Source organism: Glycine soja, chromosome 7 (assembly GCF_004193775.1).
Source record: "Glycine soja cultivar W05 chromosome 7, ASM419377v2, whole genome shotgun sequence".
Classification (NCBI taxonomy): Eukaryota; Viridiplantae; Streptophyta; class Magnoliopsida; order Fabales; family Fabaceae; genus Glycine; species Glycine soja.
In genome coordinates this window covers 4,657,348-4,791,954 of record NC_041008.1, presented here as the reverse complement: position 1 = coordinate 4,791,954, position 134,607 = coordinate 4,657,348, and the positions used below count along the sequence as shown (strand labels likewise).

At 30.3% G+C, this 134,607-nt stretch overlaps 12 protein-coding genes and 1 pseudogene across 20 annotated transcripts; 7 read left to right on the top strand and 6 right to left on the bottom strand.

Annotated features, from left to right (window-relative positions):
* The first annotated feature begins 4,436 nt into the window (after window positions 1–4,436).
* LOC114419303 (laccase-6-like) lies at window positions 4,437–6,962 on the top strand. Its single transcript, XM_028384954.1, has 6 exons — window positions 4,437–4,603; window positions 4,712–4,863; window positions 4,950–5,194; window positions 5,295–5,423; window positions 5,699–6,640; window positions 6,739–6,962. Exons 1-6 carry the CDS (start codon window positions 4,484–4,486, stop codon window positions 6,867–6,869), a joined length of 1,719 nt encoding a protein of 572 aa, XP_028240755.1. The 5' UTR covers window positions 4,437–4,483; the 3' UTR covers window positions 6,870–6,962.
* Window positions 6,963–16,778: 9,816 nt separating this feature from the next.
* LOC114418294 (transcription factor MYB4-like) lies at window positions 16,779–18,220 on the bottom strand. Its single transcript, XM_028383570.1, has 2 exons — window positions 17,984–18,220; window positions 16,779–17,764 (listed from the first exon to the last, which is right to left on the bottom strand). The coding sequence occupies exons 1-2, from the start codon at window positions 18,114–18,116 to the stop codon at window positions 17,025–17,027; spliced, it is 873 nt and encodes a 290-aa protein (XP_028239371.1). The 5' UTR covers window positions 18,117–18,220; the 3' UTR covers window positions 16,779–17,024.
* Window positions 18,221–39,943: 21,723 nt separating this feature from the next.
* LOC114418293 (dof zinc finger protein DOF2.5-like) lies at window positions 39,944–42,066 on the top strand. 2 transcript variants are annotated; one of them, XM_028383569.1, is made up of 2 exons: window positions 39,944–40,089; window positions 40,902–42,066. In XM_028383569.1, the coding sequence occupies exon 2, from the start codon at window positions 40,932–40,934 to the stop codon at window positions 41,775–41,777; it is 846 nt and encodes a 281-aa protein (XP_028239370.1). In that variant the 5' UTR covers window positions 39,944–40,089; window positions 40,902–40,931; the 3' UTR covers window positions 41,778–42,066. The 2 variants fall into 2 exon arrangements, with proteins under 2 accessions (XP_028239370.1, XP_028239369.1); XM_028383568.1 differs by having other exon boundaries at window positions 40,821–42,066.
* A 3,484-nt stretch (window positions 42,067–45,550) lies between these two features.
* LOC114418292 (ORM1-like protein 3) lies at window positions 45,551–51,567 on the bottom strand. The gene is made up of 3 exons (XM_028383567.1): window positions 50,984–51,567; window positions 49,027–49,175; window positions 45,551–46,027 (listed from the first exon to the last, which is right to left on the bottom strand). Exons 1-3 carry the CDS (start codon window positions 51,167–51,169, stop codon window positions 45,889–45,891), a joined length of 474 nt encoding a protein of 157 aa, XP_028239368.1. The 5' UTR covers window positions 51,170–51,567; the 3' UTR covers window positions 45,551–45,888.
* Window positions 51,568–55,331: 3,764 nt separating this feature from the next.
* LOC114418291 (probable serine/threonine-protein kinase WNK7) lies at window positions 55,332–59,807 on the top strand. 3 transcript variants are annotated; one of them, XM_028383565.1, is made up of 7 exons: window positions 55,332–56,030; window positions 56,944–56,981; window positions 57,211–57,438; window positions 57,524–57,744; window positions 57,843–58,000; window positions 58,108–58,507; window positions 58,666–59,807. In XM_028383565.1, exons 1-7 carry the CDS (start codon window positions 55,914–55,916, stop codon window positions 59,526–59,528), a joined length of 2,025 nt encoding a protein of 674 aa, XP_028239366.1. In that variant the 5' UTR covers window positions 55,332–55,913; the 3' UTR covers window positions 59,529–59,807. The 3 variants fall into 3 exon arrangements, with proteins under 3 accessions (XP_028239366.1, XP_028239364.1, XP_028239367.1); XM_028383563.1 differs by having other exon boundaries at window positions 58,663–59,807; XM_028383566.1 differs by lacking the exon at window positions 56,944–56,981 and having other exon boundaries at window positions 55,920–56,030; window positions 58,663–59,807.
* A 1,392-nt stretch (window positions 59,808–61,199) lies between these two features.
* On the top strand, window positions 61,200–62,517 carry LOC114418290 (protein yippee-like At4g27745). The gene is made up of 3 exons (XM_028383562.1): window positions 61,200–61,327; window positions 61,419–61,544; window positions 62,030–62,517. Exons 1-3 carry the CDS (start codon window positions 61,325–61,327, stop codon window positions 62,255–62,257), a joined length of 357 nt encoding a protein of 118 aa, XP_028239363.1. The 5' UTR covers window positions 61,200–61,324; the 3' UTR covers window positions 62,258–62,517.
* Window positions 62,518–70,739: 8,222 nt separating this feature from the next.
* On the top strand, window positions 70,740–72,000 carry LOC114418288 (calcium-binding protein KIC-like). 2 transcript variants are annotated; one of them, XM_028383560.1, is made up of 2 exons: window positions 70,740–71,255; window positions 71,804–72,000. In XM_028383560.1, exon 1 carries the CDS (start codon window positions 70,849–70,851, stop codon window positions 71,224–71,226), a length of 378 nt encoding a protein of 125 aa, XP_028239361.1. In that variant the 5' UTR covers window positions 70,740–70,848; the 3' UTR covers window positions 71,227–71,255; window positions 71,804–72,000. The 2 variants fall into 2 exon arrangements, with proteins under 2 accessions (XP_028239361.1, XP_028239360.1); XM_028383559.1 differs by having other exon boundaries at window positions 70,741–71,255; window positions 71,801–72,000.
* A 1,434-nt stretch (window positions 72,001–73,434) lies between these two features.
* LOC114418287 (serine/arginine-rich splicing factor RS31-like) lies at window positions 73,435–76,413 on the bottom strand. 3 transcript variants are annotated; one of them, XM_028383556.1, is made up of 6 exons: window positions 76,295–76,413; window positions 75,970–76,111; window positions 74,571–74,683; window positions 74,230–74,453; window positions 73,835–74,134; window positions 73,435–73,741 (listed from the first exon to the last, which is right to left on the bottom strand). In XM_028383556.1, exons 2-6 carry the CDS (start codon window positions 76,073–76,075, stop codon window positions 73,705–73,707), a joined length of 780 nt encoding a protein of 259 aa, XP_028239357.1. In that variant the 5' UTR covers window positions 76,076–76,111; window positions 76,295–76,413; the 3' UTR covers window positions 73,435–73,704. The 3 variants fall into 3 exon arrangements, with proteins under 3 accessions (XP_028239357.1, XP_028239358.1, XP_028239359.1); XM_028383557.1 differs by having other exon boundaries at window positions 76,223–76,297; XM_028383558.1 differs by lacking the exon at window positions 76,295–76,413 and adding an exon at window positions 74,810–75,239 and having other exon boundaries at window positions 75,970–76,108.
* A 7,493-nt stretch (window positions 76,414–83,906) lies between these two features.
* Window positions 83,907–90,246, top strand: LOC114418286 (calcium-transporting ATPase, endoplasmic reticulum-type-like). 3 transcript variants are annotated; one of them, XM_028383552.1, is made up of 8 exons: window positions 83,907–84,156; window positions 84,547–86,052; window positions 86,149–86,270; window positions 87,022–87,300; window positions 87,408–87,791; window positions 88,235–88,344; window positions 88,424–88,652; window positions 89,477–90,246. In XM_028383552.1, the coding sequence occupies exons 2-8, from the start codon at window positions 84,567–84,569 to the stop codon at window positions 90,038–90,040; spliced, it is 3,174 nt and encodes a 1,057-aa protein (XP_028239353.1). In that variant the 5' UTR covers window positions 83,907–84,156; window positions 84,547–84,566; the 3' UTR covers window positions 90,041–90,246. The 3 variants fall into 3 exon arrangements, with proteins under 3 accessions (XP_028239353.1, XP_028239355.1, XP_028239354.1); XM_028383554.1 differs by lacking the exon at window positions 83,907–84,156 and adding an exon at window positions 84,172–84,236; XM_028383553.1 differs by lacking the exon at window positions 83,907–84,156 and having other exon boundaries at window positions 84,299–86,052.
* Window positions 90,247–91,214: 968 nt separating this feature from the next.
* On the bottom strand, window positions 91,215–93,284 carry LOC114419248 (annotated as a pseudogene).
* Window positions 93,285–93,973: 689 nt separating this feature from the next.
* LOC114418285 (U-box domain-containing protein 44-like) lies at window positions 93,974–100,945 on the bottom strand. The gene is made up of 5 exons (XM_028383551.1): window positions 100,718–100,945; window positions 98,232–99,608; window positions 97,337–97,640; window positions 96,580–97,073; window positions 93,974–95,575 (listed from the first exon to the last, which is right to left on the bottom strand). Exons 2-5 carry the CDS (start codon window positions 99,450–99,452, stop codon window positions 94,574–94,576), a joined length of 3,021 nt encoding a protein of 1,006 aa, XP_028239352.1. The 5' UTR covers window positions 99,453–99,608; window positions 100,718–100,945; the 3' UTR covers window positions 93,974–94,573.
* Window positions 100,946–110,557: 9,612 nt separating this feature from the next.
* LOC114418284 (ras-related protein RABA3-like) lies at window positions 110,558–112,571 on the top strand. Its single transcript, XM_028383550.1, has 2 exons — window positions 110,558–111,058; window positions 111,822–112,571. Exons 1-2 carry the CDS (start codon window positions 110,781–110,783, stop codon window positions 112,279–112,281), a joined length of 738 nt encoding a protein of 245 aa, XP_028239351.1. The 5' UTR covers window positions 110,558–110,780; the 3' UTR covers window positions 112,282–112,571.
* Window positions 112,572–116,852: 4,281 nt separating this feature from the next.
* Window positions 116,853–118,867, bottom strand: LOC114418283 (AAA-ATPase At2g46620-like). Its single transcript, XM_028383549.1, has one exon. It carries the CDS (start codon window positions 118,629–118,631, stop codon window positions 117,198–117,200), a length of 1,434 nt encoding a protein of 477 aa, XP_028239350.1. The 5' UTR covers window positions 118,632–118,867; the 3' UTR covers window positions 116,853–117,197.
* Between the last annotated feature and the right edge of the window lie 15,740 nt (window positions 118,868–134,607).

Here is a 134,607-nt window from a genome sequence, read left to right as displayed (position 1 = left end):
AGAACAAACAAATGTAGACTTAGTGAAACACCCTAGTAAAACTACTATATAGGGACAGTTTGATACTAAACTTGGCATTCCGTTACATATATCAATTCTCTGAAGTCTGTGAACACATATTTACATTTAACAAATTAGAAGTCATTACAGGAAGAATCAATCACTTATTCCCATGGTTATGTTTGACTCTTTAGGCTGTTGAGGGTGGCAAAGTTCTCTCTACTGGGATCACTTCATACCCAATGGAATAAGATAATAGAAAGTAAAAAATTACTACATGCCCTTATGGAATCCATCATACTTGTGAAAATTTTGAGAAATTAGTTAGAATAATTTAATCTTTCTATTTTGGGTTTCCTTTAGAAATTTTTTATTTTATTGTATTTTCAGTTTTGTTTAAAAATCTTACCTAGCTATTTAGGGGTTTTATAGGAGTTCTAAAAATTGACTTTTGCCTCTCTTGAGAGTTGAGATTACTTTAGTAGAGTCGTACCCTCAACCTTGCAACTTGCTTGGAGCACTAGATAATCCTTACCTAGATTAATATTGTTATTCTTAACTCAGTTTTTTAAAATTTATATTTAAAACTTTTGAATTAATTATGTGTCTTATGTTTATATTCATTATAAATTTTAGAAATTTTCTATATGCATAGATAAGACTTTAGATGAGTTTATAAGTTTCTTATATCAAAATAAGTTTGTTTGATATAGAACTTATTTTAGCAGTTTATGAAAAATAAATTAGTTTATAAGTTATTAATTTTTTCTTCTTCTCAATTTTATCCTTTCTATTTTATTTACGATCTAACTTTACCCTTTTATTCAATTTAAAAGCCTTTTTTTATTTTTTTATTGGTTTTCTAGAAAAATCCTCTATTTAATTTTATGTTCTTACACACACATATTTAACTTATTAATTATCATCACTACACCGTTTTTCAATATGAGAAATTATTTGAATCATATCAACTTTATAATTATTTGTTGAATTATTTTAGGTTTTTTTTTAAAATTATATGACCTAATATGTTTCTTGCATAAATTTTATTTATTGATTCAATTCATAAAAGTGAAAATTCTCCTTTGTGAGTATGTCATTTTAAGTCATTTGAAATTTATTAATTAACTCATTAACTAATTTTATCCAATATTTTTAATTAAACCAACTAATTTATAAACTTTCAACTAGTTATTACCTTTTCAGCTTTTAACTTATAACTTATAAGCTAGTTTTCTTGAATTAACTTTCTAATCAATAAATTGAAATTTGGCCAAAATATACTCCTGGCTGGCATTAATAATTTGCTTTTTTCTCATTATACATATTTGAACATAGTTTTTGTTTTTTTTTTTATGGAACACAGTTTCTAGTTATTCAATAGAATTATGTTGTAAAAATAATATAACTATTATTATTATCATATACTTATTTTCTCTTCTATTTTATTTTAGGCTAAAATATGTTTTCAATCCCTAATGAATATCTAAATTTTGTGTTTATTTCTTTATAATTTTTTTTGACATTAAGTCCCTAGTAAAATAATAATTTTATTTTTGGTTTTTGACAATTTTTGTAGTGCCTGATAAATTAGCGAATTTTATGTTTGCTTCTTGATGATTATGTTATTCGTTATTAATCCCGTTAAAAAAGACTAATAACAAATGACAAAATTTTCCAGAAAATAAATACAAAATTTATTAATTTATCAAGAAATAAAAAAGTGTTAAGGACCAAAATAAAAAAAAATATTTTATTAGAAAGCAAAGATGAAGAAAAAATTTATTAGAAAATAAAAACAAAAAATAAGTATTTATTAAACATCATAAACATATTTTAACTTTTATTTTATTACATTTCTCTTCATATATATTTCTATCTTCATTTTTCATCACCTTAGTTATATTACATCTATTACTTACATTCATCATTTTCCTTATTTAACATGCATGCATGCCTGCACATATACCTGGATGTAATTCCATAAACTAACAGAAAGGCATTATTAAATAAGATATCTTTTCAAGCGCATGCATGGCATCATTGTGCCTCAAAGTCTATGAACATATTCAGCTGGGCCTGGTTGTACATTAAGAATAGTGATTTCAGAAAGTATGCAGAGTTGTATTAATAGTTTTTGTACAAAGCATTGTGTCGCCTTCTATATATTCAGAAAAGTAGTAAAAAATAAGAAGGGGAGGCAAAAAGGTTGACACTCTACAAACGAGCAGGAACAAAGTGAGTTTGATACGCGTGCGTTTAATATGAAGTTATTTAAGAACTTGCTACCCATTGTATAATTAATCATATGAATTATTTGTTTATATGAGGCAGTGTGGGCACTGACAAACAGCACACGCTGGATGGAAGCGTATTTCAGAAGTTACAATGTGTATGATGGCATGCATGAGATGAGACACAATCATCTAGTTGCTCCATCTTGGCCTGCCTAAGCTACTTAGCGTAAATATTTTTGTCCTTCAATTTTTTTGGCACCCGAGTCATCATAGTTTCAGCTCAAGAGCGATTTGATTTGGTATACTAACGGTGGAATATTATTCTGAACATGCACCACAATTATGAAGTATATGAGCTGAAGGAAAAAAGAGAAATAGAAAGAAAAAAAATAAAAGAGAGAAACTGATAAGTGTAACAAGCAATATGATGAAAAATAAAGAAGAAAAATGAGAAGTAAAAAGGATATTCATACTAATAACACATGAAGTTACTGAATTGAGGTTGGGATTCATTTTGGGCATCAAATCTACTAAATAATGGGTGACACCCATATCATTTTATAGAACTTAACCAAAATCCTATCCAAACATAAGTATTTTAAAGAACGTGTAGCTTATAATCCTTCCATCTAGCTTATTAATTATAAGAAAAATGTTTTTTCTTTACAATCTTGAGCTGTTTACAACTTGAGAGAGAAAGAAAAAGACGAGAAATAAATTATTGATTTGATTAATGATGTAGTGTGATAGGAAGAGAGATATAAAGAAAAAAGAATTTTTAGATTAAATGTTTGAAATTTTTTGTTGTCAAAATATAATTATTCTAATAGGGGTTAAAACAATTTATGTTATCGAGAAAAACCAATGCATGACATTCAATTACGTTGCCAATTATTGAAGTCATTGATTAGTTAGGCTAATTAAGTACATTTGATATGATCAGCACGTAGTTTAATTGGATGAATATGTAGTAAGTTGCATGAAGAATGTATATAATCAATTACCCATTCTAAAATCAGCGTTGAAATCTTTTCTTTCCAAATGAATACCTACTAGGCATGATGCCCAATGGAAACGTACAATGTTAAAGCAAATCAACCAGAAAGATGTTTGGAATGCTTTAGTTTAAAACTGATATATTTTATAAATTATAACGAGGTCGTGCTATAATTTGTTCCAATAATGGTGGTCTAGGGATGTGAGGGCGTGCATCAACTTTGCTTATCACTGAGAAGAGGAAGATGTCTAATAAAAGCAAAACAAAGTAACCCGTCTTTTCCCCCAACTACAAAGTGAGAATGAATGTTTTGTGTTGTCTAAATCTGTCTTTTCAGAGTGCTTTAATTTTTCAACTCTTAAGAATCTGGGTGCTTTGTGACTAGACCAATAATCAATTTACTGGAAAGTTAGCTATAAATTTAATAAGAGAAATTCAAATTCAATAAGTTGATCCTGATCATGCATGCAAAAAGTAAACCGAACCCTGATCCTCTCCCACCAATATCCTGCAGCATCTAAACCCTTCATTGATCATTGTACAACAATTAAAGAGAATATAATGAATGGTTTTGATTTTAGCTGAAGAGAAAAACCAATGGAGAGGCGAGAGAGGATCCATACTAAAGAAAACTGCCGGAGGAATAAGAGTAAATATGGACATCTCTCCCAAAAGAAACCTTAGTTCATCACCCTGTGAAAAACTAACTCCTTCAGCTAGATCTAACCTTTGTTATCCTAAAAAATAAAGAAAACCCAATAAAAAGACAATGTTCTAAATAGTAAGAAGCAACTTGATCAGAACATGTTACTCTAATAAAAATAAAAGAGCATTCAGATTTATGAAAAAATAGTAAAATGGAATGGGTGGAGGCTAGCTGATTGTGGTGGGGTTTAATATAGAGCACGTATAGAGGCATGTGTGACCTCTATTCTCAGTCAATGGTATGATTTGTAACAGAAAATGTTTGACAGTAAATATAAAAAAATAGAGAAGTGGGATAAAAGGGTATGTTGAAGCTTTTCCTACCATTGTGGTCAAGTTGAATAATCACTCCCCAACACCTTATTAGCCCCCATTCACACTAGTGGAATCATGAAAGCTGACAAATAGAATAGAACCTGCATAGCCTTTTTGAGACTTTCCTCTAATAAAATAAAATCCTCCAAAGAGAGTCTCACTCATTTAAAGGGAAGAGCTTCCCTTCCATTCTACCTCAAGCCTCCATTTCTATTCACTCCCCTTGAAAATGGCCAACTTAATCTCCTTGTTTTTGCTGTCGTTGAGTATGATATCACTTATCTACAACGTGAACCTTCTAGCACATGGGAGTACCAAGGTAGAATCAACCAAGTTCTATGATTTCAAGGTATAACTTAAGTGCACATTATGACACATTATTGTACTTTCCAGTGGAATGAAGTTTCTCCAATGCCTTTTTCTCTATTTATTTATGCTCTTAATGGTTACTTCATAGGTTCAAACAAAAAGAGTTACCAAAATTTGCAGCTCCAAAGACATTGTCACAATTAATGGTATGTTTCCAGGACCAGTTGTTTACGCCCAAGAGGATGATAGAATCATAGTAAAAGTGACCAATATGACACCTTTCAATGTTACAATTCACTGGTAATCCCAATGACAACCTCGTACATAAATAGTTCACCCTGTTAACAATATTATTATAGCTAACAAACTTGAATTTTACATTTCAGGCATGGTGTCCGGCAAAGGCTATCATGCTGGTATGATGGGCCATCCTTGATTACACAATGTCCAATTCAAGCAGGCCAGAGTTTCACCTATAATTTTACAGTTGTGCAGCAGAAGGGCACCTTCTTCTGGCATGCTCATGTTTCTTGGTTAAGAGGAACGGTTTATGGTGCCATGATTGTTTATCCAAAGACAGGGGTACCTTACCCATTTAAATTTCCCTTTCAAGAGCACATAATTATATTAGGTAACTTGGTACCTCCCTTTGGTTTTGAATTTAGAGTATTACTTAGTAATAAGTTCTCCATATAATGCTATTGTTTGTGGGTTGTTTTGAATTATGGCAGGGGAGTATTGGCTGCAGGATCTCCAACAACTTGAGAATGCCACAATAGCAAGTGGAGGACCTCCTCCTATAACAGATGCATATACCATTAACGGTCATCCAGGACCCAACTACAACTGCTCCACTAATGGTATTTGAGATAACAAAAGATAACTAACAAAGTAAATTGTGATAATGGTGATTCACATTCTACTGGTAGGATCCTTATTTGTAAAAAAACAAAAGTTTCAATTAGACTAAGCAAATATGATGGTCATCTTTCACTAACACTCGTTGGCATCATGGCAATATACACGAGGTTACATAGCATTGGTCTCCTAAACCAGTCCATCACAAATCAATACTATTGTAATTTGAATTTTCTGCATTCCCTTTCTTATATACGTTTCTCTCCCATCATTTCAGATGTCTACCAAATTGATGTGATTCCGGGGAAGACTTATTTGTTAAGACTGATTAATGCGGGTTTGAACACTGAGAACTTCTTTGCCATTGCTAATCACAATTTAACAATCGTGGAAGCTGATGCTGAATACACAAAGCCATTCACCACAAACACAGTGATGATTGGACCAGGTCAAACACTGAATGTCCTTGTCTCTGCTAATCAACCAGTAGGAAAATACTCCATGGGTGTAGCACCTTACGAGTCAGGAAGGATGATCATATATCAAAATGTCTCGGCTATAGCCTACTTCAACTATATAGGCACTCCAGCTGATAGCTTATCTTTACCAGCTAAGTTGCCTAAACTAGATGATGAACTAGCTGTTAAGACAGTCATGGACGGATTAAGGAGCCTAAATCGAGTCAATGTTTTCAAAGAAATTGACAAAAATCTATTCGTTACCATTGGATTGAATGTTCAAAAGTGTCATTCAAAGAAACCAAAGCAAAACTGCCAATTCATGCACAATGGGGTGATGGCAGCCTCAATGAACAATATAAGTTTTGTTGATCCCAATATTTCAATCCTGGAAGCATATTATAAGAAAATAAAAGAAATATATACTGAAGATTTCCCAGACACCCCCCCGAAGTTCTATGACTTTGTTAATGGTGCCCCAAATAACATTCCATATGACACACAGTCATTGAATGGTACTAGAACAAAGGTCCTTAAATATGGTAGTAGGGTGCAAGTCATTCTGCAGGACACAAGGATAGTCACCACCGAAAACCACCCAATGCACTTCCATGGCTATAGCTTTTATGTGGTAGGGTATGGCACAGGCAACTATAACCCACTAGCTGCACAATTCAATTTAGTGGATCCTCCATACATGAACACAATTGGAGTTCCATCGGGTGGATGGGCAGCAATTCGCTTTGTTGCGGATAATCCAGGTACAGACCCCAGTGCTGTATTTAATTTCTCTATTGTTTTATTGAAACAGCAAGGAATTATTGTATTTAATTACTATCAACATGAAACTTTTTTGCAGGGGTGTGGTATATGCACTGCCACCTTGATATACATAAGTCATGGGGACTAGGAATGGTATTTATAGTGAATAATGGAAAAGGAGAGCTGGAATCCTTACCACATCCTCCACCAGACCTGCCACAATGTTAAGATTTATAGTGAATAAATGTCATGTTTATATTTTGTTGATTAATGTAATAGTTAAAATACATAAAAATATAATAAATGAAGTGAGTGATTAATATATTGAAGTTAAAGTTAAATCGAGTAGTATTTGAATTTAATTTTTGATGAAAATAACTTTTAGTTAAACTTTTTTAAATTAATAAATAATATGAATAGTGCAATGGTTAAAATAAATAGTATAAAGAGAAAGAAAAAAAGAAGAAAATACTATTGAAAAAATAATAAAAATTAATAGAAGGTAAAAAAGGAAATAAAATATATTCAACAATTTTTTTTCTTTCTTTAATTAAACCTAGATTTCTGATTCTTACCATTTGTGATGACGGGTATCAAACCCAAAACAAAGTTCGTTTTTTTTTCAATTATTAAAAGAATTTTTATTAACAAAAAAGAAACTTTACTATAGTTTTTGACTAAAGTGGAACATAAATTAAAATATGCACATAATCATTTTTTAAATAGAAATAGATAATTACACGTCAAATCAGACTTTTATTTTATTTTACATTTGTTATTTTGTATTAACTAAAAAAAAAAAGAAAAAGGCAACACTTAAATATATTTTTAAGGACTGATTCCTACAATCTTGTTAACGAAAAAGCTAATAAATTAGCCCAAACATGGAGGGGCCCCCGTTAAGTTTGGAAATCAGGAAAACACTACAATGACAATTGCTTCCTGTACATAATTCAAGGATGTTAGCCTGAGAAGTTTTGGAATTTTCTTTTGATAAATCTCTAATGTTGTGTTTTGCTTCTAGAGGCTTGATGTGCAGTTTGGTCAACCTCCCTTCATTTTGTTTTGAGTTCTTTGCATTAGCACAAGCCATGTATGTAGATAATACCATTCTTGAATGATTCTAACTACATTTATGAGCAATCTTCACTAAACAAAACTTCGTTTTCTGCTTTTGGAACATCTGTCACTACTTCTGCCACTCTTAATGTTTAGGTTACAACTTCGAATGCAAGTTATGCATGATGACATACAACTTCTAATGTTGCTACACTTTGATCTTCTAAAAGCTTGTATTGGAGACTATATGTTTCTCTCGAAGTATTTTCATAAGCTATTCAGAAAAACATTAATTTGTTCTATCATAATGATTTGTAAATTAAAAACAGTTTATTACATTTATAAGTATTCATACTTTTTTAAAATACATTTTTCTATTATAATTTAAATTTCTATTATATATGTTAGATTGATTTTATATGTTATATTATAATAATATGGTGTTTATGATTTAAAAATTTATTATATTTTTATTCAATTTTTTATTATTATATTTCTGTATATGTATCGACTCGTATTTGTATTTTACATTATGATTTTTTGCATGTTTTAGATCAAACTTAATTTATTTTAATGTTTCCTTAAATAATTTTTTGGATCCATTCCAGCACACCAACAATAATACTGTCATGAAAGACACATTTAATTAATACTTGACACGGTTCTGTTGCAAATCGTCATTCAAATTTCAAATGGTCCAAAATCGCATGCATATTTAGAAAATCATCCAGCTTAAACTATTTTATATACTTTAACCGCACATGGACGTGGACTCATTTAGCATGAATCATTGTCACATTGTTCGTTATTTTTTCTATAATGAAGAAATTAAGTTATGTTTTTTGGGCAGTAAAAAGAAAAGTTATCTTTTTTGGATTACCATATCTTTTTGGACAAAAAGTAGTTATTAATTGGTAAAATCAACTATATTCCATATAAAAAAATCAGGTTATTTTATACACACATTCTGTTAGTATTTATCAGTTCAAATCACTTTTTTCTCTAGGAAAATGTTAAAATCAATTCTATTAAAATTAATTATACTAAACTATATATAAATTAAACGGTTACTAATTAAATCCTTTTAGATGTCTGAAAAACAGTTTATTTCATCATAGCCGTTTATTTTGGATTAATAAAAGAATGAAATGAAATAAAATAATATTAGGTGGATGCCATAATTATGTTATTTAAAATTAATAAGATGAAATATTGAACCAAAATCATATATGTAAACTAGCTATTCTAATTAATCTCATTTGATGTCTTTTTTTTTCTCTCTAATTTAAGAATACGGGATAAAATAATTGTTGTATGATATTTCATTGTAATAGAATTCAAAAGATAAATCGATAATTTATTTCATTTTATTTTACTTTTTTTATTATATATTATTAATCATTATATATTTAAATATAACCTCCGGCTGACACTTAGGGCGCCTTTGTAGAAGTGTTTAGTTACAACTTATTTATCTAAATTATTTAAATATCCAACCAACTTTTTTTTTCTGACATATACCGACTCTAGCAGGATTAAACTTTGTTGCATTATACATCAATTTGTTTAATTTTTTCAAATGAAAAATGTTTGGCCATGTGCATGATGAGATTGGTATTAATCTGGTCGTCTATGACTTTTTTTAAAAAATTTAGGTTTTTGTCCTATGTATGTTGGATTCTTTTTTCTTTCTTTCTTAAAATAAAGTATATACCACGTGCTGTGGGTCATTAACAACAAACAATCCCAAATTAGTTAAGATGACCACCACCAACCAATTTTGTCTTACATAGGGTTTGTGGACTTAATAATTAACGGCATGGTTGAAATGTTGAAAACAGAATTTCATTTTTAAATATTAAAAAAAATTACTAACAATATTTGGAACATATATAGTTCCATATGCCGAACAACAAACATCAAGGTGTCAAACCTTTCCATTAATGTGAGCATTTGGGAAAGATCACTCTATTATAACTAAATTAATTTTTATTTGTTGAGCGACAATCCTTCTATTCGATACCGTCGAATCACAAAGATCAATTTTTGTCGCTGCTCAATGGATGAGTCTTACAATCAAGCTCCTTTCTGCCTTTGCACTAAGGGCTAATCTCCGTTTGACTTGAGGAAACCTTTACACGTTTTTGTTATCTTTTGGGAGGCCTATGCCCCATAAAAACTATCTACCTGAGATTGTCCCTCGACCGATAGGTCCTGACACAAGGTTAATTAAAATTTTAACTCTTCCAAAATGGTATCTCACTGGTGATTTTACACCCCTAGAAGAAGGCCTTCTTTTCCTCCACCTAAGTTGCACAGTTCAAAGCTAATTCCAGGAAACAGTGAAGCTTCATAGGGTCTTTATGTCTAGGTGCAGGTGGTTTGCATCTTCTTCACAAACATGTCTATTTTACCAAGTCTCTCTCCGAGATAGTGCCCAGGCCATTATGTTTTTTGTACCAGTTTGAACTTACTTGACAAGAAATTGTGCTACCTTAGGACCGTTATAGTTACAATCGTTGTTCACCGAGGATTCGGTTGTCAGTTTCTTGTCATTAGGTCACCAACTTCCTTAACCTTCTAACACTAGGCAAGCATCAACCCCTTACATGACCTTTCGACACTCTCCTTGTATTCTCTCTATGATTGACTCAACTTTGTTAAAAAAATATTAATTTTGATGATTTTTACTTCTCGTTTAGTGTTTCTCTCATGATTTATTAGTGAGATATGTCAAAATAAATATTTTTCAACACTTAGTCAATCAAAGAGAGAGAGTCATAGAGAGTATCACTAATATCTCTTATGACAAAATTTAGGCTAAATTATTCACATTATTCCTTAAATTTATTTTACCTTGCAATTTTATCATTTATTTATTAAAAATTGTAAAATAGTTCATTGAGACAAGTTGATCTTAACATGTTGATCTTTAAAAAAATGATCATTTTTAACTTTGAGATAAGTTTTTTATTCCTTTTTTAATTGATTTAAGATGTGAAATTTATCTCATTAGATTCACCTACATAAAATTATATAATTTAATTGATGTTTGAATAAAAAAAGGAACATAAATAAGATGAAAATCGTGTAAAAAGAGAGTTTTACCAGCAATATTCTAGTTGATATTAAAAGGCTTTTCACATGATTACTTGCTCATGAGACAAATTTACAAACATTACATAAGGGGTTGACAACTTAAACTTTAAAACAACATTTATTTTTATCAATTTTCTTTGCATCATTAGTCACTGAGTCATTGTTTTAGCTAGGGTTTATTCAGATTAACTTCTCCATATTTACTTGTAGGAGGAGAAAATAAAAAAATGAAATAAGTTTCTTTGTAAGTTAAAATTTTGCTTATCTCAATTTAAAAATATCTTTTAGAAAAGTTAATATAATTTTTTATAAATTAATTTATGCATAATCAAATTTTATCTTATAGAAATCTTATTTATTATTATTTTTTTACTGATTTTTATTTATTTTTTCTTTAAAAAATGGCTATAGAGAAAATTTTCCAAACTAACATATAGTCCATCATTTCAGCTTTTTTTGCTATGTCTTGAGTGAACATATATTTTGCATTTACGGAAAGAGACTTATAAAAATATCTAAATCAAAAGCAAACATTTATGTTATAATTTAACTTTTAAGTGTACGTGTTACTAATCCGTTTTGATAATTGAAAAGAAAAAAAAAAAAAACAACTATGTAAGATTCAAAGTCACAAGCAAATTTCAAGGCTATACACGTGAGTGTTTCATAAGTCAATATTTTCGGATAGAGGGATTTTATACTACACATGAAATAAAGTAATTAAATGTATACTACTTTCTCTTTGATTCTTATATTTGTCGTTTTTTAAGAAAAAAATAGTTTTACGTAGAAGTTGTTTTTGTTTTTTAAGTTTGGTATATATCAATTAATATAATTTTCAACTTAGTAGGTGTATTTAAAGAGTTTATTTATGATTTATTTACATTTATCTTATGACATAATTACATATATAAATATTTGGGAGGGTTTATAATATGTTTATAAATTGTTTTAGATTTATAAATTGTCTTATACAATCATCGTTGTATATGTCTTGTATAGTAGTATTAGTCATATAGTCATAATGTAAATAAGGACTCTACATACCACTTAGTATTTGAATACACAATCAATTTACAAAGTGGGGCTTAAAAAAGAAAGCTACTTTGACGATAGTGTATAATAAAATATATAACTTAATTCAAATAATGTAGTCTACCATTAATTTTAATTTGACTAGACTTAAAGTAGAAAGCTAGTTAATTTGATCATAGTGCGTGTGATAAAACTCAATACGTAAAATATGTAGCCGACTATTAATTTTAATTTGTCCATGTGTGCATAATAGTATACCGTAAAACATATGCTTAATTTATTGTACCAGAAGTTCAAGAATATATTTTCATGTAGTGATGTAATTGTTCTATATTATTGGAATGTATAGCACACTCAATCGTCATGTTCAATTTTTTTTTGTACAATTTGTAAATATAATTTTTAAACATGACTTACACCTGCTAAAGGTATATAGTATACACTAAAGTGGTAACATGCTTCATGAATTGTTATATTATTGGTAATTATTTGTTTTATAATCATATTATGCTTATCAGGAAACTATATATTATTACAAAAACAGAATGATTTTTTTTTCTTTCAAAAATACTAGTAACAAAATTGTGTGAGCATTCCATCCCAAATATTTAAAACTTGGGACGAAATATTTTTATTTTATTTTATTTGGTTGCAAATTTATGACGAAATTTTTTCCATAATTTTGCATTTTTTTTGTCAAATAATGTGAATCAGAAATAAATTTTATAATCGTTTCCACAAATTTTGTCCCCAATTTTTCTAAAAAAATAAAACAAATTAAGTTTCTTTCATTCCACTATTTGTTCCTAATTGCGATAGAGTTAATTTAATACTTGGTTAATGTCTATAAACAACTCGACGTAGACTTGATCCAATCGCTTTTACTCATTCCAATTTCAACAACAAGAACAAAAAAGCTTTTACTCATTCCAATTAATACAATTTCAAATTCTCTCAAATCATTTTCTGGTGGTCTTAGCCATTTTGGCATTTTTTGGCGAATATATAGAACAAGATTCTGGGGTTATTAGTGTTCATTTTCATTTGTTCACTGACTAGTCAACATAGGAGGTTACACTTTTGGCCGAAATCCATATTCAAAGACAAGTTTATTTATCCTTTCGATTCTTAATTAATATAGAATATATGTCTAATGATTAAGTCAAAGATAAGTTTATACATTTTGTTGTTTTGGTTAAATTAACTTGTAGGTTCTTGTAGTTTCACTTACAACAAAGTTCTTAATTATTAATTTTAAAAGAGTTTTTCTATCCTCTGTAACTTTGCACAGGTTAGGATTATTAAATATCCATTTGCACATGTATAGAGGCATTAAATATTCACTTTCAATTAATCTTTATTAATTAGTTAATTGTGATTCTTTGGGAAAAATAATTTTCTCTCTCTTATTTATTTTATAAAATCACCTTAATGTATTCTCTCTCTTTTTACCAAAAATAATAATTGTGATTTTTGTTTGTATATAATTAGAAATTGTATCTGCATATTAAGTTGCAATTAACATGTTTCTAGTTCCTTTTATGATTGAAACAAAAGCAAAAGCAAAAGCAAAATATATAATAATAGTTTCTAACTGTTTTAGAGAATAAATTCATAAAATATATATATATATATATATATATATATATATAAACATAAATCATTTTTTTTAAAGAATCAGGATTAAATGATTAATACTCATAAAATATTTGTTTCATAAAACGCAGAAGGAACAAATGATTAAAAACACAAAACGTAACAAAAAGAAAATTGCGGTGAACATCATGAATTTTACTTGCATGAACAGAATCATTAATTATTTTTTTAAAAAAATTGTTATTTATTTATTTTATGAATTTACACTCTAAAATAATTAGAAATTATATTATTAATTATTATTTTGGTGGGAAGAGATAGAATAAATTAAAGTGATTTCACAAAATAAATAAGAGAGAGAAAATTATTTCTCTCACATAATCACAATTAATTAATTAACGAAGAATTGATTGAAAGTGAATATTTAATGTCCCTAAACACGAGCATAGTGGATATTTTATGACCCTAAACATGTGCAAAGTTGTACAGGATAGAAAAATCCATTTTAAAAGTATTACTAATAAATATTTGCAAAATAATAGCATTAAATCTATATTACCAATAATTAACATAATGTTTTCTTCATCTCATTATAATTTTTGTGTAAAAGAAAAAATTATTTCAAAATAATAATTATTTATTTTTTAATATGATATTAATTATTTTCTCTACTTATATCTCTTATAATATTAATAATAAATAACAAAATCTATAAATGAATTAATCATAATATAAAATTAACTTTATAAAATTATTATTTTCTTTTATTTGTATAAAACAACCTTGGATATCTTGGGACTGATTAATATTTATTATGTAACAATCTTTAAGTACCCTCTTTGCAGTTTTGGTGCGTTTTTCTAAATTCCTTTATAAATCCCCATGCAGCAGCAGCAGCAGCACGTGTATCAGCAAGATTGACGATTCCAAAGATCAGGGAAGACAAAGATTAAATAATAATTTAATTTAATTGAAAAAGGAATTTGGATTTAGGTTCTTGATATTCAAAAATTATTAACTCAAAGGCATTGGAATTCATATTTTGCCAGAGCACCTTTTAGCTGCTATGGCAGTGTCGGTCCCAAAAATCCAACAATAAATGTAAAACCGTTCACGATGATCAGCTTAAAGTTATTAGACGGTAAAAAAAAATTAATTTATTAATTTATAAATATTTGATCAAATTAATTTTTAAAATAATTAAAAAGTATAAATTATAAAAAATACAAAATTAATAAAATTATAATTTATTTAAAAAAATAATAAAAAATTAATAAATATGTTCAGAATAAAAAAATATAAAAGTTAAAAGTTATAACTACTTGAAATATTTTTTTTAAATATTAGAAACTATTAAAAAGTTATTAAAAAATTTTATCTTTCCAAACAATCTTTTCCGTTAATAAAAAATACTAAAATATAATTAAATGTTTTCGCAAATACAACCTAACTCACTTAAATTGTCATTATCAATGCCTAACAAAGATTTAATTGTCATTATCAATGCCTAACAAAGATTTAATCACATTAGTTTTTAAGTATTTAATTAAAAAATTTAAATTACATTGACTTAATTAAAATTTCAGGAATTTAAAAATTAATTTAACATTAACAAAGTCATTTTCAGCTCAAGTTATGCAATTAGTATTATAAATATTTTAAATTTTTTTCCGACAAGTAATCTCAAACCAATTTTTTTTTTAACTGAAATTTTAGTTTTACAATTTTAAATGTATAGCTCCTACGGCAACTTAACGTTATTATTAATTCTTATATTATAATTTATAAATTTGAGTTTTCATTTTTAAATATAAGCATATTTTACTATATTGTTTTTTTCTTCTGGTGGTAATGCATGGTTTTGCCCCTTTTTAGTATATATATATTTAAATTAAAACTGATAATTATTTTTTAAAATTTTCTTTTATGTTGAGATTTTTCATCGGTTAATCTCAACTTTAATTACTTTATTTATTTTCTCTCAAATGTTGCTTATACGTCAATTAATATCTTTATATATCTTTCGAGTCAAGTTTGCAGGCCTTCGTTTGAATAAAAAGATTCCTCTGAATAATTCTTAATAGACAACAGAACCAAATGTTTGATTGAAACCAAAATGTTTCAGAAGTGATTTTTTCATATAAAAAAACAATGTTAGTATGATGTAGTGGCATCATTTTTTTTTCTTTTTTGCCGAGAGAAAATTAAAGCCCACTCAATGTTAGTATATGATGTAGTGGCATCACATATGTTTCAACATGAATGGATCTTAGTGGTGAAGTGTTTAAAAATATTAGTATAATTTAACTTTTCCACGTAATATGATAGTAATTAGCACTAAAAAACAACTAGTGCCGAACTAGGTATAATTACTTCGTACGCAACTAATAAACTTTCACTTCCTGTAGCTGATATTTCAGATGGACTTTTAATAGACGCCAGTTTCAAGCATTATGCCTGAATATAGTTTATTGTCAACAAAATAATACTAATTTAAATTATAAAAAAATTACAGATTTTTTTAATTAAAATGCACTATATCATTCAATTATAAATTAACACATATTACAAGTTTATTAAATTTTATAATAACTATTTCAAAATTCATCTTAAAAATAATTTCTATTTTATTGATAGTATAATTTTTTTTTTGCAATAATACTATCAAACTTCTGAAATAAATCATTTTTAAAATAAACCATAAATTATCAAATATCAACTACTCCTTGGATTTGTGCAATCATGAAGGAAAAAAAATGTAAGCAAGTGTGTGTCTATATGAATATTAAATATATATACTCCTGTCTTAAAAAAATAGAAAGCACGTGAGAAGCAAGCTTCAAACATTTCTGTTGAATAAAAGTTTATTCATTTTCCTAGAAAGTTATAAATGATGAGACTCTGTTCACATGCTTGGTGGATTTTCCCCAATTTTCTTCTTAACAGTCATTCTGGGCGGAACAACGATTGGTATAGTAAGCGTACATTATCACACATCACAAATAATAATAATAAAAAGTTATAATTCATTAACAATTTGACATCAAATTAACTTTTATTCTAAAATGTTAGTACAATTATTATAATTTTATATTAATAACATAATATAACAGTAAAACACATAATAAATACAAACAGTGTTATTGATGTAAAATGCTAGTTTATATCATTATACATCTTAGCTAATATAAAGTAATCCTAAGGACGGATTTATTAAGTCCGTGAATGTCAATTGTTTTAGCAGTGCATCTTAGACAAGTGACAGAATAATTAAATGTACAAAAACCAAGATGAGATGAGATATGGTCAGAGGATCTGAATTATACAAATATAAAGTAACATAAGCGGTTGATGAATATCCTCAATATTATTCTCTCACTCCAATTATTTATTTTTTAGGTAAGAAAGATTAACTAAATTGGGTCACTAGATTTATTAAGTTCAAGAAAAGTTTCCAAGCTGATAGAACGCTTAGAAAGATATTTACATATGACTTACTACCGAAAAAGTTTTCATATGGTAACAAGATTTGAATTCATCTTGAGTAACAAGTCTGATTCTTATCAGCTGAAATAGCCTTTTCTTGGTATTATTTCACTCTAATAAAGATTCTGCAAAGGAATTCCGTTCGAATTGGCCTTGATCCATGTTCAAGAGCTGAAAATATTCTTCATACAGTTGCTGTAGGGTGCCATGATATGTGGGAAAATAAGATTGGCATTCAATATCTGAGGCGTTGACTAAGTCATGGTCCTCACTGAAGAAGCCAAAACCATCACTTTCTTCTCCCACATTACCAACTTCACTAACCACGTTTGATTCTTTTGTCACGGGGCTTTCATCCTTCTCTTGGCTTGTTGATCCACTAGCAGAATTGGAATTGGAATCAAAGGTGAAGGTGTTACTATCCGTTCTCTGTAAATACATAGCCTTCACTCTAATTGGTTTTGGTAGGTAAACTTGGGTCTTTGGTGGCTCAGCATTGTCTTTGCCTTTGTTCTTCTTTTTGCCACCGTTCTTCTTCTTCTTTTTGTTGTTGTTGCCACCATCACTGGCTGGCTCTTCTTGAGGATTCTCTAACATGTTGTGTGTGTCTGTGTCTTCTGTTCCTTGAATTTTCAGCTTTTTGCTTAGATGGGTGTTCCAATAGTTCTTTATTTCATTGTCTGTTCTCCCTGGTAACCTTCCTGCTATGAGGGACCATCTGTTTCCCAAAAGTGAATGCATTCTGATTATAAGATCATCTTCTTCTGGTGTTATGTTCCCTCTCTTTATATCTGGTCTCAGATAGTTCATCCATCTCAATCTACAACTTTTTCCACATCTAAGAAGCCCTGCATATTCAAACAGAGTTATAAATTAGAATTTATTCTATCTAATTCAAGCATAATTGTGTTTCTTAAAATATATATTAAATTTTGTATTATGGGTTATACATGGATGATTTTATTTTGTTATTCAACCATAAATTATCATTTATATAACTATTGATAATTTCAATATATCAAATTGAGAAATGAATTGGGCAAGTTAGCATCTAAACCCTTAATTACCTGCTTTTTTGGGTAGTGATTTCCATTGGCCTTCTCCATGAGCTTGGATATACTTGGTAAGCAATGCATCTTCTTTAGGAGTCCATGGACCTTTGTGCAACCCCACTTTGGAACAACAAGGAGCCCTTCCCATTTTCTGGCACTCTCACTTGAACTATGCAAGAGAAGGGTCTCTCTACCTTCATAGGAAGGTAGAAAGTATTGAAGCAGAGCACCTAAAGATGCCGACAGCTTGCTCCATTATATAATAGAGTGGAGATGTACCAATTTGAAAGCCAACGGTGTCTGCTAGTATCTATTCACATTTCCCGTACTTTTTTCATTTCATTTACTTAATAATTGTACGTTGAATAACGAAATGGTTGTTGGATTGTGATGTTTGTTTTTGAAAAATAACAAGTAGTTTGATTGTTGTGGAAGAAGTTACTATTTAAGGAGGAAATTTTTAAAATAATGTTGGTCTTATATAATTTTTTCTCTAATTTAATTCAAATATTTCTTCCCATTTTTCTTTTATTCTTTTCTCTTCCGCACAACTCAACCTACCAAGAGTTTTGAGGTGAGAAGGTACTGTCTTTATTACAAATCAATTAAGATCATTTGTACATGAAAAATTCAATTTAAAACATTCTCGTGTAGTAATAAAAAGCCAACCAGAAAAAAAATCAACCACTAATATTTTAGTGGTTGTAATGTTACTCTTGATTAATTTTGTTATTCTCAACAGTTATTTAGATCATTGGCTTGGTTGGTTGATTATCAAGATTCTCATTTTGTTGCTGTCAAAAAAAATATCTTATATTGTTTTGGTTGTTTTAAGAAAATGAGATATGACGCATAAAAATTCATACAAAATTATTTGTTATGTTGACCTCTTTCAATTATTATGACAATAATATACAAGAGAGAGATAAACAAAAAAAAATGTCGTTATACATATTACATTTCTTAAAAATAATAGCAAAACAAGTTATATAACCGTGCACGCATATATATATATATATATATATATATATATATATATATATATATATATATATATATATATATATAGAATTATTTTATTAATAATCATAATTGTAATGCCTTAGGGTAATTACTATTAAACGATAAAAGTTATATAAATATAAAATAATGTATTAAAGAAGTGAACAATTTTTTAGGTAAAAGAATATAGGATATTGAACAAGAAAGAAGTATTAGATTACTTAACATAAAATGCTAAACTTTACATTTATACCAAATCCTATACTTTCATTATAGTTTAGGCGGTGTTTGGTATTGAATTTTTTTTATTTTCAATTAAATCATTCTTTTTAAAATGGAATTTTTAGGAATATAATTCTCAGAAAAATTATAAAATAATTTTTAATTATCATTTAATTTTCCTGTGAATAACATGTTTTTTTTTCAATTATTACGTGAAAGTTTTTTTTATTCATAAAAAAAACTTTTTCTTGACCATAATTGTCTATGTGACTATTGCATTCAACTTAAACTTGTGGTTGACAGCCAAAACATCTATCACCTAATTGATAATTCATTGAAACTTTATAGCCAATTATCCTTTTATTAGAAAGTTTTTTTACAGTTCTATTCGTGGAGATAAAAACTTTTTAGTCTGACGGGTGTTTAACTATTTTTGTTTTCTGTTTTCTTTTTTACTAAAAAAACTAAAAATAGAAAATGATGATAAAAATATGTTTGGTAGGATGAAAACAGGAACAACCAGACAATAAAAGTAATAAAATCTTATTTTTAATGTTTTTAGTTGAAAACAGAAATCTCATTTTGGCTAAAATGAAAATACGATAAATGTAATTTTAAGCAAATCTAAAAATACAAAAAGAAAAACAAGAAGTTAATATATCATAAATTTTCGGTGTTTTTATTTCTTGAAAATAGAAAATAAAAAATCAAACCAAACATGTTTTTAGAATTCTAATATTTTCGTTTCAATGAAGTAAAAAATTATGAGCCGTGTTAATTTTAAAGAAATCGAATAAATATGATCTCAAGTCTATATTTGATAAGTGACATGTTAATTACTTCTTATATGGAAGAAAAAAATGTATAAAATGATGGATAGAAGAAAAGGGATGAGCATGCTATCTCAATATCTCTTCACTAATTATCCGAAAGAACAATGGATTTCTTTTTTGTTATGTACTATTAAGTATCTGTTATCTCGACTATTGTATTAAAAATATAAAGAGAATTTAATTAATAAAAAGCACACTAAGATTACATATAGAATGGAAGGAGTAATATATATATATATATATATATATATATATATATATATATATATATATATATATATATATATATATATATATATATATATATACTAAAAAAATGTTATATTATCATTGACTTGAATATAGCAACTTTCTGAGAACGACTTGAATATAATAAATTAACAATAGAGAATTATGTAGTAGAAAGTTCTTACATCATGGAGTAATTCTTTATAGAATCAACAATGACATGTATCAACAGTCGATGGGCTTACGTCTTTTTATTGGTGTTATTTACTAAAAAAACCAAAAATGGAAATAAAATAAAAACAAAATAAAAAAATCAAATAACTGTACCACATCGTTTTTTTAAAATAAATTAAAAACGGTTTTATTTAAAAATAAATAAAGTTTTAAAAAAATAATGAGATTTTTATAATTAAATAAATAAGAAAAAAAATTATTAATTAAAATAATATTTTAAAGATAAATGAAATAAATATGTGTTTTTAGAAAATAAAAAAAATATTTTATTTATTCATTTGATAAAGAGTAAAGTAGAGTTTCTTTTTTATAAAATAATAAAATAAAGAAATAGAGTAAATAATAGACTGAGAATACCATAATTATAGATCGATAGGTTAGTTTTTACATTTTATAGTACGTCTCTACGCTCTCTTTTTTTCTCAAATTCATTTTTCCTTCTTTCTCTCCCAAAACTTTTTTTTTCCCGCATATACTCAGTAAAACTATGATTCCGAACTCATTAATTGTTGGATTGTCATAAAATTTAGACACTACCTTCAGAATTTATTTTCGCACATTCTCACTATTGGGATTTGCAAAATAATGTCTATAGAGAGAGAAATGTCCCTTGCATGGACGCTCCAATCCCTCCTCCTTCTCTCTAACACTTGAAAACTCTAACAGAGCAACTAGAAGAAAAGTTTGAAAAATCTTAGGGAACCTCTAGAGATACCACTATCACTGCTAAACTACACACGTGAGTTTGAGGTAAGGGATGAGTTACTTACGCTTGAGGATTAGAATGAACATGTGTAGGGATCCCTAGAGAATCAATTTTGGGTTATTATCGGTTGCTTTATGAAATTTAATTTTGTTCTTATGCTTTTAATCACGAATTGATTGTGTCTGACAGATCAATTGATGTCCTGATGCAAAATTATTGTGAAATTAATGTGTTATTGTGTTGAGTATGAACCCTAGAAATTAAAGCTTTTTTTAATTAGCGTAATTTCTAAAATAGCTAGAGTATTTTATTATTTGAGATATTTGAGTGTTGCAACAATTTGTTTCTAATCATTCGCAAATTTTCGAGATTGCATATTTGTTATCCTTGTGCGTAAGTAAGATATGCCAAAGGTAGACATTGATTGGATATTGTTTCGTTGATTTTATACACAAATAGATAATAATAAGGAAATTAAGGACAATAACTAATCTTGAATTTGTGTCATTATCTTTGTCATATTATTTATATATTATAAAGACTTGCAAATTGATTTACATAAGGATTAGAGAATCTATATTAGTATTTTATCTACATGTGGTAAGTATATATTCTTGTTTATTTTGTCATATTTTGGAATGTACTTATTTTATATTATATATATTTGTATAGTGACATGTTATATATATATATATATATATATATTGTAATTAGTTAATTGAGACTTAGGGGTGTATATCAGTGTTTTATACTTACTGTTTTGATTTGGTTAATGTGTGTATGCTAGATAGATTTTATATTGCTATTAATTAATTGACACAAAAGATGTTATAGCATTGCTATGATATGATTTTGAAATTTTTTTGAGTTGATGTATATGATTCATGAGGCATGAAAAATTGTTATATTGAGATCATGAAATTGTGATTGAGATTGAGTATAAGTAAGAAGTTGAGCATGTGTTAATTTGTGAGATACATGCGAACATGTGATGGTGGATTGTGACATTGTGAAATGTTATATTATGGACATGAGATATGGTTGTGAATAAGTGTGTGGTTAATACTTTATGTGATATTACTTGTATTGTAAAATATACAATAATTCGACTAATGTTTACCTTGAGAAAAGTGTCAATGCGCGATGTGTTAAAAAGAAAGTGTAGGGTTCCAAGTTAGGAACCTAGGGTGTTAAATTGTAGTACAATGTGTTAAACGTGTTTGGAAACAAGTGTAAGATTGTGGGTATTGTATAATTCATACATATTGTTTGCATGCAAAAGTTGTTTTAGAGGTTGGACTTAAATTAGGAAGGTGAGACCCTGACGGATTCTTCGAAGTCTAGGCCTTGATGGTAAATACACTAGGTTTGAGTGCTCTTTTAAGCCTATGTTGATCCTATATGGTTGGAGCATTCTCGTAAAACAAAGTGACTTTGATTGGTCACCTTATAATTTTACTTAGTGAGAGTGACCTGACATACCTATTGTGTAACATGTCTTGTAATGTACTCTTAAGCACCCTAGTGTTGTTTTTCACAAACATGGTACCACATTGTATATATGTTTGAGTCTTAATATAATTATTACATAACGCATGTGAATTGTTTATTATAAAATTGGTGAATGTTGTTACGTCTTGAGTCGAGTGTGTGATTCATGTGTAATGTGATTGGTGATTGAAAAATGAATTTTAAATGATAAAGTGGTAAAGTAACATGAATTGTGTTAAATTGAGTTATGTGATAAATATTTCTATAATGTATTTTGCTTATGTCTTTGTTTATCCGTATTTTATTTAGAAATGTGATAATTCACTCCCTATGTGTTGTTTGTGTTTGAATCCTATGATGATCTCGAATCTTGTGTTCATGAGAGCAGATGACTAGGTGAATGACTTTAAAAAATATTGTGTTAATAGGATGTGACATTGGGACACGAATTTCTTTTTTAATTACATGATGTTCCAAACATGTTATTTTACCTTATTTTATTATGTTGTTTAACTTGAGTTCTTTTGCATTAGACGATCTTGTTTTGAGCCGGAGATATTTTTAATAAATTTTATTTGATAATAGTGAAACAAATGTGACCTTTTTATCCATGTGAACTTGTTTATGTGATTTGGATAAAAATTGATTTAATTAAATTCTAGATTTTTATATGTTTTTTTAATTATATGTATGTCGAGATAAAGAATGTCACAATCATCATTGAAAGTGTATATTAATTAATGAGAGATTGCTACAACTTAATTAAAGATCTCAAATTTAAATCTTATGTATGATATTCCTATCATGTAAGATTTTTATGTTACATATTGTTATGTCAATAAAAAAAAAAGTAATTTTTATGTAAAGATCAAAATGAAAAAAAAATGAGATATAACAGTGAATTTTTAATTTGACCTACTTTATTTTAATGGCCAAAAATATATTATTAAAATAATGAACACTTTGGTTTTTTTTTATAACGACGAAAATAAAAATCAATTTCAATCTTTATATATTTACTCTAACTCTGATTACTAGGTCAATTCTAATGAGTTAGCTTTTTTTTCTACTATTATTTTTCCAATTTCATCCTCTCATTCTTTTCTCATAAATTTTATTTTTTTAATATTTTAATAATTTTACTTTGGCTTATTTATTCATATCAACACATTCACGTCAATAATCTATTGTTATGTTAATATTTTAGTTAAATATAAAATTCAGTTTAAGGAATGAAACAAAATTATACAATAATAAGTAATAGAAAGATCAAATTTACAAAATAAAACAGAATAACAAATTTAATAAATTACAATAGAAACAAAAGTGAAATTAAACTAATAAAGTTAAATACCAACAAGTGAAATTGAATTTAAATCTCTTTAATTTTTTTATTGTAGAAAAAAACTATTAAAAAAACATGACTCCATTAAAATGATTAAAAAAACATATCTATTCACTTTTCCTATTAAGAAAAAACATGATTAAAAAAAACAAATAGTCATTTGTGTTCCTAAATGTATAATGTGTTGAAAAATTTATCTATAAAAGATTAAAATTCAAAATTTAGTCCTTGAAAGTGTAAAAAGTGCAACAAATTTATCCAACTGTTAACTTTCATTTGTTATTGTTAATAAAATAATTTACGTGACATAAATGACTGAAATTATCACTAAAATGATTGTCAACGTGATCATGCTGAATAGATTGAACAAAAAAAAATGTGAATAAGTTATCATTTTTTGAACTGAATGTCAATAATTTTTTGTTGGATTAAAATGTCAATAATTTTTTTGAATGAAAATGCTAGTATTTTTTTAGACCAAAATGTCAGTACATTTTCATTTGACCAAAATGTCAATAAATTACCAAATGGTCAAATAATGATAACTTAGTGATATTTTGATTCAATGAAAATATATTGATATTTTGATTTAAAAAAAATTATTGACATTTTCCTTCAAAAAAATCACTAACATTTTTCTCCAAAAATTATTGACATATTCCATATTAGTGATATTTTGGTTTAATAATAACAACTCATTAACATTTTGGTCCAATGAAAACATACTGATCTTTTGATAAAAAACAAATTATTAACATTTTAATTTAACAAAAAATTTGTGACATTTAAATCCAATGATGATAAATTGATGACATTTTTATCTAATCTTTTTAACATATTACGTTGATAATCAATTTGTAACAAATTTATTAATTTGTATCATCTAAATTATTTTATTAAAGGTAATGAATGAGAATAAACGATCAATAAAGTTATCATATGTACTTTTGATAATTAAATTTTGAATTTTAATATTTTAAAAACAAATTCATCAACAAATTATTTATTCAGAAAAAAATAATTATTTATTATTTAAAAAAACTAGTAAAGTTAGATCAATCGTGACTCCCGATATCAACACGTACCCATAGAAACAAGCCAAACGAGTGTTTTTTTTTTTTTTTTTTTTTTTTTTTTTTTTTTTTATGTGGCGGCTTCAGATCAGGCTGCTCTCTGTGGCGGCGTCAGGCTGCTCTATCTCTGTCCCCGGCATCGGTAATAATAATAATGAATAAATACTGAAATAGCACTCGTGAACATTTTGGTAGATTTTATAAAATAAAAATATTTCTTCTAAATTTTTTTATCAAAAAGACATGCGTCATGCGTGTTTCATCAACAGCTAATGTTGTTTATTATAATGTTCTGAAAATCCAATCGATTATCCAGTGGATTAAAGCACTAATATAACATTTAATAGTTCAACGTTGTTGATTTGATATTAATATAATAATAATAAGAATAATCAAATTTATGTATAAAATCATATTAAAAACATAATATTATAATTTATAACAGTTAAAACTAAAAATAACACTTATTTTTATTTTATGATTCAAAATACTCGTAAAAATCAAATCAAATATACATTTAAAGTACACCAAAAGAATATTTAATATTTCTACTTGTTTTAATTTTATTACAAAAATATGTTAATTATATGTGATAATTTTTTTCCAACATATGTAACTTTTTTATTTTTATAAAATCTAATAACAAATATTTTTTTATTCATAGGTTTAAATGCTTAAACTTTATATATATATATATATCGGAATCGAAAAAATATTTAATCAGAATCAATGTTGTTGATCTATTTCTAAAAAATAAAAAAACAACAATGCGGTCGATATCTATTAACAATGACAATCTGTCCTTTGTCCTGTAAGATCACTTATTGATTAAATTTTTAATTAAGTACTGATTAGTTTCAATTAACCATAATGTTACGTAATTTAAATAGCTTTTGCAATTTGATATATATAGGCATTAAATTCCTCTTGCGTTACATATAAATTTTGCTTGTAAATAAACAATTTAAAAGCACAGACACTCAAATTAAGAGAGACCACAGATCACTTATAAAACTCCTATGAAATGATTTAGTTTCTTTAAAATAACAAATATTCATTTAATGTTGAGTTAAATTAAAGTTTTTTTCGGTGTTCATAAAAAATTAGAAGCTATTTTTTTTATAAAAAAAAACGTAATTATTAAAGTTTAACCTTTCTCGATCGATAATTTTTTTCCGCACACAACCAAAAAATAAATTTCTATTAACATACTTGAGTTGAGGAGTTAAACTTTCTCGATTATTTATTTATATATCTCCTTTATAGCAAATCCCATATAAATAGTATGGTATAAAACAAATCATGAATGCAAAAGAAACATAATGTTAAAAAGCCAAAATAAAAGCATGCAAAAGAATGATAGAAGAACTGATGAAGGTTGTTGAATTTCGCCACGATCGAATCTATATAAAGTAATTAACTAAATTAAGTTTTTTTATCTGCCAAATAATTAAAGATAACATTGAAATAAAAGATGGTTACATCCCAACTAAGTCAAATACAAATTAGTATGTGTCATGTTGTGCAAAAGAAGAATAAATAAAAACAAATAATATATATATTCCAAATTGACTAAATTAAGTAAAAGAATACATATTCCAAAATTATATATTTGAATACGTACGTCACTTTGAAATTAAGCGAAATATTACGCCCACTGCCTTGTTAGAAAAAAAAAATATCACCAATTTTGAAACTTAGCACGTTGGAAGATATTAAAACAAAACAAAAATAAGTACAAATGCATCTCATCAGCAAGTGGACTACACACTCTGATTATGTCTATATTTTCAACAACACGAGCTCGATACTTTTTTACCATCTCTACGCGGCCTATACTAATATCTATAGAAAAATCTATATAAGAAAATCTCATTCAGTACACGCACCTAGTTTTTGTCTATGATGTTTTTCAAGTTTGAATGCTGATATTCACACCTTTTTTTTCTAGACTATAGTAGCTAGAGTAGAACAAAGAAAACAACAAGGCAACTACTTTTCTAATTAACAATCTGAACTTCATATAATCCACAAGCAATAAGCTGCTCATTCCAAGGGGTGCCTGAAGCGAGCAGAAAGTGAAAATGGTAAGTAACTTGGATGGATATATACCACTGGAGAAATTAACTAATTCTAATGATCTAAATAATCTCAAGTGTTTAACTACTAATCCTTGACTAGGTGACTAGTTAAATGGTAATACATAAGCTCCATGTATTATAAAAGAAGCTAATTAAGTAAAACCAATACTCACGTCCCAAGTATTATTGCTAATTAGTAAGTAACCGCAATCAGGATGGATACTTGCATACGAGTTGAAGGGTTAATTAATCCTGTTGCTCCACGACTGAATTAATGGCCAGGACTCTGATATCAGCATGCATGTCTATTCAGAGTTTACATCAGTTAAAAACAAGCTTTCTAAAACTTGGATATTGAAGGACAGAAAGCTTTAATCGTTCAAAGTTTAATCTAATCATGATTGATTCATTATCAAATTGATAATTAACAATTAAATAATATTATTTTACAATTATAATATTAAACAAAAAAAGATAAAATTTATAATTATGTAATATTAAAAATTAAACTTCTCCTGCATGTAAATATTATAAATGTCATTTTGGATGAGAATTATTAGTCTTATATATAAAATAATTAAAATTATTAGAAAAATGTTGAATCGTTTAGCTCAAGATTTGTTACCAACAATATCTAATTTATCTACATCGATTTTTTCAAATTTGATTGTTAGGGATTAATAAATTGGTCTGATAAGATTCAAGAAAGGGTGAAGATCTCCAACTATGGACAAAAGTCCTAAGCAGACAAGCATAGGAGGCCACTTGAGTTTGAAGTAGACGGTCATGTGTTCCCTAAAGTTTACTTCTAACTTCATTGAGCCATATCAAATTCTGACATATAGGCTTTGTGGCTTATGAAATAGTCTTGCTATCTCTCTTGGACATTCTCAATGTGTTTCATGATCCTACACATGCATGTCACAAAACCAGACACAATGAGACTCAACCCGCTAGGATTGAGTACCAAAGGATCCAGTAACTTAGATACAAGACCATCAGTTTGGTAAAGATAATGTGTAGTGACACTAGGGAGATGCTACATGGAAGCTTGAGGACAAGATGCATAAGCAGTATATACGTACGAATCTCTTCCTAGGTAAGTGAATTTTTTAGGACGAAAATTTTCTTATTAGGGAGAATTGTAACATTTTGTTTTTCATAATTAAGTGAATAAGTGATTTAATTAAAAAATACAAGAGAAATTAAATTTTAATTTATGCTTTTGAATAATTTAATTAATAAATTATAGTGAGTTGCTTATGTATTTAGTGGATTTTTTGATGTTTCAGCCTTGAAGGCTGACATTTTGGATATGGGAGAATTAATGGAGTGCTGTGTCTAGTAAAGCTTTAGAAAAAGAGGGTAGCCCAAGAGTCCCTAAAACCTCCCTTAAACCCCTAGTATTCAAAACCCTCCACTAATCTCATTTTCATTTTCCTTCTCCCTCAAGCTACCTACTCTCTAGAGGTTGAAGAAATTAGAAGATTCAACTGGAATGATACATTTCCCCCCTTCTCCTAGAGTTCCATAGTTTTTTTTTTAAAAGGAAAATCTTAGAGTTTCATAGTTGTTCCTTGAACCATAGAGGAATAGTTCATGAGTATCCTAATTTGTGTTTCAAAAATCTAACTCGAGAGTGTTTTCGGTTTGGTTGGTTGTCCTCTTAGTGTGAGTTGTTAGTTGAGTGGTGAAAAGCTTCTTCCTTTAGCATAAACTTCTTCCTTTTCCCTTTCCTCCTTCCAAAAGCTAAGTCATTGAAGTTGAATAGGTATACGGACAACTCAACCTTGTTTTAATCTCATGTTGGTGTGAGTTTGAACTTGAAAATGTGACATTACCCACCGAAGCTCAACCTTATTTTAACCTTGTTTGAAAGATAAAATGTGACATTACTCATAGTGAAGTGATGGGCAAAGCAGACTCAAATTATAAAAAAAAGGATAAAAATAGATTTTAAGTAAATTAGTAAGAATAAAATAAAAAAGAAAAAAAAGTTAATAACTTATAACATATAAATTAATTGAAGTAACTTATAAAAATAAATGAGAAAGACTTAAATATATTTTTTATACATGTGATATAGTTTATTTTTATTTTATTATTTAAACTTTATTTTTTTAATTTTGATAAATATATACGTGATTTATACATATTTAACGAAGAAATGTAATAGTATATCATCTAATATTTTTGGAATAAATAATACATGCAAAGATTAAAAAATATTTTATAATATTATTATTTAATTATAAATTATTATGTAAAATATTTTATTTATTTTTATAATATATACCTATCTTAAAATTCATATAATTTTTTTAATTTATTAATAATATAAAAAATTGTGTTAATAATACATATTATTAAACTCTTTTTTTCTGCACATGCACGACGTGAAATTCATCTAAACCGAAAAATTAAATTTCACAAAATATTTGACCACATGGGATTGTGTGACTTTGAGCAATTTGCCATGTCACTCCTTTGTTTGACAATCAAATTAGGTGGCTCATTTAAACTTAATTAAATATACAGTTGCAGATTTGACTTGATAATGTCATCAGTCGCCTCACGTACAATTTTTGGAATGCATATAAAATAATGTAGGCAGGAAGTCAGTGGACACTCTCACACTCCATTGAATATTTACATGTAGTCAAGGTAAATAAATAATAATAACAAATGAGATTTATCATTTGTGATATGATAAAAAAATTGATAAAACTAAGATATTTGTATTACTGAGATATCTAAAAAATATATTATATTCTTTAATTTCAATCTCTATTTTATTTTATTATATCGCATTAATCACAATATTTTATTTTTATTTCTTGCCTATTTGATTGGGTATAATTTTTCTCTCCCTTTTATTCTATGGTTTTGAAAAAAAAAATATATGTTTTCGTCGTTGTGATCATAATATATAACGCTTAAGTTGCGATTACGACGTTTGGGATTACTAATGTTTTGCTGTTTGAAGTAGGTGCCAGATGTAATAGACTTCAATTTTAAATAATCTTCGATAATCTCAACATGATCAATATTACTTATGAAACAAGATTTTATTAGATACTATAGTCATAATTTAAAGAAGGAAGCAATTTTGCGTAAGGGAGTGTCTTTAGTACCTTACGATCGATGTGTCGATGTCAAACATTGTGGTCCAACCGTTGAAGGCCTGCTATATTAAATTTCCACTTGATACAACAACAAATGTCTTTCCACACTCAGTCACACAGTGTAAGGTTTCATTTGTTTCAAAATTTAACAATTTTTTTATTTTAAAGTTGGCTCTAATTGGTTCACAGTGATTGAGATTGTATCCAAATAGGGATTTTATAAGTTGGGACGATAACAAAAGTTAATATTTATTTAAACAATTCGGTTTGTTAGGTCCATGAGACTTTTTAATGACTTAAATTTTTTTTTAACTAAATAGGTTTTTTAAAAGTCTTGACTTCATTTATTTCCTAAACAAATTTGGCTTGATCTAACCTATTTCTATCTCTAAATGGAGTGAAAGAAAATAGGAAGGAGGAGATGAGATATAAATATCAATTTTTTGTTGGTTGATTAAAAAGAAAATTAGAAATGAGAGATGTTATTTCTGTGAGACCCATTAGAAAATACTTCTCCAAATTGGCATGAACAAAAAAGGAAATTAAATGGTCTCTCTCTTTAAAAAAAATTGTTTAGTTTTCCTAAAATAAATAATATTTTTATAACATTTTAAAAATAATAAAAAATTATATGTTAAACATAATAAAATTAAAGTTGAACTTTTCTTTTACTGAAATATTTTTTATTATGTTAAATATTTTCATGATAAACGATAATAAAACTTTACATGTTAAAAAATATTTTTCTCAAGCATGAAAAAATATTTTTTTCTATACTCATAATTTTTTTTCCTATCACAGTATCACCTGTAAAACAAAACACACAAATTATCATCAAAGAAGTGTTTTTTTCAAATATTTCGAAACCTCTCTCCACTCAATAGCTTCGTCTGAAAATGTTCAAGCTAAGCTTTTATATTTACAATTAATTTACATCCCTCGTGAAGAGAGTGGTCGCATCACTAGTGAAAAAGAAAAATCATCACATATTCTAAATGTAAGCCAACTTGCATCCCTCTCTATACAGGTGTGTGTATATAGTTGTAGTCCCGATACATAGGTCATTAACCAAATACTTGACTAACTCTTTATCACATTTTTATTGGAATAGCAGTTGATGCTGGAACTATGAATAAAATCTATATATCTAAGAAAAATATTCTATTATTATATGGATGGTGGAACTATTCAGCAAATAATCAACATCACAAGTTAATCCTCCATGTCAATGGATTTTGTGCATACCTAATTTATTTCCACAAAATTTCTATTTGCTTTACTGAAAATAGCTAATTTTCTATTTGCCACTCCATTAATTCTTGTACCAATCTCACAAATAAATGTGTTATGTAAAACTATTTGCAATTGACTAACATGCTAGTCGTATTCTATGTTCTTACTGGGTATGGTATTATTTTCGCAGCAGTTTCACACCTATCCCTCATGCAATGCAAGTACTTGTTCCTCGTTGATGTCATAATCGACAATACTAGAGTAGTAGATATATTTTAGAAGTCATGTGGTTTTAAGGACGACCACAACTTTAATTGGAGATAATCTAGCATGCATAATGTCGCCTAATTTTTGGGTACCCACAATGCTATATATTGACCTAGACCTTCCACATGGCTTGCTCGGACTCTTCCACATTTTCATGGAGAAATTTAAAGAACAATGGAGTTAGGTTCAATTCAAGCCACTGATTCTGAATTCAACTCACTAGTGTGGCTCTGACATATTTTTGTTTCACAAGTCTATAGCTACTTCAGTAGTAGTAATAGCATTACGTACGTACCTTAACAATCTTCACCGGCATCCCTACTTCTGAGTACGGATAATTTCTGGCTATCATTTTCTCACATGGAAATATATATTAGATATTTTTTTTATACAACTTATAACTATGAGTCAATATATATGTTAGGTATAGTATTTAAAAGATCCAACTCGATCGTAATTAGCTAGCTATGTTTCTTCTCTGCTACCTTAAATAACAACGATTCTCTTGGTGTAATGAAGAACAAAGACATAGGGGAGGGAAAAATTGATTATTATTATTATATCATTCATGTTTTAATCATTTTCATTCTTGTGATCAGACAATCACATGTGTGTCTAGTTGGTTACAACTTACAAACTTAATTAACATGTTAATTCATGTTTTTACTAGTATTAGATTACATCATTTATCTATCTAGTTGGGATCATTGGTTCTAGCTTGATGTTCTGCACTGCTAGTTTTATATAAAAAAAAATACTATATATTAAAAGATATTGTAAACTAAAATAAAAATAAGTATTTTACGAATTTGGCATGTATATAGAGAGGAACTAAAAGAAATATTTTACGAATTTGAAGGACTAAAAAATAATTTTAAATTTAGCAGAATAAAATAAAAAAAAATTATATTTAAGAGACTAAAAATATATTTAAAACTTATTTTTAATATGTAAATCTCTCTTAATTTCATTCTGAATCAAAATAAAAAAATAAAAATAAAAAGCTTGAACCCAATCAGGTTAGTCTAGCATAAGTCAAATATGACACGGACTTTGTTGAATTGATCTAAAGATCAATTCAATAAAATCTAATTAGATTTTCATGAATTTGAATTAGATACTTCATTATATTAGATTGATTTTAGTTTAATAAATTCAATTAAAATTTAATTAAATGATGAATTTGAAGTTTTGAACATAATCAAGACTCAAACAAATTCATACACAATCAAATTATTAATTTAAAAATCATAAATTAAACATATCTCATTTTCAAAATAATATATTATTTTAAAATTTATCTTTTTTATTTATTTTAAGATAATAACATTATTTTATAAATAATATTGTGAATATATATATTTTTTATTTTATTTTATTATTTATTATATGAATAATACAATATGAATACTAATTTTTAAAATATTTTTACTATTCGGTAAAAAATGACCTTTATTATTTTTGAGTTTCAAGATTTTTTTAAGTTTAATTAGATTGAAATAAAAAATAGATAAAATTCAATTTAATTTGAACCACTTATACCCATATTAGTAGATAATAAATAAATATTTAAATGTATTTTATATAAACACTTGTGATGAATTTAAATTTTTTTAAATTATAATATATAATATTCAATGAATATATATGTAGAATAAATTATTTGACCGTCAATTAAAGGTGTGCAGGTGTATGTTTCTAAACTTGTGTGAATTGACTTAAATTTTTCTGTGTAAATTAAAAAAATATCATAAACAACAATTTTATTTGTTGGATTAGCTAAAATTTATCTTTAAGGACAATTATTATATTTTAAAATATACATATAATCAAATATTTTTCTAATTTTTACTTTGATTAAAAAAAATATATACAGTATTAATTTAGACAGTTCTTAAACCTATTATATAAAATTCAAAAAATAAAATAAATATAAAATTTAAATATTTTAATTTATATGATTCTTATGTATTATAATTGATTTAAAATTCTATTAAAAATAAAATAAATATAAAATTTATATTAATTAATTAAATTATTTAAAGAGAATAAATATAAAATGTAATATCTCTCATGAAATAATATCTTCTTAAATATATAATGGATTCCATCGATGTAAAACAGTCTCAGAAAGATAAGGTAATAACAGGAGAGGGTTGGAATGCGTGATTTTTATTGCCTTGGGATGCATCATTATTGATTTATGGTAATAAATAACAAATATTAGTAATGAAGTTTTATTATTATTTTATTGTGGGATGAACTTATGTAAATTTATTAAATCAATGAGCTTATTCTTTATTTATATTTAATAAAGTTTATCATTTCTTATCAGTCAAAATAATAAATATATTAAAAGGGGTAGAAGCAAGATATAATAAAATTTATCAAATAATAAAACTATATTTAAAAATGTATTAAAACTATTATTATTAATATTCCAAGCAAAATCTTATATTCTTTCATATTCTTTTAGGATATTATAAATATATATAAGAGCATATTAAGTGAATTTTTTTTATTTATTATGGTAGAGTGAAAAGAGTCAATCATGATCATTGAATTAAATGATAAAAAAATGAGAGTAAAGATAAAGTTATGTAATTTGTTTAAGTAATTACATAATCATCGAATAACTTTTAATCTTAACCATATATGTATAGTTAAAATTTACTTATTTCGTAATTTTATACTTCCTTCGTCCTAAAATAATAATTATTCTGTTATTTTATTTAGATTAAGAAAATGTAATAAATAAACAAAAAATAATAATAATTTCATACATTATTAATATTATAAGGAACATAAATAAAATAATAATAATTAATATTACATTAAAAAATAAAATAACAATTATTCTCGACTAATTTTTTTCTTTTATAAAACAATTATAACGAGACTCATGATGGAGCACAAACATTTCTCTCATTCAATACATGCACGAACAAATTGTACATGCCCACGCCTATGCCCATGCATTCCAATACACACACCAAGCCAACTACATTCTTTAATCCTTTATGTTTAAGGGGATGAGAACACATAGATAAAGTTATGTAATTTCACCCACTCACTCAAAAATCAATCACATTCTTTAATCATGGGGACATATAATTAAAGTTATATAATTTCTTTAAGGTTATATGATCATTAAATAATTTACACATGCACACACGTATGCATGTACATCCTTTATATTTAAGGGAATGAGAATTTGATTCATAAAACACCCAAGAATTTCAATTATGAAATGCTCAACACTTTGGTTACAGTAGTATTTGAATGGATGATCAAATTCTCTATAATTACATGGTAACCTGCATTATCAATTAATTGTTCCAAAAAAAAATTATTTATTTTGTTGGAGGTTTCTTTTAATTAAGTAATTAAAATTAATGAATTTTACCCTTCTGAAGTAAGTAAAGTGAAAAATTTTATACGCTGATGAATAATGAAGAAAACAAGTTTATAATTTATCATACACTATATATATATATATATATATATATATATATATATATATTCACATGTTTAACCGATGATTTTCAAATCAGAGACGATATTTTCTTAAGTGAATCATTTTAAAGAAATGAAACTTAAAACTGGTTAATCAATACTAATTTTTAAACCAATTATGAGAAGAAGAAAAAAGATCCAAGAAGCCCAGAGTTGCAGCTTGCAAAGCCCACGAGTATGTTTGATCAAGGGAGCAGCTATTGAAACATCTGAATTTGTTATTGGCACTATCCACGTGTGTTTTAATTTTTTTTCCAAAAATACCCTTTTAACAGAAACACGATTTCATTTGCAAAATACTCAACAGGAATTCATTTCCATTATGTAAAAGGGGTAAAAAAAATATATAACAAAAACATGATTTTGTTGTGTATCTTATAAATGAAATTATATTTCCATTGAATATTTTTTTTGCACCTTTTTACACGACAAAAATATATTTTCTTAGTTACATTTTTTTCATATGTACTAAACAAGAATGTAATTTTGTTGAGAATGATACAAACAGACCCAAGATTCCGTTGCAGCGTCCACCCTCCAAACCCACCGTTGCAACTAATAGAATGAATGTTGAACTAATGAAAGGATAAAATTGTAAATATCTAAAAATATAGGAACAAAAAGCATGCAAAACAAAATTGGAAGGCAAAATTGACAAAATCATGAAATTGAGACAAAATGTATAATTACATGTCATTACACCAATGTCACATCATTGATTCATGTTATTGTCACGTGAAATGCCACGGTAGCATAAGGGTATGTCAATAGTTAACTAATAGAATACATATTCAACTAATGAAAGAATAAATATGTAAAATTTAAAAATATGGGGATAAAATGCACTAAAAACAAAATTAAAAGAAAAAATTTACAAAAATCATGAAACTATGAGGTAAAATGTACCATTAAACCTGTAATTTTAATTTGTATTTCTCAAAAAAAGAAAGTGTACTTTACTCTAAATTTATTATAGAAAATATAAGATTTTTGTACTTTTAAGCAATTTTCTTACAGATTTTAAAAACAACCCAATTGCACGAAGACAAAATTATAAAAACATATGAACGTTTGAAGAAGTTGTAATATTTCTTTTTTTTTAGTTTTACGAAGATAACCAAATGTCACTAACATAAAAATAAGTGAGAGCTTTTTAACAACAACAACAAAAGTGAGAGAGAGATATTGAGAGGGAACATTCACTTTTCACGGGCAGGTTCAGATAAACAAATTCACTTTGATAACGTAAATATACTTATTTTTTCCTTTTGTCATCTTATTAAGTATAGTGTTTATTTTTCTATATTTTTCAAATACTTTTATACTCTTAATCGATTAAAAATCATTATAAATTTTAAATAAATTATTATAAAAGTCAAATATTTCTAAAATTATATGACAATTCATAATTAAATAATAGTTTAAAAAAGTTTTACACTATCAACATGTTTTACTCAAATTATTAAGTATTTTTACACCATAGATTTATAAGTTCAAATTATAAAAATATTAATAATTAAAAATAAATTTAATTTTAATAAATTATTATTATAAAAAAGGTTATACTGACAAACAATAAATATAGCTGTTAAAGTTATTATTATTATAAAAGTCAAACTAAATATATCTTATATATTATACACATGATTATTTGAAAATGCAAAAAAATATTTGTGCTTATAATACGTTCTAATTAAAATCATTTAAAATAAGTCTTAATCAAAGATATAGTAATTAAATTAATTAATTTTTTTTAAAAAAAATCTTTTTTCTTCTGTCCATCTAGCATTATTTCGGCCCACTTTAACCTCTTTTGTCGCCTTTCTCGACTATCTCACTGTTTTTCCAAAAAAAGAAAAAAGAAATAAAAAACATCAAAAACATCTTCCATCATTCCTTTTCTTTATGTTTTGGCATTATCATTGTCCTTTTAATAGTAATGTCATCTCCATGGATTAGAAAGGAACACAATCATAACACATAAAGCAATGTTGTATCGGAGTTTAGGACACAGTTATTAGTATTCTTGACCAAAAAGACGAAAGAATAACACATCACTTGTTTTTTCTTCCCCGACTTATTTTAGTAAAAGTTAGGCTTGACTCGTTTCAAGATCAAGGCATGATACAAATTTAAAATTTTAACAAAAGTTTAAGATAGTACTTATAGATAACTTAATTACAAATGACTACTAATAAAAATCAAATTATTTTCCAATGCTATTTGATCTTATTAATTGAGTTAATTATCCATTACTTGTCATATATATTGAAAAAATGTCCTTTAAATATAAAAGTGATAGACATTGAGATTGTCTTCATTGATATAGTCTTTGTCTCTCTCTTTTTTTAATCCTAACATATGATATATTAATAGTATATTTCATTTAATTTTTAGATTAACATAACTATGCATTAGTTTGAAGAAACATTCATGATGGAATAATCAATGTTGTTGATCCGAATGAAATTAACACAATTTTCTTAAGTAAAATTCCAAGTTCAATTAGTTTTGTGGTAAAAAACCATTATTGGGAAATAAAAATTTATTATGAGTGATTAATTAGGTTTTTTATGAAAATTAATCATTTTCAAAATTAATGAAAATTCCGCCCCAACTTATGTTAACCCAAAATTATGATTATATAATGTCTTTATTGACAATTTTTTGTTTTGGTAACGTTCTTTATTGACAATTTAATTTGTATTAAACACAAATTTGAATCCGCTAGCTCTAGCTAGCTAAATTCAAATTCAAGCATAGTTGAATCTTTTTTAATTTTTTGGGAGGGGAGGACATTTTTTTTTTTACCTCTAATCCCTATCAGCTAAAAATAATGAATTTTTAATTAAAAACTGTTAAAAATGTTAGAAATCAATTGAGAATGATTGTGAAAAATAATCAGTCACAAAATTGAATGAAAATTCATGAACGAAAAACTATAGATGACTTACCAAATGTGTTTGATTTATTTTTTATTTTAAAGTGTTTTAAATAATATTTTTTTACTGTTAAATTTTTTTTATTATTCATAGTGTTACTTATATGTTATGGAAAGAAACTTGTGACAAATATATAGCTCTTATGTTAATCTAAAATTACATTTGCATAAATGCAATAATTATTGGCTTATCGCATTATGAAAACACTTGTGATCCAAAGAAGAAAAAATATTAAATATGCTTTCATTTTATATATCTTTTGTTCACGAGGCTTAGAACACAAAATCTTAAAGACTAAAACACACATATATAAGAGGATGAATTAAATTATATAATATACTTTTCATAACTATTATATTATTCTATAATTTTTAATTGAAGAGTATTTTTTTTAAAACTCATTATTAAATTGAAAGTTCCTTTAACATAGATCATATATATAAAATTTTATATTAATTTTAAATTATTTATTATTTTAGTTTATTTATATAGATTAAAATCAATATAATATAAATATTTCAAAATATACTAAAATATGAATCATTTAATTATCTTTTTCTCATAATTCAATTTTGATATAAATAATCTTGATAATATGTAAATAAAATTCAACCGTTGAATTAATAAAAATAACATTTTATATAAATTATTAAAATGATATAATAATTATCAAAATTATACCGGTATAATTTCATCTCTCCTTAAATATACATATTAGACACGCTCTAGCCAGATCAAACTAACAAATTTGTAATAACAAAGTATCTTTTTTCTACGAATAATTTTAAAAAAATTAATTACCTATATCAAGCATGCAAATCACGGTTTTGCACAGTTTAGCTCCTTTAGCCAGGTTTGTCATGTCTAGTGATATCCTTGTTTACAATAATGCATGGCATCAGCACCACATATAATTTTGCTTTTAAAATCACCACAGAATTGAAGACTTGAATGTGGTTGATTACTTTGAAAGCAATATTGTGTAATTGCGAAAACATGAAAACATGCATATAGCAGAGATCTTTGAAATTTAATTTAAGGAATGCAAGATCAATTAAAGCAAGCAACTGAAACCTATATTTCCGAAAAGTGATAACTGAATAAAAATCACCGTTTAAGATTGAGAATAGAGTCCTTGATTCTGGCCCAAAATAAAGATAGGTACTTGATTAGAGAAAAAGAAGGTTTGACAATTTGAACCGCCAATAAGAGTTTATGTCGTTTGAAAAGTTGAAACCCACCACAGTAGTACATACTCATTATTCCCCCACAAAAAACAGAAAAAAGAAGATCAAAAGAAACCAATCTAGAATAATGAATAAACAGTACATACATGTACTAGAGCATTTTTTATGTATTATCATTAAATAAAAAATTATATGTGATAAAATAGTTGATTAATTTTTTATCCTTTCAATTGATTTAACGTATAAATAATGAGAAATTGTGAAACGTCTCCTCCATTTTTAGGGTAGAGGGACGAAAAAGATAAATAATATGTAATGTGACAGAAAATATAGAGAAAAATAGAAAGAAAGAAAAAACTATGTGAAGTGTAAGAGAATGGGATTGTGTTTGTAAGTATTCTAAAAATAATAGGTCTCATTATAGTCATTAAAAAAAAAAGTGAGTCCTAAAGGCTAAAAACATCGATCATTAGTGTGAAGAGATATTCATAATGTAGTCAAACCAGACACTTCTCTTCTCGCTTTCTCCTTTTCCTTTGTAGCATTCATAAAGTAAGCCTACGCATAAAGCCACCCAACAAACGAACCAAAACATTCTTTCTTGCACTAAGGAGCAGTTGCAGACAAATTGACAAGGTGAACTCTCTCTCTCTCTCTCTCTCTCTTTCTCTCTCAAATCAACCTTTGCTTTTCTCTTTCTTTTCTTTGAATTTTCATGGCTGTAGCTGCTGTACTGGCCAAAGGTGGTGTGGATTTTTCTCATGTCTTTTCCTTGAAGCACAATCCTGAGTTATTTATTCTGGGTTTTGGGTTGTTCAAAAGCTGACACAAAATATCAACTTCCACTAGATTTAAGAGTTGTTTGTATCTTTGATTTAATTCTTTTCTAGATAGCTATATATATATATGAGAAGATCTTCATGGTAACTTCAAGGTCCACATATATTGACATTCCATCTTCTCTCTTTTCCTACCAAAGCAAGTTTTTTATCAGCAAAAGCACTGCTTTTCCTTTTCCTTCCACTAGCTTTACCTTTTTGCTCGTGTGTGATCATTTGTTAAAGAGCACAAAAAATTAAAAGATACTATTTGTTGTTATTATTATTTGATTATTGATTCATTTACATTTTTTTAAAAAACTTTATAATTGTCTTAGTGGGAAGCCTTGCTACCTTGCTTTGATTTTTGTTGTTAATTAACGATCTTCAACAATCTTTTATGTAAACATAAAATCACCACCAGCTATACCTCTTGAAATTTTTTGTTATGGTATAGATTCTAATCATTCTGGGGCGATCAGTGTGGTCGTGTAATACATGTACTCACCTCACATAATGAGATAAGGCTTTCTTGTTGATGTTGTACAGATTCTTGTCACATATGAAAGCTTATAACTATAGGTGTCCTGTCTCTCTCTCTCTCTCTCTCTCTCTTTTGGGGTTTCTCAGGACAATATTGGACTTATTGTGAGAGTAGTCATGGAGGGGATGGCTCCCAATTCATGTGCAAGGCCAGTTCTAGAGAAAAAAACAAGGCCACAAGAGCAACTGAATTGTCCAAGGTGCAATTCAACCAACACAAAGTTCTGTTATTACAACAACTACAGCCTCACACAGCCAAGATACTTCTGCAAGACTTGTAGAAGGTATTGGACAGAAGGAGGGTCTCTGAGAAACGTTCCAGTTGGAGGTGGTTCAAGAAAGAACAAGAAGGTCTCTGTGACAGCTTCATCATCATCATCACCAAAGGTTCCAGACCTAAACCCACCAATTAACCTCTCATCAGTCTCAGCTATCTCCTCACAAAACCCTAAAATAATGCATGGTGGCCAAGATCTCAACCTGGCTTTCCCAGCTATGGAAAAGTACCATCATGGCATGCCACCTTATGTTGAGATGCAAAACAGTGACACCACCACCACTCATCATCATCACCAAACCTCTTCTTCTTGTTCTGCTCCTCCAGCTTCTCTTTCAGCTCTTGAGCTACTTAGGTCAAGCATGGCATCTAGGGGTTTGAACCCTTATGCTCCTTCTTCTTCCTTGATGCCAAACTCAACAAACAGCAATGCCCTTTACTCATCAGGGTTTCCCATGCAAGAAGTTAAACCTAGTCTTAACTTTTCTTCAGCTGATGGGATGGGAAATAGATCATATGATCATCATCAGATTCAAGAGAGGGGTGGTGGCAGACTTTTGTTCCCTTTTGGAGATGTCAAGCAGCTTTCTGCTGCTGCAGGTGCTGATCAAGTGGAACACAATAAAGAACAACAAGGGAATTCAACTGGTTATTGGACTGGAATGATTGGTGAAGGAACGTGGTAAGAAAGAAAAGAAAAAAAAGGGAGGACAAAGGAAAATTATAAGAGAACATGCATTAATAACATTTATATATATATATATATATATATCTTCTTTTATTTTGATCTTCCCTATTTTATTTTTTTCTCTTTCCACAATATGGATATCATTTGGCAGCTGAAGTTGTTCAGAAACTAACAATAGGACACACATGGTTAATTATTACTTTGTTTTATTTCAGAGAACGTGGGGAATTTACTTCTCATCTCGGTTGTTTTTAATTTATATATATATATATATATATATATATATAGGCATAGAAAAGGTGAATATTAGACCTGTTTTTGTCCATGGCACATGCAATTCCTGTATTAATTGAATTCTTCTATGAGAATTAGCAGATCTTCTTCATTAGTACGTATGAATTTTCAAATGTTTGGTTCAAATTAAGGACTTTTGGGGTGATGAAGGAGAGAGAATTAATTAGGCGTTCCAATTAAGTTTGTAAATGTAACCTATAAATTTGGTTGAGTTGCTTTGTGCTCTTTTCAGCTACTCTTTTCTATCTCTGTCTGTACAAAAGTTAGTGGGCTGTCAGCTTTGTTGTCTACATTATCATATCTGAGATTCTTCCAACTATGAAAGCACTTTGGTGGAATTATTCGGAGGAATTATAGTAAAAGAAATCTGAAAAGGAAGGACAAGGGGAGTGTTCTATGATCTCAGTGTTTTGGCTGAATCAGAAATTAATTAATGTCACACCCACTTTTTTAATGCAAGCTACAATTAATAAAACAAGCAAATAGTTAATTACATGTAATACTATATATAATATAGCAAGACCATATAATTAGACAAATCTTGAAAATTGGATTACCTGCCCCAACTAAATATACTAACCTAATAATATAGTAATTGTCATCCACTTTTAGTTTAATTTAATTTGAAAACTTCAATTCCATGAGTGTCTCCTATGTCATGATCCATCCACCTGTTGTTAATTATAGTATTATTTGCAAGGACTAAGAAAATTCTGAAAAGCATAACTTCGTTCGGTATTTTAGTGGGGCCCTCAAACATTCCCTTGGGGCAAGTGGAAACTATTTCTTCCACTGGCCAGGTCAATGGTTTGGCTTTACATGTGGACGAGTCATTAGCTACTATTTTTTTTTTAAAAGTTGTGTTTTTCACTCTGAGATAGCTCGATTGGGGAACAAAATACCTTTCCTCATGTGTTGGCCTTCTTCTTACGCCAATCTCTTAATTATTCTTTTTCTTCTTCTTCTTAGGGTGTAAATTCATCTTTGAAAATGAAAATGTTTTTTTGTCCACGATTGAATAACCGATCTTGAAACAGATGACATAAATAATTTATAAATGTATCAGAGTAGTTTATACTTTACAGCACAAATACAGTCCGTTAAATATAATTAATTAAAAACTCAAGATGTATTAAAGTAACAATTAAACGGCACACAAGTCTTAATCGAAATTATTTGATGTCAACGAATAAATAATGAGAAATTCTAAAGCAAATTATATTAACATTTTTTACCGGTTAATGTAACGGGCAGTGATTTGTATTTATTAAACAAATAATCTAAAGTTCAAATTCTGATTGACTTTTAGATATGAAATAATTTATGCAGAAAAATACTCATTTTGTGTACGTTTACGGTTCCCAACACTTAACAAACCAATACCATAGTTAAAAAATATATATTAACACTCACAAAATATTGCATATATATATATATATATATATATATATATATATATATATATATATATATATATATATATATATATATATATATATATATATTACTTTGATATATTTCTTTAACATTTACATCAATGTTCGTTAAGAGATTAGTGTAAATATAAATAAGAGGCACATGATATAATGCTCACTTGTTTTAGTCCCAGTAGTATAAGTATTTTTTTTTTTAATTCCTATAAAGTCTTCTTAAAAAATTTCCTATAAACTCCTCTCCCCTTTCTTCTCTTATCCCTTACCTGTTTCCTTCTTTTCTTTTTCTTCTCAACAGTATCTCCTTCCTCATTTTATTTTAAGCGTTGTTTATTTTACGTCAATTAATTCTCATTAACCCTAAATTGAAGAGTTGTTGATGTTGCATAGTTCAAACACGCTTCTTGAACAATATATATGAGATAGCTTGTGAGTAGCAATTCGTGTTAACAACCCTTTTAGTTACAATAACTTGTTGCATCATTTTGGTCGTGTTGTATAAAACATTTGGAAACACGAAAGTTACTATTTAATTTATTTTCTCGATCACATGATGCTTTCACCACACATCATTGTCAAAAATATCCTTCGACAACAATGCATGCATGATGTAAGCATTTTCATTTTCAAATTTCTGACAATTTAACAACCGTAAAAAAAACTTTAGTGATTTTATACTGAGTTTCAATTTTGTGGTAGTGATAGAAAATCTAAAGTTAATGGAGATAAATAATACAAATGTTCAAATGTTTTATGCAACAAATTAAAATTATGCAGTAACTCCCTGTCCTTGTAAAGAGTACCAATACAAATTACTACTCACAAACTATCTTGTCGTGTTTAGAGTCAATGAAAATTAGTTGATGTAAAAGCATTTAAAAAAATGAATGAAACAAATGTCAATGCACCATATCATCTCCTATTAATAACATCAATTTTTTTATGGCAAGAACCAAAACGAAATTGGAAGTACTTGTATCTCTCTATATATAATAAGTAATAAAATTAATTGTTAAGTACTACCTATGTCTCTCTATATAAAATTCTCTTCCAATTGTCTAGTGCATTAATTATCTGTCTCTTTCTAGATGACACTCTTCCAATTGTTTGATTTATTAATTATATTTATCTCATAATATCCTTGATTAATTGTAGTATTTTTTTTCTCCGAACGTTAATTGCTCTTTGGTGAAAAACGAATATTATTAATGAATTTAATATAATTAATTAAATTAATAAGTTTTCTTAAAAAATCTCAAGTTAAAAGGGTTTTATATGTAAAGACGGTATTAGATAATACATCCTTATAAGACTGATAAATTAATTGGATCCTACGTTAACTTTTGTCACAAGACATTAACCAAAACATCTTTACATCTTAAATGCACCATAGAAGATCAACTGGCTTGAAATCACGAATAAGGCATAATTTTATCCTCTAAAAAATAGAGAGGCGGATCAAATTAATCTTTTAAAATGCAGGTGGATAAATTTGAATCAAGGAGGGAAGAAAAATGGAATATAACAATTTCTTGTGGCTAGTATGAGACCAGCCAGAGTTTCTTGGATTACATGTAGAACCGTTTTTAAACAAAAAATTCAAAATAATTATTTCTAGAAAAAACGGATATTTTTGCTTTCATAAAACAATCTCAAAATAAGCATGTGCACTTTTCAAGCAGAATCTGATATCATGCTGCAAATATTTATATTTGGGTCCAAAATACATTCAGTTTCAATTTTTCATAACAGTAAAATTAATATAATGAGTTCATAAAAAAAATTAATATGAAAAAATATTGTAAAAGAAACTTAACTCAATTAAATATATAAACTACGATGATATGACAACTTAAAAAAAATGCTTAAAATTCCAACGTAGCGTGACTTGGTTTTCAAGTTTCCATAGCACCATTCAACTTGTCTGACACCGCAAAATCTTCACCATTTGACTTCTCAAATTTCAGGTGACCTCTAATGCAAGTATTCAATTTATGCTTTTATGAGTTATATAAAGAAGGACTTTTATTTCCAAAAGAAAAAGTTATACCCAATAGAATTTTAATGGTAACGGAAAGGATCATCCTTGTATATCTCAGTTCTAAGGCATCAAATAAAGGGAAAAAAAGGCTAGAAAAGGTACATTTTAAAAGCACCGATATAATCCGATACATATACTTTTCCACTGTACAGAAAAAAACTCAACATATTTATTTGTTTAATAATACCTTAGAAGCAGTTGGCAACAAAACATTACTTGAGTATCCTTCCAGTTCTGCCTTCTATACAAAGGTGTGACCTTTTCTCCAGAACAAAAGGACAAGAGGCTCTTGAGCAGGTAGGTGGTGGTGGTAGCCAAGTGTCACGGACACATGCAACATGTCACTTATCAGCATTGATTCCAAATATCCTGACCTTGTGCATGTGGGGGAACTTTGCAACAACCAGCACAATCACTGCAACAGTGTTGAAGAGCAGCATTGGATTCTGATAGTCTGTTGTGTGTGAGGCTATCAAGTACCTGACAATGAGCAAAAGAACAAAAAAGAAGGCAGTAAATAACTATTGAGTTTTAAAATTCTAACTATAGTCTATCTAACCTTCAAAATATACAAAATTTCTTTAAAATATCAAGTATTGTGGTGCTTCTCATCTTCAAGATACAATTACAAATTAGTTGTCTAGTTGCATTTTGAATAAAGCCTTATTTTGTCAAAAAGTCTTAATTTTAATATTAATTATGAAGTATGTTACTTAATTATGTTTGGTTATTATCATTATTCATATATATTTTAAAATAAATTTTAAAAGCATGTGAGCTTTTACTAGCTCGTGAGTTTAGTTTTACCTAAGCTCTCAAGTTAGACAACCTTACAACAACTTCCCCACTAAGTAGGGTCAGCTACGGATTAAACAAAATCATTGTGTTATGTCAAGAACTAAATCCTCTGCAAATCCATTTTTTTTTTTCACATGGTCAAACCACCTAAGGTGAGATTCTAATCTTTACCATATTTTCCTCAATAGATGTTAGCCCTAACAATCTAAAACATTCATTCATGATCTCATCTTCTCATGATTTTCTGCTCATCCACTATAATAATCTCATCTATGCAACACTAAGCTTATACTCTTTTTGACTCTCTATAACCCAATATTTAGTAACACAGAACACTGACTTTTACACAAGTGCAGTAAAAATTTTCTTAAAAGTTTGAGACAGTTTCCATGAGAATCTGAATCATATCAAAGCTGCTGACATACAATCCACTTGCTGAGGCCCAAATCATTTCCATAAATAGTAACTACTGCTTTTGAACTTCTCAGTTGTTGAAAAACAAGATGGGTGCACCCGTTTATTGCATGTTTGGAAATGATTAGTTCTAGGAAAATAATTGTTTTTCCCTCAAAAGCTACCCCACCCCCTACCCCCCCACCAAAAAAAAATTTCTTCAAAAATAAAATGCGCACTTGATCTGGATCAGTTATGATCAACTCCATGGATATTGGTAGCACTAAATTGAACCAAATGTCTCTAGGCAATGTTTTTCATGTACAATGTTCACTGGAGTATTTGGCATGCAAAATACAGTCCTTTTCAAGAATGTCTTCAGGCAAAAAAATCTGCTACGTAAATTATCATCTTTTTGGCCTCTCTGGCGCTTACTACACTGTCTCTCTGTGAGGGTTTTGTTTAAACTTCTTTTCTTCATTTCTCTTAGGCTTCTTAAATTATATTTGCATCCAATATTTTTATGTTACAATATAAAGCTGTTGGACATCTATGACAGCCAATTTCTAGGTTACATAGGCACACAAAGAGAGCATCAAATACTAACTTCAAACCACTTTAAAAGTTCCCCACACCAGTAACCCATGTAAACAGTAATAAGATGGAAATTGTCCTTAAAAGCATTGTTATCAGTTATCACTTTCTCACTCTATCATTTACAACCTATGGAAACGACATTTAGTATTAGCTAGTCTACCAATTGATTTACAACCCTGGCTAGATAATATTTTAGGATATGAATGAAAGATATATTAGAACTATATAAGATTTGGCTTCTCCGTTGAATAGCTAATAAAATCCTTACTCTTCCTGTTCCTGAAACAAATGTCACTCGAGCAGTGCGAAACAAATCTTGATTTCAGATACAATCCAATGACATAGATGAAGTTCTAGGAAGGCCACAGTTACTACAAATCATAAAGCGGGAAATTTTCATATGTAGCAATTTTACTTTGCTTTTTCTTTTCTTATATTTTCTTGTTTTTGAAACAGATTCATGTTTTCTAGTAATTGCTTGTAGAATTGTTATAATACAACTGTTATGAAGCATACACTTATAACCCTTCAAGTATCGTGAACATCTAAACAAACAACAGAATTCCAAAAATACATGCAACTTATTAAGCTTCATCACAGCTGAGTGGCATGTTCTGCAAAGATAACGAGCACACATGCTCACAAAATGAGAGAAAAGGGAGTCTAATTCAATAAATAGTCAATACAATACCCCAAAAAACATGTTTTGAAAAAAAAATATTAAATTGGACAATAGTTGTTAATCCCAAAAAGCAGTGCAGAGTGGCCAACAATGAACATGTTATGGAAGGATAGTGGGATGGCTTTCATTCTAACCAATTAAAATTAAATAAAGAAATTAAAGGTTAAGACTTAGAAGAGATTAACAAGACAGTGATGAAAAACCTGCTTTGGAGAGATTAAAAACATAATAACACAGACAGAACAGAGCACAGCAGCAAAGGTCACAGTTGGCCAGAAAATGGCCAGGGGTCAGAGATAACCGGAAAAATATGGAGAGCAGAGGGTGCAGAGGCTAGGGAAGGCCAAAAATTGTTGTAGATATGACAAGTGTTGTTAGAGAAGAGTGGGTTTTTTGTTGGAAAGGAGAACAGTGGGTGCCACTTCATAATAGTGCATGCACGTGACTGAGAAACTAGGGTTTTAAGTTCTGATTCAAAGGTGGGGGAAAAATCCAGAATTGACATCCTAAAACGGCCCTAAATGGTGCTGATTCATAGTAAAAATAGGCTTGTTGCAATCCACTCCAATAACACCTGCTCCATCAGTGATTTTCAGCAATTTTGTCCACTACCGCAGCTACAATGGCCACTAACTCAAACTGTGATGCTATTCAATTTTTGCAGCATGCTCCAAGTCGCTCCACAATACAATTCTGCAATAGTGCCACTAATTGGAACTATTGACAACTATCAATTGGATAAGTTGTTATTCATGGTTTCCACACATAAACACAACATTCATTTGCTAGTTCTAGCACTAAAAGAATGCATGTTATTAATAACACTACCAAGAATGACAAACATTTGTCCACATCAGTGATTCAGTGTAGACAATATTTTAATGAATGATGTTGATATTTATATAACAAGGGTGCACGCACACACGCACACTTTCATAGACTCTATGACATCACTAGAAGCAGATACCTTTGTATATAAAAATGATGGCATGCAAATTAGAGAACTTACAGCACCAAAGGAACAACTGTGAGAAACTTCCTGTTACGAGTAAGCTGCTTTCCATTGTCTACCTGCTCCCACCAAGTCAATCTATTGTAGATCCCTTGGTCCTCTGCAAATGGAGTTCCTTTCTTCCAGTGAAAAAAGTGATATGTTACCTGATGGACACAACATAATCAATTAGGCCATTTAGAGAAGTTAAATTGTTTTAGCATCCATTAACAATAATTTACAAACAACAGATTAATTTATAACCTGATTCAATCATTCAATTTTGATTGCAAATAAGAAAAGAAGAAAAAAGATGTCTTCCCCATCAACTCACAAAGTAATAAATGAGCAAAAATGGATTCCCCAAGTACTATGTTAATAAGTTGGCTTAAAGAGACATAACCCCCACCCCAAAAAACAAAAAGGATTATATTAGGTTCTATGAGAAAGCACTATCAAATGAACTTATTGTTAGAAAATTATTTAACGATAAGAAATATTAGGTTCTATGAGAAAGCACTATCAAATGAACTTGAACTTTTTAGAAATGGCCACACCTTAAAAGGCACCATGAAACTTGAACAGACATACTTCTAAAGTCAAACAGAGGAAAAGCAAGAGCAAAATTTTTGAATATTGCAAGCAAGATGAAAACTGGTTAAGTACAGTAAAATAAAAGCAATTTGTTCAAGATACAAAACAATTAATTGAATCAAGAGGAAGCAAATATGTGAAGGACTCCTCTGTTTTGTGGCATTTTCCAGAACCCCCATTCACCTTCTTTGAACATTTCAGAAACAGTTGGCTCCACCTTCTCAAAAGATGAAAATGTTCCTCTAAGGATCATCCGGAATGTAGAAGGCCAACACTTCACAAATAACAAGTAAAATAAACCTATGGCTGGCAATTTGGAGCAAAACCAGATCATTGGCAGGCAGAGCGATTAAGAGACACACAGGAAGCCTAGGACATTTCCAAGCAAATTCTCTAATAGCATCAACATCTTTCTAAACTAAGAAAGGCAAATAATGGTTTAGGAAGAGACTACGACAAGTAAAGACCAAACTGAGCTTATGTATCTTGTAGGGGAAGGTAAAAAAGGAGGTGGGGCTGTGGAGACTGGAGAGGATACATCTGATATAGTAAATATTTATTAAAGATAGTTTAGAACATGGTGGGGCCATGGAGATGGGAATGAGAAATCAATTGTGTAATATTTAACTAAATATTTATTTTGGCTTTAGACTATCAGCAAAGTCTATCCATTAGGGAACAAGCTCTCTTTTAAGAAGTAAATGCAAGAAATATATTGGTCAATACATAGTTTTTTAATAGTATATAATAACTCCAAAGCTTTCCTTGAGTGGCGTATTACATTCCTGTCCTTATTCCACATTCCAAATGACTAACTTCCTAGCCACAGGAGAATTAGAACAAGAATATTGCAGAGTAACTAACTTCCAAGACGTGAGATATAACATGAGCAAGATTATAGAGCAGACACAACAAATTGCTGGTAATACAAACTAGGAATTGGAGGCACCCTCTTTCCTTAACAAGAGAAAACTGAGGTAAAATAGAAAATCATTGGAACACTAACCACTTTCAATTCTAGATTGTGATTTTATGAGATGACCTACCAAGGTACCTCTAATTTGTACATGCCTAATGATAACTCCCACCCCACCCATTTATTAAGCCACATGGAATACCAAACAATTCCAAATGACACAATAAATCATTATCCCAATTGTTCTCCAGGTCAAGCACAATTAAATTCCTTCTAAGATAAGATCATATTCTTAAAATATTCAACACAAACAACACAGGCATACCCTAAAAAGGCCTTAAAACTGAAAGGTGTCCAAAAGGGTAACCAAATCACCAAATCAAAAAATCAAAGACACCCAGAACTCAATTTCAATTTTTTTATTTGTAAAAAGGAAATAATTAAAAGGAAGAAAGAGAGAGATACAGCAAAGTGTGCGAGATTAACGATGGTCCAAGCGATGCCGGGGGAGCAACCGAAGACGGAGAGAACGAGGATCCAAGAAAAGAAAAGGATGAGGATGTAAGTGGTCCAAACGCCAGGGTACGTGAACCACTCCGTGTTCCTGTTCAGATCCGCCGGTGGCACCGCCTTCACGTACAGTTTTGCCATGAATTCCGAAGATACCCTTTTAACCAAAAAAAACCCCAATTGCGCGATCCCAGATGCTAAAGTTTCGACCTTTCAATCAAATGCCTTCGATTCGAAGATTATGGGGCTTCTTCTTTGATGGGGGCTGAAATTTCCAAAACCCAGAAACAAACCCTCTTCTCTCTCTGTGATTAAAATATCAAAGACGGGAATTGGATGGTGTGTGTGGAGGAATTGCAAAAAAATGAAAATGAGAGCTAAAAATTGATTTTTAATGGGCAAATAATGATAGTGGAAACTGATCAATGGAACAAAATATCTTGGAATAATAAGCCCAACTTATATACATATTCAGAGGGTGCCAAACGACGTCGTTTGGGATTTCTTTGATTTTGTTGGGGGTTAGATGCACACAGGGAAACCTAAATTGAAATAGCCAGCATGATTTCTGTTAAATTCTGATTTTTTTTTTCTTTTTTTCATTTTTAACCGATTGTTTGACCAATCATATATACAAATTGAGAAGTGCATGTATTTATAAAACATAGTGCGAACAATTTTTTTTTATTTCTTGTTATAAGACTTAATTCTATTTTTGTGTATTAATTATTTTTTAATTAAAATATTTTGAATAATTTTTTCTCTCTCCTATGAAGATGGAAGAAGATGATGATAAAGTTGAACAAATATTATAATTATAGACAAATTTAATGTTAATAAATAAATTAACTAGTTTTTTTAAGAAATACAAATTAGTTAATTATATTTTATAATTAGGAATAGTGGAGTATATTATACAATTTTCAATTAGTTAAATTTTGAGTAATATACGTATGTATTAGTTATGAATTTGTGAAGCACTGTAGTCGTTGAAATTATAAAAAAAATCAAATAATTTTTTTTAAACTGAAATTACTATTATTTTAATTCCTAAAATACATAATTTATTATTATTATAGTTACTAAATTTTATAATTTATTACCATTAAAGTCTTTAACTGGGTTAACAAGAGAACGTGACTAACAAATTTTAATTTCAAGGATTTATTTAAAAAAATATATTTTTAAGTACTACTATGATAGTGTTTCACAAATTGAAGGATTAAAAATGATGATTTATTTGTTAAAATTTATTCAACTATAAAATTAAGAGAGATTTATTAAATAAACAGCGAGACTTACAAAATTTTGTAATTTCTAATGCCAGAATTAATATTGATGGTATTTCTCTTACGAATTTATATTGCCATTTTTTATATAATATACCACAACTGAAAATAATAATGTAAAAAAAGTATAATGTAAAAAAAGTTGATTCATAAATTCCAATTTAACTGCTAGCACTTTACCAGATAATTTGGCTGTAATTTTGATTGGAAATAGAGATGATAAACATCCAAATGCAACCTTACAGGGAGAAAAGTCGTTATACGAAGCATTGTCATTTTCTAAGGCAATACATTATTTCATCAAATGCACAGTTAGAATAACTAAAAACGAATTATAGAAAAATAAAAAAAGATATATCAATAACTACTGGCAGATAGCAATCCGCAAGAAATAACAATTTGACACGATTGAACAACATCAACCATCCACTGGTGATATCAACCATTAATTAGACATGCATCAGTTTTATGTGCATATCAACCATTAACTAGGACATGTCCATTCAAAGCCAAATTCTCAACTGCCCCTTTGATCACATCAATGTCAGTTAGCCACACCAACTGTAATAGTACTTGGCATTGAAGAGGATAAGGAAACATTTCAGCCATATGAAACCCAATAACATAAGAAATTTGATCACTTTTCATTCCTTCTTAGTCACTATAACAAAGAGTACAAGACCACTTTTGCTATACAAGGCAAAGTCCTCACAATTGTTCTACAACATATCACAATTACCGAAGCCATGCAGTTAGTGGTACATGTGCCTCCCCTTTGTTATGGTACTCAAAAAGAGGTAAATACACCAATTTTCATTTCCAATTTTCAAACATAGCAATAATAAAGAGGCCCAGCTTTCATCCACTAATTATAGAAACTCAATGTATTTTGTGTTTTTTTGGTTGAATGATAGAAACTAAATGTATTTAGAGGCCAAGTAGAATAAAGATTTTCAAAATTTAGAATATGTTATAATATTAATGATCTTGATTTATTTTAAAATTTGAAAGAATTGAGAAAATTGTTAATAAAAGAACTTAATACTCCAATTAAATGTATTAAATTATATGAAAAGATATTAGATTATTTTAAATGTATGTTTTCTTATAAAATATTATTATTTCACTTAAAAGTAGCTATTAATCAAAAGATAATTTCAAAATTTAAATTACTTAAATCATATTTTAAATCAATAATGTTACATGATAGATATAATAGTTAGTTAAGTTATTTTTATTGAGAGTGAAATATTGAAAAATTAGTTAATTATAAAACTTTATAAATGATTTTCTAATTCAAAATGCTAGAAAATTAATGCAAGGATTACTAATTTGTTTTATATTAAGTTACTCTATTAGTTTTGGTTTGGTTAAGGCTTCAAAACTTTCTAAACACAATCCCTGTAACATTTAATGGTAAAGAACTATGTCATGGTTACAAATTTGGACTTCAAAAAAAAAAAAAGAAGAAAAGAATGACAAACTTTGCTCAAGAGGCTGACATTACAAAAATTATAATCCTACATCAGCTTCTCCTTTCTGAAACATCACACAGAAGAGGCAGATATAATTTCTTGTTATCGACAAATATTAATTTATTAGAATTTTATTAGTTTGGTTAGCAGAAAAAAACGAATCTATATATATTTTTTTCTTTTTTAACTATCAAATTCATCTTATATTTCCAAAAGTCGGTTATAGTTGTTGATGGAATTAGCAATTTAAGGAAGAAATTAAATGAGTGGAACTTTCCCTTCAGCCAATGCACCTTTCACAAAAGGCAAGGCCTGCTTCGGGAGTTAATTCTCATGTTTATCGTCACAGTAACAAAAACAATTCAAATATAAATGACACTTTATATGAGTCCTTTTAATCCTAATGGATTCATCTTTCCAAATCCACCTCACAAAAAGGTAAGGACCAGAGATTAGTAGGTCATGTGAACTAATAATTAAGGCTATGGAAACTGGAAAGCATAGGACAACCACACATATTCAGAAAGTATATATGATATGAATTGTGTTAACAAAGTGACAAAGTAACTTTTTTTAAAAAAACAAAGTGACTAGTATAATTAACCGTGTGCAAGTTACCACCATTCGCATCACCTTATTTATTAATCATTAAATGAAAACCAGAATCAAAATTTATATGAAAATATGCATGGTAGAAACAATGAAAGAAGTTCATCTAAAATAAAAACAAAAGAGAAGAAAATAACTACCGAATTTTGTTGCATTACAGAAAACGTGAACGAAGTGCACATCACACACTATCTAGATTTTTTTATTTCTTTCTCTAAAATATAATCTTATTTCATTTTTAGTCTTTACAAAATTTTTGCTCTACGTTTGATTCTTGGAAAATTTCTGTTTTGTTTTGGAAGAATTATTAAAAATAATTAATTAATTTTTTTAATAAAAATTAATCATCAATAATGAAACATGAAACTGATAAACACTTCACAATCTACACATATAATATGATAAAAAAAAACTTTAAATATGAATTTAGTTTTTATAAATTTTTTTAATTTATTTTTGTTCCTACTTTTTTTTCACTTTTAGTCATTATCAATTTGTGTTTTTTTTAATTTTAATTTCTGTAAAAAAAATTATTTATAAAAATCGAAAATAAGTAGAATTTATCATTACTCAAATATTATACTTAATCAATTAAGTTAAATTCCTTATTAAATTTTATAATAGCTAAAAATGAAGAATTTTTTTACAAGGATAAAAATTAAAAAAATACAAATTTACATAAACTAAATTCATATTTAACAAGAAGAAAAAAAAAACTAAACTTTTTTGTTCAGTTGGCTATTTGTTTACTTATCTTCTTTTTCTCTCTTAGTTTCTTTGGTGAATTTTTTCTTGTTTGAACCCTTTTATCTTATTTTAATCTAACAACAATAAAAATAAAAAAACCATCCGTGATATTTTCCATCAATCGAAAGATAAAAGTCATCTGATCCTCATCTCCACATTAATATAAATTGAAGTTTCTTTCTGTTAGGTAGTTACTTAGTTTAGTTCATAACTTCTCCCATTTGACCTCAAAAGTCAAACCTCATCTTCTTCCTTCTCAAACGCATATTTCTTAACAAAATTAGCACTCTGATTCACCATATACCTGTCTGTTCACCCCTTCTCTTTCTCATCCATTGTTTCCTCATTTTCTCTTTCTTCCCTCACCAACCACCATTCCTCATTCCTCCCTTTTTTCCCTTTTGATTATTTTCCTCAGAAGGTTGGATAATGGGAGACCCATTTGGTAAATTTTAAACCTTTGGGAGTTTTTGGTACCTGGGTCGATGGAAGAATGGACTTTGAGAGGAAGGTGGTGGTGTTGGGTTTCATTTGATTATGATTTTTTGCTATGACATGGAAGGTTGGGTTTTGGATTTAGGTTCATTGCCTCCAACCATTGTCATCGAATGCCGATTCCAGCTGCGGTCGGCATTCGATTCCTCCTTCGTTCAGTCCCAACCTTTCTCCATTCCAACCACGAACTAGGGCCCATCCTGTAAGCACAAATAAACAAATACAAAAACAAGCAATTTGTGTTTGGTTCTGTTTGTTTCAGCCACTAGAATGAATTCTGGTGCTGTCTTGGCATTGCCTCCTGTAAGCAACGTGTTCAGGACAAGGGAACCTCATGATTTTGAGGATGACTTTGTGGAGAAAGATCCAACCGGCCGCTACATAAGGGTATCATGACCATTCTTCATTTATATATTTTTGGATTCATTTGTGGTCAACTTTTGTGGTTCTACTAGATTTGAACCAATGTATGGGAAATGTGATGTTGTGTTTGTGTGTTTTATAGAGGGAGGTGATGTGTTTTAATTGCTTAGGTTGGTTTGATGGTAAAAAAGTGCTAGTTGAGCTAGAGTAGCTAGGCGGGCACATTTGGAATCAATGCTGCATTCGTGGTTGCACATATGCTGGTCTTCAAAGTTCAAACAATAGTAATTTGATATTGATTAGCCATATTTTTCTTGTATGACTTGTGGATTACAAATTTGCTATACAAGCTATACAAGTTGAATAAATGGCACGATGCTAGAGACTGTATATTATGTGCCAAAATGCATCCTCTCCTTCACTTTGAGTTGGGGACGCTTTTGTCAGGCTTGAAAGTGTTCTTATCATTAGAGAAAAAATTTGTAAATTGCCTATTAGGTTGTATCTGTAATGAATTGCCTCGATACAACTATGAAAGAGAGAATCACATTTTAAGTTCCATTTTTACTATATAAACCAGGTGTGTTAGTGATTATTATTTTTAATGCAGAAGTGTAAAACCTATCTCATGCTTGAAATTCATTATTACAAATAATCCTCCATATGAAAAATTTGCTTTCTGTAAAACACAACTAGGGATATTTATTACAATATGCACACATCGTCCAAGGGGATTTGTTTACTTCTTTTCAATGATGCTAGGATTCACTTGTTCTTTATATTTGCTATTTTCATTTTTTTTCTCTCATTTTTGTCTCAGAACAATGAAATCTTGGGTAAAGGGGATTTGGTTACTTCTTTTCAATGATTCTATGGTTCACTTGTTCTTTATATTTGCTATTTTCAATTGATTTTTTTTCTCTTGTTTTTGTCTCAGAACAATGAAATCTTGGGTAGAGGTGCCTTCAAAACCGTGTACGATTCTGATGCCTAGTCTCTATTTTTCTTTCTTTCTATTTTTAATATTTTTACTCATTATCTCTATTTCATTATATTTTCTTCCTAGTCTTCTAGTTTAATTTGATTCAGAATTTACTTGCTAAGAATTATTTCTTCAAGAAATTTAGTCCTCAATAACAATTAGGAGGGTTCTGGCAGTTTTTACTTGTTAAAACATGCTATTTAATCTCTTTCTCTTTTGCAGTTATAGGGGGTTTGATGAAGTTGATGGAATAGAAGTTGCTTGGAACCAAGTTAAGATTGATGGCCTCATGCATTCAGTAGATGATCTTGCGAAATTGTATTCTGAAGTTAATCTATTAAAGTCTTTGAAACATGAAAATATCATTAAGTTCTATGATTCTTGGATTGATGATAAGAAGAAAACTGTTAACATGATTACTGAACTCTTCACATCAGGAAATTTAAGGCAGTAGGTTCTCTTGATTTCCCCCTTTCCTTTAAGTTTTTCGGTTCTAATGTGCATATATGAAACTGTTTACACCTTTGGCTGGCAGATATCGCAAGAAGCATAAATATGTTGAAATGAAAGCTATAAAAGGTTGGGCCAGGCAGATTCTTCATGGCTTAGTATATCTTCACAGTCACAAGCCGCCCATTATTCACAGAGATTTGAAATGTGACAACATCTTTGTGAATGGAAACCAAGGTGAAGTTAAGATAGGGGACCTTGGTTTAGCAATTGTCATGCAACAACCAACCGCCCAAAGTGTTATTGGTAACATTTACTTTCGTTAAAAGTGATGTTATTTTTATCATTCTGGTCCTTTATGGCACTGAACTATGCTTTTGTTTGTTGTTTCTCTATTTTAAAAGGGACTCCTGAGTTTATGGCTCCAGAACTATATGAAGAGGCATACACTGAACTTGTTGACATCTATTCTTTTGGGATGTGCATATTGGAGATGGTTACTCTTGAATATCCCTATAGTGAATGCCAAAATCCTGCTCAAATCTTTAAGAAAGTTACCTCAGTGAGTAAATCAATTATTGGCATATCCTTATCAGTTATAATTGCATGCTCATAATAAAAGACTTTTTAACTCATATTTATGCTTTGTTGTGATGTATGTCGTTGCAGGGCATCAAACCTGCTTCCCTTAATAAGGTGAGTGATCCCCAACTTAAGGACTTTATTGAGAAATGTCTGGTTCCAGCATCTGAGAGATTGTCAGCAGATGAGCTTCTTAAAGACCCATTTCTACAAGTTGAGAATCCAAAAGATCCCATCCTTTATCCTTTACAACCTCCTAGCAGAACACTGAGAGCATATTCATTCAAGTCTGGTTCTCTATCTATGGACATGGATTCTGACTACAAACCGTTTTCTATGAGCATTTATTCTGAAAGCAACCAGGAAAACCCACATTGTCCTATTTTTGAAGTGCAGAGGACATATAAGAACAACAAGTTTAGGTTGAAAGGGACTAAAAATGATGTTAATTCAGTATCATTGACCTTGCGAATTGCTGATACATGTGGTGAGTATTTGGTCTTTCCTTTACCTTCACCTTCACCTTTCATTATTTTTGTTTCGAGGAGAGGCGGGGGAGTAGATAACATCTGAATTAGGTTTTGACATGCTTTCCGGTGCCTTGGAATTTGATACTTGATGCATAGTTTGTTGTGTTACTAGCAGGTCGAGTCCGGAATATACATTTTCTCTTTTACCCTGATACAGATACCGCAGTCTCTGTGGCCACAGAGATGGTTGAACATTTGGAGCTGGCAGATCATGATGTAGATTTCATAGCCGAGCTTATTGATTACTTGATAATGAAACTTCTACCTTGGTGGAAGCCCTCACCAGATCATTGCTCATGTGGAGAATTAAGTCCTTATTGTACAAATATAGATGGCCAAACATTAATGGCATGGCCGTGGGGTTCTGTCTCAACTAGTATTCCCTCTGAATTGGTTATTGGTCAGGATGGCTTCTCTGGGTCTGATACAACTCCCAAAGAAGATTTTGTGGTGTCTGAGAATAGCAGTGTTTCCAAAATTGCTAATAATGCTACTTTTGAGGGTGATTGTAATTCTTCTAGTCTGGTTAAATTGGAAGATCGATATTCACAAGGATCTAGAGCTTCTGAGATGATTATTGAAAATACTTCTATGAAAAATGACAATTGTCATGATTCCAATGATGATTTAAGTTCTAAATGCTTTAGTAGTTCCATGTCTGAACTTAGGGATGTATATTTTGAGGACTGTAAATTGCAACAAACAGAGTATTGTGTTGGGGAAGGAGTTGTGATAAATGAATTCCCAAAGAACTCGGGGTCAGTTCTTGGAACATCCATTAATGTTGAAAATCTGGCAAGTAGCTGTTCTTATGTGTCATCAACAGAAGAGGACATTGATCTTGGGCTAAAGTTTAAACTTGATGAAATTGAGGCACACTATCAGCATTGGATTGATGAACTTAATGAAATGATGCTGGAGGCATTGGAATCCACCAGACGGAGATGGATGGCCAAGAAGAAATTGGCTGCTCAGTGATTTTGAACTTGTTGATTGACCTCTTTTTACCCTTGTCAAAATTGTTTCATTGTAAAGTTTGTGTTCTTAACGGCAATTTGTGTATTGGATGTGGCTCTTTTTAGTGGAAGCGAGTATCCTTACCCTCAACCTATTTTTTCCATGCTTTGGAGATATTTCTCAATCTCTCATTAGCATAGCATAATGTAGGAGAATGTGTCTCGAGAAAATTTTATAGTTCTAGAAGACGCATTCTGATGGGGACCCTTTGCTATTTTAGTATATTGTTCATCATTACAGCTTTGCATGCCACAATTGTTGCAGATCATTAGACTTCTTCCCTCCACAAAATAAGCACGAGCAAATAAAATCACATTTTAAGTACTTTATTTTCTGTGTAAAAGAAAACCAGTATTTCTTCAAAACTCCAATCAACCAAATTTAGTGATAATTTGAATCCAAAACTCTCGGATCACTTTTAAGTATTTGGCTAACATAAAGTTAAAAACACAAAAAATCCTGATTTTTAAATCCAAGTGTGGAAATTGTGATTCATCATTACCCTTGAAGGAATTTAGTAGATGAAGGTGCACTTAAGGAAAGCATGTATGATTACCATTTCAGATTGATTGTGAAAAGTGTAAGTCTACTTAATACTAATAGTCAACCTAAGTGGAAGAAGTGGTTAGTGGTGATTGAGACTTGAAATGTGCACTATCAGGATCCAGACTTACAAAAAGCAAGATAAAGAATATCAAAATTTGTATGAACTGTAAGGATTTTTTATGCATATTAATGTATTAATGTGAGAGGGTGAAGCGAGATTTATTGCTGAGTATTTGCACTTAACACCCCCAATAGATAAGGACTCATCCGTTGAGAAGACTAACAAGTAAAAAAACTTCAAAACCAATATAATTAGAAAAATAAATTTGGCATTATTTAGAATTTATATCTTCTAAAATCTCCCGGCACATATAAAGGGTCAATTAGTTGAAATTTGCTACAAAAACTCAACCCTCCCTCTTTTCCTCTCACCGACACCCTCTCCCACAACTATGATTATATTATAAAGGAGAATATGTATTTTTAGCCTTTATACTTTTTTTTTAAAATATGGCCAATATTCTTATACTTTCATATAAATAGATTTAATCCTTAAACTTTAAAAAATGTGGTTTTAGTTCTTCATAACTAAAAACTCATCATGTCTTTTAAAAATTCATCAAAATAAAAGTACAGTACCTTTGACCGAAAATATACGGACTAAAAATATATATTTTTGGTACTATAAAACATATATAACTAATGCATAAACCAACATACACGTAAAAATCAAAAGGGCAAAGGTAAGTTTTACTTCAATGTACAAGATGATGAAAGAAAACACATTAACACAAGACTCCATAATATCAATTGGAGACATTTTCAGTGGAATCTTCCTTTCGACTGATTCTAGTTTTGCATATTTTGTATGTGTTTGTTCTCTCTTGTGCTTATTCTAAAAGGAATACCTAGCTTTTCAAGCAACACAATATTTGTTAAGGAATTGCATCACTTTCTCACCAAACTATTAAACTACTTTTCTCATGCCGTCATTTTCAACACCTTTTATTTAAGCAATATTCTTATTATCAAACTCTTTTAGAATCTGCGTTACTCAATCACCCTCTTAGGCATATTCTTTTCTTCAAATTATTTCTGTGTGATTGACGTCACATAGTTTGGATAGGTACGTATCTTGCACTTCAATCAGCCCTATAGACACAGTTTGAGATAACCATTTGACAAATCATAACCATTATCACATTTGTGACATGGTAAGATAGGCTTCTAGTGTTTGGTTTGGTCACTTTTCTATAATTGAGTCTTTGACCAACCTTTTCCTTTTACACTTTTATTTACGAGTAGGAGCAAAAGTGGCAGTGCCAGGCAAATTCATCAATGGCAGAGTTGATGGCATCACGGGCATACTGCTGCTTTAAGTGCCAGAACCTTGTTGCTTTCCATGATGATATTGTTTCTAAAGATTTCCAGGTGAGATTTTCTCTTCCATTTTTGGCATTTTTCTCTATGTTTATGCTAGTTTTCTAAATTGAAATGGATCATCCATTTATACCTATCAGAATAGGATCTGTTGAAGCTAAATTTTGACTAATCAAATGTCTGAAACGACCAATTACCGACGAGGTGATTCCCTTGAAGCGCCAACAGGATCATAATAAAAAACAAGACTTCTACAACTTGTCGAGCTAAAGATTAGGATTCATATACTTAATATTAATCATGTCAAAAACCTTTCAAACATTGCCTGAAATTAATCTGATCTGCAGTGAATTTCTTCAAATTATATTGTCAATTTCCTTCAAACTTGTATATGCCAAGGCTATATATATAGTTCACAGTTTTTTTATGCTGTTTGTGTGAATTAATTTGGTGCCAAATCTGGATAAAAGGGTCGGATGATGAAGATGTTTCAGGTTCCTTTTTAACCAAGGATTTTCAAGAGTTATGTTTAACAGGCAAGCAATGGCAGAGCTTTTTTATTCTCTCACGCAATGAACATTATTTTGGGTCCTAAAGAGGATAGGCAACTTATCACTGGTCTTCACACAGTGGCTGATGTGTATTGCTCTGACTGTGGAGAGGAACTTGGTTGGAAATATATTAAAGCTTATGAGGAAACACAGAAGTACAAAGAAGGAAAATGCGTACTAGAGAAGTTCAAGATAATCAAGGGCAATGGATAGTAAATTTTTTTTACCATTTTGGATCCAAGCCATCAGATTTTAATTGTTCATAGGCTGATTGTGAATTTCTTGCAAAGATCATAGGGGAAGAAATTGAATTTGTTCAAATTTCAAAACATTATTTTAGTAGTTACTCTAAAAAATTTCTAAATGAAATAAGTTACATGATTTCTCCCCTAGTGTGAACAGTTAATTGGTCCTTTTTCATGTTGTACAAAAGATTCTTTTCAAGAAAATTACAAAGGTCATTCATTGGTATTGGTACATAAAGCTTGGCAACTAGCAGAAGCCTCTTTGTTTTTGCACTATCAGCCAAAATGACTGACTATTTAGGTATAGATAAAACAGATACAATTCTATGTACTTTGGTGTTTTTCTCCAATCACAATGGGAGTTTTACTTGGACAATTTGCATTGACATTTAATGAAATAGTTTATTATGCGCCTTACTAAAGTGAAACTCCAATTGTGATAGGAAAATAACACCAAAAACACCTATAGAACTATATGTAAGTTTTGTCCTTTTAGAATTTATAGTAGTAATTTATAGCTTAATTATAATTTTTAAAATTTATTTTAATAAGTTTTATATTGGAAAAAATCCAAATTCCACATAGGTTAAATATAAAGTCATATAAGAGTATATAAGTGAGAGACAACTCTCGCCCCTTGAGCTAACTTTTGGGATTGAGTTAGGGCTAAACTCATATTCTAAGAATCTAAGATTTTACTATTAAGTTTATGAATAACTTGATTAATCTGTTTAGCTTAATATCGTCTAGTTAGACTGCCTTTATTTTTGCATGAAGTAGAAACTTTTTCTTTGTGAGCATCATTCTTGTAAAATTGAAATTCCAACTGTTAGAAAAGTTGACACATTGTAACTCTCAATTAAGCAGATAGAATCCCACAACCCCCATATAGATATTGTTGTGCCCCCACATTGATAACAGGATGTACTGTCTAAAATATGTGATATTTGTACTCCGTTCTGTCATAAAATAAATTGATTTTATATCCTTTAAAAGGACAAAGTAAAATGAATGATGCTTGGCACATCTTTTGCTGTTTCGAATTCTACTAATTCAAATTTAAGCTATTGGAGCATCTCAAATAGTGTAACTATGGTAGAGTAGCTTAACTCATTTTTGGTGAGTTTTATCAAGTCACATGAGATTTAAGAATTTTAACCAGTTTTCTCTCTAATGGTGTAATCGTTAAAAACTTAAAATGGATCATACAATTATTTTTATATAAGAATTGACATTTGCCACTTGGATTACTTCAATGCTCTAACAATGAATATGCATAAGAACTAATTCTTTTAAGTTAAAGAATTTCGTAAACAAGTTGAAATTGCTCCTAGGTACTTACAGAAAGATGATGTTTATTTAGACTGACAAATTGCTGTCTGCTGAAGCTTTTGCATGACAAGTCAATAGTTGAATAAGACAGAATTTGTCAGAGTCAGAGTTCTTTTAACTGTTCACTTCAGACTGGTGTCCAATTGTGGGGTATGCATAATACAGAACTCCTGCAGCATTTATTTGAAGCAAACCCACAAAACTAGATAATAGTAGGAAAAAAATTAAAGGAAAACATGTGGTTAGTATCTCTATAATCATCTTCATCTTCAGTATGATTAGTGAGTGAAGCACTATTTTAGTCCTCACAATTGTAGTGTAATGTCATTTTAGTTCCTAAAATTATTAAAATAGTTCCTAATATTGTGAAGTGTTAATCAAAGTACTCTTTTTGCTACTCTCAATTAATTAACGATGTAAGAGACACTTAGTGACATGTTAAGTGTCATATTGGCTTCTATGTGTCACACACTAAGGCTGTGTTTGCTTTGGCGTGGTCGTTTGCCAAAGCTTCCTCTCACAGAAATTGTGTGTCTTGAGTGTAAAACAAACACACTAAAATGATAGTTGAAATCCATGACTTGAGTGTGTTTGGATTAAGGTTTGGAAGTCTTTGAATGGAAGTTTGCACATTCCAAATCAGTGAACTGAGAAGCAACTCTCTTGTATCATTGAAGTTAATGTGTTACATTGAATGTAATTGTTTTCCAAACACAGCCCCATGTTGACATAAACTAAAGTAAGAGTAGAAATACAATTGATTCATCATCTTTTCTCCATTCAGTAACTTTCAGTTCTTCCTCTCCTTCCTTCTCTCCTATGCTTCTCCATTTTCATTTCTCTGCTACTTGAGAACAGCCAAGGTTTTTGCAAATGTGAATGAAGAGATTGAGATGCTTATTTTCCTTTTTTCTCGCCAAAGCCTCAGCTTGGTAATTCCACATATGTTCAAATTGTACTGTACTAGAAATGCCAGAAAGCTTGGTCACTCCAATCTGATTATATGCCATGCCATGGTTACACATTTAAAACAAGTACTAACTTTTAAGAATTGGGATTATAATAAACTGCATGTCAAATCCAATAGATAATATTGTTACATTATTTTTAGTTATTAATTTGTGTGACAATGTGACTTTTTAGTGGGAGAGTTCCATAAAAAGAGTTGTAGCTTTTTGTGCAGGCAGTGTCTCTGCTTTGGTACTTTATGCAACAGTGAATTTCTTATTCTAATCCTGGCAAGATATGAAACTAAAATTTAACTTCATTGGACCTTTGAGTTGAAATTAATAAATCTATTAATTACCAAATGTGGACGTGAGATGTGGAACTGTTATAAATTAATTAACTGAGGATAACAGAATATTAAAATTTATAATTTTAGGGATTATTTTAACATTTTAATAGCTAATTTTACATTGCATTACATTTATGAGGAGTAAAACAATGATTCACTCATGCTTAGCTCAATAGCATACGTAATACTATTGACTAACATGTTGGTCTCAATGAAACTTAATATGGATTTTTAAATAATGTTTTGAATTTGAGTCTCGTGATAAAAAAGATAATTGAGGAAGGATATTCCAATAAAAATAGTCAATCATGTTTTCTAATAGATATTAGAGATAAATAACGGTAATAAATATTTCATATTAATAACACATTAAAAAAATAACATTCCACCTTAGACTTTTTTTTTTGGTTCAGCTCCACTTTAGACTTTGATCATTAAGTTTTTAATTATCACATTCATAAAATATATTATAATGTGAACCTAAACCATAGAACCAACTCAATCTGTTGAAGTTTTTGACAAGACTGCTTGAAAATACTATTAATTATGCTAACATACATGAATCAAACAATAACTAAGTTCAGTTAATAGAGCTCAGCATTTGCAAGGATCGAAATATTTGTCTATAGCTTTTGCACAAGAGTGGAATAATCTAATGGATTTATCATTTAAGTGGCAAAGTTATTCTCAAATAAATGAGTAAACAAAGCCAATGTCTGAGATTCAGAAACATATCCCTTTCTCCCTGTTGTAAATGTCTTGTCTACCATACATCTTAGTTTATGTTTTAAATATTTCTTGTAGATTTTTAATAAAAAAAATCAGTGTTTTGTTTCTGTTTGGCACGTTGTTACAGTTATTGTATGAATAATGTTATATTTTATTATAGTTTCTTCTGCAAATCTTTTTAATAGTTTACAAAAAAAAATATTAGATAAAAAATTAAACTACTGCAGCACTTATTTGAAGCAAACACTGATTTTGTTTTTTGGTCAAGCGAAAATCTCGTTCACAAAACTAGATAATAGTAGGAAAAAAAACATTTGATTAGTATCTCTATAATCATCTTCATCTTCAATATGGTTACCCAATTCAAAGGCATGCAATTTTTTTTTAGAAGGCAAAACAAAGGCTAAGCTAGGATCAATTGGCTCGGATAGATTGACATCACCTAAACCAAATCGCCCAAACAACAAAGTCTGAAGTCATGTTAAAGATAAGAAGGAAAAAAAAAAGTGACAAACATCATGGTGTGACAAGAACCAAATCCATGATGGAAGCAAAAAAAAACTCTGCCTAAACCTGTAAAGAGACAAAGAAAAAGTCGATTAATATTGTTATAATTTTCGTCTTCAATAATATGGTAAGCCAATTCAAATATACACAACTTCTGACTACTCAATGGTCATCCACTACATAGTTGTCAATTCATCATTATTTTGAAATTTTCTCACAAAATCTGTTTTAATGATTTGGTTTTAATAAATTACTAATTCCTATGTTTTTTAATTTTAGTTTTTGTCTCTATATTCTTTAAAAGTTTGATTTTGAATCTCTAATAGTTTCAAAAGTCCTAAAAAATAATATTTTGGTAGGACTATATTTAAGTTTGAAATTATATATAGATGTAAAATGACGAAACCTTTATACAAAATCAAAATTAAGATTAAAAAACTAAAAAAAAAACCTAAAAAATACGTTTAACCATAATCATTAATTAGTAGTAAAGTTTCAATTACTCTTCCTCCACCCTTTTTTACACAAACTATCTATAGTTTTGATTCACTTTCCACACTACATCACTTATTCTTCTCACCATTCTCCTCTTCATCACTTTTATTTAATTTTCCCTCTTGCCACTTTTCTGCCTCATAAGCAGGTTGGTTGTATCTACACAGATACGTTTATGCTGATGAACAATCCAAATTCTAAGGGGTTCTTCTTTTGAAATTAAACTCCACAATGTGTGGTGTATCAAAGAATATTAGAATATTAAACTAAACCTGAGAGCCAACTCAATCTGTTGAAGTTCTTAACAAGACAACAAACATGTTGATGTTTGAAAAATACTATTAATTATGCCAACATATACGAACATGTTCCTAATAATTTTCCAAAGTTTAATTTATAATAATATTGAATAGTCTAAAGCTGATCCAACAGACAATAACCATATTCAACTAATGGAGCTTAGCATTTGCTAGGATTGCAATATTTATCTATTGCTTTTGCAGAAGAGTGGATTAATTTAAGTGACTAATTAAGTTCTTCTTAATTGAGTCAAGAAAGCCCATATTTTTCTGGTTTCAGAAACATATTATGTCCTCTCTGTTGTAATGCTTGTCTAGTTAGTTTATCTTGCATGTTTTAAATATCTATTGTAAATTTTTAATCAATAATCAGTGTTTTGGTATTTTTGGCACTTTCTCACTATTATTATGCCAGTGAAATTATATCTTTCTATAAATCCTTTTAATACTTTATAAATGAAAAAAAACAAATACATTTAATGTTTTTGAAGCATAAAAAACATTCACGAAACAAGTAGCCAAGCTCTTCTTAAATCGGAGCAGAAAAGGCAAATGAAAATGCTATTTTGAACAACAATTTTAGCTGCAATCTGATTCGGTCAAAGTTGCTATTTTGATTTTTGACTAGCACTTTGAGCAAGCAGGTTGGTAATATTGGCACTTTTTACTCTTATAAAATGGTGTGATACAATTACCATTTACCTAAAAATGCAACTTACAGAACTTTGTATATCATTCAAAACAGAGAAAAATAATTATGCACTAACAATATAAAAAGATTTATATAGCCATCTAATCACAACTTATTATATATAATAAATTTATTAATTTTTAAAATAATTATCTTAAAATAATTTAAATAAAAATTTATGATTAAATGAAAATATAAAAAAGTGTTTTACATTTTCAGTGTATAACTATTAAAATCTTAAGAACATATGATAATTGTGAAAAAAGTTGTAGGTCTTATCATAAATTAAATTATTTCTAGCCATCCATTCCTTATCTTGTTTTGTTTTTTTTGTATATATATGTTAGTAAGAAGAATATTATTACACTTTAAATTTTATTTTTCCATAAATATTTTTTGATGGAGACAATTATATTTAAAGCATAGTTGGGCATTTAACATAGATATCCTCCCAGCGCACTTTTTAATGTCTAATTAATAAACGTGAATCGTATTTCCTGTTTAATCAATCTCACGTGAATGTGGCTCAATAATAAGGTATATTAAAAAAAATATCTTACTGTTTTTTATATTATTAATAACGATTATGATAAAGATAAAAGGTAAATCATGATTTTTTTTTTAATTTGAACTTTTGAGTTTTCACACATAAGGCCAAGTTGGCATTACTAAGGAAGTAAGGATAAAATAAGAAGCAATATTCTCATGCTTAAATTGAAGAGTGCATGTGCTTTAGTTTGCATGATGGTACGATACTCGCGTCTTCGTCAATCATTCAAAATCGGAAGTAGCCTATAACAACTTGAGCAATATCTTATCTAATTAAAAATCAAACATTTCTATCTTTCTTGTTTTCTTAGGTGGAAATATAATGCCATCCTCGTCATCAATGACAACGCCATTTCAAGAAACTTATTAATTTCCTTAATTGTCTTTTTTACATCGACAAAATCATTTTTTCTTCCCTAAGTATTCATTATATCTAATATCTATGTTTAAAATTTAAAATCAACTAAATTCAACATAGTTTATAGATAATTAAATCCCATAAACTCAACATAGGAGGTAAACCAAGCATAATAAGCACCCACGCCACTTTAGCGGTTGTGGACTGTTCGGTGGTCTAGTAGGTTGACCAAGCAGAATAAGAATAAAAACTTTCAAGCTCAATGCTTAAGAGCTTGTGGACCGTTTGGCTAGGTAGGTTGATTGAATATAACAAGCAAGAATAATAAGCGCCTATACCTTTCAAGTTCAATGCTTAAGGGGTTGTAAACCATTTGGTTGAATAGGTCGATTGAGCATTAGATCATCCACACCTTTCAGGCTTAACAATTGAGGGATTGTGAACAATCGAATCAAGTATTTTATCTATAGGTCTAATGACATTTCTCAACTTAAGATGATTTGGCCTCAAACTTTTGACTCAATTACATCAAATAAATAAGAGTGGCATGTCTTTGTCATTTTAGGTTCACACGGACTTTATGATTTTGTTGAGAGCCCTAGAACTTTTGGCTTTAGAATCTCCAAGATCTAGACATGAATAATTTCTAATACATGTTTAAAAAAATTGCTACAAGATATATGTTTTTGTTAGTCAATATGAAGTATATTTCGATGCTTTTTACATTTTTAAGAGATCAGTTTTGCGGATTAAAAATATCATTATTCACTCACCAAAAAAACAATGATCTATCTTTGGTTGATAGAGTTGTGAAACACGTAAAAAAAGTGCAATATTGGATCAATCTGTCAAATAAAAAAGTAAAGGAAAAAATATAAAATATAAACGAAACCAAGGTAACAGTAGGTGTTGTGATATATATGATTTGCTATTTCAGAAAAGAAATAAAAAACAAATATCTTGCGATTGAGAATGATGCCCCATGTGGAAAGGTTGCAATCTTGGCGTGGTTTAACAACAAATAAATTATTATGGCACTTGTCACATATATGATTGATTGAGAACACGACAGAATACCAAAATTCGATAAATAGAACATATAAGTTAAGTAGTAGAGGAAGCTTCATGGAAGCCAAACTATGGAACAGTTCCTGCCAATGAAGATTACGTTTTAGCTAGAATATCCTTCTGTTCCCACCAAAGGCACCTTCCTAGAAACCTTCCTAAATATAAGGATATATATTAAACTCATGAAAATGAAAATGAAATAAAAATCAATGGCACAGGAATACATCTACTTGTGACAAACAATACCGTCTTCCTAGATTACTGAATTCCTTGACTTAGTGCAATTCCCACCTCTCCAATCCAACTTAAATATTATTGGTGACACTTAGTTTTCTCTCGTGAACCTCATCACAAAGACTTGGTTTTCTTTTGTGTACATCATTACTCTTTCTTAATTAATTAAAATCTCACCATATTTTTATTTTATGTTTAGAACATGCCCCTAATTTTTATTTTGTGTACCTATGCATGAAAGTGGTGTAACTGTAACATAAAAAATTAGGCATCATAGGTTGGTTGGTTGTGACGAGTAAGTTACGCGTAGGTAATTAAAGTAAGTTACACTTAGGAGTAAACAGTTATTAGGAAGACTCTAAGTCATTATAGCTCCCCAAATAAATACTTAGTCCAATCTAATATTATTACTTGATTGATTATTTAATTAGAAAAAACAAATCAATGGGTAAAGCCTATCAAGAATACAGCTTCCAAACATACGGTTGAGATCACAAATACAATCTTGCTAATTTGACATCATGAAGTAAATTACTGTATAGTCCAATATCACTGTGTAAGTAAAATTATTGTATGTTTTAGTATCACATGTTTATGATTCCGACTAATTTTTGCCACAACCAAATTTTATTAACTCTTTTTTAAAAATTGAAAAAGTTGACTGTGTGATTTTTGGCACTACTTTACATGATTATGGTTAATTTCTAGGTGACAAGTAGCCAAATTTTATTAGCTATTTTTTGTAAATTAAAAAACTTAAGTATACGTCAGGTAAAAATTGATTGAAACCAAGAACACTTTAAGTTTCAACTTATACAATAATTTCTCACTAGAAGAGAGAGTTATTCCAAAAAAGGAAGAACTTTTGCATCCCTATAAAAGGCCATTGTCCTAACGAATTCTCATTCGGTCTTGATTTCTGAATAATATAAAGTCTTCAAAAGTCGCTTTCCCCTTCCACCTTTCTTTCCAACGTTCACAAAGGAAGGTTGGTATTAAAATGGAAAGCAACCATAGCATGAGGCAAAACACCATGGAAACAGAGTTTGAGGACTTGCTGCCAGTGATGGCAGAAAAGCTGGATGTGGAGTCCTTTGTCTCTGAACTATGTGGAGGTTTCAAGCTTCTATCGGACCCGGAAACTGGTTTGATCACGAGCGAGAGTCTAAGGACAAATTCAGCTCTTCTGGGCATGGAAGGGATGAGCAAGGAGGATGCAGAGGCTATGGTTAGACAAGGTGATCTTGATGGAGATGGAAAGCTTAATGAAACTGAATTTTGCATCCTCATGGTGAGGCTTAGCCCTGGAATGATGGAAGATGCTGAGTCATGGCTGGAGAAGGCAATTGATGAAGAGCTTAGCAAGTCCTCATCTTAGAGATAATTGGTCCCCTTTTGTAACCAATTGTAAGTTATGATATATGTATTTAATAAATCTTGTCAGTTTTAAGTTGCTATAATTGATGAAACTCATCTTTGTCCTAATGGGTCTTGGCTTGTTAATCAAATCAATTTCTTTTGTTACTTTGATATTTGTGTGATGTATTTATCTTTTTTGTCAAATGAATAGGATTATATAAGAGCCAAATCCAATTAAGGTTTTTTTAGTTTAATAGATACACACGATTAGTATACAAGTTTATTTTGTCAATCAATTAAAAATTATGATTAACATGACTTTTAAAATAATTATTAACAAATTTATTATATGATAGTTTTTAATTAATTTTTATACTATCAGTACACATGTGCGTACTATTTTATTGATTGTTTTTCTTGCAATTTTCCTCAATTGTAAATTCTAATATCATTTTGATGATTTCATCTCCATCAGACATATAAGAGCCAATCAATATAGTTATTGATGAAATGATTAAGTCAGTCTTTTTCCTAAGAACCAAAAGTCAATAAAAGACAATCCGGAGGAAAATAATTTTGATAATTTGATGTAGAAGATGCGGACATCAGAATTAAAGAGCACGGAGTTGCGTTAACTTTCAGCCACAAATTCCAACTCAGATTCATCATTCAGTGGTTAAGTATAAAAGGATAAAAGTTAAAAGAATGATGGATGGTTTTTGTTATTTTGTTTTGGTGTTTCAAACCAATTTTGGTTGTTTCAATTTCAATGACCGTTGGTTGGTTTTCGTTATTAACAGGAATCATCATGATCTCGTTATCATCGTCATTATTATCCATTTTCTCTAATGAGAGGAAGTGCATTATAGAAGATAAAATACAACACATAATTATAAATTAAAAAAACTAAGTATGGAGATTACAATAAAAAATCATATACTTATACAATAAATTTTAAAATTTATTACAATTTCATCTGTTGAATTTTTTAATCAACGACTGTAGATAATTTTATCTTCAAATGTCCGCTCATATCCATTGATCAAAATCTTTGAGAAATAAGATTTGAACACTTACTTTACTTAAATTATGTGTTGATATGTAGATAATTTTGTATATATAGTAACGACAACAATAAAATTCTAATCTCATAAAATATTTGAATCTTTTACTTGACCAACTCAAGTGAATTACAATAATAAACATTTATTCTCATTTAAAAAATATTTTGTACATTAAAATAAATTTATTTAACAAAGTATCATATAATTTTTAAATTATGAAGAAAAAAAGAAAGCTCCTTAATTTGATTTACTTAATGAAAACTTTATATAAAAAATTCTTTAACTGAACATTTAAATTAATTAGTTTATTCATGTTTTATACGATTTTTCGAATTGGCTTTTTTACTGTAGCTAATGCCAGTCGTCGATCCTAGCGAAACAAGACTTATTGTGTGCTTGATTTATCTTCAATAGCGCACGTATTGCTAAATTTTCACATCCAATATACAGAAAGACGCAGAAATAACAAATTGAAGCGTTAATATAGAAGCGAATCAAAGACATCCAAAAGCCAAACCATACACAGGGTTGGTGTTTGTTTGTGTACACATCAAACGGGACGCATTTCCAAACACACAATTTTATTCATTGATTATGATAACTTAATGATAAAATATTATTATCAGCTATCAAATATTTTTAGGAAAACATTGTTATTTACTCCAAGATATGTAAGTCGTCTCAACTACTTTGTCTTTTCCAAGTGACCCCCAAATCTTCTTCATAATGTTTGGCTAATTGTGCGAAAATTTTCTCTGCAACATTGATCATATTTTAACACTTGCCGAGTCGAAAATTTTCTCGGCAACATTGATCATATTTTAACACTTGCCGAGTGGGATATAATTTCACCATTATTCATGCTCTCCCCTAAAACTTAATTGTATCCCACATAAAGCAAATAAAAAACTCAATGTGATTGCTTTAAAAAAAAATAGCCCTTAAATAATATAAACTTTTTTTATGAACTTTGTTTTTAGAGTTGATTGATAACAAAAATATGCACACATAAACATGCCAAAGTACAGAGTTACACATACACGCACAAGAAATTTTATCTCGTGAAGGCAAAGCAACCCCAACCGTTAAAATCTTATCTTAAACTGCCGCTAGGAAAACAAATGTACTAGTGTCGGTACTACTACTCTTTGGTGCACAGTTGATTACAAACTAACTGGGAAGAGCGAGCGCACTCATTCACAATAGTGTCGGTACTAGTGTATAAAAAAATATTCAGTTGTAGCAAAGCACGATGTCATTGCAAAAATATGCATCAATTCAAACACTAAACAGGGTCTCATATTTAGGTCCTATACGCAAACCACATTAAACTGAGAAGTAACCCTTACTAAATAATGTACCACTTGCTATTCTAACAACTAGAAAGTAACAGCCACTGGAGCATTGCTTCTTACCCTAAAACCAGAAATCACCTATGTTCTCGACCTTCGCACCGGCGAACGTGAACAGCTGCAGATAAATAACAGAATAAATAAGCTCCGAGAAAGGGGGGAGGGGGTGAACAGTTGCAGAAGATTATTAAATTGACTATAAATACAATACCTGCGATATCTACCGTATTCAGGACTCCTGGGCTTCCCATAATCAGGACTCCTGCGCCTGCCATAGTCAGGACTCCTGTGCCTGCCATAATCAGGACTCCTCCGCATGTCTGGTCCACCACCATTGTACCTATCATAGACAGGGCTGCGTGGACGACCATAGTCAGGACTTGGTCGCCTGTGATAAGGACTGGGTGATCTCTCATAACCCCCTCTTCTTCTAGGACTGTCATAATTGTCACCCCTCTCACCATCATCCCTCAGAGCATACTCCACAGATACCACCCTGTCCAGGATCTTACTGCAAGTTTAATGAAACCAGAAATTCATTATTTTTATATAGTAAAAAAAAACATAAAGAATTTTACCATAAGACAATATAATGTCACCGCTTACCTCATATTTGTACACTCTAAAGCTTTGGTAGCATCTTCTTGTGTTTCAAACTGCACAAATGCAAAGTTCCGCCGAATTCGAACGTGAAGAACATTCCCATAAGGTTCAAAGTGTTTTTCTATATCACGAACTCTAGTACGGATTGGGTCAAAGTTAATCACAAACAGGGTTTTTGTTGGCTTCTGATTTGCCTTTGATCCATCATGATGACGTCCACGTTCACCCTGCAAAAAAAAAAAACAGAAATATCTCATTAAATTCAGGTAGGACACTGTTATACTTTAATGATCTCATCAATAAGTAAACAAAACTAAAACATGATCATGAAAATACTATCATACCCTAGCCCACTCCACTGATAGCCTTCGCTTTTCATGACCAAATGGAACATTGTCAAGTGCACGAATTGCTTCTTCTGCATCACGCTCATCCTCATAATAGACAAAAGCAAAACCTGTAACATAACTAGTATTAGAGGCATAAATGATTATGAAAGACATCAGCATGTTATTCCTCACCAGAAGTACATCAGCCAAATCAGGAAATCATTTTCCCTATCAGGAACAAAGGAATACAACACCTGAATATAAGTGAGGGCTGATGCACATGAAGCTGTAGAGGCGTTGAATGAGGAACAAAATCATGATTGCAATTAAAGGTTTAAATCCAAAATTCAGATCTGAGACTGCCAAGCATGCTTCTCCATTCAGACAGCACAAGTGATTTCAGAAATAGAATGGCATGACTTGACAGAATTTCATTGATCCCCTATTTTCAGTGAAGCTAGGCATGGCTTAATAAATTGATTGATGATCCCACTAACAACATTCTGATGGAAATGTCAATGTTGGGAGATGGTGAGGTGAGTGACGAATGATCAGATGTGAAAATGCAGATCAGTGAGTAGAAGGAGAGCAGACAAGCAGGAAGTTATCCTTCCAAAAAAAAATTTGCAGAGAGGTTGGCAAGCCAAGACAGAAGCTCAGCATATTTTCCCTTAGTAGAAGTTCCTGCGCCAAAAGAAACACTTAAAAACCAAAGGATTTTCTTTCGGAAGGCATTGCAATTGTGGCTTCCATTTATTTCCCACCAGGACACAGGAACTAGACATTAAAGCCACAAAAGCAGCCATATGTTGACATCCAAATTCCAAATCATAGCTTTTAGATGAACATCTTATAATCTTATTCAACTACAAAATACTGTTTACTTATGTTTGAACTTTTCTAAGGAGTAATGACATAAGCACTTGTGTAATTGTTTAGGAGAGCTAATGAAAATACGCTACGATCAGTTCATAATGTGTTTCTAGCTTACTTTAGTTAGCTCTCTATCATAGCTTATGAAACAGCTTACAACTTTTACCTTAGTTTCTTTGATTATAAAAACCAATTTATACATAAGCACTTGCATTCAATAAGTGCTTAATTAACCCATTTACCAAACCAGCTCCAAGTGACACAATAACTTCACACAATCACTGAATGACAGTATGGGAAACATTAAACCGGTTTGACAATGGATCATTCGAACATGCCAAAGAAAAACAACGAAAACAAGATTCAGAACGGGATGACAAGGTAGGGTTTTCTACACACAAAAAAAAATCAATAAATATAATAAAAACATACTCAAACTTCATCACAAGGCAAGAGAAACTAGTTAAAAAATATTAAACATGTAAATTCCCATCAAAACATTCTGATTGCAATTAGAACACACAAACGCCTAGGGTTTTACCAGATTTCATGTCCACGCGGTCAATCCTTCCATACTTTGCGAACAAGCGTTCGAGCTCTGATTGACGAGTATCATACTCCAAGTTCCCAGCAAAAATCGGCCTCATCCTCTTCTTCCCTCAAAATCGCTTTCGAAATCAAACCTATTTCATACAGCACAACCAAAAATCAAGCCACGAAACCCTAACACCCCAAAAATCTAACCCGGCAAACAAGAGAAGGAGAAAAAGGCATAAACCCCACAATGCCCTAACCTTAACACCCCTTTTATCACTAACCCCACGAAGAAAAATTCTTTGCTGAGAAACCAGAGAGAGAGAGCGTACCTGAAAAAAGGCTTTGGAATTTTTTGGGTTTCAGAAGAAACAGAGAGTGTGAAATTTAATATAGCCAGGTGAAGTGGGTCTAATCCAATTCCCAAATGAGCCCAAAACGAAAACCCTGATTTCAGCTTCTTTTTTTTCTGAGATGTTTAATTTTATTTTGGATTTGATGATTGTTGATCAAGTATTCAAGTTTTTGGTTGTGTACCAAATTTTTAAATACATAATTTTTATTTTTTTACTATTATTTATTACAATTTTAGAAGAAAGTTTAGCATTTTAAAAAAAAAACTAAAACTTTATAAAAGAAACAAAAATCAAAATAATTAATATTTTAACATGTGCAATGTAATAAATATTTACTTTTATGCAAATAAAATATAAATATTATAATTAAGATTCGTAATAAATAAATAATTTATTTTATATTGTAATAAGGTCAGTTCTTCCATATTTCACAACCTCCCTTAATTTCATGACTAAGTAAATGTGGATGGGATTGCAAAACACTAGAGTTGTTCAGTATGAGAAGCACCTTAGATTTTTTTTCTTCCAATAGAGTCATTTACAAATCCAATAAAAGTATGAGTGTTTTTAATGACTAAGTAAATGTGGATGGGATTAAATGGACCAGATACAAAACTCAAATAGAAAATATGATTGAGTGAGAATAATTTGTTTGAGACAATAAATATCTCCCATGGTTTTAAAATGTACTGACAACAACATAAGTAATGGACTGTAGACACAACAATAGAAAGGTAACTGTGCTCGTAATCATGCTAGCAAATTTCATCAAAATTAAAAAGTCAAAATGTTGTGACTGTATGATGATTAAAAATGGATGTAGTACAAAATATATAAATATTAATTGGAAAAAGTGATGTATTTTTCTACCATCAAAATATAATTTGGTGGAAGAAAAAAAACTCAAAAGCAAATAATAGATCTCAGTTACAATGTAACGTGAATTACGTAAAATAAGAGATAAGTAAAATAAAATAAGATTATTATAATGGTTCTCGTTGGAATACCAATTTTTATCATTTTTTTCATATCTACATATCACCGGTAATGAAATCATGTCTCTTAAACAATGTATAAGTTGTGTTCGACAAATAAATTAATTAACACTACTAAAAATGCTAAGTCATACATTTATAATCTTGATGGATTTTTATGAAAATGAGTGTTAATTTAACATTTTCTATTTTCTATTTTCTACCAACATAGATACTCATTCTCCATATATAATAATAAAAATAATCAGTGTCATTGGAAACTCATTACAATTACAATTTCTCCAACAATATCATTGCAATATGTGTAGTTAGTATGATGTTTTTGTCTTTAATAAGAAAACCATATTCTATAGGGGACACAATATCTAAATTGTAGTCTAATATACCACTAAGTTGTCTACATGTGGGTTTGTTCTCGTATATTTCACAACCTTGCTTAACTTCATACCCTGCTGTTATTTATTTTTGGATATCATTCAAGTAAGAAAAAATGATGTCATAACCACCCGCATATGACCTGATTTGTGATTAAAACCTAATTTCATGCCCATTAGCAATCCTCTAGATGGTTGATCAAAGCTTCATTGAATATATTATTGGAGACAACCCATAATTATATTATACGAGGCCCGCAAGAATCTCAATAAAACTTATCGCAAATTTCTTATTTATGTAACATGTTTTTCAATTATTATAAATTAATGGTATGAAGAGTATTTATACAATATAATGTAACAAAACATTCCACATAATTTAGAAAGTAAAAATAAAATAAAGTATACGGTATTAAAAGAATTAGGATGGTGGCAATATAAAATCAATAAATAAATAGAAGAAGGATTATTAGTGTTGATAAAAGTTAAATAGTTATTTCAATATTTAAATACAACAAACTAGAATAAACAAATAGATTGTAAACACAAACAATGAAATTAGAGAGCAAGACTTCTTACTCAATTGTTCATACGTGAGGATTGTTGTCGTTCCCCATGCCAAGATGATAAGCTCAAAAATATTGGAATAAATCCTCTATATAAACATTTCCAACCATCAACAATGATCACATCTACAACAGCTTGTCTAACAGAGATATTTGCAATTTTGGAATTTTTCTACCGGACTTCATCTCAGTTTCTCTGGTAGCTAGCATGGTGGAGCATATTCAAGTTTCAGGATTAAAGACAAACTGTCTCTATGCATATACTTCATTTGTGTTATAGGCGGGTTTGTGATGAATCTGTAGTTGGGGGTATATCTGTGTTAATTTTAGGTGTTGTTATTATTTGGGTGATGTAGCAATTTTGTTGTTTTGGTGTTTTTTGTTTGTACTATTTTTTAGGCATGACAATGGGATTTAAACCCGTGGGTCTGCCACATACTTGTCCCAATGAGAAAATTGGAATTGACAAAGATTGGAATTGAGATTATTAATATTTGATCTGAATTCGTTTTGTTAATAATTAATTTATAAAAATATCATTACATATATTAAAACATGAAATTATTGGATGTGATTTTATGTTATTGTTGAATTGAATTTTATGTTGTCATGTACAATGTAAAAATATGTTATGGTTACTATTTAAAATTGTATTTTTCATTCTATGCAAATTATATTTTTTATAGAATTTCATAAGCATGTCGAGAGTGGGGCGGGAAAAATCTAACGGGGAGGAAACGGAGGTAAATCTATACCTTTTGGGTTTTGGGGTGGAGGCAGGAAAGAATGGAGAGTTTGGAGCGGGGTAAGCAAAACCTAATCGCGACCCGTTCGATTTTCCCAATTAGCACACCTTGTACCAGTTTGGTGGCTCTCTTAATAAATTATTCATTTTGGCTTGTTCAAAAAAAGAAACTTAGAAGAAAATGTAATAGTTGGATGCACTTACCTTGATATATATATATATATATATATTTATTTATTTATTTAATTATTGCATTAGATTTACATATATCACCAATAAGGGCTATGCTGCGGGTTTGTTAATTTTCATGTTATTCTGTTGGTGATTTTCAACAATATATTTTTACGAGCTTGGAGCAGTTTTGTTGTCGGGAGTGAATTTTTATGTTTTGGTTTGTGCAGAAGGACCATATAGGAGTTATTTCTTGGGGGGAACGGAGGGTGTAAGTTTTTTATTCTATTGAACTTATTGTCTTATGCTCTATATATTTATTAAGTTCCACTTATTTTCTGTACGCTAAATCATTGGAATTACTTCAAAAGAGAACAAGCTTAATGAAAGGTATTACGCTTGCATTTATACCCTGCTTCTGTCGTGAAGATAGTCCTTTCGGTATCTTCAAGGGATCTTAAGACGAGTGTCCTTTCAATAATGAAAGAGATTCTTAAATGGGAGGGCATCTAAGCTTTTACAAAGGCTTGGGAACAACTTGCGAAGGTGCAATCCCTGCAAGAATCATGAATGCAACAGTCCTAGAAAAGAAAAAGTACACCTCTCACAAGATTATGGAAAATGTTTAAACATCTGAAATTATGAAGGTTGATATAACAAATAGAGTGTAGCTGACAATTTATCTTCATTTGTGGCATACAACATGTATTTACCATTTTATGTGGTATGTATATGATGCTTAGTATGTATATGATGCTTACCAAAATATATTTAAATTAGTCCTTAATACATCATCTAAAAAAAATTCATGATATTTACTAACTATTCAGATTGAATGATATTTAGATTGGTCAAAGTTGATGGTGCAAGGATCCTCTGGCCTTGCCCAATATAATGGGGCTCTAGATGTTGCATGTAAGGTGACATCAAGGAATTATATAGAGGATTTGAATTGACAACAAAGATTCATGCATAATCTACTGTTGTATGGTGGGCAAGTTATGGCTCAACTACAAAATACTTGTGGAGCTGAGACAAAATAATGCTTGTTCTGAGGTCTTAAAGTAGTTGATTTATTGTTGTATTACCTTTTCCTTTATATTATATTGTTTATCAAATGGTTAGAAAAATTGAATCTCTATAGAAATTCGTATATTTAACTTGAGATTTTTCCCTTTTCATGTTTAACCAACACAATTAGGGTACTATGTCATTATTAATGAGTGTATTGAAAAAGCTTATAAATCTTTGCAATCTATCAATCAGTTAGGCTTTACTGTATCATCTATGTTCATTGTAATAAAGGTACTAATTTCAAAAGTAATTCATTTAAGTTAAAGATGTGTATATTTATTGTATTCCTAATTCCAAGGAAATGGTAAAATTAAAAAAAATTGATAAAGATCTTTAAGTTTGGTGCTATCCTGATAATATCAATGTAAAGGTGTCAGTCCCAAAAAATTGAATAGTGCTGCTTGAATTCCATATTTATGTAAACTTGGAAAGTTATATTTCCTTTTGACTTAGAGACCGAACTTACCAAAAGCATGAAGAATTAAAGTGAAAGACGAGAGACAATATGCCAAAAACTTAAGGAAAGAGATGTATTCCATAATATCAAATAGATCAATACTAATTAAAGTGATTCAATTGCATGTAATTGATATGGATTAAAATAGATTTGCTAAGAGCCTTTTGGACATGAAGCCATGGGGTCTCACCCACTAAACGAGACAAGGTCTTCGCTAAAGGAAAAATAAAATGAGAAAGGTGATCAAATGCCTTCAAATAACAAAGGAGTGATTCCACAATTATCACAAGGGAAATGTGTTTTTCATTAAACCTTTAAACCTTCTACAGAATCAAAGAATTGTAAAATAATAGTTGAGTTAATTGATATGAAAATGTCAAAATTTTGTAGAAATCTCTTACAATTAACTGAGTTATCCTTACAATAAATTCTATAAACACCAATTCACTGTTTACACCTTTAACTAAGTGATTACAGTTATTTTTTCAGAAGTCAATTAGACAAAGGGACGCAATTGAAAAAAAATAAAAGTTAAAGGATCCAATTAAAAGAAAAATATTTAGGAATCTATTTGAAAATTTTATTAAAGTATGGAAATCCATAAAATAACTAAATCTTTTGTCATTATTATTTAGCCATAACAAAATCATTAAGTCTTTTTACTCTTCCGTTTAATCTCTTTTCCGAACAAAACCCACTTTATGACAAACACTTCCATTGGTTAACCTATGTACTCTAAAGTGACAAAAGATTTTGAATTTTTTTGAAGATGACATATTGACATTGTGGCATATGCATTTTGCTTGTCCTTGATAAAAGTCAGATGAAAGTTATTTTAATTTGAAACGTTAAGAATACAACTAGACGGAGCAAAGTGTAGTTGGTCAGCTTTGTATATGCGAAGCACAAAGCACGAAATAGACATCATGGATATAAAAGGAAAGAGGAAATTACATCGAAGCTTCCACAGTAGAAAAAGTTTATACATGACAAATATTAAATATATCTCACTATCTGGGTTTGATATGACCAAATCATATTTAATGAAAATAAATATAGAAAGAGAGTAAAAAAGACAAAGAAGGTTAAAAAGAAGAGAAAGCAAAGAAAAAGAAGTGGGTATTATTAGGTTGGTTCAGGGTTAATAAAGAAAGGAGTTTGCATACTTTTTAAGGGTTAACAAACATCTTTTTCCCCCATCAAGCTTCGGTCGTATAAAGCTATTGCTAATTATAATTACACGCTCGTTGTTACAATTGCACAAGATGTCATAATTGTGACATTAACACATAGCCTAGCAGGCTAGCACTCGTGTCTTTAAAGTATAAGAGATAATCATACTTGCATATAAAAGAGCTTTTTTTAATTTATTAAAGGTTCAAGCTATGTTCCCAATTGCCAGGATAATGAATTTGTCATTAATTTAATTTTCATATGTTTTTGTGATACGTTAAAAAATCATATGCTTTTGTTGTTTGATCAAACGAGTTTAATAGTAGAGCATTTTTATAACAAGACTTAAGGAAAATATTGAATCAATTTTTTCGTAGTAAAAGTGGAACATGTTTGCTGTGGGCTATTACCACGTGCTGAATGCAAGAGTGAAAATAAAACAAAGAATGTCGCTTAATACGAAAACATGTTCATCAATTTCACACGGAACCTGTTTCTGTCAAAACTTACTCTAGAGTATTCTTTTAATTTTTTTTTTTAGTTAATCTTTGTTTAGAAAATGATATTGGCCCATCTTGCATTTGGTTCAGTTCGTGCCACGACAATGTTAAAATGAAACATTTGCAAATAATAAATGACAATGAATATTAGATTTTTATGAGTATATGAGAGGAAATTAAAAGTGGAAAAAATATATCTTAAAGTTATTGGTGCATTTCAATTAATTTCTTAAAGTTACTTAATACTATCTTTTTGGTCAAAAGATGTTATAAATGATTTTATTTTATTAAAAATACATACATTTTTCATTTGTCAAACACGTCAGCTAAATTTATTATAAATTTCAAAAGTCAATCCCCCCACATAAAATAGAACTAGAAAACAGCACACTACCATTTCAGATTGATAATGTTGTTGTGTACTTGTTTTTCGACCTCCCATTACCTGCATACACCGCGTACACCAACCTTTCAGACACCCTTTAATAAAATATGGTAACTTATGAGAGAATAGATCTATTGTACTTTTTATCTTTTTGAAAATTAAATTTTATATTTTTATATTTTAATAATGTATTCAGTGAATATAAATAAAAGTGATTATGTATCCTTTTTTTAATCATATTTTTGTTCAGATCTTTTAACTATTAATATCATTCCATTTTTAATCACTATTCTCATTTGTAATATGTTTGACGAATCCTTAAGCAACAAAGCCGTTTGCCAGTATTCACGAAATATTACATGCAAGTATATATAATAAATGTATAGTTAAATTATTCAGAGGTGACTATTTGAGAATTTTCAACGAGATGAAGCTGAGTCAAATGCTGATTTGTTATTTTCTTGTATGAAATTTCTTCAAATTTGAACTCACATTTGTGATGATTTGACTCGTTTTCGCAGGCGTTTCACTTCTTTACCGCGCATGCATTACTGACTCTTTAATTAGGGGCAGATCCACATCAGGTGTTCAAAAAAAAATTACTCACTATAACAATTACAATCTACTGCATCTGACTGTCTAGAAATAAGCTGATTTTTTAAGATTATCAATTTTCTGTAATAGAGATTATTAGGAAAGATTAAGTTTCTTAGACAAGGTATTTGTTGCATTTGTTTTAGCATCTTGATATAAGTCTTCTTCTATTAGGGAGACTTTTGATTTTCTTACAGGGTATCCCTGTTTATTGTTGTATCATTTTGGGTTTAATATAATTTACATTTTTTTCAAGTTGAATCATGAATATATAATTACATTAAATTTGAAGGAAGAGTTTTGAACGACATAATAAATGTATTATATAAAAAATAAAAGTATAATAAATGTATTTAAAGCAGAGTGTGATATGAAATTAAAGATATAAACAAATTTGAAAATGTGTAACGTTGCGGTTAATAATACTATTAAGCAAAGAAAGTGGGGGTGTGCAGTTCATTCCAACTCACGTCTCACGCACCCCTTTAGAAAATTCAAAAGTAATTGATTGGACTTGAGCACTGGTTATAATTTACACTGAAAAAGAAGAAGAATTTTAAAGGTATCAAATTCTAAAATTCTCTAGAGAGATGAAGGAGTTTCCTAACCCCACAACACAAGACAATTTATCCAAAGTTGTGTTCAAAGAAAAGACCAATTGACCAGTAACTAGTCCTCAGTCTTCACAACTTCTATTTCTTGGGCGAAAGGATTTCCACCCCACAGCATCTTAGAAAATTCCAGGCCTTAGCTTTGCTTGGTTTCCAAGCTAACACAATTCAACGTTGTCTGCTTCTTCTAATGGTACAAATTCTGCTTTTTCCATCTTTGTTACTTAACCAAATTTATGCTGTTTGTGTCTGTGTGTGTATATGAGGGATAAGGTATGCAATTTGTCTTGATTTGATGTTCCCATAAGATGTTTTTTCATGTACCATAATGTCCTCACAAAAATTTGTTAGTTTACTTCCTGAAAAACAGGACTTGCTTTTTTATTTTTTTCCTTTTTTTTTCTGTCTCTCTCTCTCTCTCTCTTTTTCTTGTGTTTTTGTCCAAGATAACATCGTTGAGATTATTTTCTAGTGTTTATGATCTATTAAGGGAGTGCTTTAATGTTGTGAATTTTAACAGCATGTGGGATACGGCTTTTTTGTGCTTGGTTGTTATGACATTTATTTAACGTATAATTTTCAGTGGTGAATTTGGAGAAGCACATGAAGGTTCCAATGGAGGAAAAACCATTCCCTGCATGGTCCTGGTCTATTGAACAGTGTTTGAAAGAGTATGGTGTGAAACTGGACAAGGGTCTGAGTACCTATGAGGTTCAGAAGCGGCACGAGAAGTATGGTATGAATGAGCTAGCAAAGGAGAAGGGAAAACCCTTGTGGGAACTTGTGTTGGAACAATTTGATGACATGCTGGTGAAGATACTTTTGGCTGCAGCCTTCATATCATTTCTCTTGGCTTACTTTCACGGAAGTGACTCAGGGGAGTCTGGATTCGAGGCATATGTGGAGCCGCTAGTGATAATTCTAATTTTGGTCCTTAATGCCATTGTTGGGGTTTGGCAAGAGAACAATGCAGAGAAGGCTCTTGAAGCTCTCAAAGAGTTGCAAAGTGAGTCTGGAAAAGTGTTAAGGGACGGCTATTTTGTGCCTGATTTGCCTGCAAAAGAGCTTGTTCCTGGTGATATTGTGGAGCTGCATGTTGGAGATAAGGTACCGGCTGACATGAGAGTTGCGGCTTTGAAAACCTCCACGTTGAGGGTTGAGCAAAGTTCTTTAACCGGAGAAGCAATGCCGGTTCTCAAGGGGACAAATCCTGTTTTCTTGGATGACTGTGAGTTGCAGGCTAAAGAGAACATGGTGTTTGCAGGCACCACTGTTGTCAATGGGAGTTGTGTTTGCATTGTTATCACCACAGGAATGGACACTGAAATTGGAAAGATACATAAGCAGATACACGAGGCTTCTCAGGAGGAGAGTGACACCCCTTTGAGGAAGAAGCTGGATGAGTTTGGTAACAGGCTTACCACTGCAATTGGGTTAGTTTGTCTCATTGTTTGGGTTATTAACTACAAGAATTTCATTTCTTGGGAAGTTGTGGATGGATGGCCCTCAAACATCAATTTTTCATTCCAAAAGTGTACCTACTATTTCAAAATTGCTGTCTCCCTTGCTGTTGCTGCAATTCCTGAAGGCCTTCCTGCTGTTATCACAACCTGTTTAGCACTCGGAACGCGGAAAATGGCTCAAAAGAATGCAATTGTGAGAAAGCTGCCAAGTGTGGAAACTTTGGGATGTACCACTGTTATATGTTCAGACAAAACTGGTACTTTGACAACAAATCAGATGGCTGTGACAGAGTTCTTTACTTTGGGAGGGAAAACCACTGCTTCTAGACTCATTAGTGTTGAAGGCACAACTTATGATCCCAAGGATGGGGGAATTCTTGATTGGGGGTGCTATAACATGGATGCTAATTTGCAAGTCATGGCTGAAATATGTGCTTTATGTAATGATGCTGGGATTTACTTCGATGGTCGCCTTTTTAGAGCCACTGGTTTGCCTACTGAAGCTGCTCTCAAAGTTTTGGTTGAAAAAATGGGAGTTCCAGATGCAAAGGCAAGGAACAAAATTCGCAATAATACAGAACTTGCTGCAAACAACATGATGAATGGCAACACTATGGTGAAGTTAGGTTAGCAGAAGGACTTAACTTTATGGAAGGTGAATAAATTGTCTAAGTGCTATGGTGCTAGGAGTAACAAAGTATTGTTTAATTTTTGCTGTACAGGATGCTGTGAGTGGTGGAATAAAAGATCCAAAAAGGTAGCTACATTGGAGTTTGATCGAATTCGGAAGTCAATGAGTGTCATTGTTCGTGAACCAAATGGTCAAAATCGGCTTCTTGTCAAGGTGACTTGATCTGATGCTTTATCTCCACTTTGGCCTTTATCAGAAAACAAATGATCAACAGTTGTTTGAATTGAAGCGTATTACTATGCACAGGAAGTTGCATACTTACAATACGTATTTATAATTGGGCCTTATATAAACCATTTAGTATCATTTGAAAAAAAAAAAATGATATTCTGCTGCCTAGCTAAAAGATATATATCCTAAGGATCTTTCAGGATTTTAGTATGTTTTCTACTTTGCTTCCAGTTAAATTTACTTAGACAAGTAGAAATGGCATGTGAAGTTTACTAAAACAAGTAAGAAATGGAAAGGTTAACGTGGTTTGACTGTATTTCCACGTTGGGCAGAAAGGGGCCAAAAGGGGTTTGTGATGCTGAGCCTGATTATTGAATTCTTATGATTCAAATTTTGATAGTGATATCTTTGTCTCTTGTGTCATACATTATTTTAATGATTACTACTTTCTTTGCGTGATGTTACTGTGTTTTATTTTTCGCTTTTTAATTCTTGAACTCACCTTTTTCAGTTTTCACTAACATTATGGCTTTTGATTTGTGTCTCATTAATTCTTAACTTGAGGGGTGTGTTTCAATAGGTAGAAAGATTATCTTTATCTGGCGTTAATAGTAAATGTCTCCTTGAGTAAATTGAGAGTTGTTTGATATTCCCTATTCACAAACTGGGACCTTTTCCTATGCCTGGTTTCATCTAGTGCTGCTGTTTAAGTTCTAAAGTAATTGAATCACAGGGTGCTGTTGAGAGTTTACTGGAGCGTAGTTCACATGTGCAACTTGCTGATGGATCCTTGGTTCCAATAGATGATCAATGTAGGGAACTACTTCTTCGAAGGCTCCAGGAGATGAGTTCAAAGGGATTGCGTTGCTTGGGTTTCGCTTATAACGATGAATTAGGAGAATTTTCAGACTACTATGCTGACACTCACCCTGCTCACAAGAAATTGCTTGATCCAACATACTACTCATCCATTGAAAGTGATCTAGTTTTTGTTGGCATTGTTGGTTTAAGAGTAAGTTTGTGCCATTACCTATGGATCAATCAATGATCACTCTTTTAGGATGCAACTTTTTGAGGACATTCATTTAGTTCATAATAATGTCTATTTGCCTTGATCAGGACCCTCCTCGTGAGGAAGTTCACAAAGCAATTGAGGATTGTAAGGAAGCTGGCATTAGAGTTATGGTAATAACTGGAGATAATAAGTCAACAGCAGAGGCTATTTGTAGGGAGATTAAATTGTTCTCTAAAGATGAGGATCTCACAGGGCAAAGTTTGGCTGGTAAGGAATTCATCTCTCTTTCTCATTCAGAACAAGTTAAAATATTGTTGAGGCCTGGAGGCAAGGTTTTCTCTCGAGCTGAGCCTAGACACAAGCAAGAAATTGTTAGACTACTGAAGGAAATGGGGGAGATTGTAGCAATGACTGGAGATGGTGTGAATGATGCACCTGCACTTAAGCTAGCCGACATAGGGATTGCTATGGGCATAACTGGGACAGAGGTAACATAACTTTTGCTATAGTGGGGTGAAACTTTGTTTTATGTCAATGTCATACTCATATCATAACCTTCCATTTCTTTCTTCTTTTCTTCTCTTGTGGCATTGTATTTATGTTAGTATTGTCATAATAAGTTGAGATGTATATTTCTATGGACAAATGTTCTTTAAATACTTTTTGTGCTGTTTTCCAATCAGAATTGGAGTTTCATCTTAGTAATTAGTGTAACCAAGGTTTGTATTAAGTGTCAACATAAATTACCAAGGTGAAACTCCAATTTTGATTGAAAAGCAACACTAAAAGAACCTTAAGGATCAGTATCTAAGTATTTCCTATTTCTTTTCTATAGAAACATCAGCATAAAGTGAGACTTGATATGTGTCTACTTGGACTTGTTAGCATTCTGATTAAAAGTTCAATAACCTTGTCTACTAAAACACAACAGGTTGCAAAAGAAGCTTCAGACATGGTGCTTGCAGATGACAATTTTAGTACCATAGTTTTAGCTGTTGCTGAGGGTCGCTCTATTTATAATAACATGAAATCATTTATCAGGTATGTTATGTTTCTTGGTATTTCATTTTGAATTTGATTTATCTACTCCAGTTCTTCACATTTACTCAATCTTCTTCAGGTACATGATATCATCCAATATTGGGGAAGTAATATCCATATTCTTGACTGCTGCTCTAGGGATCCCAGAATGCATGATATCAGTGCAACTTCTGTGGGTGAATTTGGTTACTGATGGTCCACCTGCTACAGCTCTTGGTTTTAACCCTGCCGATGTTGATATAATGCAGAAGCCACCTCGCAGAAGTGATGATCCTCTAATAAGTTCTTGGGTTCTTTTCCGTTATCTGGTAGGTTTAACTCGATCAAAAATCTAAAACTTGAGTTGAATTTGTGTAATTTTTTATACAGACCCAACATAACTTAATCAGAAACAAGTTGGGTTGAATTGGATTAATTGAGTTTGAATATTTTAAAAAAAAATTAAAATAATTTTTTTAAAACAATAATTTATTTTTGTCTAGAGTTTATAAGTATACAATGACTAAATACATTAAAAAAAATTATGAAAAAATTAATTAATATAATTAATAATGCTGATATAATATTCTTATTTTAGATATAAATAAAGTATGATATTAGCATGTGAAAATATAAACAAAATTAAAACAGAGGTAAAAATGACTTAAAAAAAGAAAAAATCATAGGTGGTTTAAATTAATAAATCATGTGAGTTAAATATTAATAATGTATTTTGTATTTAATAATTAATTTATATATATAATAAATTAAATTATATGGTATGAGTTGAGTTGAGTTTAAAAAATATAACCCGTTATCTAACTCGTTCATAATCGGATCGGGTGGGCTGGATCAGATTCGATCCAAACACTTTATAAATCCAATTTAATATAATTGAGTTACGGGTTAACCCGGATCTTTAAACATCTTTAATTTAGAATTTAATTTTTATGCAATGTCAATGTAAAAGTTTTTACATGATCAACGGATAAGAAATTATGATAGGTATAACTTTTAAAGTAGTTAGTGTGAAAGTTAGTAAACTAATTATACACGTCAATGTGTGACTATTAGATGATCGTGTAAAATGTTGATGTATACATAATTTAGTCTAGTATTTATCACATGGTAACCAAACTAGTGCTCGTGACAGGTAATTGGTTCCTATGTGGGACTAGCAACAGTTGGCATTTTTGTCTTGTGGTACACTCAAGCATCTTTTCTTGGCATCAATCTTGTGAGTGATGGTCACACAATCATAGAATTGTCCCAGCTTCGTAACTGGGGGGAGTGTCCCTCATGGTCTAATTTCACTGTTGCTCCATTTGAGGTTGCTGGGGGCCGATTGATCACATTTTCAAATCCTTGTGACTATTTCTCAGTTGGCAAACTAAAGGCCATGACTCTGTCTCTCTCAGTCTTGGTGGCAATTGAGATGTTTAACTCTTTGAATGCCCTCTCAGAAGAGAATAGCTTGAGGAAACTACCACCTTGGAGGAACCCTTGGCTTTTGGTGGCCATGTCAATATCATTTGGACTCCATTGCCTCATACTCTATACCCCATTCCTTGCAGAAGTCTTTGGTGTTATTCCACTTAGTTTGAATGAGTGGTTTATGGTACTTTTGATATCAGCACCTGTTATTCTTATTGATGAGATTCTAAAGTTAGTGGTGAGGAGTCAAAGAAGGTTGTTGACTAAGGAGAAAGAAGCATGAAGAATCAGGTACATGGCCACTATAGAAAGCAATAAAAGATGGAGATATAGGATGATAAATGGAAGTATCAAGCCAAATTCTTTGATATATTCTTTTCTCTAGCCTTTAGGAAAACTACAGCTCATTTTTTTATGACAAGAAATTTGTCACTTTTTATGATTATTACAGTAAATATCTTTTATGAACATTTTGTTCAATTGCTTTTACGTTTTCCTTTGAGAAAAATCTAAATGCTGAGTCAAAGGAAAAAAGAAATAGGCAGTTCTATTTATATTTTGATATACTGAACTTCAAATATACATTAAAAAAAGTTGTAGGCATAGCATAATACTTGCAAGTGACGTATTTAGGAAAATGCATTTTTTTGTCGTTAGTTAGGGAAATGCAAGTTGAAAAAAAAAGGCTTTCTACAATTTTTGTTTTTTAAATATTGATGGTGATTTTCCCCAGTCACACCCCGTCATCGCTGCTAACTAAAAAGAAGTGACATTTGGCCATTCGTAAAGTTGATTATAAAGTCTTTTTTTTTTTTGAAAGAGTGATTATAATGTCTTGATAATAATGATATTGAACGATTTCATTTTATTCTAAAGATAGTTTATCTTGCATAAAGAGGCTAAGAAATTACAATTGTTTTTTTGGAATTGTGAATCTGCCTTTAAACCCTTTCATAGAATATATTTCATGAAGCTTGATAGGCTGTTATTGTGCAAAAATGGATAATTTTTACTGAGTAGTAATACATTAAACTAATCTCGAAAATTATAATTACCGGTCAATTTAATTCCTATAATTATAAAAAAAAAACCTTAGGGCTTGTTTGATTCTTTTTTCAGCTTTTAGCTTTAAAAACTGTTTTCTAATATTATTTTATGCTATTTTACCAGTTAATTTCTCACAAAATTTAGCAAGTTTTGAAAATTATTTTTAAAACAAGTGTTTTAATAAAATGACTGATATGTTAATTTCTGCTTTTTATTTTTGAAAGAAATAGTTGCTAATTTCAATGACTAAATTTTCCTTTTCTTGATTTTAGGTACTAAAATGACTAGCAAATGTAATTTAAGGATTAATTTGACAATTTGTTCTTATTTTTTTTCATTTGAATGTGTGAGTATTAAAAAGTGATTAAATGCCAACACATTTGCTTGGCCAAAATGGGAATGGAGGAAAATTTCAGGTTTGCAATTTTGGGGTATCCACTATGATTAATCGTAATCTCTATGATTAGTTTCTCAAATCAAGATCCAGATGACATTCGAATGCACTTCTAGTAAGCTTTACCATTTCATAAACTCCATCAAGCAAGGCAAAAATTTCGTTGCTTTTAGGATGTGATCTATCTTTCACAATGAACTTATGCAGTTGAGCTCCCTCTTCAATGAAACTATGTCCAGCTGACTTTGTAATTTTGCTTCCCTTCATCACTTTCCTGAGCTTTGCAACTCCATCCCATTGGCCAGCTGATGCATAAATGTTGGAAAGAATGACATAGTTTCCTGGATTCCAAGGCTCAAGCACAAATAGAGAGACTCAGCTGCAATCTCAGCCAGCTCAACATTACCATGGAAGCTGCAAGCTCCCAATAGAGCTCCCCATATCACTGAATCTGGTTTCATGGACATACTTTGTATTACCTCATAAGCTTCTCTCAATTGCCCGGCACGGCCTAGGAGATCAACCATGCATCCATAATGTTCTAGTTTGGGAATAATGTAAAAGGATGTTGTTTTTGACTTGAAGATATGCCTGCCTTTTTTAACCATGCCTCCTTGAGTACATGCCAAGAGGAGCCCCACAAATGTCACATCATCAGGTGAAGTTCCTTCTCCCTGGCACCATCAGTGACACAGACACACATGGTCAGTATCATTTACAACTTCTCAAGGTTCAAAATCACGGCCTTAAAAGGGTTTATTATGACATCTGTGGAGGAAATGGTTAAACTATTCACGTAGTTTCTATAGTTATACTCATTTTAAGCTTTAGTCCCTATATGAGAAAATGATTAGTTTTAGTCCCTATGTAGTTTTTGTAATGGTTTATCATCACCAGAAAATTTTTGTAGCGGTTTTATACAGCCAAAAAGTTTTCTTTGGTATTATCAATAGGGGTCAAAAGTTAAAACTCAACTTTTTATGCGTGTAAGAACTCAAACTTACAGTCTTCTTGTATAGCGACTAAACATAAAATGGAGACAATTATAAGGACCAAATGAATAATTTAACCAGAGGAAATTAATAACAAGGCCAACCAAACTGCTTACCAGCATTTGATCATAAAGCTCAAGGGCCTTGCAACATTCTCCATGGACAGCCAAACCCATGACCATTGAATTCCAAGAGCACAAGTTTCTCAAACTGCCAATCTCATTGAACACCCTCCAAGCAGCATCAATCTTACCACACTTTACATACATCTCCAACACAGCATTGCTCGCGTAAATTCTTAAAGAACCCATTCTTCCTTGCGTATGCTTCAACCCTCTGCCCAATCTCCAGTGCTCAAAGGTTTGCACAAGCTGGCAAAATGCTTACCAAGGTTACTGCATTGGGCATTATCCCTTTCTCCTGCTCCATCCCCAGGAACAACCCCAAAGCCTTGTCATACTGTTTGTTCCACGAGTAGCCCGATATCATGGTTGTCCATGGCACCACATTCCTAGAAGGCATCGATCAAAACAATTCCAAAGCTCCATCCATATCACCAAATCTTGCAAGCCCAGCCATCATAGCATTCCACCGGGGCACCCCTCTGACAGGCATTTCATCAAACAGTTTGCGTGCCAGCTCCAAAGTACCCACTTTAGCATACATATCAAGCAAAGCAGTGGCTGCAAAGAGGTCAGGTTCAAAGCCTGATTTGATGAAATGGGTATGCAGCATTTGGCCAAGGGAAGAGGAAGAAAGGGAGGTGCATGCAGAGAAGAGGAAGTTGAAAGTGTGTTGGTTTGGTAGGAAGCCATGAAGGCGAATTTGGGAGTAAAGGGAGAAGCATCGGTGTTGGTGTTGGGGATGGGAGGAGTAGGCTTGAATGAGCTTGTTGTAGAGGAAAAGGGTTGGCTTTGAGGAATGGTGCAACACCATGTGTGCATAGTGAAGGTTTGGGATTTCAAGTACAATGAGGATTTTGGTCTGGTCTGCTTCACTTGCCTCATTACATCACAGATCTTTTTTTTTGGGTTTGAGTTCCTCAAATGTTGGAAACTTAAAGTAGTTGTCTCAGATAATGTCGCTTCTTAACAGTTTGGTTGGTTTACAAAAGGAATTAACTTTTTTGAAAGTCAATAAGTTTAATACTCATATCTCACGAATACTCACATTCAATTATAAATTATTTTAAAAATCAATAAATTTATCATTTATAATAAATTATGATTAAATGATTCTGTAAAAAAATTTATCCTGACAATGCATAATCATTTTTCTCATAATTTAATTATTTTGAAGGATTCTATAAAAAAAAAAATATTTTGAAGGCTAATATATAAGTGTGGTAATTGGCTTATCTATTTTTATAAGAAAAATAGCAAAAGGGTCAATTTTATTTAAAAGTAATTGTGTCAAAATCCAAACGAAGCACACCTTACCTGTTGCAATTATATAATTTCATATGTCGCACATTTCAATTTACATTAAAAATCAGTTATACTCTGGCGTAGTCTTTAAATTATTAAAATGAATCTTAATTACAATTTTATTTAAATGCTATATTTTTAAATTAAAGTTTTTGACGTAAAATAAGACATCATAATGGAACGATATTATTATAATATAGAATTTATAATCGCTGAAAAAGTCAAATCACTCATCAAGGACATAAACCTAACTTTTTTTAATCCATAAACCTAACCTATATTAGGGAAAGTTAAGTTTGTTTATCAAATTAGATAAATTAAGATTTTTAATATTAAAATGAGAGCCAATAATAATATAAAAACGTCTAACAAAGATTATCAGATTTCCTGTGGTGACATATTGTTGCATGTATGATAAAGAGATGACTGCCAATGCTCCTTGTCCAATATCTCTCTACCTTTTCACTGTATAAGAAGAATTACAATGAGTTCGAACAGCAAAGAATACAACTATTCCAGAAAAGGGATTTCTTTATACTACTTTTACACCAAACAATAACATCAATCAATCTTCAAATTTACAAGCTACACTATTTGAGACGTTTAATATAGGCCTCAAATAAATCCTTGCATGTCCAATGGTGTTGCTTCCTTGACACACTAACAGCCCCAACTGAACATTGCTCACAATTCACAATGGTTCAAGCCAAGTGCACACTTGCAAAACTGGTTGGTCAAATGGTTACAAGAGGTTGAGGAACACCATGTGAGGTTCTCCTGGTAGGTGAAACAATGTTGTTGCTTTGAGGCAAGCAGTTATCTCTGTTATACAAGGCTCCATTTCCTGTCCAAGCATGTAGTTGACGTCATGCACGATACATCAAGAGAAGGTTACTCCACAGGGTTAGCTACTTAGCTTAGCTCCTCAGTACACAAACTTGAACCAACATTTTTCTTTAGAAATATGAAGATTGATCGTGAAGCACGTTCAAATGTGCCAATATTCTGGCTGACATGGACCTAACACTACCATTACCCCTCTGAGTTAAGTCAACTAGAGGCATTTGAGCTGAGGCTCCATACATCTGTTTGTATTCAACTAGCCGAAAAATCCTTTCCAAAGCATGTAGGGACTTCTCCTGCAAGCCAGGGGAGGGGGAACCAAGGTATCTTATAATTTGTGGTATGGCATTTGCTTCTGAAAGCACTTTGCTACCATTCTGCAGTCTTTCACCTTCAATTAATGTTAATAGAGCATCCAAAGAAGCCTCACAAACTCCAGGATCAGATTCCCCAAGAATCCTTGTGAGTGGTCCAACTGCATTAGCCTCCAAAAGGCAAAATGATGATTTGACTGAGCATATTCCTCCATGAACCATGCAGTCAATATCAGCGGGAGCTGAGAAGCACCACAGTCCTTTGCGCTTTGGTATTGGCCGGCTCAGCTTAAATGAGCTTTTAGAAAATTGAGCAAGAGACTGTGCCACACGTTGTTTTGTCAAGTTTGTTCCATTTTCAAGCAGCTGCACTAAAACAGTTATGATCCCAGTTCCAGCTGCACTTTTTTGCCATTCCAAGTTTGTTGGAACTGTAAAACGACTTAGGGCACCAATGGCATTCTCTAATAAGTTATTCTTTTGATGATCTCTGTCTTTCCCATCTTGGACATAACTTTTAATTATTGACAGTGCACCAGCATCCAGAAGCCATTGAGTTATCTGGTCAATTTCTGGAAGATAGCATATTATTCCCATGGCAGAAAGTATTTCCTCTTCATCAGATTTAGATGGAGGTTTTATGATCTGGAGTAGAGTATTAATGCATTTCTGATTGACATGCTCCTGTATGATGCCTTCATCACAATTCTCTACCAAGCAAGAAAACAACTTTACAGCACTTGCTCGTAGGTTTGGGTTTTCATTCTCACACAGTTGAACCAATTTTGGAACCGCTGAGCACTGTGCATAAATAAGCAAACTAATTCAATTATGGTATATTTCATGCAACAAAAACTGGAAAATAGTTTCAATATTTTAGATAAGGACAAGTGAAGGAGTCAGAAAACAGCAAGTGAACCTAAAGCCAAACACTGGAAATTTTGGTCCTTAATCCATCATATATTGACATAGCTATGACCATAAGGTATGTATATAAATGTATGGTTGTATGTATTAACTTTGGCATAAGGTATAACTAAGAATGTGTTATATTGGCATAGCTGATACTAGATAATTAGTCCCAACACCTCAACACATCTTCATTAGAAACTACATGAAACCCCAAATGAACAATGACATAGCATGGAAAGAAAAGTGGGATGAAAACAATTCAGAAGACTAGCAAGTTATGACACAATCAATTATCAGACATCAGTCATGGCATATTAATACTAAAGAATGAAAATTCAGGAAATTAAGGAAATATGAGAACAGGTTTGTTTATATCATATCTCAGCCACATGTAATGAATTACTAAACTTAATAGAGTGCTCATAAAAAAACTCTGAAAGCAATTGCTTCCTGGATGCTTGCTCTATTAAGCATGTAATATTCATAAGGCTATAATTTACCCAGTGTTTTCTTTGTTCTTTAGTTAATAGAAAGTTACACCAAGATGCATGATATCTTAAGTAATCAGCAATTTCTTGCCTTGCAAATCTTGAACTGGCAGGAGTTTCATTTGACAGAAAGACTTGGTCTATTTGGTAGTATCAAGTTTTTGTTCTTTGCTAATTGGAATATATTTGCCAATTCTGTCTTAAACATGATTATCAGGATAGACATTTAGACAGTAAGATGAACCTTTTAGAACTTAAATGGTGCTGCCTACCTCTTTTCTATATATATATGTCTTGGCAGTGACCATGCTTAATGATTTGCCTATTTAGTGCACTAGAGTCATGATTCAACAGAAAAACATTTCTGGCTGTTTTAAGTGCACTTAGCTTCAGTAAGATTCATACCTCAATTAGTTTGGATCTGATAAGTGAAGATGAGGGTGTTTGACATAAGGAATAAAAGGTCTGGATAATGTTCTGTTGCACTTGCACAACAAGATGCGTGACACTAACTAAATTGAACAGATCAAAAACATCATCATCAGAATCTAGCAATAAAACAGGTGTTTGAGCATCCCGAGAGATAGTTGATGCAGCAAGTTGCATAATTATGGCTGCTACATCTTCCCACAAACTTGCTGTGTGTATGCTTTGATTGAAAAGGAGGTTAAGTAGTGGTCGTGCAGCCCCCTGTCTTATCATTTCCTGTCCATTTTTCTTTGAACTGGATAAATTCCTAAGAGCTTTAATAGCAACTGTTTTCACCTGTAGATCATTATGTGAGAACATGTGAAGAAGAGGAACCAGTACACCACCATCAAATAAGGACTCCCTATTGTGGTCAGTTAACTCCATTTCTGCTAAATTTGTGGCCATAGTCATCTTTACGTTATCTGGTCCTGCATAGAAAGAGGGAGAAACAGCCAACATTCAGATTGATTTAAGTAGTGTCCTTAACTGACAATTATTCAGTTCTAAGAAGCTTAATAACAAAAAACATAACATACTTTATTGCACTACTGGTTGCACAAGATAAAAAATATTTGTGAATCTTATCTTTTATGTTACATGCATATCTTTTAAAAGAAAATGAAGAGGGGAAAAAGAATGAGCAATTGAATACTAATATACTGACTCCACTTATTTAGGTTAAAGAATAAACCTGTGGAGAGACGCTGCAATAAATGCTTGAAGTAATTTGCTTTTGCCATCTGTATAACATTCTGATCAGAGTACGAAAGATTCTCCAATAGATCTGTTGCATCTCTAGCAGCTTGATTGTCATCTCCACTAGACATGGTCACCAATAGTAGTATGCAACCTTGAACTTGTCCAATGTGTTCTAGTGCCAAATCATATTTGGATAACTCGAGCAGTAATGCCACTGCTAACTTCCTTTCCTCGGGACGACGTCCAAGAGACCGGACAATCGATTCAATTGCATGGTCAATGGCTGAAATTCTTTCCTGCAGAACAGAAAGTTAAATAGCATGGCTGAATGTCCATTATGAAATTGCATATAGTTCAATACAATGTAAAGCAACATTTAAAAAGGAGATTCAACCATCAATCTTGTAGACATAAAAAATAAGTAAGAAGAAAACAAGAAGGAAAGTTAGTTAAAAGAAGAGAAAGGACTAAGGAGTACAATATGATCAATATTCTAGATAAAGTTGATTATTTTTATTCACAAGCTCATTATTTTGGTAGTGTTTTCTAATTTCTCATGGTGGAGCTGGATGGATTAGATTCATTAAAAAGGTCCTAACCCATTGGTCCTTGGCTCTCAGATAGACTGCATCACATATTCACATTAACTTTGAATTTCTTCTCCAGATTCATTTTGCTATGATTGGTTCCTAGAATCTAGCTTAAAGGGAAAGTTAGTTATAGGTTCATGTTATTGAAGCTAGAATCATTTTAAACCAAAATATCTAGAATACATTTTTTTTATCTAAAACTATGTCAGTCATATCTTTAGAAAGCAAATATTGAATGTAGCAAATTTTCTATGCACCTTGATAAAATATAAAAAAGGAGAGTATCAATTTAAGTACCTTAGCATCTTCATTGTCCTTTGCCAGCATGCCAAGGATGACAAGAGATAATTTCCTTATATCACGGTTTCTTGACAAAATTTGGATGAGAGTTGGTATGTAACTCTCCAGAATCACCCATTCCCTGTGTTGGTCTTTTTCTTCACACAAAGTCTGAAGAGTTTCCAGATCATGCAGTACTTCTTCATCATTTCCAGACAGGATTTTTTCTTTCAATGTGGCAATTGTAATCATTATATTTCTATCCTTCCACTCTTGTATGGATTGTTTCAACTTTTTGTTAGGTCTCAAAATTGATGTGTCTAAAGGAATCAAGGTCAAGGGGCACAATTTGTTTCCTTCAGCAAACCACTTTTCTATAGCACTTCTCTCAAATGTCTGCCCTGATGAAATCTCTACAGGATCCACCATAACATCCTGGGTGATGGGGCAATAGAATGACTGCAAAGGCTCCAAGATTTGACTACCCAAAGATTGGCGTTTCGCAAAGTATTTGCGTTCCTTGTCCTTAGGTGATGAAGCTGCATCAGCCCTTTCCAACAAAGCAATGATTTGATCCAGTTGCATAGCTTCAGCCCTGTCCTTCCTAACACGTGCATTTTCAATCTCACTTTTAAACTCTTCAAGTTCCTTCTTTATTGTTAATCTCTCATTCCTAATCCCAACAGCATCAGCAATGAGAATTAGCAATTTATTCGCATAGGAACGATCAACATTGTGTTCTCTTATTCCTGACTCGATTTTCTCTAAAATCTCTTCTTCAGCTAGAGCTGCCTTAAATCCAGCTGTCTGCATATCTTCACATAGCTTTTCAATTTCTTCAACTATTCCTGAAGAAAGACCTGTTGTGGCTAAAGGAAGAAGACCAAGTGCCCTACTCAGCTGTTTTGTGTGGTCTTCTAAGCTCTTAGCTATGGACCTGCAGTTCATTAGTAGATAAACCTTGCTCTTCTTGCTGCAATCTAGACGTAGTTGGTTTGCATCTTTAATTTCTTTATTCATGATCTCAATGGCGTGGTTGAATGTCTCAGAATCACTGACTTTTCCTTTCCTCAATTCTTCTAAGACAGGCTTAATTCTTTCCATGTAAGCAGCAAGTTCCTTAAAACTATCCTTTTTCACAAGGACATCCTTGGCAGTAACAAGGAAGTCAGCAATGGTCTCTACAGTTTGAGAAATGGCTGTTCCGGTAGGACCAGATAACACATCTAGAACCATCATTGTGCAACACAACTTAGGCAAGGAAATGAGGCCCTTTTCCTTCCCATGAAACAAGAACACTGTCACTAATATTGGCAGAAGGGTGGCAGAAATTTCCCAAAACTTCTGATGGATACGCTTCCATACTCATTCCAATTCAATTACAAATGCCTAAATCTGGTACCAATATATTAAAAAAAAGGAGTTATCAGAATCATTTTCTACATTGAACTAATGATAAAATATGAGTAAACAGTCCAATTAGTCCCAAAAGATAGTGTCGATCAAATTAGTTCTTGAATGAGCAAAATTATGTTTTAAGGTTCTTGAATGTGCATTTTTCATTTAAATAACTCCCTACAACAAGAGCCCTATAACTAATTTGACCAAAGGAATACACATTAATTAAACAATTAAAAGCACATTCAGAGACCACGAATTTAATTTTCATCATCCAGAGAGAAACATGACCGATGATATATCTTTCGGAGACTAATTAAACTGTTTACTCAATAAATTATTATCATAAACAAGTGTGCATTTAATGCCTCATTGGTTTGGGATGATATTATGAATAATGAAATCACGCTAAACTTTGAACAAATATTGGCAATCTCTTAGCTGATAAAAAAATAAGTCACATTTTTCATTTTTACTTTTCTTCAGCACAAGCAACAGATTCTGGACCTGACATCTTGCTGTAAAGAAGGAAGAAGAGCAAATTAAGATGAATCAAGAACCTAAAATTGCTTTGACTACATTCATACATACAAGTTGATCTTCTCCAATCTGCAATATTCTATGACAAAGAAAAATGATCATGCCACAATGAATTTTGAAGAACTGAGTGCAAGAAGGGAAAAGTTGACTTGACCAGTTGACACCCCTTTCTTTTCCATGTACTTTTCTGGGAAGCCAAATAATGCCACTCTTTCAGTTTCTTTCTCCATTAACATTTTCTCAGTTCCCAAGCCAAAAAAAAGAAGAAAACAAATTCATCTCCCAAAGAAGCTAGTCCCTCTACCCAACTATGAAATTGTATCCCCTTCCTTCCTACCTACATACCCTTTTTGGTTAGGCAACAATATCAATCACAAAAAAGCATGGACTTAATTACTTACTACTACTTGCAGGTGAACCAATTATCTTATATTATACCAAAAACACAAGGTGAAGGACTGAACGAGATGTCAAGAAAGCTAAAAAAAGGTGGGGTGACATCATTGACATGTATGTTCTGATTTCTTGAACAAGCAACAAAGGGAAGAGTCAAAGTCAACGCATACCTGAGGGAGCCATGAGAATTGATAAACCCCGTTTCAGCAGAGACAGCAACTAACTTTCCCTGAGAAACTAGATCCTATATCACAGAGGCTGAGATTACAATTTGAAAGAGGTTGAATTGTGTTGTATGGTGTTCATCGAATGTTTTCTCTCTTCTATCCTAAGAAGAGGTCTCCCTTGTCTAATCTAGAGGACTTTTCCATCCCATTTCCAAGCTTGCCTGGCTTTGTTTGACCAGCTAGAAAGTAAAGGACAAATTTACGTTGAATGAGTTAATTTAAAAGAAAATTTGCATGGAATAGATTTTGAAAATATTATACTTTATAAATAATTTTTGTTTTAAAATATGATTTTTTTTATTATAAAAAAAACATCAACATCATATTCTTATTCATAATTTTTAATTTTTTTTAAATAAATATGTTGAATTGGTTTTGTAAATCATGAGTATTTTATATTTTTTTTTAATTGTAAGTGAAATCGTGAGTGTATATACGAATTTTCAATTTAATTTTTTCAAAAATAATATTATAAAAATATATAAAATGTTTGAAGTTATGATGCAAATTTATTATTATTTTTTTAAAATTACCACATTCTAAAATCATGTTTTAAAATATGACTTATCTATAGATTATAATATTTTTAAAATTTATCCATACATGTAATTAAAAAAAAATCATTCTCGTAAATTTGCCAAAGTGGAAGTAAAGCTTCTAAGCAGCATAAGATTTACCACCATCACCACCATTATTATTATTATTAGAAGAAAATATAACATATGAAAAATCCATTTTGTGTAAAAAAAAAGGAAGATCCTTTATTAAATTAATTATTTTATAACTAGAATTAATATTTAACTTTTCTATATTAATTATATTTTAGTTCAATTAATATAAAATATAATTTTTGAAATAAAATTTCAAATTTGAAATATCAATCAATCATTTTTCTTGTAAATTTGATATTTGATAGAATATTATATATATATATATAAAAGATAAAATGTAAATTTCTAAAATGAATTGAGTTTCAGAGATTCATTAAGATTAAGACAAGACAGGACTCGAGGCTTATATAAAACGCTTACAGAGATGGTTAAAAAGGATCCACCAACAAAATCTTCGTATCAACTTTGTTGGTCAATAATTATTATTATTATTTGTGTCACGTATGCATAAATATAAATACAAATATAATAATATACCGGCCCCGTGCAACATGGTTCTCGAAAAATATTGACCATGTTGGATGAATGCGCCTTTGAAACATTATCCGTGGAATATAATATAATAATGTAAAAGTCAGTGCTGAATAGAAAATTGTGAGATGTAACAGTTTTAATTTTTATAACGATTTTATTTCACTGGTAGAGAACTCATATTTATAGTAAAATCGTTAAAAAAAAAGTTATAGGCCAAAAACTTCATCTTTACTGTAATATTCCAGGTCCATAATATGAATAATGACTTTTATTAGTTTTAATAGTTTATATCTCCTTTTTCCTGAATTCTGTGATGGCTTGGTACATTTTCTTATAGGGATCAACATTTTCATAATCAAATGTCAAATTTTCTGGTCAAAAGCTTTCTAGACACAATTAGGCAACACTACCAACCAACTAGAAATACACCGAAGACCACATAACAAAATTGGTAATAAATACGCCTACAAATAAATAAGTAAAATGTGTAAAGGACTAAAACATATGCTAAAACTTAAAACCATTACATTACCTTTAATAGCCGGTCATATCTCCCAAAACCAAATTAGGTCAAATTTTACCAAGTAAAATCAACCATATGGTATGCCAAAAGTCCTAGTTCATCCTTGCCAATGCTAAGTGTTAAGTTTGTTTGAAAGTTCAAACAAGAGAGTATAAAACATGTCATATCAATGAAAAATTTCTACTTAACGACCAGACCACATAAGAAATAAAACAAACAACGATGTACTGCCACAGTGGCTTGTGTGACTTGTCTTAGCAGAGGCGTTTGTAATTTGTAATCACATATGGGGATAAAAGTAATATTTCATCTATCTTATTATAGTTTCTTCTTCATTTTAAATTGAGAATTTGACTCAAATAGGATTCTTAAAAAAAATTATCTTACAAAAATAAAAATGATATAAATAGAATCTTAAGAAAATATTTTTTCTAATAAAGAAAATTTTGATGAGGCTATTTTTTTTTTTTTTTACTTTATTTTTTTAAAATCTTACTATTCAAAAATATATTATTTAAAAACTATTGATTTGAAAAGTATTCATTTATTTACATTTATTTTTCTTGTTTCTTGATGTTTCTGAGGTTTATGTCCTCGCTGTGAACTTGTATTAGAGCAAAAGTCTTAGACCCTAAAGTGTTTTGAATTTAATACGTTCTTCTTTGAACATGAAAAAAGACCATTACATGGATAGTTTCAGTTCCAGTCCAGAGGATTTTTTTTCAAACTAATCAATTTAATACAATTTGATTTGAAAATATTAAAGAAAATGAGAACCAAAATCAACTCATTAACAAATAAGTTATTGACAATGACAAAGAAACAGGTTCTAGTATTTGAAAACTACTTGAGTTATTATTTAATACGCAAACTTATGTTTCTAAAAAAATGTAAGTTCCAGTCTGAAATTTTGCCAAACATATTAAATCTAGTTTGCACACTCCAGTTTGAAATTTGATGTTAGCAAACTAATCCAAACATATTATAACTAAAACAGAAATTGCAAGTTCCATTACTTATAGGATGCATGCAAGTAGCAAACCCCAACATTATCATAATAAGAAACAAGGGCAATAACAAATAGGTAGAAAGGTTACAATCCATATGTCAAATGGTTGAAGAAGTTGGAAGCAGGAAGATAGAAAGCAATCTCTATAGATCAAAGTCAGAACTTCAATGGGATTTCGTAGTTATTTATTTATTTATTTATAATAATATGGATGTGGAAGACCTCATTTTGGACTGGCTCTTCTGGTCTTTGCGGGCCAATTAATCTTGTATAAGATTAAAAAAGTAGTAGGACAAAGAGAATTTAAATACTATCATATAGGACACCAATGACATGTGGGAACTATCAATTGAGAATTACCTAAAGTAAGATTAGTGCATTAATGGTGGCGGATCTTGCTATAATTTTTTGAGGGGGCAAGTAATTTAAATATGTTTGTTAAAGGAAGAAAAAAAATTGGGGTATCATGGCTGCCCCGGCCCCAGTTCCAACCAAGCTCCACCACTCACTACATAAGCCTAAATTGAAGGCAACTTCCTTTAGTTGTCACTAGTCAATTAGCCCTTAAACATTAGAGAAATTGCCTAAGAAGGATCGTCCACTAAGCATGAAAAGTTGCATGAACAGGATTGTTGTTGTAAAACATATTTATCATCATAAACATCAAACCATTGTAGTCTAGATGGTCAAAATACTTACTTACTTGACAAAGTAGTACATTCTATCTAATAAGATGAAGAAGAAAAAAAGGCTTGATTTGGAATTATATTGAAATGCAATTTGAGTGTTGGAAACATAACTTGACAAAGTATCCATGAGAAGAGATGAGAGGGAGAGTGGGGTACAAGTGTCACGACCTATTCTTGGACCATGACCGACACATAAATTATAATTTTCTTAGTCTGACTAGTCTATCTTGTATTAAATAACCTATCAAAACATATAATATATCCATATATATATATATATATATATATATATATATATATATATATATATATATATATATATCCTACAATTAGATATCAAGGTCTTATGTTACAACACAGACCATTGACATATTCTTCAAAATATCAACTAATAATTATGTTGGTCATAAATACTAATCATCAAAGTGTCTCAAAATATCTTAATTACATCATCAACATATCTATAAGATAAGATCATTTAAATTTCAAAATAAAGGAATTTTCTCTATATCTATTATTACCTTTATCCCTATAGTTGCATTATACTTGAGTTACAAAAAAAACTCTCTATTAGACGCAATGGAGGCCTACCAAAAGATAATCAAATTCCTAGATAAGTCAACAAATCTCAGAAAGTCAACTACTTTACTATTTATGTATCTGATAAAATAAAATAAAATAAAGGGATAAGTCACAAAAACTTAGCGAGAGCATAAAATACAAAGCAAACAGGAAAGAGAGCACAACATAGCACAAGTCTTTACATCCAAAGGAATTTAAATAACATTAAATAAAGAAAAATACATACAACTTGCTTTTAGAAACTATTGTATACTCCGAAAAAAATAAATTTAGAACTACATATAAACTTGTATTCAAGAATAATAACTTTATAATCAAACTTGCATTCCACTATGTGCACATAGATCATATTATCTCTTTGTTGTGGTGAACGATAATTATAGAACTATGACATTTAACTCATAGGCTGCATTATCTCTTTGTTGTAGCAAACAGATCTTTAGGAACTATGGATATTCAATCCATAGGCTACATTATCTCTTCGTTGCAGCGAACGAAAAATATAAATATACTATAAGTAATTGACTCATAGGTTACATTATCTCTTTATTGTAGCAAACGACAAATATAAATATACTATGAGTAATTGACTCATAATAAATAAAATAAAATATAATCCAATATTCATTCTTAAATATATTATAAAAAATCTCAAAATAAATTCCAATCAAGCGAAAATAAATATTTTTCCTTTATTCTCAAGTACTCCTAAAATTTCAAAGATCACAAAAGAATATATATTTTGAAGTTTACTTTCTTCTCCTAAAAGAATTTAAAAAAATGTCGCTAAGTAAATTAGTTACTCACTCAAAAGAACGCAATCAACGTCTTCCAATGATATTGGGAGGATCAACCACCATATTTTCAACAGGATCTACGCATTTAAAATAAAAGAACAAGAGATTAGGAAAAATTCCCAAATTTAGAAAACCTAGGGTTTTGAGGAAACCATAATAATCCCTAATACTTAGTTTTCTAACCCTTTTCACACCACCCATAACTAAATGATGCTATAAAATACTCATCCAACACAATGAGTTATAAATTTTTACCTTAAAGAGATCAAATAGAAAATTTAAGGAAATGAGTGGTGTTTCCTTTTTCCCAATCACATTCTCGTGCTTGGGAATGACACAAGGATGCAATAAGCTTGATAAATTTTAGAACAATGGAAGAAGATGAGTGAGAGGTTGAGAGATGAAAATTTGGGAAGAAGAGATAGGGTTTGAGAAAGGCGATGGGTTATTGAAAAGAAGGGAAAATTTGGAAAATGGGGGAGGGGTCTCGAGTGATTTAAAATTGAGGGAGGGGTTAAAATTACTAAAATCAACAGGGTTACCTATTCACACTTCTTCTACAACTTTCCCATCCAATGATGCTCGAGGTGATTCATTGAGCAAATAGCACGCCATATTCACCGTTTTTGCCCAAAAGTCTTTAGAAAGGCTAGCTTGCAACCTCATACAACAGACCCTTTCAGTAACAGACATATTCATCCTCTCTGCAACACTATTATGTTATGGTGTTTTCTACATTGAGAAATGTCTCTGAATGTCATGTTCCTCATAAAATTTCTAGATCTATGAGTCTGTGTATTTCGTGTCATTATCAGACCTCAAGTATCTGATCTTTATGCTTGTCTGGTTCTCCACCTCAACCTTCCACAACTTGAACTTCTCAAAGACTTCATATTTTTGTTTCATGATACACCCAGACATTGCAAGAAAAGTCATCACTGAAGGTCATAAAATAGTGAGAACCACCCAAGGACGAATCTCTAATAGGACCTCACACATCAATATGCACACAATCTAGAATCCCTATAGTGGTATGCTTCATAGCTTCAAATTGCATGTTGGTCTTTTTCGCAAGTACACAATACTCACACAAGTCTAACTTGTAACTACAAACTCTTTTCAAAAGTCTTCTCTTATGAATCTCCACCATCCCACACTCATTGAGATTATCTAAATGCAAGTGTCACAATATAGTAGCATCATCATCAGACTCAACAGATGCAACTCGACCTATAATTGTGCTCCCCAGCAGCCTGTCAATATTTCTTACAATATGTTGTGCTTTCATCAGAGTCAACATCCATTTACACACTCTAAGGGTATTTCGATCTCTATCAGTTTTGTAAGTGAAACCATTGGCCTGCAAGGTACCAAGTGAGATCAAATTCTTCCTCAACTCAAGAATATGTTGGACATCACACAGTGTTCTCACTCAACCATCATCCATAGCAATTTGCACATGTCTCATTCCAACAACAACACATGTTTTGTCATTACCCATATAAATGTTGCCAAAATTACTTGACTTGTATGTGGTGAGCCACTCCCTCTTGGGAATTATATGGTAAGAACATTCAAAATCAAGAATTCATGCATCTATCAATTGACAACATTAACCAAAGAGAACATCCCCTTCAGTGTAGTAGTCTGAATCATCAATCTTTGTCACATTTGTTGTGCGGGATGCCCCTTCACTAAATTTCTTCAACTCTGGGCAATTCCTCTTAAAGTACCCATTCTGGTTGCATTTGCAGCACTCCATTGTTTTCTTGTGTTCTCTGGACTTAGACTTCTTCCATAAAATGAGTCATGCACAACAAAAATCTAATAAATATTTAAGGATAAAAGGATAATAAAAATAAAAAATGCTAGAAACTATTAAAAAAATTCATTTAATAAACAATCAAACAAATTTTTCAATTAGAAAAAAAATAAAAACGAACTGAAATGTCTTATCAAACACACTCTAAGATGGTAAAAACTATTACTTGATAAATTGTATAATCTATTTAAAATGACACGAATAACATGTCATAGGGCTTGTTTGATTAAACAGAAATTTATCCATACATGAGTTCTTTCTTCTTTGAACTCACATATAAAGTTGATGTTTGATGTAGTTATATTTTCAAAGATGTCTTGGATATGTTGATTAGGACTTAGGAGACGTAGTTTCCTTGCTGTATCTTTAAAATGTTTGATGTAATCATCTTAAATATTGCGTAACATAAATTCCACGAAGGTGGTAGCAAAATAGTAGAACAAAAAGGCTAAAGCGATTTAATTTGTAAAGGAAAGCACGAAAGCTCCATCATATATACTTGGGTTCCTCCGCAAAAGTGTATCATATAGCCTCAGTTACTTTCAAAGCAATCTCATTTACAATCAAATGCGTAAACTGTCTTAACTTCCAAACTGCGAGAATAAATTATTATATGGTGGAAATGATTATGGTTTTGGTCTATCTCCACCTGATACATAATTAAATTTTGTTAATTATTTTTTTAGACCCCAAAACTCAACTATATATCACATGTATATTGTTTGGTATCATATGATTATTATGCGATCATTCATTTTATAAAATTTCTCCATGACAAGAATAAGTAGTCAAGATTTTAAAGATGCAATGTAAAAATTAAAGATTTAATTACTTAGATCCTACACTTATTAATACTTTATGTCAAATACTACATTTTAGTTCTAATATGAGTAATTTTTTCTGATTTAGTTCTTGCCATTAGTTACCAAGTGAACTATGTTAGCTCTAAATTTTTTAAAATTGTCATGATATTGAGACTAGTATTATAAAACCGTCATATAAAAAAAATAATTGTTTTTGTGATGATTTTATACAATTTTGTGGTAATTTTAGAAAATCTACAGCTAATAAAGTGTTAACTAATAACATAAACAATTTATTTATATAATGACTAAAAGGTCCAGAGAAAGAAAAAGAAGACTAAGAGGTAGAGTTTCTAAACATAAGAATTTAAAAGTAAAGTGTAAACAAGTCAAAAGATTAGATGAGTAGTTTTTTTTTTTCTTTTCATTGTGATATTAATGTTAACGGACATTTTTAATGAGATTTCTTTTTTTTTTATGTATAAAATCCGAATATATAAGATTTTACTTAAGAAAATCAAATAATACCATTAAGATCAACGGTTTATTTGTAGATGAGTAATTAAATATTCAACATTCCTCTAACCAACCACTACATACATACCTACCACTCACAACAAAATGGTACGTATAGCCGTACATAAATTCAATGACTCTTTAATTTCCGGGGTCCAATCAAACGAGTTGAATGTTTCCAGGACTTGTTTAATTATTGTGCTAACATAACATCCCTTCTTTGCTTTCGTTCTTTCTCTTATTCTTAAATATTGTTTCTGTTCAATGCACATGTACAATAATTTATTGTCATTGTGCATTCCCTGTCATTAATGTGATTAAAGCCGTACATGGGATGTAGCCACTAAGAACTCATCATGCTCAATGATGTTATTACTAGTGTTACATAATCTTCTGTCGGTGGAACAAATTATAAGTTAAGCAATGCTAGTAATTGCTACGTACGTCATCGCAATGGATGTTGTTCATAGACCATGACCAATGCCAGAAGCCAAAGGAAAAAGGGAGACACAAATAATTCAAAATCTTTCATGTGTGGCTGGAACAAAACAAAGGTAGTAGGCCATGCTTCTGCTATATGTATGTACAAATTGCACAATTTCTTTTCACTCGTAATAATAATACCATTGAACAGAATAAGATCCCCTGCAGTATCAAATGTGTAGTTCATGAATCTCACTCTTGAAATTTATTGAATTTACTTTCAAAAGATAAATTTATTATTTAGTAAATTAAATCAAAGGACCATGTTGATGCAGTTCTCTTTTAACTAGTGCAGAGGATCTTGATCCCCATGGAACAAACAAAGCAAGTGTCATTGTCAGAGCCTTCCTTACGGTTTTCTTTGTTGGTAGTTTTCTTTTTCTACTTGCTTTTTTGTTTGGAGTTTTTCGTATTATCTTTTGTTTCAACACTATTTCATTTGCACCGACCAGTAAATGAAGCATATAATGCAAAAGTTCAGATATTATAGATTTTAGATAACAAATCTGATTAATTTAAAAGAAGCCGATGGATGTTAAAAAATTAACAATACTATGTATATGCATACATTTATAACCTTTATTATGAAACAATGACAATACTCTCAACTAATCCAAGAAATTTGTTCAACTCAAATGTTATTAAGAAGGGATATTCTTATAAAAATTTACAATAATTCACCCACTTTTACTCATATCCTTGCTTAATCAATTGGTTTAGATCTCTTGACATTACTCAATTTGTTTCTATGATTTGGTGTAATTATTAGTTTTTCTAATAATTTGTCTAAAAAAATAGCTTTTCTAATTATATCAATTTACAAGACACAAATCAATTATATCAATTTGATAATTAAAAAATCCATTATATTAGGATAAAGAAAAAGATCAAATGAAAAGGGAAAGAATCGTGAAAAGAAGAGTCATGTATCCTTGGATTGCGCCTTAAATTAAGACCAAAGTGATCCGAAATAGTAGACACTTAAACCATTCAAAGCAAATCATCATTCCAGGTTTCCTTAACCTGAGGCAAACCATCATAGCTTATCAGTTATTTTTTGATTAATTAATATTTATGTTTTCCTTTTCAGTTAACACCATATGCTAACTCATATCCCATGACCACCAAACATATGAATCACTTGAGATTATTTCAGTTTAATTAAAGGTCGTGATAAATACTAATAATTTTTTTTACTATTTATAATAATTTTATTGACTCAAACATAATTTTCTTCAAAAAAAAAATAAATGTGATTTAAAAAAAAATCACATCCCATGATGTATTAGCAGCAGAAGGCATCACTGCAATAAAGTCCAATAACAGTGACACATAATATTATTAAAAGTGAGACACGGAACTGGACCCCATTTTCCTTCCTAAACTTTTGCCACTAGTGATTCAACATTGATTTTGTTTGGTTGATCATTTTTCAACCAGTTCCCTGTTCATTTTTCTTACTTCTACTCACCCCCATGACCAATAGTTTATACTTAGTCCAAGTTGTATTTTAATTTGCTGGGGAAGAAAGAAGAATAAGACCAAGGTTTTAATTAGAGCCTAGTTTGTGCAAGTGAAAAATAGGTTCACATTGACCTATTCTTTTATCAAGCTCTTTTGCTTGTCTTGGGAAGAAAATGAACCAAGAAATGAATGGGGTTGAGGCTGAGAAGAGGCAAGAGAATGGACATGAGAAAGTGGATTATGATGTGCAGGAGAAAATAGACTATGTGTTTAAGGTGGTGGTGATAGGGGACTCAGCAGTTGGCAAGACTCAAATACTCTCAAGGTTTGCAAAGAATGAGTTCTGCTTTGACTCAAAGTCCACCATTGGGGTTGAATTCCAGACTAGGACTGTCACTATTAATGGCAAAGTCATCAAAGCTCAGATCTGGGACACTGCTGGCCAAGAAAGGTTCGTTGCATTCTCTCTCTCTCTTTCTCTTTCTATCTCTCATTCATGCTTGTGTTTGGTTTCTTTGTCTATACTTTTCTTGTCATTCCTTTGAGCTCAAGGGTTGACAGACATTGAGTTTCAATGATGATATGGTACCGATTCAAAGGTTATTATATTATATATTGATTATTCAATGTGATACCAATTTGACATAGGAAACACACATGGTCAAGAAGCACATGATCTCTTGACTTTTGTTTTGATAGGTATTTCATTTTCCTTGATTAGGCTCCAAAAGTCACATTAATGTTCTATATAAGGGGTTGTATTGAGACACTTAGCAGTTTTTGGAGAATGTGATGCTTCCTAACATCTAAGCCCATTCACATTGCCATATTCTACATATAGACCATGCTCAGCTCTGAAAAAGATTACTGGAATCCTATGAATTCAAAACTGCAAACTGTGTGCATTAATGATAAAGGCAAATCTATGATGGATGAGGGGCTAAAACACTACAAACAAATAATGTAACTAAACTTGACATTAGGTCTAACCCAAAATCTTAAGGCATTAAATTTGTGCATTATTCTCATTTACATGTTACTCAACTTGTCCAATCTTATTCAACGTGAGATTTCTTGGCTAACACTCACAACCCCAACAGAAATAGATTTTTTTTTAAAAGAAAAAACATGCAACTTATTGTTAAAATGTACTGATAATACTTGATCATTTTGGTGCAGATAAATTCTCACTCTAAATTTTGTTGGTGATATAGGTATAGGGCTGTAACAAGTGCATACTACAGAGGTGCATTAGGGGCAATGCTGGTCTACGACATAACGAAGAGGCAATCGTTTGATCATGTTGCAAGATGGGTTGAGGAGCTGCGTGCACACGCAGATAGCTCCATTGTGATCATGTTGGTGGGGAACAAAGCTGACCTTGTGGACCAGAGAATGGTGCCAACTGAGGATGCAGTGGAGTTTGCTGAGGACCAAGGCCTCTTCTTCTCTGAGACTTCAGCACTCAGTGGTGACAATGTGGAGAGTGCATTTCTCAAATTGCTAGAAGAGATCAATAGGGTAGTGTCCAAAAAGGCTTTGGAATGTGGTTATGGGAAGGAGAATGGTGACAACAATGTTGTTGCCTCACTCAATGGAACAAAGGTTGATATAATCTTGGGTCCTGAATTGGAAATTAGTGAGATGAAGAAATTGTCTTCGTGCTCTTGTTAATATTGGTATTGAGATTTAAGTTAGTGTATTTGATTTTGAGTTTGGAAAAATGAGCAGAGTGGAAAGTATATATACATGAGTATGCTTAATGGTGAGTGTGGAAGGCTAAGTTTATTTTATTTGCTATTGCTTTCCATGCCAAGAGTTGAAGAGTAATAGTTATCCTGTTTCGTTATGATTATGAATTATTAGTTATGGCACATTTACTATAAAAAAAATTGTACTGAGAGACATTCGCTCAATTATAAACAAACTTATGGTGTTTATTTAGAACATTCACCTTAATGTAACTTCTCTGTTAAAACTGTGTAAAGGGGAAAAAGAAAAGGTGGGCCTTGAGTCCTTGACGTAATGGTAAAATTGTTGTATCATAATATAATAGTTATTCAATTTGTTAGCAAGAAATAAAATTGTGTACATTTACACTCTCTAAATCCCACGTAGAGAGAGGGTGCCCTTATATTATACATAAACACTTCAAGATTTGGGTTCCAATATCTCTTTCTTACATACATCTCAAAAGGATCTTCAAATTGAGAGAGCCATGCCCCACTCTCCCTTGTCACCATGAAGTTCTACCATTAATTTCTGGATACGGATTGTGGATTTTTATCTTTCTAAAACGATGAAGAAAGAATTAAATCATTAGTGGACAATGTCGCAACTGTAACGGGCCACTCTCTCACTTCCCATCTGCGGCCCAACAGCTCCAATTAAACTCTGTTTATCTAGAGTTGGACCTTTGCATCCTGCACCCCATGTTTGGACCAAATTATCCTTTGTTATCTCTTTTCCTTCACAAGTAACCAGCTTCTCCTACTAGGGGTGTTTATAGATACAGGTCATTCACGAAGTCGAATTGACCCAAATTAATCTAAACATTTTGGGTTGGATAGTTTTTTTGTTTTGATCAACTCAAACTAAATCAATTAAATCCGTTCAGTTTTGAGTTGGTCATGAGTTTTAATACCTGGACCCATTGACCTAGCACGTTGACAAATTAATTTGTATTAAATTATTATTATTATATGTAATATATATAATATAAGTAATAGGTTCAAATTTGTTTCCGCAAAGATAGTTGTAGATCAATTTTACTTTTTAATTTGTTTCAAACTAATTTAATTTTAGTTAAAATTTCTATTGCATTACTTATTTAAATATTTGAGAACATTGAAATTTCCAAACTATGATGTAATAGTTTTAGTTTTTGGATTTAAAAGCTTTGTGGGTGTGATGCTTATTTATTATATTTTATTTTTAAATCATATTTAAGCCTATATAATAATGACGACAAATTGACAATAATGTAATTTCTCTCCTGATCTTTTTTTTTACTATTTGATTACACATAACAATTATAAATAATATATTACAGTGTTTTATTTAATAAAAAATTTAACCTATAAAAAATATTACATTTTAAAAAAAGAACAAATAAAATTAAAAGTTTTGACTCGTTGATCCAACCCAACTCAAACCGTTTATAAATAAGTTGGTTTAAGTTAAATTTTATTTTATTTTTCTTGAAAAATCAACTCAAATCAATCCTCTGCTCCTCTCCACAGTCAGTTACTAACCTCTCTCTCCCCATTAATCATGGTTTGACTAATAGGTGGTGTTGGAAAAGCCTCTTCTGAATTATGGAATCCGAATCATAAAACAAAAAAGAATGCACTTCCAAATTGTCCATTCCGAAATATAATTCCGAAACAAATGTTCTACAATATATGTTATTTTTTATTGATTAAGCAAGAACAAAATGACTCTAGTCAATCCACATATTCAGTGGTAAGATTTCTAAATATAAGAATGGTAAAAGAAGAATTCTAATACGATAGTGAAGGTATAAAAAAAAAGTTAGGTAATTACAAGTTAAATGTAACAAGTTATTAATAAATATCTATCAAACAACTCTATTTTACTAATTTAATAAATTTATGAGTTAGTCAAATTTAGCTGAATAGCTTATTTATCTGGTTAAATACTCTTGGTTAGCAAGACAAAACTGCAACAGAATATATCCCCTTAAACAAAATATCTTAATTTCAAAACTGTCTTAATTAGTTTCAACGGTCCATTTTTTTTTTCAATTTCATTCATAATTATATAATACCAAAGAATATAGTCAATTTGTTATTACTTGCTCAACCCTGTGTGTTTCCACTTCATAAACAAAATGATGTAAGTTGCTCAACTTGAATGCCCCTTAATATCTTTTATACTAGTACGAATGCAAGGATTCTTCACAAGTTTTAATTAATCAACTTCTTTTATGTCCATGCTGGAGCCTAGAAGACACTGCAATTGATACTGTAGCCCAGACTGGCTTGAATTGGATACCGTTGAATTCAATAAAATCTCAATTAATTACGCCCAAGTCATCCTGAATACCTAATTTTAAAAAGAGTAATGCTAGTAACCTAAAAAAAAAAAGAGTAATGTTAGTATCCTTTTAATAACTACTACTACAGTACTGGTATTATAAATATTATCTTAGGAAAATAATAGTAGTAAATATGATATTGATTAAGATATTAAAAGTGGTTTTTATTTATTAACATTATACTTTTCCATGATTTTCAATGCAGTTTCAATCTAATTTATAATATAAAAAAATATTTATTGATTCTTGAACCAGTATCTATGAGTATTGGTTGGCAATCTGCTATTGCTTTTGTAATGAAATAAATGTTGTGACTTGACTGCTACAAAAATCAAAGTAATTGGGCTAATGTCAAGATCAAATTAAAGATGCTGAAGGGCTTCCATAATTATATCTCTATCTTCATTAACCTATAGTAATGTTAAATTACATTTTTTTTAATAAATTGCCTCATTCCAGCAGATCACAAAGGTGTAGAAGGCTTAAACTTACAAATGCGTGATTCAGATAAAGATAAGTGGGAAGGGGAGGGGAAGAAAAGTCTCGTGTTCCGTTGAAGAAAATGAAAGAGGAATAAGTGAGTTCCTTTTGTTAAGATTTATAATAAGATAAATCGAGAGGAAAAATATAAACACTATAATATTTTTTATTATAAATTTTAATTTTAATTATATTTTTTATTTTTCTATTTTAGTCAAAATTTGAATTTGGCCTTTTTTCCATAACTAAAAACTAAAAATCATTCTGAACAAAGCCTAATTTTTATGATTATTAATTTATTATTGTATGTTATGAATGTGTCACAAATGTGTATCATTTTGTCTTTAGAATCTATGATAATTAAGGATTTGTTTATTTCTGTTTTCATTTTTTTACTTTTAATTTACAAAACTAACATGTTATTTTCAAATTGTTTCATGTTTTCAAATATTTTTTATAATAAATAGAAAAAACAAAAAATATTTTACTATTTTCTGTAGAAATCTTTAAAAACAAAGAAACAGATTAAAAATAAGATAATAATTTTATAAATTAAAAATAAAAACAGAAAATGAAAATAGAAGTAAACAGAGCCTGGGATTTCATTACGCTTACATTTACATCTGAATAGAAAAGGAAAGAAAATCAATTATTTTTCCACCTATCTATCAATAAAAAAAAAAGAATGAAAACTCATTTAATTTTTTTATGGGCCAAAACTCATCTAATATACTTGCTTTGAAGCTCTTTTTTTCTCTTTATTAAAAAAATATTACACATATCAAATAATCTCACTCAACTTCTTGAATTTCTCTCTACTTTTTTTTTCTCCCATCACTCATAATTCATCTTCTATCAAAAGCAACATAGATGGCATTCATAATTTTCGGTAGCCAATTCCCAGGAGAGTTCATCTATCATTGTTACATGGTTCATCTTTCTGTTGTTTGTTTGCCAAACTCCCTACGAAAGGCCAATGCCTTGGTTCTAATCCTTTTTCTATATTGTCCTATACTTCCAAAAATAGCCAAAAACTCATCATTTTTTAGAATCTCAAGAGTATGAACAATTGATTAGGAGGTGGGATTTAACTCTAACCAGCGAAAGAGATTTTTAGGAACAATTGTGATTACAAAAATTGATATTATTTTTTTATCCGTAAAAATGGTGTTAATTGATGTACTATAACTTTGTATTCATTGGGTACAATTTAACTATGTAAGCACTCCTTATAACAAAATTATATTCTTAAATTAATAGGGTGAAGGTGTAGAAAGTAAAAATATTATTTAAAGTGATAGCAAATAATAAAATTATTTAACTATGCTTGACGTTTTTTTATGAACATATTTTTCTTAAATGTAGTTTTTTCATTTGCAGGTTGACTCTTGAATCACTACTCAACTGCCTCGAATAGATATCTATTACTAGTAATTTTTATTTGATTTTTTCCGTAGTGTATAAATCAGATACAGGACTTTTGACTGTGGAAAGTTTCAAAGTTAAAATGTGAACTCAAAAAATAATAACAAACAACCATTTAATCAACAGGAGGAACCGATAGTGAAATTGAAACAACCAAATGCTAGTTAGCCAATTATATAGTATTTCTTAGTCAATTTCTCAGTATTAGGAGAAAGATGATAATTCGTATTTTTCTCCCATGTCAAGCATAGCTCCTAGATCAATTTATAAACAATGAGAAAGAGGGGGAAAAAAAAATCAAAAACATGTGAACATTTTTTTTTGTTACAACAAAACATGCAAACCTTTTAGTTTTTTTTTTCCAATGTGAAATCCATACAAATGACTCCCCATTCATCCAAATTGAAAAACAAAACTTCACAATGGAGTAGTTTTCTAATTTTCTTTTACATTAAGAAAGTTTTTAGTTCTATCATTTAATTTTTTTACATTGTCATGCCATGGCAAATCACTTTTGATTGGGAGTATCTTGCCAATAAATGCATTAGGTATTTTTGTTTTTAACAGAAACTTTGGCCCCAAAATTGATAAAAGTTTTCAAAACATTTATTTTCATCTTTCATCATTATCTATCATGGGGCGAGGAGTTGGACTGTTGAGAAGTTCTTCTGGGGTTCCGCAATTTGAAGAAACCGTAAAACTTCCTTAAATCCTTAACCGTAGAGAACCCGTCCCCACCACAGGGCGCTTCGTCCACGTCATCACCCTCTATCCGCCGTCCGATTGAATCCGCGTACGATCTTCTCCCTTCACCGTCCGATTGCAGCGCCCCGATCACCGATTTGATGGCGCGACTCGGCGAGTTCCGGTTCGCGATCATCAACTCGCTGATCTCGGCGGGGCTGAGAGTCGCACCGTGCCGGAAAATATCCTCCACCTGCGCGAACAGCTTGTGCTCCCTCACGCCGAGGTAGCTGCTCGCCAGCGTCTTGAACGCCGAGAAATCGCACACCGGAAAGTGGATGTGCACGTCGACCCGACCCGGCCGCAGCAGGTTCGGGTCCACGCACTCCTTGCTGTTCATCGTGAACACCATCACCCTCTCCTCGCCGCAACACGCGCTAACGATCCCGTCCATGAAGCTCTGGATTCCCGACGCGGTAACCGCCGTCGCTGTCTCCGATTCTGGTTCCATAAACCGGTCCAGATCCTCCACCAGGATTACCGACTTCGCCGTCGTTTCCGTCAACAGAAACTTCAGATCCGAATCGCCGCGAATCTTGGAGAGATCCACGTCGTACACGTCGTAGCGGAGGAAGTTCGCCATCGCGGCGACGAAGCTCGATTTTCCGGTGCCGGAGGCACCATACAAGAGATAGCTCCTCTTCCACGCGCGGCCGAGTTTCCGGTAATACTGCTTCGCCTTGAGAAACGATTCGAGATCTGATTTGATCTTGTTCTTGAGATCCTTCTCCATCGCCATCGTTTCAAACGTCGCCGGATGATTAAACGGAACGGATCTCCACCGTGTTCCTCCGCCGGCGCCGGCGTTCATGAACAGCCGTAAATGGCGCTTGCTTTGGTTGTTCATCTCGTCGGCGATGGTGTCGATGTGGCGGAGGTACTGGCGGAGGATGCGGCGTTTATCAGTTTTTCTGATTTGGAGAACGAAGGAGGAAATCCGGTTCGGTTCGGTTTTTTGGTTGAACCAATAGAGTCTGGCCCCGAGGAAGCGGTCCTCGATGGTTTGGTTCGGGTCGAGGCGCAAAACGATGTCGCTTTGGTCATTAGCGGTTATGAGATTGGTGTAGTCAGCGTCTTCTATTGAAGGGAGGGAATGCAAATAGAGAGAAACTTTGCGGTGAAGGTTATTCCGCTGCATATTGGTTTCGTTAAATTCGGGGACTTTGAGGAACTGGTACACGTGGAACCAATCCACGACCCTTGGGAAGCGTATTCTTATGGTGTGTATCAATCCCGTTTTGAACAGGAACCACCGAATCGTGAAACCTACGACGACACTGAGGATTACGAGGAACATGGGGCTGTAACCAGACATGATGGAAGATTCCTCCAAGACCCAATTTGTGTGTCTAGTGTTTCACGTAGTTTGGGTATTAAATAGAATCATGCTTGCATATGGAATGTGTGAAGAGAAAGGAGAAGATTGCTGTGTTTGTGTGTGGGTTTCAGGACTCTCTCCTTCTTCGTCTTTGTTTGCAGCTACGTCTGTGTTCTGTTCAATTCAACGTCTACGTGTTTATTATTCTCCTTGAACAAAATTTTGGACTTCCCTTTGTGGGTGGGGGGGTTAATATATATACTAATAACATATTGTGTCTCGAATCTCATTTATTAATTTCCCTTTCAACACGGAATTAGGTGAAGGAACCGTGACAATTTTAATTTTTTAATTTTGAAAATATTTAATTAGTTTTATTTGGTTGTCATGCTAAAACTTCAATTTTGGTGCATTAATTGGCCGATCATGTGGCAGCACATTTAACCAATTTTGTTCTTATCAATAATTAATTTAAATTAAATTTAATAATAATAATTTATTATTCTTTTGTACATATGTAAATATTGACTCAAGTAGTCAACGATATATTTACACATAAGAAGATATATTTGATGAGAAAGTTATCAGGCCATTTTAAGAACTTATATATATATATATATATATATATATATATATATATATTAAAATAGACTATTTATGATAAATAATTAATATTTATTTTTCTCAATTTCACATTAATGTCTTCTCATTCAATACACTTAAATATATATTGAGAAAATATATTTTTTTCTACGTAATTAAGGCATTTAACTCTTATGTGAGATTAAAAAATTTATATTGAGAAAATATATTCAAAATTTAGTCATATTTAAAAAAATTTATCCACACATATAAGAATGTATTATGGGGAGATCCAACGAAGTCTTTCCCATAAATCCAACATGTGTATGGTGTCATACAAGCATATACAAGCATATGTATAGCAATGATTTAAGTTATATAATTAATAATAATTAATCTCTATGTTAATCTATTTAAGTTATATAATTAATATTTTCTTTACGCTACCTGTCTGTGTGGTGGGGGTTAATCAGTTGATACTTATTAATAATGAATTCAAATTAAATTTAAAAAAGCTATAAATTTTTTTCCCAAATCAACTATAATTATTACTATTCTTTTCTTAATAGTATATAAGTATTGAGTCAAGTGGTCAACCATGATAAGTCCATTATATACATTTCAACTACGGTTACAATGAAATGACTATTCTATCGTATATATAACAAAGCTTAAAAATATTACAAAATGGAATTAATTCTTAAATATTTTATAATTTTTTATTAATGAACTCAACTGTATGATTATGAAGAGTAATTCATATTATTTTACTTCTTAACGAATGAAAGAAAAAGAATGACTTTATCACGATTATCATTTTAATGCTTATAAAAAACAATTATCATTTTAATAAAATCATTATCAGAATTATTATAATTTATTAACTCTATTACAAATATAAAGGAATTAAAAACTAATTCAGAGAAAGATGATTGCTGAATTCTTTATAAGAGCTATTTTGTCTTTATTTTTCAGTTGAAAGGAGACATCTTAAAAACACCTATTAAGTATCAACGATACCTTTTATTAACTTCCTCTTCTTTCTTTTTTTCCTTTGTATTCTTAATACTATTTCCTTTTCTTTTGAAAATTATAAAATTAAAAGATAAAAAATATGTTAGGATAGTTATATATAAAGACCTATTCAAAGATATTTAATTTTATCAATATCATATTACCCGGATATTTTTTTGGTAGAAAATCCAAATTGTTTAAATCTATAAAATTTGTCTTTATTTAGAATAATGTTAAGCGTGATTCTCATTATAATATACAATATGTACAATCATGATGAAAACATTTTTTTTAAAATGTTGATAATAGTAAATTAGTGTGCTTTGATCAATGTTACTTTTCTTCATTTTTTTATCTACACAACTTTATTTCAATCAAGAGTCGCGAGTTGAGTTCTCTAGGAACTTATAATCATAAGTATTCTCCACAGTTTGTAAAAATGAAGAAGAAGGTATTCTCCACAATTTTCAACTGAGGTTTCACTAGTAATTTCTGAAGCAGTTTTGTTAAAATCAAAATTGATTATTTCTTAAATATGTCTAGAGCCAAATTTTGGCAAACCAAGTATTTGCTTTGATACGTGCAAATATTTACTATATTTTATAAATAAAAAATTAGAATTTTGACAATAATAAACAAGACTATTAAAAAAGAGAAAATTAAAGAATTTTTAATTTTTTAAATAAAGAGAAGAGGAAAAAGAAATTGAAAAGAGATACTTTGAAGGATAAGCATCATCTGAAAAATTCAACTTGTTCTTTTGTATAATATAAGTTATTTTTTTTAAAAAAATTCTATCGTGTTGAAAGGTTTTTCGTACGTGAATTTGAACTTTAACTTAATCGTATAAAATTATTTCATAAGGTAAATGTTTTCTTATTCCACTTATATAATTATATAATATATTTTGACCATACCATTAGTCAATATAAATTTTTAACACATTCCTTCACGTCAAGAACAATACATCTCAAGGTGAAGTTTTGTAGGATTTGAAATTTATGAGTGATTTGATTTCGATAGCAATCCAATAAGTCTAACAATGCTCGCTAAGATATATAGTATCCAGTTTATCTTAAAATTAAGCATAAATTTGAGTCTCAGAATATTAAAATCCAATTATGTTGTATTTGAAAATGATAAACAAATAAAAATAAAAATCTTTTAAAAATCACTCAATAAAAAGTAACAAAAATATTACTTTACAAGTTGAGTTCTCTATAAACATTATAACAATAATTACTCTTCCAAAATCAATATTTATAAATGATTGAGTACAAAACATGTCCCCACGTCCTCGGAATTTCCTTTTATTTTGTGTTTGGTTGCTGTGAAATTGGGTGAATGTGGTCAAACTAATTTGTTTTAGGTGCTGAAATTATAAAGGAAATAAGTTCAGATAAAGTGAGTCTCACAATTCCAATACATCTTCGGTGACCCAACATGCACAATTACAGTTATGATCTCCTCCTTATAATTGCTTATGGTAATTTTCTGTACCCGTGACACATTTTTTTGAAAGGTCTTATAGTAATTTTATAAAAATCAAATAACTTTATAATATTATTTTTATTCTATTTTTTTTAAATTAAACAATCTAAAATTCAATATTATATATATTCACTCTATTTTTCTCTTCTCTAATTATTTTTTTCCCTAACAACAATTGAGAGCAAGAGCATTAAACTGCACAGTTTATACAATTAAGTTGATAGTTTGATAATATCCCTAGTCCAAATCTAAGAATAGAGACCCCTTACCTGCGTGGCCTACTTCTTTCAATATCGTTGACTCTGATGCCATAGAATTGTGTGTTGTCCATTTGTACAGCATCTTGTATCTACCAAAGAGTTGGAGGAATCTTCTCATTTATTGTGTCCTTTATCCTTTAGCTACAGTTAATGAGGATTATAATTTGGTATTATTTGACCCATTTAAACATTTAAACATGAGTTTGCAGGGGTTGTTAGACTGTTTATGCCGAGAGTTATGTGAGTCTTAATTACAAAAAATCTACCTTTGAATCTTGTTATAGTTAAACATATAGAGGGCGTGTATTTTTTATATTTTCTTTTTTTTTTCAATTAAAAATATAATTTAATGAAATAAGCTTATATTTTTTACGTGTTACTAGAAATTTCTTTTATATGTTACTAGTAATTTATTTTATATGTTTCCTTCTGTTGTGGTGTGTAGTCATTCAATTTTTATAATAATTTATTATTTTTATATACTTATATTTATGTATATATGTGTGGTAAATAAATTAAGCTCGTATCACGATTCTATGGCATATATGATTTTAATTTTAAGATCTTAATTTATATTTTAATTATTAATATATTTTAATTTTAAAATTATTGATACGTGGTGTTTTTTTTTTGCGTGTCACGTAATTTTTTAAATCTATGATACTTAATTTTTTATTTTATTTTTTAACAACTAAAAATAGATACAAGATGGCTATTGAATTTTATTTTTAATATTTTTTTATCTATAAAATATTGGTATTAGTAATTTTTAAGTTAGTTTATACAATTCATCTATTAAAATCACTTCCTCAAAATGATTAATTTGACACTTTTGCTTTTATTATTCCAAGAGAGAAATCGAACTCCGATATTTAGAATTAAAAACTCACGTACACTAATAAACTAATTAAGGTAGATTTCTTGGTTAACATTTCTGCTTTGAAGTTTCATTTTCCTTTTTTTTTTATTGCATAATAGTTGTGTTGATGTTCAAACTTATATGATTTCATACATGTTGGATTCTCTACTACTAGGCCTATCCTAATAAGTTTATTTCAATTTCCATTTCGCTAAGTCTTTTTTTTTTAATCTCTTATTTCTTTTGTTTCTAATTATAAGTTTTTTTTAATAAAATTCTTTGTCTTTTTTTATAAGATCATTTTTTAATTTTTAGATGCATTACTTATTTTTTTTCTTGCATATTTAATTATTCTCTCTCAAACATTAATAAGAAACAATTATGTGGATAGAAAGTTAAAAAAAAAGTAATTTTAAAATGATATCATAATTAATTGAAAAATTTAATATGATTAATTAAATTAATTATATTTATTAAGAAGCATAAATTAATTGAAAGAGACATATAATTAGGACCGAAGTAACTATAACTTAATTTTGAAATATTACTAATATAATATTTTGTTCCAAGTTTTCAAGTTGTAAGTAATAAATTCTAATTGCTTTTTCAGAACTCAAACACCCCACATTTTCACCTTAATTTCCAACTGGCCCCATCGTTCCTTTACGTATCAAATGCGATTTTTTTATTGAAAAATATTAATTTATTAATTTTATTTAAAATATCAGTTTTGAATCAATCAAACCTCTCTCCCCTTTCTTCCCCTTTCATACTAAGTGTGAATTTTAAGCATATGAAACGGGCTTTAATTAACCAAGCAGGATTGTTATACAAGACCATATAATTTAACTATTTCATAGGGATATGTTCTCACTATGTATTTTTACTATGATGCATAATTTTTTTTATCAACAAATATTAATTTATTAATTTTATTAAAAATATCAATTAAAAAAATTTAATTATGAAACCTCTTCTTCCTCCTTTCTCTCTTCACCCTTTTCCATCCTTATATCTCCGCTGTCATGCATAACTGAAAGGGCTCGAAGCTCCTTTGTTTGAATCATGCAGAGACTTAATTTCCATTCCAAGCAGTGAGTTCCATTTTAATATTGTTTTTGTGCAAGTATGAACTCCCTTAGTTGAATACGCGAGTGACACAGTGACACACTCTTGCGCCACCAACTGCAAATTTCTCAAAGGTTTTTTCCTCTTGTTTGTGTTCACTGTTTCCTTTTCACCCTTATTATATACCTTTTATATGTTTCTCTGTGATGGCGTCAGATTCCATCGATCAGTCGGTGACTTGCTACTTTTTTCAATCTATTTTGTTTTTAAGTTAATCATTTTCTCTGCCTTTGACAATATTGCTTATTTAAGAAATATATCTTGATTTTAATTAGTTGTTTTTCAAAATTCAAAAAGATACTTTTCAATATATCTTGGTGGTTTTCAATATATTTTTCAGAAACATGCATGTAAAATTCAAAAACACCAATATATCTATATGTAGAAGTTAAAATCAAATTTTAGAGAAACAAGTTTTCATAAATTAATTTATGAATAAATTAAACAAACTTTAATTTATAAAAGAAAGTTGATATGTTTTATCTTCTCTTCTTTTCTTTTCTTTTGTTAATTTATAAAAGTTCTTATTAAAAAGTTTCTAAATTCTAACTAATTAACTGTTGGAGAAAGTTTTGATACTATTGAAGCTAGGAAAGGATTATTATTTAGTGGTTCAAGTTATGATGGAAGAAATTTAAGACGGCTTTTCAAACATAGTAAGGAAAGATATATACTATTGAAAGGAACTGGTCAAGTCATGAAGTTAACCCTAGTCCGTTTGCATTGGTCCTCTACTATACGTTACTCGTGAAAGCTCTATCTTCTTTCTCACTAGCATAGTATACCAATTACTAACTACACGCTAAGCCACAAATGCTACTAAGATTGCAAGTGGAAGTTTTGTGTTAAAATGAGGTTTGAGTTTCCCATCCCAATTATTCTGTCATTCTCTCGTCTAATTAACAGTTCCGGAAGAACACGACGGGAGAATAGAATTTACCACAAATTTCGAAATAAATAAGACAAATTTTCAGAGAAGTTGCAGCCTAATAGAATTGTTGTTTCAGAGTTTTATACAACAACAAAAAAAAAAGTTGTCATTTATAGACAATATAAATTGTCAAATATTATCTTTGTTAGTATATATAGTCATTACTTAAGGAAAATTAAAAAATTAGTATAATTTTATAAAGACTACAATAATAATTTTATTCATTATATTGAACATTTGATGTGTTAATTAATTATATATAAATACTCTATATTAGCAATATACTTTTGAAAATTGAACCAACTGGTTCAATTGATTGAATCGACTATCGAGAATCAATGTATCTGTCCAAAAAACCTAGCTAGAAAATTGGTGGAGTAAACTTGGCCAAAACTAGTTAAGAACTAAGACAAAAAAAATTGAACTGGATTTAAAAAACATTTTAAATATTTAAATTAAAATAAGCAACTATTTATATATGAAATATACATGAATTGCTATTTTTTATTATTTTCTTCTTTGATATTATAGAACATGTAATACAACCATTTTATAATTTAAAATTTTGGTTAACTTATTTTTCTCATAATTTCACATTAGTTTAGTATTTAATACATTAAAAATATATTTAATTACAACCACTGCAACTCTAATTATTCAACTAAAGTTGAACTGATGAATTATGAACTAGTATATTCATTGCTGATTTAGTTTTAAAACATTAACAATATGAAATCTCTATAAAAAGCATTTCCACTTTAATATTTGAAGTATTAATGTGTAACAAATTAAAAATGCCTATTTCTATTTTTCCATTTTTAAATAAAGTCTTCTTTACTTGTAAGTAATCGTGGTTATAAAAAATACAGAAAATATATTGTTTAAAATAAGTAAGGGTGCCTTTGTTCTCGAAATTTATATATCTTATGATTTCATTAATAATTATAAAAATATCACATGTATTGTGTTTTTATTTTTTAAGATTTGTAAATGAAAGGATGGAAATAACATGTACATTTGATATTTCATTATTTATCTTATACATTTGATATAACATGATCCGGTTTTATTTGTTTTCACTCATAATTTAACCCCTTGCAACCACTGAAGAGTTGAAGAAATAGCAGCGGACACAATTATACTGGAGTAGTATATAATATTAATTCTTCTCCAACGTGTATGTGCATGTTTTGGTGGGTTTCTTTCTAACTACTATCTTTGCTGCTTGTTCAATCTTGAGAGGCTTCTTATGTAAGTAATAATATACTTTAAGTCTTAATAGAACTTCTAGATCTCATTATTTTATGTTTGTTTTTAACATTAATATAAAGTCAAGCAGAGGAATCTTTCAAAGTGATGAGAAATATTGAAATTCCAAATAGAAGAAACTTATGGGTCAAAATCCAAAATAAAAAAAAAAATAATAGCTAGGGCTAAAACTGCCCCCGGTTTTATACATTATATGCAGGACTGAAAACCACAAGCATCCCTATCATCACTTTGATGTGGTAATTTGTAAGAATAGGACAATAGTCTTCTATGACAACACTTCACTAATTAAGCATATTGCGAAGACATCATGCCAATATGCCTTTTTGGGCTGCTGCTTCATCCTTTGCTTTTGTCTTAATTAACTGTTTCACCACAGCAAATAAAATACAAATCGGTATATATATTATTGTATCTGCACTTGTGTTCCGTACAACACGTGAATTTTAGTTTTCTAGCTACCTTTTTTTATATTTTTAAAATAAAATATTTTTGGGTCGTAGCTTCTTGGTTTAATTGAAACATATGGTTCTGCAAATTAATCATGAAATCAGCTCCTAATAGGACAAATAATGCATGTCAAACTAAGGATTTGGTGGAGCCTCCGAAAGCTGCTTACTGTGGCAAATTGATTGAGCCTGCACACAACAATTATATTGTTTGTATTTGCATCTGCTCAATTTATTTGTCTTTCACTCTTTATACTGTAGTATCTATTTTTGCAGTACTGATCGACCGCATGCATGAAACATGCATGATCATTTCTATTAACTATTGGGTAATGCTACTTCCAATCATGTTTCTTCTTCTTTTATATATCATCGTTGTTTGAGCATGTCCAATATAAATTATTTACGAGATTGTTAAATTTAAGAACTAATTATTATACATTTTCATTATTAAAATAATCGATAATTGATGAGACAATTCTTATGTAAAACTACTACTTATGTAAACAACAGTTTTTAATAGTTCTTTAGAATTGTGAATAATAATTGTCTAAAAAAAGAATTGAGAGTAATTATATGATTTATTTTAAATTCTCAAAATTAATTATATAGAGAATGGGTACTGTATTGTAAGGATTAATGGTATTTTTATTAGTAATTTATTTTTGTTCAATTCTTTTCTTTCATATAAAAAAACCTTAGAATTTGATTTTTATTTTATTTTTCTTGAATGAAACAACTAATATTTTCATCCTATTTTTTATCTATTTTTTTTCTTTTCTTGCCTATTTCCACTCTCAGTTTTCCTCATCTCTACCAAACACACTGTAAATATTGAGGGAGAATCTTGGCGCAACAAGTTGGACCATAGTAATTGATCGGTCATATGTTCAAATTCAAAAATAGTATATATGCAAGGAAAAGATGGTGTAGAATTATTTTCTCCCATGCCTTCCAATAATCAGAAACCTCTGATAATACTGAAGTATGTTAACGTTTTATTTTATTTTAAATGCTTAAAATTTACATTATTAAAACAAATCTTAATTGTTGAATTTCTTAAATCTCATCTTGTGCTACAACTACCAAAAATAATTAATCAACTATGTGCACCGTTGAAAATATTTTTATTATTAGACAAATGTTAATCAAGGTTCTTGATACACTAGTTAAGAAATTAAAAGATTTTTTTATTAGGAGATAACAAGTTACATTTTTATGATTTTTTTTACTCTCCTATAATCTTTACAATATATTTTTTTTCTTTTAATTTTGTAAATAATATTATTAGAACATTAATTAGTAAGACCCTTATTATTATTTAGGATTAAGGGTTTAGTATGAATTAAGGTCTTCTGGATCACATGAGGGATTTTGGCAGCTATATTGATGTAAAGAGATTTTTTTTTAAAAAAAAAAATTTAAAGAGATTGTGTTGAACTTTGAAATACGTACAGTCAAGACCAGCTTTAACCTTACCCGGAAAGAGATATGAAAGGGAACTGAGAACCACAGAAAAAAGTTTCAAAATTAATGAAGCAATCAATATAGGGAGGAAGGCACTAGTGTGTCACTGTTATTGAGGGCAAAAGGCTGCAAGCAATACTCAGAAAATGATTGAGAAAATTCAGCCGCTAATTAATATATTATTATTCTTGCAGTTGATGACTTTTTCGTTTGCATGCAGTGTTTTGAGGATGCATGTTAACAATGTTATCTACTAATTAGGTTTAAACACAGCTAAGCAATACAACAAGAATGTCGGTGTCCAATGTTTTGCATAGCCGTGACGTAACTAGATAGACAATAATAAAATTAAATGATAAACATCAGATTAATTTGACGGGTAATCTTGCAATGTTTGAACAAGTATTTGTGTGCTTGTGCTTACCCTATCGATAAACAAGATCATGAAGAAAACAAAATGTAATGTGCCTTATATCGTCGTTTAGCAAGTATGTTATTGGTCTAGGAACAACTTGATTATTAACTTCACAAAGATTTCCCTTTAGGTTCGTGAAGTAACCGTCATTTGATAAGATGGATTGTTAATTAAAGTGAGAAAAAAGTTTAATTAACCAGGGTAGTTCCATACCCGCTTTAGTTGTTATAGGCCATATAAGGTTAATGTTGTCATAAGCTCATTCGTTGGTTCTAATACGCGTGTCAGTGGTGGAAAGGCCACTCTTTGAGCTTGCGATTCGATAAAGACAAAATGGTTGATACTTTTTACTAAAAAATAAAGAAAAAGAAAAAGAAGAAGAAGAGGAGAAGAAACACAGTGGTTGATTTAAATTAACCCTTAAAAAAATCAAATTAAGGTGATATTTGATTATCATTTTTTGAATTAGATTCAATGCTTAAACTTCTAAACAAATCATTCAAAATGATGAGTTACATATTTGGATTTGGATTGAAGTTTGTAAAAAAAATATGGTGAAAAATTACTCATTAATTTAATTCTTAGATAAATAAATAAAACATGTATCCCAATGTTATATTGTTTCAAAGTATCTATAGCTCTAAACTTAATAATAATAATATAAAGTGGAGACTTAAACTTTTCATAGAGCATCATCATGATAACCTTACAGAGACTCATTTGAAAGGATGACATTTAATTCAAACACAAACAAGACAAACAGATGAAAAGTGAGATACATCTCACAAAAAATTTAAAATATTAAAAAAGTCATAAAGATATAAGATACCTTTATAAATAATTGTGTCCCAAAATACAAGCATGTCTCATCCAAATCAAACATTCCATACACAAATTCACACACGAAATATGATGCAAATTAGACCCGTAGACTTGTATGCACGTGGTACCATTTTGGAAAACACCGTGAATGCAGCTCGAGAGTCCATGTAGTTGACAAATTTTCACACGATAGGCAACCCAACACTATCACTCTCATTAAGATAACATCGTCAACAATGCGTTTGGGTGTTCTAGTCTTATAAGGAAATTCCAACACATGTGATCAACATGAGCTTAAAGGAGATTTCAAATTATTGTACTCCCAAGGTCAAAGTCATAGTCAAGTCATTCATGACTTCCCTGGTTAGGTTCATAAACATCTTTCACTTCAAAACACATATGCACAACATGATGCATGACATATTACTTTCACATAAACAATTCCTATCCCGCAGGGATAAGTCCTCCTAACATTTTTTGCAATACACACATATCATATATGACATATTACTTTCACATATACTCATGGACATCATTCATTCCGTTACAATATCAATCATGGACACATTCACTCATTTACATAAAAATATCATCACATCACTTCATTCATCAAATTATAAGTATAAACATCATGCATCGTAATACCACTCTTTATGATATCAATATTATACACTCATTTTTTCTCCTACGTTACTATGACATTCATAGAGTATAATAATTATGTCTAGAGTTGTATTAATCATATTAAGTCGGTTCTTATCTCGTTAGAAAGATAAGATAATTATCTATAACTTTTATGTTGACCTCAAAATTTATTTCAATCGTTTAGAAACCTAAAATTAGGAAATATATAAATTGATCTCACAATTTTGATAGCTTAACCTTTACTCACTAAAATTGTAATATATGGAGTTATATAAATCATTTTTGAGTGAAATCAAATCCCTTAACTAAATAACATCCAATACTACAACTCTTAGGAAGAATACAAAGTATAATTCTATCAATTAAATGCACGGTTTAGTGTACTAAGTTAACATTTTTTATCAAAAAATCAGTTTGTGCATCCAACATCAATTATCAAATTCAATTTTAAGAACATCGAAATGACAAAACATCAAAACATACATCAATCAAATTCACCCAAATCATAATAAAACAAAGTGCTTCAAGGTATTCACAATTCATCCAAGAAAATAAACTTGCTATAATCATAAACCTAAGATTTAAAAACTTGGGATTTATATTAATGTAAATCGTTTTTATTTTTCTCGTTGACATAACAATGGAGTCAAATGTTGTTTATCGTGAAACCTGATATTCTCCGACTCCTTTTTTATTTATTAGTTGGATTCAAAATTAAAAACTAATACAAGAAATTTAACAACTGTTCAACTAATTGAACTATGCCTTTTTGATCTACACCTTTAATCGTGCAATTGTCTATTTCCTTTAACCTTAATCAAATGCTGACAATTTTTAAAAGAAAGATAAGAATTAATCTCTCCCTTAATTAATTAGGAATAACTTTTCTCTTTATTATAGCACTTTTCTTCTGTTAATTTGTCTCAGAACTAACTCTAAGACCTTACCATTAAGTAATCTAGAAAACGAATTAAATTTCAACGTCCATGTTTAAAAATAATTTTATTTCATAGTGACTAAAGAATCTACGAGATGAACATGAGAATTATGTGGTGTCAAGGATTGAATGGCGCACCCCATGTCTTTCGATTATAGAAGGTGAAGCTTTAGGCTTTTAATCAGCTCTTGATTTTTCTGTTACGTACTATTGGCTTGGGAAATGTTTAGTTTGAGATATCGTAAGACGATAGTGAGAAAAAAAAAAAAAAAAACCAACGGAAGACATATAAGCTTGGTGCAATTATAGTTGATTGTCAGTTTTCATTTTTTAATCATAAAGTTTTAGTTTTCATTTTTTAACGAGGGTGGCTCCATCTATATTACTTATTTACAAATTTGTTTCCATAAAAATAAATAAAAGAACTAACATTATTCAATGAATAAAAAGTATGGCCCCTGTATTTATTGGTTTCAAGCTAAGATAAAGTATAGAATATATCCTTAAATAAATTTATTTACGAAAAGCTTTGTTAATTTCCCGATATTTAAGGCAATAAAAACATTAAAAATGCGTGGAACTATATATGCAAGCATACTTTTTTATGAATGAATTCTTCTATAGAATACAGATTCTTCTGCTTCCCAAATGAAAAGCTTCAAGCTACACTCGACGGTTGTTTGTGCGTTTCATGAATATTATATGTAGGCCAGGTTTCTACAGAATAAAGCCATAGTCAACCATACATAAGAAGAAAGAATCTCAAACTTTTATCATTAAAAAATATGAAGGCACGAGGGCCTAATTAAAAATGTTTAAATTGGAAAGCAATAAACCTTCATTTGAACGTTTAATTATCTTGCCACCTCAAATTCCTTCTTATGTTACAAATGCATGGCCAATGGGGTTAATTGGTAGTCTTTTTTCTTAAAAAAAAGTCACATAATTTCTTGATGTATGCACATCAGATTAATTAAATTTTAAAGTTTTACACATCAAATGCAAATTAATAAGCACATCCATGACATTTCCTGATTTAAAATATTTATTTCTATATTTTTATTTTCGAATTTAAAGGTCTTATCTACTAAAATAGAATTCTTTTTTATTACTAAAGAAAATATTTCTTAATATACCTTTATTTAAGATATGTGATTTCACTATAATTTAATAATTTCGATCTCTTTAATTATATATATATATATATATATATATATATATATCTTTTAAAATTTTATTTAATTAAAAATACACATATAACAGATGAAAATTTTATTAGAATAATGATTGAATTATTTAGATAAAAGTGCCTTGACTTATATGTCATTAGTAAAATTGAATTTAAATCTCTTGAGTAAAGTTTGACGTCCAAATCTGAAAAAAATATAATAAAAAAAAAATCTCATCAACAAATTCGCACGAATGTCCTGCCTACGTGCCCAAAAAAGTGCCTTTCAATTTTTTCCTATATAAGTCACCTACAAAGATGTAAATTAACGCTCTAATGACGCGTGGACGGACCAAGGGTTAGTGCATTCACTTAGAAAAGAATCAAAATTTGAATTAAAAAAGTATAGAAAATAACTATTTGTGTTACCTATTCCCAGACATATGCACATCCGACGGCGTTGACATTTTGCGTTGCAAAAATGGGATATCTTGAAATTTTGAGCTATGGCATCAGCTTATAATGCATGCATCTTGAAAAGGAACGAATACAAAAGCAAGAGATGGCACAAGAATATGATAATACAAACAAGGTGGAGTTACATTAGAGCTGAGCTAGCATTCCCATCGCCCAAAGGTTTTTGAATTTCTTGGGGTACCTAAGACAAAATTTGGTTGGCTAGCTAGTTCAAAACTTTAATGTTAGTTCCTGTCTTCAATTTTATTGACTTTGGTTGATGTCTACCAATAAATTAATATTTTCTAACTCAGCACTGTAGAGGATGTGATGTTGGCATAATCAAAACCAACCTTTAACGTACGAGAGTGAAGGTCTGTTGCTAATTTGCAACTATGCATGATATATTAATATTTTTTTTTATTGAAAGCATGATGGAGCCTCTCCAAGCACAGTAAAGCATAATCCAACCCGTACATCATATTAATAGTTGAGAACTAACAGCTGCCACATTCCACGATATTGATGTTGATCATGACTAACTGAGATGATGCACTAGTTCATATTTCATATCAGGAATCAACAAATTAAGTCTGTTCAAACAGTCAATTACTTAAGAGCATATGGCAGTGGATGATAGGCACAGAACCAAATATATTGATCAAATATAAAAATATGAGATTTTTTACGGTACCCATTTTATGGACTCGGAGTAGTATTGGATTTGAAAAAATTGGATATTTATAACGTGCTTATGTTAAAAAGAATGAAAATGAGTGATCTATACTCTTTTAAGTACTCTTTTTTTCCCCATAAGAATAAAAGATAGGTATAAATACTCATTTAAATTTACCTTTAATAATTTTTTGTTTAAATTAAAATACATAATTTTAAATGAAAGGTTATTGTGAATCATATTAGAATCAGTCTAATAATTAAGAATTTTAATAATATTCATGAGATCATAAGTTTTAACATTTATGTCACCATTACATACACATAAAGTAAAATTTGTATTGGACTGTTCGGTCAAATCTTATCTCAATCGAGAATTGACCCGCTACTCATCCAAAATATGACCCACCAAGTTCAATCTTAATCCCATTGTTGATCAGTACTGGCAAAACTGAGTTTCATGGCCAATGAAATGAACCCTAGCACATTGCTTGCAGGAAGTTACTACTAGAAAACCACAAGGAATTTGTGGGTCTCTGACATTGAGGCCCAACATAAAAGTCTCTAAATTTTTCCCAATAAGATTGACACACTCGTTAAATAGACGTGATGAATTTTTATGTCGCCATGTCACACGTTATAGAGTTCATTGAACTCTTACCTTTTTCTTGCCATGTCCCACAAAGATAGATACACATCTTTTTCTTCTTATTCTTCTAAAAGAAAAATCTTTTTCAACAAATTCAAATTACTCTCCTTGTATTTTAATAATTTTAAAAATACATTATCAATAATAAAAATTAACTTTATATCACAGTTTAATTAGATAATTATAAGACTAAAATTTATTTTTTTAATAAAATATTTATTTATTTTAAATTTTAATCATATAAAATAAGTTTTTCACAGAATAATACTACTGTCTCATATAGCTACAGTTTTTTATTTATTAACTTTTATCAGAAAAAACTCGAAGAAACCCTCGGATTGGTAGAATTGTTCAAGTTTAGAAAGTAGCAATATAATATTATTAATTATTTGTTTAATTGTAGTGAGCAACAGACCTTTATTTTGCTATCTCCGGTGGTGCTAGAAACTTTTAAGCATGATTTGATGTTTGCTTCTTATCTTTCTTTATCCTGTTTACCTTTCCCAAGGTGGACAAAAAAAAAAAAAAGAAGGCCTCACTGCAAGTGTTTTTTTTTTCTTTCTAAATTTTATTATCTTTTGTTAGGAACCTCAGTCTTTCGGATGCAGTTTATATATCTGTTGAATAACTTCACTTAGTGCGAAATGATTTTAAGATGAAATCTAACATGGTATCAGAGCCTATAGCCCGTCTTAGTTCTCTCCACCATGTCGGTGGCTCGCCTATATCGGCAGCATCTGTAGTAAACAACTTCAT

Bases quoted from the DNA above. Each gene is read 5' to 3' on its own strand.
- LOC114419303 (XM_028384954.1), top strand. From the start codon at position 4,484: ATGGCCAACTTAATCTCCTTGTTTTTGCTGTCGTTGAGTATGATATCA. The intron at 4,864-4,949 runs GTAATCCCAATG...TTTACATTTCAG, and splicing joins TTCAATGTTACAATTCACTG to GCATGGTGTCCGGCAAAGGC. The intron at 5,195-5,294 runs GTAACTTGGTAC...GAATTATGGCAG, and splicing joins AGAGCACATAATTATATTAG to GGGAGTATTGGCTGCAGGAT.
- LOC114418294 (XM_028383570.1), bottom strand. From the start codon at position 18,116: ATGGGAAGGGCTCCTTGTTGTTCCAAAGTGGGGTTGCACAAAGGTCCA. The intron at 17,765-17,983 runs GTAATTAAGGGT...TTGAATATGCAG, and splicing joins ATCACTACCCAAAAAAGCAG to GGCTTCTTAGATGTGGAAAA.
- LOC114418293 (XM_028383569.1), top strand. From the start codon at position 40,932: ATGGAGGGGATGGCTCCCAATTCATGTGCAAGGCCAGTTCTAGAGAAA.
- LOC114418292 (XM_028383567.1), bottom strand. From the start codon at position 51,169: ATGGCAAAACTGTACGTGAAGGCGGTGCCACCGGCGGATCTGAACAGG. The intron at 49,176-50,983 runs GTATCTCTCTCT...TGTGTCCATCAG, and splicing joins TTAATCTCGCACACTTTGCT to GTAACATATCACTTTTTTCA. The intron at 46,028-49,026 runs GTAAGTTCTCTA...GCTCATTGTCAG, and splicing joins ACAGTTGTTCCTTTGGTGCT to GTACTTGATAGCCTCACACA.
- LOC114418291 (XM_028383563.1), top strand. From the start codon at position 55,914: ATGAATTCTGGTGCTGTCTTGGCATTGCCTCCTGTAAGCAACGTGTTC. The intron at 56,982-57,210 runs GTACGATTCTGA...TCTCTTTTGCAG, and splicing joins AGAGGTGCCTTCAAAACCGT to TTATAGGGGGTTTGATGAAG. The intron at 57,745-57,842 runs GTAACATTTACT...CTATTTTAAAAG, and splicing joins AACCGCCCAAAGTGTTATTG to GGACTCCTGAGTTTATGGCT.
- LOC114418290 (XM_028383562.1), top strand. The intron at 61,545-62,029 runs GTGAGATTTTCT...TATGTTTAACAG, and splicing joins TTGTTTCTAAAGATTTCCAG to GCAAGCAATGGCAGAGCTTT.
- LOC114418288 (XM_028383560.1), top strand. From the start codon at position 70,849: ATGGAAAGCAACCATAGCATGAGGCAAAACACCATGGAAACAGAGTTT.
- LOC114418287 (XM_028383556.1), bottom strand. From the start codon at position 76,075: ATGAGGCCGATTTTTGCTGGGAACTTGGAGTATGATACTCGTCAATCA. The intron at 74,454-74,570 runs GTATGATAGTAT...TTTTTTTTGCAG, and splicing joins TATCAGTGGAGTGGGCTAGG to GGTGAACGTGGACGTCATCA. The intron at 73,742-73,834 runs GTATTGTATTTA...ATTTATCTGCAG, and splicing joins GAATACGGTAGATATCGCAG to CTGTTCACGTTCGCCGGTGC.
- LOC114418286 (XM_028383552.1), top strand. From the start codon at position 84,567: ATGAAGGTTCCAATGGAGGAAAAACCATTCCCTGCATGGTCCTGGTCT. The intron at 86,271-87,021 runs GTGACTTGATCT...ATTGAATCACAG, and splicing joins AAAATCGGCTTCTTGTCAAG to GGTGCTGTTGAGAGTTTACT. The intron at 87,792-88,234 runs GTAACATAACTT...AAAACACAACAG, and splicing joins TGGGCATAACTGGGACAGAG to GTTGCAAAAGAAGCTTCAGA.
- LOC114418285 (XM_028383551.1), bottom strand. From the start codon at position 99,452: ATGATGGTTCTAGATGTGTTATCTGGTCCTACCGGAACAGCCATTTCT. The intron at 97,641-98,231 runs GTACTTAAATTG...TCTGTTCTGCAG, and splicing joins AGGACAATGAAGATGCTAAG to GAAAGAATTTCAGCCATTGA. The intron at 95,576-96,579 runs GTATGAATCTTA...ATTTATGCACAG, and splicing joins TCAGATCCAAACTAATTGAG to TGCTCAGCGGTTCCAAAATT.
- LOC114418284 (XM_028383550.1), top strand. From the start codon at position 110,781: ATGAACCAAGAAATGAATGGGGTTGAGGCTGAGAAGAGGCAAGAGAAT. The intron at 111,059-111,821 runs GTTCGTTGCATT...TTGGTGATATAG, and splicing joins GACACTGCTGGCCAAGAAAG to GTATAGGGCTGTAACAAGTG.
- LOC114418283 (XM_028383549.1), bottom strand. From the start codon at position 118,631: ATGTCTGGTTACAGCCCCATGTTCCTCGTAATCCTCAGTGTCGTCGTA.